Source organism: Schistocerca americana, chromosome 1, assembly GCF_021461395.2.
Source record: "Schistocerca americana isolate TAMUIC-IGC-003095 chromosome 1, iqSchAmer2.1, whole genome shotgun sequence".
NCBI classification, from domain to species: domain Eukaryota; kingdom Metazoa; phylum Arthropoda; class Insecta; order Orthoptera; family Acrididae; genus Schistocerca; species Schistocerca americana.
The window spans coordinates 707,642,472-707,786,650 of record NC_060119.1 but is presented as its reverse complement, the minus strand read 5'-3'; the positions used below and the strand labels follow the sequence as shown (position 1 = coordinate 707,786,650).

The window sequence follows — 144,179 nt, the reverse complement described above, 5'->3', positions numbered from 1 at the left end:
AACAAAAGAAAAACAAGTGAACTAACAAATTGGCAAGAGCTAGATGCAAGAGTAGTTGAAAGCGCTAAATTTTTAGGGATCACCGTGGACAGTTGTTTAGGATGGAAACATCATATTTCCAATATAAGCAACAAACTTAGCAGTGCTGTTTTTGCTCTGAGACAAATTAAACCACTAATAACTGAAGATGATTTGCGCATGGTGTATTTTTCATACTTCAATGCTGTAATGAGCTGTGGTATAGAAATCTGGATGCATTTGATTGAGGCAAATAAAATATTTAAATTACACAAGAGAGCAATGAGAATAATATGAAACAAAAGAACTCTTTTCAAAAAATATAAGATTCTAACCTTCTACACCTTGTATATATACATATATAAAATTCTGCTCCTTCCTTGGGATCATAAAGATAAATTTGACCAAAATGAAGATGTACACCACCACCACACTAGAAACACAAAGAAATTAAGAATTCAGCAGCATAACACAACTCGATATGAGAGAAGCAGTGGTTACACGGCAGTAAAGTTGTACAACTCTTGACCACCACACATCACTAATGCCAAATCAAAGGATAAGTTTAAAGAGTCAGTCAAACAACTGCTAGTAGAAACCCCTTTATATTCAATCATAGAATTTCTTTCAAACAAAAATAACTGGCATAGTACACTAAAAGAAAAATGTACACAGGTATCGAGAAAAAGAAAAAACAAAATTTGTTAGCTTCTTAACAGCATTGTTTTATGTAAAGATTTTATTTTTCTACAGTAATTATTGCTGTTAATTTTTTTTATAAATGTAACAAAATGGGATCTAGAATATTTATCTGCTATGTGACTGTATTATACCATAAATATAAAATGATGGACCCATAGCATAGAATTATGCAATTAAATGTTCTGTAATTTAGGTACATACATTATGTATGCCTCATAAAATCTGTTCAGTTTACAGTATCTAAAATTTTGTAACTATGATGTTAATTTTCGGAAATGTTGTGGCTAAAATTTATTAGTTATCTTAGCAAAACTATAATTAGGATCAGTAAAAGTAATGTATTTTATTGGAAAACTGACAAAGCAAATATGTACTTTGACTTACTCCATAGATGTACATCATCAGCTGCTAAATAAATAAATAAATAACAGTGGTAAGGCTGGTAAAGTAGCAGATCAAATGCTCTGGCGACCAAGAAAGACTGTGAATTTTTGTGCTTTTCAAAAACAATTTAAAAGCCTGTAATTTCCCAAAACCTGGAAGAAATCACTTTTGATTTCTATCATAAAATCTCAAAATATGCCATCTGAGCCAGAAAACTATAGGCCAATCCTTGTTATCCCATCTGCTCAAACCCTTGAAGCTAATTTTACAGAATCATTTGATTCATGTTAGAAAGCCAGTTCTAACGCAAAAAAAAGAAAGGGGGATAGTAAAATATTATGTTTTGACCATACCTGTTCAAATTTTATTAAAAACAGGAGATTCTATGTGAACTTCTAGAGTCAATGTAGTCATTGGAGATGTTGGAATTGTAATACATTTATATCGGATATCGAGTATGTTCGAGAAATATCGATAGTGGTGACAGATGTTTGTGTATATATGTGTGTGTTGAGGCGCATTAGTCAGTCTTCGTGCGCCTATTTTAATAAAGTCAACATGTGTATATTTTAAATAAAGTGTTTTAAAAGTAAAAGTGAGAACTTGATTTGAAACATGGTAGCAGAGCGTGGTTCTTGAAAAGAAAAGTAGAAGTTAAATATTATATTGTGGCCGTCGCGTGTTATTCAGAAAGTTCGACATGGCTGATATAACTATTCCTGTATTTGATGGCGAAGACTATGGGAACTGGAAGCAGCGGATAATCATGTACCTAAAAATGAAGAAATGCTATACAGTGACTACGAGGGCAAAAGTGAGTTCAGACAATGAAACGTGGGATGAAGAGGACTTGAAGGCTATCAACTATATTTATGGTGCAATCACAAATAAGCAACTAGAATTCGTGAGTGACAGAGAAAGTGCTTTCGAGATCATGAAGAAATTTGATGAATTATATTCGAAAGAGTCTACAGCCCTTCAAATATTATGCAGAAACAAGTTGGACAAATTGAGGTTAAGTGATTACAGTGATACGGGGACATTTTTCAGTGCATTTGAAAAAACTGTAAATGAGCTGAAATCTGCAGGCGCCAAAGTAACGGAAAAGGAGAAGTTAAATTATATGCTGCGAACGTTACCAGAGTCAATGAGCTATATTGGGGACTTAGTGGACGTCTTGAAGGAAGAGGACCAGACAGTTGAATACGTTAAAAGTAAGATTCAATTATTGAATGCAAAAACTGGAAATGAAGAGGTAAAATCAAATGCATTTCACACAGAAAGAAAATTGAATTCAAGAAATCAGGAGCAAGTATGTTATCGATGCAGCAAAGCAGGTCACTTCAAACGTGATTGTACCCAGGGAAGAACAAGTAACAGAGGCACATGGCATCGTGGAGTACATTTTCAAAGCAGCGACAGAGGTAATGGAAATATGCAGCGTGGAGGCTATAGCAATGTACAGCGTGGATATTACGGCAACATGCAGCGTGGAGGTTATGGCAGCAGGCAACGTGGTCGAGGAGAGCAGCATGGTTTTAGCAGCGGTCGGCATCACAGCAAGCAAGGTTACCATCAGAGTGATCATGGTATGAGTAGTTTTATAACAGAGGTTAATTCTATGATAGGTCAAAATAGAACAGTAGAGTCAAGTAATAACAATCAAATTCAAATCAATTGGTTATTAGACAGTGGCTGTACTGATCATGTTATTAATAATGAGGAATATTTTTCTAAGAGTATAACTTTAAAACAACCTATAAATGTAAAAATTGCTGATGGAAAAATTTTGCAAGCTACTAAAGTTGGTAATGTAATTAGTAATTTTCCTGTCTATGATCAAATGGTTCCAATTAATATGCGAAATGTTTTCTTTGTAAAAGACATAGACAAAAACTTGATCAGTTATGCTAAAATTACAGATAATCACAAAATTGTATCGGTAGGGAATAATGCAAAAATTTTTGATAAAGCTAATGGATTGATTGCGATTGCATGGAAAGAGGGTCGGTTGTATAAAATGAGTAGTACTATTAATAAAGGAGAAGTTAATGTTAATGTTATGAGTAAAGACAATAATATGACAGCAAAGGAAAAATGGCACCGCATTTTGGGACATGTTAATTTCAATTATCTAAATACTTTATGTAAACATCAATTGTTAGATGGGGTTCCTTCAGAACTAGAATCAGAATTTATGAAATGTAAAATCTGTATCGAAAACAAAATGCATAATGTTCCTTTTAAAAATAATAGAACCAAAGCAAAAGAAATCTTAGAAATTGTTCACACAGATCTAAATGGGCCTCACTCAACTACTGGAATGCATGGGGAAAGATATTTTCTTTCTTTCATTGATGATTACAGTAAGGCAGCTCGTGTTTACACCATAAAATCTAAAGATCAAGTATACAAATGTTTTGTAGAGTATATTAATGAAGTTGAGAATCTCACTGGGAAAACTGTTAAAAAGATAAGATGTGACAATGGGAAGGAATATTTAAATGAAAATGTCTATGAATTTGTGAGACAAAAAGGAATTGTATTGAATGCTTGTCCACCTTATGTGCATGAGCTTAATGGTACTGCTGAAAGGTATAACAGATCCATCATGGACATGTCACGGTGTCTGCTAGCCGAAGCGCGAGTAGACAAGAGATTTTGGCCTGAAGTGGTTTGTGCAGCAGCATACCTCAAAAACAGAACTTTAGCTAACACCATTGAAAAGAAAACTCCTTATGAGATATTACTGGGAAAAAAACCTAATGTTAATCATTTGAAGTTGTATGGGAGTAGAGTTTTTGTAAGAGTACCTGAGCAACTGAGAAAGTCGAAATGGGATAGGAAAGCCGATTTGGGGGTTTTAATGGGTTATTGTGAAGTAGGCTACAGAGTGCTAATAAATAATAAGATAGTTGTTGCTAGACATGTGGACATTGTTGAAAGTGGTGTTAAATGTATTGGGTTTAAAGATTATGATTCAGTAAGTGAATATTCTAGTGATTCTGAACACGAAAGTATAGAAAATGAAACTGAACTAATAGAAAAACAGAAGGAAATTGAGAAAAATGAAAAGCTTTCTGATAATCATGAATCAGAGAAAGTACTTGAGTTGAGGAGATCATCTAGAGAAAGAAAACCAAAAATATTAAATGATTATGTTTACAGCAATTTTATTTATGTAAACTTTTGCAGTGCAAATAGTCCGGAAAGCTTTGAGGAGGCGATTAACAGTGCCGAATCAAATTATTGGGAAAAAGCGATGAATAAGGAAATTGATTGTTTGAACAAAAACAAAACATGGGAATTAGTAGATAAACCAGTTGATAAAGAAGCCATTGATGTAAAGTGGGTTTTCACAAAGAAATCAGAGGGTGTTTACAAAGCAAGATTAGTTGTCAGGGGGTTTCAACAAAAAGAAATCGTTGAGGATATTTATTCTCCAGTAACCAATATGCAAACATTAAAGATTTTGTTGTCATACTGTTGTCAAGAAGGTTTGGTTATAGAACAAATGGACGTAGAGACTGCGTTTCTAAATTGTAAAGTTTTATCTGAAGTTTATGTAAAGCAGCCAAGAGGATATGATGATGGTACGGGTAGAGTCTGTAAATTGTATAAAGCATTGTATGGTTTGCGAGAAAGCTCACGAGCTTGGTACAATTGTCTTGACGAGTTTTTAAGAAGTTTAGGTTTTAAAAGGAGTAAATATGATTATTGTCTTTATGTATTGAGAGATGGAGATGTCTTGATTTATTTGATTATTTTTGTCGACGATTTGCTCATTTGCTGTGTGAGAAAAGAAAAAATTGTTAAGATTAAGAACTTATTGTCAAAGCGATTTAATATGAAAGATTTAGGTGAGGTAAAAAGATATCTTGGCATCAATATTAATTATGATTATGAAACAAGAGTTATGAGTTTGAGTCAAGAAAAATACATTGATTCGTTAGCTGCGAAATATAAAATTGAAGATTCGATCTTGTACAAAACTCCAATGGAAGTAAATTTAAAGTTAGAACCAGCGTATGAAGATTGTAATGACGTTAGATATAGAAACTTGATAGGTGCACTCTTGTACATAAGTTCGGGTACTAGACCAGATATTAGCTATAGTGTGAATTACTTGAGCAGATTCCAAAGTTGTTACAGTAGTACTCATTTTAAATATGTTTTGAGAATTTTGAAATATTTATATTTAACTAAAGATTTGAAATTAAACTATTGTAGGAATGAAGGTGCTGAGATATTAGATTGTTTTGTGGATTCAGATTGGGCAGGTGATAGTGTGGATAGAAAGTCAACTTCTGGTTATGTAATTAGATTATTTAGTAATGTTGTATTTTGGAAGTCAAGAAAACAAGCGAGTGTCACAAAGGCTTCAACTTTTGCAGAATATGTAGCATTGTCTGAAGCTGTTAGCGAGGTGAAACTTGTACATGATATTTTAGACATTTTTAATGTTAAATTTGAAAAACCTATTGTCATATATGAAGATAATTCAGGAGCATTAAATATAGCGAAGTTTGGTAATTTCACAAAGAATTCAAAATATATAGAAGTACATTACCATTTTGTGCATGAGTATTATTTACAGGGACTCATTGATATTGTTAAAGTAGATTCGAATGAAAATGTTGCAGATATATTCACAAAGTCGTTATGTAAAGAAAAATTCATTAAAATTAGGAATATGTTAAACATCGCGATATAAATGTAAGGAGGCGTGTTGGAATTGTAATACATTTATATCGGATATCGAGTATGTTCGAGAAATATCGATAGTGGTGACAGATGTTTGTGTATATATGTGTGTGTTGAGGCGCATTAGTCAGTCTTCGTGCGCCTATTTTAATAAAGTCAACATGTGTATATTTTAAATAAAGTGTTTTAAAAGTAAAAGTGAGAACTTGATTTGAAACAGGAGATCTCAAAGAAATGCTTTACCATAAGAAAGTGTTTTGTCACCAACATTACTTAACATCCATAATGATGGAAGCTGAAGAAATGAATTAAAACTTGGGTCTAGTAAGCAAGGAGGCCCAGTTTCCAGCCCTGACCATGGCACACATTTTAATTCAGCTTTCATTTGATATCAGTGTAGCTTGATAGTTCAAGGTAGTGCCATTTCTACTAAAAGTGACAGTGTTGCTCTCACAACAGGTTCAAACAATGTTTACTGCAATGATGCCAGTGAATTTCTAAAAAAAAATGGTCATTATTTTGCAGTTGCTGTCAACTACAAATGTTATAGTGGCTAATTTACCTATGAGGTTCAATCTGGTGGACTGGTCTTGCGTAAATAGTGAAATTCAGTGAACAAATGAAAATTAAAATACTTCTGTTTGAAGTTTAAAAATGTAACAGTTCTTGACATCAACAATTATGAAAAAGCTAGCTTCACAACACATGGACAACACTTGAATCAATCTGTTAAGAAGAGAATTTCATCAAATATAATCAAGGCTGTTGACAAAATAATGCACAAAAACAGATTAAAAAGCAAACAAGTCATCAACTTAAGTGACACATGCAGGGAAACTAGTAAAAGGGCAACATCCAATCATATTTGGCCTAACTCTAACAATACAGTAGAAATACTCAGTACACAGGTGGAAGTTCCTTTACAATGTAAACAAATGAGTTTTAAATATGTTTTACCTGATAATGTATTCATCAGTAATTTCATTAGACATTGAACAGTGGAGATCTGTCAGAAGGAATGATCGGCAAGCTTTATGACATGCAAATTATGTTAGAAAGTATAAACAGTCAGTAAAGGTAATATGTCCAAATGAACATTAGCTTAAAACTGAAAATATCAGTCATCTCAACAAACTTTCAGGCTACAAACTGGTCACTAGATTTTGTACAAGTAATGAGTATGGAGGCTCCTGTATATTAGTCCATTCCTGAGTAAACTATGAATCAGACAGACTTTTACCCATCTTAATGAAGAACTTACTTTTGAAAGTTGTTGTATAGAACTTAAAGAACATAACATGTTTCTCATCAGTATACACCACATCCCTGGATACTGCATAAGCTCTGTGTTCTTACATAAATTTGAAACTCTCTTCCATAACTTAAAAAGTAAAAAACTGCATAAGAAACTAGTTATGTGTGCTGATTTCAACATTGATGTATGAACTAATAACAAATTTGCTTCACAGAATCTGATAGCCATAAATGGACAAAATCTAAGTTTTGAGTAATGCACAAGAGTTACAGCAACTACTTCAACATGTATTGATAATATTGTAGGAAGTTATGATTACAATGTCAAAGAAAAATGTATTTTAGATTTAGGAGTGTCAGATCAAGCAGCTCTATTTGTATCATTATTAAAATTAAATTTAGGCAGCACAACAAATAGATATAGGAACTTCACCCAAGAAAATGTGGAAGCATTATTAAAAAAACGAAGTCTCATCTTATGATCAGTTAGCAAACACACTTCAACAGATGACAACTACAACAACTTTTCAACCAAATTCATGAGCATGTTCAATGAATGCCTCTCTTTTGCAAGTGTATGGATTGAGTCTCATAAAAGTAGATCATGTGCAACAAAAGGGATTAGCGTGTCTAGCATTAAGAAGAGGAAACTGCATATTGATGCAAAAGTTAATCAAAATTCAGAATTTCTTATATATGTAAGCACATACAAAAAAATTTGACAAAGTAGTTAAACTAGCAAAGCATACTTCAAACAATACATTTATTAAATCCAAAAACCAAATCCAAAACTATTTCATCTGTATTAAGTAGTGAAGTTGGCAATGGAATGGAGACAAAATGTCTCTCTACACTAATTATAAATGATGGGACAGTTGCAGATCCCAGTGTCGTGTGTGAATCCTTCAATAATCATTAGTTGTAACAAAATTGGCAACTGCTCACCACCAAGTACAATTCCTAGTATGACAGAGAGAAATTGCTAAGTTTTTAAATTTTCACCTGTTAGAATTTTGATGTCACTAAAATCATAATGCCCCTAAAAAATTTAAGCTCAGTGGTTGGGATGAGTTTCCCACTAGAATAATAAAAATCAGTACATCATAGAATAGTGTATCCACTCTCCCTCATAATTAATCAACCTTTCTAGGAAGGATGTTTTCTAGATTTGTTAAAAAAAAAGGGTAAACAAGATGATATGAGAAACCATAGGGCTATCTTATTGTTGCCAATTAATTCAAAAATATTTGAAAGAGCTGCATGTGACCAGATAGAAATTTATAATTCATCTCACAATGTCATATTACGTTTTCAGTAAGGTTTCAGGAAAGGCTGCAGCACAACCCATGCAATAAATGAATTGGTCACAAAAGTTAGCAGCTGTCTCGATAATAGAATCTGTGTCTCGGGCATCTTTTGTGATCTTATCAAAGCCTTTGACACTGTAAACAATAAGTGGCTTCTTCAAAAATTGTCTAGCTATGGTTTCAAAGAAACTCTCTTAGGTGGATGTCATCATACATGGCAAACAGCAAACAAAGAGTACTGTACTTGTTAGTAACAGTGGCAAGAAATTCCTTTCTGGCTGGAAACATACAATTAAGTGTCCAGGAGGGCTCAATATTAGGGCCACTAGTATTTTTGTATTACACTAATGATATGCCATGCCAGGTTGAGTCACATACCATCCTTTGTGCAGATGATTCAACAGCAATAATAGTCTGCTGTAAAATCGATGAAGACTTAATCCACTGTGCTGAGCAGACACTTGAGGAAGTGGAGGCATGGGTAAAAAAATATTAATTTGAAATTAAACTATGCAAAAACAGAAACTGTTCATTTCACAACAAAACAATCAGCACAATGTATGTTAATAAACAAATATGTGTTGTGGAGTGATCATGTAGAGAGCATTCTTAATCAGCTGATCAGTCTTCTGAATGTCATGAATGTCTTATCCAGTATCACTGATTTAGCAGCTAAAAACCTGCATATTATGCATATTTTGTTTCATTAGTTAACAATAGCGTAATTTGCTGGGGGTCTGAGAAAACTAATCTGCTAAAAACCTTTACACTACAGGAAAGATCATCTGAGCCATAGTGAGAGCTACAAGAATCAACACTATAAACTTATATTTGAAACACTAGATCTAATATCCATTCCAAACATCTATATATATGAGACTCTCATTTTTACAAAGAGAAACCCACAACTTTTTGAGGGCAAAAGCTTCCTGGATCAGTATGATACTAGACATAGGGCAAGACTCAAACTATATGAAAAAACTCCACACTACATGTGGATGGAATTTGTAAATAAAATATGTAAGGAGAAAAGTGACCAAGATCTAAAAAATACTGAAGGAGACCTGGAAAAATATTCTAAAATTAAATGCTACTATAGTGTAGAAGATTTGTTAAATGATGATCTTGTAATATAGAATCTCTCTAAAAGTAACACCTTATATGTCATAACCAGACATTTTTTAAAGAAATGTTAACCATGTAAAGTGATACATACATATTGTCATCTTAAATTAGTTTATTAGTCTGTATGTTAGTCTTAAAATTGATGAGTCATGTATTGTGATTGTATGACACATGTTATGTGATAATAAAAATTTGATTTGATTTGATTTGATTTAAAATTGAGAAGAATATACGGCTCCATGTACTTAATCTCATGGAGTGGGCAGTGAGTAGTAGGTGAGAGGGCCACTGGAGCACACAGAAGTGCTACAACAGGAGAGTCACACACACTGTGGACAGAAGGTGGATGAGTAACCAATCCAGGTTGTTAACACAGCCATGTAGGCTGTATTTGGGAAACTGAGGGCAGGCTGTTACTTTCTCTTTGACACTGGGTCAGACATTAGCACATTGCCAGCAAGTAATAAAAAGAAATCAATGAGCAATCTCGACCACTTCATGGTGATGAACAATTCATCAGCAGTGACTTATGTAGAGAACAAGTAGAAGTAGATCTCAAATTTAATAGAAAATGCCAATGGAAGTTTGTGCTAATGGATACAACAAAATCTATATTAGGCATGGTTTTCACCGTTGGCTCAAGATAGACCTCAGTGCAGTGCAAATTAAGATAGACAAGGAGATCATGACAGGTTCATTAGGATGGACAACTGTAAGCACAATGGGATCAAGTTGAAATTCAGATATACAGGAAGAAGGCCAAACAAGTGAGAGTCAAGTAAAGAATGTGAGACATACTATAGTGCTCCATATTAAGACTGTGTCTGGCCAACCAGTATTGCAGCAACTGAAAAGGTTCGCACACAAACTGTTTTGCCATGGCAAAGATGGAATCTGAAAGTATGCTGATTTCAGGGGTTATGTGCAGGCCAGAGAGTCCATGGGAGTTGCTGTTGAATCTTGTAATGAAGAAGGATGCCACCTGGAGGCCCTGTAGAGGTTACCACAAATTAGAGTTATGCACACTTCTGGACTGGAATCCAGTGCTGACTATTAGATATTTCACCAATGTGCTAGTGGAGGCCACAATATTCAGCTTCATAAAGTGCAAAAATGATTATAATCAAATACCTGTGGTGTCAGAAGAAGACATTCAAAAGACCATTGTAATAACTCCATTCAGGTTATTCAAATATTTATGAATGCCGTTCAAATGAAGAAACACCACACAGAGATGGCAACATTTCATAGATGACATACTGTGGAGGCTAGACTGCTGTTTTGCATATCTCTATGATATTTTGGTATTTTCTAGTTATCCATTGGTACATGAGGAACATCTCATAATGGTATTTGAATGGATAAGCAGATATGGCATAATTCTCAACAAGGTAAAATGTAATCTACATTTACATCCATACTCCACAAGCCATCTGGTGGTGGCTTCTGCAACAGAAGCAAGTAATGTGTCTTGACCACTCAGTGTCAGAGACCAGCATTTATCCTATGAAAGACAATATCAATGCCATAGGAGACGAATCTCACTCGATAGATTATCAGCAGTTAATAAGGATCCTAGGAGTAATAAACTTCTATCTTCAACATACACAGGGAGCAATCAAGGTGCAAGCACCTCTGACAGCTTACTGGAAGATACCTCAGGACAATGATAACTGCTGTGGATGACAGAGATCAACAGTCTTCACTAACAATGGTGGTAGACTCCAGCCAAAAGACAATTGAAGCAGCATTCCATCACTTGGCACAAAACCAGTGGTAGCCATTGTGAAGTTTTCCCTCACAAGCTCACAGAAGTACAGGTCAAATGGAGTGCTTATAACTGCAAGCTGCTAGCCATATGAAGCAATAAATATTTCAATTGTATGTGGAAGCAAAGCTGTTCACTGGATATATGGATCATAAATCAATAACTTTTGCATTTAGTATAAACAATACCACCTGATGATGTTTTTCATGCACTAGTGCCACTCCACATACTTTGAATTATGAGCAGCTCAACAAACCACAGGCTACTGATAGCTAATTGCAGGATTATTTGCAGAACTGCTCTACGTAACTGCAAATGAAGCACATATGATCAGCCAGATCAGAGGTTCTGATTTGGTGTCACATGTCTCAAGCCAGAGCCAGATGTTTCATACCTGAGGGGTTTGCAAGATGTTGCATATTACACTTAGCTTGGTCCACCCTGGAATGAACATGAGTGTAAAACTGATGACTCATAGGCTCAAATGGTCTAGCATTGAGAATGATTGGCACTGGTTGGTGAGGGAGTGTATATCATGCCAGCGATGCAGGATCAGCAGATATGTCCACAACAGGTCAGAGAGTTTCTAAAGACAACATACCAATTCTCAAACATACATTTAGATATCACAGGGCCACTACCCCCTCTGAAAGCTATTCCTACTTACTGACTGCCATTGATGGACATGCTTGATGGGTCAAAGCAGCACTGATCACAGACATACCAGTGGAAATGTAAGAAAGGACATTTTTATCAACATGGCTAGCACTATTCAGCTGCCAATCACATATAACCACAGATTGAGGTATGCAGTTTGACTCAGCCCTGTTTTATCAGCTATGTAATCTGTGCAGATCTTGGATCATTATACCACCAATTATAAACTAGCCAGTTAGCTTACTCCCCTTCACTGTTCCACATTCAGTGTGCACTTGATCATGCTGTTGAATTACCAAGCCCAGATTTTTAAGTGCAAGATATTTATTTATCATTATCCTTTAACACACATCGATACACCAGATTATAAAAAAATTACAGCAACTGTTAAAAACACTATTTTTCAATACGCTCTTGCTGTCTACACACCTCACCTCCATTCCACTACTAAAATAACATCCAAGTGCAGGAAGAGTCGGAAGTTAAAGACCATAAGCAGAGGCTGATACTGGGGGGCAGCTGCTCCCAGTGTTTCACTACCTTCCACTTACTTTTACTTTGGACTATTGCAAATAGGACAGATTAATTACAATGGAAAGAAACTAAGTCTCAACAGAGTACATGTCTTACTAATGAAAACTAACACTTGTCCTGCCAGTGATAACAAAAATAATAAAATAATATAAAATTTCCCACCAATATTTGAAATTTTCTATATACATGAGTCTCTTTCTTATGCTTCACCTAATTAATAATTGCACATACCATAAGTGCAGAATATACACATTCACACCCAAATAAGTTAGTCATTAAATGATAATAATGTAACATTTAATAAACATGTTGAAAGTGGTACACTCAGTCCATTGACTATAGCACTCTCTCAAAACAATGAAATGGTCTGTCTGGCACCACAAGTCCTTGGTTGCCTCCTCCATGTAACTAGTATTGTGGTGCTTACTTTGTCACCACTGAGCTCTAGCCTCGTACTCCCTCTATCATTTTAAGAACATGAAGTACAACCAGTGAGAACAAACACTGGCATTAGTATCTGACCTACATACCAGTCCACTGACACAGATGAATGGAAACCTCCCTTGCCCTAACCAGACATTTCTTAAACAATATTACTAGCACAAGGTACACATTTTATGCAGCAAACTAAACACTTAATAATGATAAACTAAACACTTTATAACCACATAGTGTAAAGCCCTGCAAATTAACAAGTAAATAAGTCTCACCAAATGTGTAGGACATATAGGCCTAGCCATGAAATCCTTCTCCCAAAATAATTCACTTACAACTGTAATCCCTCCCAATTTAGCAATAACAGCAAGAATAAATGTGAACAGCTAATGATTTTCATAACAGGAGAAACAAATTATCTTACAATTTACTAAAGAATATCATTCAGTGAGTTACACAAATGCATTCAGGAACCCACTAGAGAAATTGGCAATAGTAAAACATGTCTTGACAACATAATAACAAACATGACCCACCTATCCCACAGTGCATCAGTTTTAAAACTAGCCATCTCAGATCACCATGCAGTACAGCTTGAATTGGAACGCCATAAGGCCCCCACTGTCACCACAAAGCAACAGTTTGTAACTAAAAGAATAATGTATAATGACAACATAAATAGACTAAACTGGATGCTAGCACAAATAAAATGGTTTGAAAATAATAGCTTTTCATATGATAACTTTGCTGCTGACTTCTATTACTGCTTTGATACCACATGCCCAGTTGTAATCACAAAAATGAAACAAACAAAAATTATAAACAAAAATATTTGGGTAAATAGTAATGTCACTGAAGCGAGGGAAAAATTAAAACTACTCCACAGTGCAATGCTGAATAATAGAGAGATTCCTGAGCTAAAGGAAGCCTTCAAAATATATCAAGCACACTATAAGGACTTACTTACACAGACCAGGAGCAACTATGTTGCAAATAAGCTTCAAAACTCACACAACATAACTACTGGCATCTGGGCAGCCATAAACAGTTTTAGAATGACAAATCCTGTATGGACTTTACTATTGACCACAATGGCATGCTCATAAAAGACCAACTGGAAATTGCAAATATTTTTAATGAATATTTTTCTTCCATAGGGGAAGCCATAAATGACAAACATAAAAACATGCACTACAGTTTTAAAGGTAATACATGTGGCCATAGTATATATCTAGCCCCCACAAACTGTGCAGAAATAATGGACATCATTAGCTCTCTAAAACCCTCTAATTCAGCTGGGCATGATGGCCTAAATACTAATGTTTTAAAAGCCTGTAACCAAAATGCCTCTGTACCTCTGTCTGCAGCAGTCAACAATATAATAGAATCAGGCATCTTTCCAGACAGACTCAAAATAGCACAGGTAACACCCATTTTTAAGAAAGGTGACAACAACAAAATAGAAAACTACAGACCAGTCTCAATCCTTCCTGTCTTTTCCAAAATAGTTGAGAAAGTTATATACAACAGGATTATAAACTTTCTTAACAAACACAACCTGATGTTCGAAAATCAAAATGGATTCGTAAAAGGTAAATCAACTAGCACTGCAGCTGCTCAACTAATTGAAGAGGTGTTGGGGGGTATCGAAAGCAAGGAACATGTGGCAGGTGTATACCTAGACCTGGAAAAAGCCTTTGATTGTGTGAACGTTGACATCCTATTAGACAAGCTGTGGAACATGGGCATTAGAGGTGCTGCTTATGACCTAATAAAGTGTTATATGAGCAATAGAAAGCAGTTTGTTCTACTTAAAACGGAAAGTGGTGTCTACAAATCAGAGATCACTTGCATAAAATATGGGGTGCCCCAGGGCTCGGTATTGGGCCCCCTTCTGTTCTTGATCTATGTAAATGATATTAAATACTGTACCATAAATTCCAAAATTGTTCTGTATGCCGATGATACGTCCATTGTATGTAAAAAGGAATCATGTAATGAACTAGAGGCCAAGTGTAATAATGTGACAAAAGAAATTGTTCAGTTTTTTAATGAGAGTCACTTAAATGTAAGCACCAGTAAAACATGTCTGATGGAGTTTAACAAAAGTAGTTTGAATAATGAAATTAAATTATACATGGGCAACGAATTGGTAAAGAAAGAGTCTAGTGTAAAATTCCTTGGCGTAACAATCCAAAGCAACCTGAAATGGGACACACATATTGACTCTCTAGCAACTAAGTTGTCAAAAAATATATTTGCAGTCAGTACTATTAGCAAGTTCTGTAGAGACACCGTAGTCCTAAAGACTGCATACCATGCTCTTTTCTCCTCTCACTTGAACCATGGTATTGAAATTTGGGGGGCAACAACCAAAGCTAATCTAGATAAGCTATTATTATTATTATTATTATTATTCTCACTTATCCTACTACAAAGCTTCCTCTTAGATACATATGCATAAAATTATGACACATACCAAAAAATATTTGTGTCATCACTTTGTAAGTGAAACGTTCTGCTATGGTACACCAACTTTCACAAAAATTCTACAACTTGGACGCTTAAGAAAATGGAGTTCTCCACTAACTTGACAACTGATAAAATCTCATAGCCTAAGTCTAAATCTCATTGAGCTACATATACTGAAATCATCACCCACTCTGTTAGGCAATAAAACATCATCACATAGTTCCAATAAATGTTACCAAATTAAATAACTGAAATATTCTATGTAATCTCCTTTGGCCTTACCACATCAGTACATATTCCATCTGACATACTTACATATATTTCACTTATTAGTTCATTTTATTATATAATTTACTATAAAGTGTGTAGGCATTATTATTGTAATTCTGTAATCTTTCCAAAATAATCCATTGTCAGAAGGATTTTTCAATATTCACTCAAAATAAACCTTCATTATGCAGCATGTTCTATTCAGTCAAATTTGTACTGTGCAAAACTCCTCCTACATAATGAATAACAGTTCACCATAATATTATTTCCTTTTTCTGCTGAATCACTTACCAATGAACATTTCCTTCTTTTATCTTATATAAACCTTTTTCAGCACTGAGACACACGTCATCCCCACACCAGTTTTTTTTTAACTCCAGGATAGACATATAGTAGAGGAATTACATTGAAAGATGCACAGAATAGGTGTGTAGGATGCAATGCAGAAAACTAAAAAAGGAGATAAGATTGCAACAGCTTACGGCCTTGTATTCGCCAGATTAATATACATGAAAGAGCAGAGGACCCCCTGAGGTCACTGAATTACTGACTCTTAGCTTTTGTGTCAACAATATTAATTTCACTTTTCTCTGTAATGTGATTGTAATAATCATCTGACACTGCATTAATTCTACCCCTGGGTCTAGTAAAGTCTTCATGGGTTCATTTCCTATTCCAAATTGAATGACCAAGTGGTCTTCTTTCACTTCATCCATCAAGAATTGACACCCACCTAGCAACTTGGTACTGTCCTCATGCCTCCTACCACAGTCAATGTCCTCCTGCTTATCTTCACCTTCAATTTCAGATATCATTTGCAGACATTCCAAATTCTCCCTCAAATTCAGATTAAATGCTGTTTTAGTTGTTCTGCCACTAATAATGATTCACCATCAACATATTCTGTCACTAATTAACACACTGTTCTCATCAAAAACAAATTCTTGTGTATTATTTTCAGCTTTCTCATCACCCTCACTTCTCTTTACTCTACATCTTCTCCTGATCTTTCTCACAACCTTGTCTCAAATATTCTTACACTCCATCTTCATTGGAAAACAATTTCTGCCACCTAGTGTCTTTACACTTCCTGTGTTGCCTTGCATGTCTTATGCTATCTTTAAAACCCTGATGGTACCCCTCTCTGCACATCTTTCACTCATCTGTTCTATTTCATTCGCTTGCATCTCCAAAGACCACTTCCTGAAAGGAACAATGTTTTCTTCCATCTAAAACTACACCTTTAGTCACCTGATTATCCATATACTCTGATGACTCTGATTCCTCTTCCTCTGTAGCAACTAAAAGAACTCTCTGTTTCATCTCCACCCCCTTCCAACCAATGTCCTATCCCCCATATGCCTCCCCTCCCCCCTCCCCATTTCCATTCTATTGTGGTTCTTTCCCCAATCTTGCTCCTGCCTGAGCCCTGGCAGGAGCTAATTCCACTTTCTGAGGCCTGCTTTCCCAAGGTGAGGCTGCCCTTCATTCCTGTCTAGGGGTTCAACATTTCTATCCATTCTATTTGGTGACCAGCCCCACCATGATTGCTATCCCATCAGTTTGACATATTTTGTCCACCATTTCTAGTATTCACTCCTACTTGGTTTACTCCACATTGCCCTCCATCGCCTGGTCCATTGAGTCTATCATACTTTCTTGGCCAATTATTAGGGTAAATTATCTTAATTATTTCCAGTAAATTAAGAAATTTCTCAACATAATCCCTAGCTGCAGCAACTACCATTTGCATCACCTGGGCAGGCAATTTATTTTCAAGACATGATATAATCATCTCAGTCTCCAGTTTGTTGTCTAGATATTTAATTTGATTAATGCACTGTTGGCAAAAGGTCTTAAAGCCACCCCTCTGATGATTATACATCTCCCCTCCACAGAAATCCCTCAATAAAAATTGCTGCTTTTCCTTCAACCAAAATTCAAACAGTAACTTGGACTGAAATTCTGACACTGAACCACAAAAATTACCCACTTCTGCCACCCATCTGTATATCTCACCATTCAAATGACACTTTCTGTCTGACCAACTCCTGGGTAACATTACAAAATCTCCCAAAAATCTACAGGCTTCTGATTTCTCACAGAAACAAATCTACAAAACTATGATGCTCCACAAGCAAGCCCTCTGCATGCAACACTTGCACTACTGTTAATTTCCCTATTACATAAATCTTTAATATACTTTTCAACATTTGTGCACTTATTCTCTGCCTCTGGGACAATTTGTTTTTCTCTAGCTCAACCATTTCATGGTTATCTTCACAATAATTCTGTGCAACTGGAACTTGTTCTGTGTAAATTACTTCTCCTTTCCTTTGCTTGGCTAATTCTTCTGTCTTATTATAACAATAATAAGCGATATCATCTATCTGCTTGGTTACTCTAGCCTCCAGATCACTATTTCTGTTGTCACATTCAGTTCTGATACCCTCAATATCTTTCTTGAGCTTGCCTCTAAGTGAATTCAACTCCATCTTTCTTGAGCTTGTCTCTAAGAGAATTGAACTTCATCTTTATAAACACCTCGAATTTAACTGAATACACAAAGGTTTTCATTTCAGATTTCACTGAGCTTATATGAGGTTTAGCTGAGCTTCATCAGTTTTAACTGAGCGTACCTGATTCGTGATATTCTCAAGCATATGCGATAACATCTCCCATCTGGGAATCATTTGCATCTCCCCAGAATTATGAATGTAATCTTGCTGCATTACATCCTGTTGTTCTCTATTGGATACCTGTACACATCCTCTGGCATGCAGTACCATCTCCCTGATACACAAAACTATCATAGTTACCAATATCCTCTACTATCAGTTCTTGTTTAATAACATTCTGTCCTTTGTCTGTCTCATCCAAACAAAGATTTTCATCTTTCACATCCAAACTGACCAATCTTCACATTCCAGGACTAACTACATACCGCTACACTGCACTGTTCCTCACCGGTTGTTTATTTTCCACCAACACATAACCCTGCATGTCAAAACAGTGGTGATCATGTTGTGAGCAGCTAGAGAAAACATGCTCCCTGTGCAGGTGCAACTCTGCCACATGGTACACTGGGATGCACCCCAAGATGCCTTGCCTGCAGCAGGTGCCCCTGACTCTGCCATGCATGTGCATTGACAGCAGGCCAGCTCACTGGGAAGAATAAAAGATAATGGAACCGTACCAGCAACCGTTAGTCTGCACTGTAATGTGTACATGTTGTAACAAAGCAAGCTGGGATATTTTTACTTCCCGTGTGTGTGTGTGTGTGTGTGTGTGTGTGTGTGTGTTGTGTGTTGGGGCTTATGGACGCTCAGCGTCGAGGTCATTAGTACCCTTTTTACTTCCCCTCTTGTTTTCCCATCTGCCTCCTTAAAATTCATGTTGTTCTTAACTAATTACCATTAACATACATGAGTATGATCTGCATTTTCATAAAAGAGAAAGGTTGTCCCTCAGTTTGAAAGAACATAGCACCAGATATAATTTTGTGCTTAGTTTTAGGTATGTAATTGATTTTCTAATTTATTTTGGTTATTCCTAGGTAATACTTTCATTATAGGGTGAAATCAGTAATTGTTTCGTAACTTAAATTCTATTGTTGACATATAAAGAAATATAAATTCTGTACTAATTATAAACATTTGGAGCAACAACTACAAGTAATCTCAAAGAATTTATTTGTCTCTATTCGAAAACGTGTTAGCAGCGCCAGGCCTTAATTAATTCCAAAGTGATTTACAGTTTTGTTGAAAGTATTGTTTGCATAACAGTATATGTTAATGTCACCATTTAAGCAAATAATTTGGCCTAAACCTTGTAGTAAAAGAAACTGTTAAAAGGAAGAAATTTTTTTGATGTATTCAGTTACTTTAATGAGTTAAGTTTTAATTGTTATTTCTGTAAATTTAACTTCAAACAATGTGTCATTTCAGTACCTATTATTGTGAGGATATATAAGGGCCTGATTTTTGGTCAAGTGACAATCAGTCCATGACTGAGTTTGAGACAAGAAATCTGTGTTGGTTAGAACAACAATAATGCATCAACATTTATTTTATTTTATTTTTTATTTATTGTATTTTTCTTGCATGGAGACACCAACTGGTGTCTTTTGCAAACGCCATAGCATTTTTTTACAAGTTTAGTACAATATATATATATATATATATATATATATATATACAGACACAAGCAGACTTTTTTTTTCTGTTGTACCATATTTGACCACTAATGCATGGACTATGGTCTGCTTGTGTCTGTATATGTGTGGATGGATGTGTGTGTGTGTGTGTGTGTGTGTGTGTGCGAGTGTATACCCGTCCTTTTTTCCCCCCTAAGGTAAGTCTTTCCGCTCCCAGGATTGGAATGACTCCTTACCCTCTCCCTTAAAACCCACATCCTTTCGTCTTTCCCTCTCCTTCCCTCTTTCCTGATGAGACAACGGTTTGTTGCGAAACCTTGAATTTTGTGTGTATGTTTGTGTTTGTTTGTGTGTCTGTCGACCTGCCAGCACTTTCATTTGGTAAGTCACATCATATATATATATATATATATATATATATATATATATATATATATATACACAATAATTTATTTTAGTTTAATATTAATATTCACTTAAAAGAGTATAAACACTTGTCAATCAAGAAATGTTTCAGTTTCACTTTGAATAAGTTCCCTTTGTGGCACCTTATAGAGCTCGGTAATCTGTTGTACCATATTTGACCACTAATGCATGGACTATGGTTGTTGTTTTTAATTTTGTTCTTTGTCTGTAGTAGCAGTCTTTATTTCTTGTATTATAGGCATGCATATCAGAGCACTTTGTTTCTTTGTTTTGATGTGTCACAAAAAATATAATTAATTTGTAAAGATACAGTGAGTAGACTGTGAGGTATTTATGATGAACAAAGATTTCCCTGCATGAATCTCTATACCCTAATCCATGGATAATTCTGATTGCTCTTTTCTGTAGGGTTAATATTCTGTTCAAATGTATGTCGACAGCACAACCCCATTTCTCTATCCCGTAATTAATCTGTGGAAAAATGGTTCCATAATAAATTGTTTTTAATGTCTGATGTGGAACTACTTTTGACAACTGGCTGATTAGATGTAATGAACTGCTGATTTTATTGCATAAAAATTTGATATGGTTTACCCATCTTAGATTTTCATCTAGGTGAATACCTAGAAATCTGCAGCCTTCTGTGTCCACTACTTCAATTCCACCTATGTTACTGATAGAGGTTTGGTGTGAGTTTGTAAGTTTAAATGGCAATAACTGAGATTTACTGATATTAACTTTCAAACCTTGATCTTGGAAATAAGTAGTTATTTCCTGTAGTCCCTCAGTGGCTACCAATGTTAACTCATCATTTTGTTTACCAAGAAATAACAGTGAGGTATCATCGTCTGCATAGGTTACCAATTGGGAGTTGAAAGGTTGCTCTATATCATTTATGTACACTAGAAAAAGGAAAGGGCCCAAAATTGAGCCCTGGGGTACACCTTGTGTGACTGTCTCATATTTGGACTGGAAATTAATGATCTGATTATTGATTTTGTAAGTCAGCATTGTACACTGCATGCCGTTAAATAAATATGTAGCCAGCAATTGCATGGATGCAGCATTTACATTGTATGACTCAAGTTTACTTAAAAGTAACTCATGGTTTACCGAGTCAAAGGCTTTAGTAAGGTCTAGAAATATGCCAGCTGTTTGCATTCCTTGATCAAGGGCACCATACGTTTTGTGAAGAAATTCCGTAATTGCTGTGATAGTACTATGATCTTTTCGGAATCCGTGTCGTGTCACTGTTAGGAACTTATTTTTCAAGAAATAGTCACTAAGTTGTGTCAGCAGCACAACTTCAAATACTTCGCTGAAGACAGGTATTAATGATATGGGCCTGAAATTTGAAACCTCTTCCTTGGATCCTTTTTTATGCACTGGTTTAACTGTGCTCCATTTCAATATATTTGGAAATGTATGTTCTCTGATACTGCAGTTTTCCAGGTGGGTGATTATTTTAACTAATTCCTTATTACATTTTTTAATCACAATACTACTCAAACCATCCCATCCAGATGAGAACTTATTCTTTAGGTTATTTATTATCCTGCCTACTTCTTTTTCACTTACTTGTTTGAATTCAAAAGGTGGCTCTTCAAAGGGGCAGAGCTTTACCTCACTACTCACAACTGTGTTATTAATTGGACTAACAGCTGCAGATATAAAGTATTTATTGAAAACATTGCAGACTTTATTAGGATCTTTAATTGTGTTTCCTTCATGTCTTATAATTAAAATTTCAGTTTCTGGCTTCGGTGTGGCTTTGCGAAATTGATTTACAATTCTCCATGAGGTCTTGGCTATATTGTCTGATTGAGCTATTTCACTGCTGTATATCTGTTTTCTTAGATTTGAAAGCTCTTTCTTAAAGATTTTCTTGGCTTCGTTGTACTTGGCCTTAAAAACCTGCAGGTTTGTTGACTTGTGTAACACATCCAGGTACTGGATGTTTTGCCTGAGTTTTATCATATTTGCTGGAAGTATCAGTCTGTTGGTTTTTGCACTTTGGTTATGGGTGAACACTCTTTGTATTTTCTTAACAGGGCAGCATCTGTCAAAGTGTCTTAGCATAGTATCATAGAATTTGGCCCATTTGTTTTCAGATCCTTCAGTCTGGTAAACCAGATCCCAGTCCTCTATAGCTAATTTATTTCTTAGGGCAAGGATGTTACCCTCTTTTAGGATTCTTTTATTTGCGGTAACTTTTGTCATTTTTGGGATGCTTGTGTTTACATACTCTACAAGCTGGCATTTGTGGTCAGAGTAGTGAAAATCCATATTCCAGCACCTAACACTGTCTTTAATATGTTTACATAGTATAATGTAATCAATTCTGCTAGATGTGGACTTTGTTACCCTGGTATCACTATTTACTACATTTATGAGATTATATGAGTTAAGAGTATCTATTAACCTCATATTACACAAACTGGAAGATTTTGCCTCGATATTCAGATCACCAAGTATAGTTAGGTCACTGGGACCACAACGTCCCACTACTCTACTAAATATGTCTATGAAGCTAACTACATCAGCCTTTGGTGGATGGTAAATCCCAATAACTTTATGTTTTCTCATAACCTCTCTACACTCTTTGGTGTGGACTTCAATGTCTGTCACTTCAATCAAGCCTTCTTTGTTGTACTGGTCTAGATAGTTTATTTTCTTGTACTCGAGATTCTCACTAATGTAAACTGCCACACCACCACCCTTATGTTGCTGTCTACAATAACTATTTGCTAAGGAGTAGCCCTCTAGTTTACAGTAAATAATTTCATCAGATTTTAATCCATGCTCAGTTAACACTACTACATGAGGTGACTATTCACTTACAAAAACCTGTAATATATTAAGCTTATTTCTAAGGTACTGTATGTTTAGGTGCATGAGCCTTAGTGGTATTTTTAACTGGCCACTCTGATTATCTTCCTTTAAAACGCACTGAGTTGGTTCACTTACATAAGTTCTGGATCCAGGCACTAAAAGTGTTCTTGTTCTTTGGCGATCTTGCATTTCTTGATCTACTACCCAACCTGGCTTCTGTCTGTCTAGTCGTCAAGGTAGCTGTTGAGGTGCCTTCTTGCTCCGTACAGTCCGAGGAGGTGCCGAGCTGCCTGGTGTTGCAGTAACTGGAGTTGTATACTCCACCACATTTGATTGAGTAAGTGATGCTGAAGAGTCTGCAGTTGATGCAACAGCTTCTGTTGTTTTAACTAGCTGGCTTGGCCAGTTGTTTTTACCCAGTCCTGGGAATTTGTTAGTTGCTTTACTTTCCCACAAAAACATGTCACTTTGAACTCTGGGTTTTATTGGTCTTGAGGATCTTCTAGGAGCACAATGTGTTTCTGGACTTTTGAATATCCTGTTCCTGCAAACTGATCTTCCTACTCCATTGTTCGTTACTGTCCTCTTGACAACATTGTGGTTGATTTCTGGTACTGTAATTTTTTCTTGCTGTGGTATTATTTGCTCAGTTCCATCTGGATCCTTCCACTCAAGTGATATTGCAGGCTTTAGTTGATTTTTTGGAGAGATGGCTGCAAGTAGAGTTCTGGCCATTTCTTCCTTGCCATTAGCATTTAGGTGTAGTCCGTGAGAAGTGTACCAGTCTCTGTTCTCAGGGACTGTTACAAACTGCGTGTTTTGGAAAGATTTCACTATTTTGGCTATTTTCCTATTTGTTCGCCTGGTTTCATCGTTCACACAAGACCAGCTTTCAAGATCATATCTATGTGGTATCCCTACTAACATAACTGTGAAATAAGTGTAACACAATGAGGCTGTGTGTTAAAACAATGACAGTGTCTGTTCCATACATACCTGATTATTTCAAAAGAATTGTGAATTCTGTGGTTATGTTTTTACTGTTCATAGATATTCAACAGTAAACTATTGTAACAGTATGTGGATGTTCGCCTTAAAACTATTTATGAGGCTTATCAAAAGTTAAGCATTAGTGAACTGGCCACATTAAATGCGTATTTGGAGGTTGTGAAAATTGAAATTAAACGGCTATGAAATGCAAATGTGCACCTGTTTGTTACATCATTTACAGTAGACAGTATTGCACTTCCTTCCCTTATTTTTTCAGCCAGTACGTTGACACCGAGGACAACAAATGAAATAAAAGCAGGGAATGTCATCACATGTGTTGCCCCATTGTGAGGACTATTGTATGTAGCCACAATAAACTAGAACTCATGAACTTTGAATAGTGAACTTGACAGCGGTTTACAATGCAGTGGTGCAACAGCCAATCAGCTTGTGGGTTTCATGGCCACAGTATAACAGCACCAGTCAGCGAGTAGATTCTATGGAAGCAGCCACTGAGTACAGGAGCAGCCAGTCAGCATGCAGTGGACACAGCTGACAGAAATAAACAAGACCCCTCACCGAGAGAAGTACAATTTGCAACAACTGCGCGGATGACAAGTCGAAATGACAAGAGCAGCAGAAGAAGAGTGAATGTGAATAAGTATAATTTCATAGCAAAAACTGTCTTGTATTAAGTGATACATAATGGATGGCCTTAACAAACAAGGCAATGTGATTGAGGACAAAGCTGTAGATGGTAAAGTTTTTAAGTGAACAGAAAGACGTAAGTAGGACTGGATCTGTGGATTGTAGTAGTAATAAATCAGACATGAATGTAACTTTGTAGGATGGGGATGAAAGTCCTATTGTGAAGAGTGAAATGGATGAAAACAGAACTGAAGTGGATGAGGTCATTGAGGTTAAGGAGGAGGAATCTAGAAGTGACAGTCAGCAAGAGCAAAAGTGTATCACAGATGGAAAATTGGAAGTGATGTTAAGGCTAATTATGAGTAGTTTGAGTAGTATGGAAATTAATATGAAAGAAGACATTAGTAGTATTAAAACTGACATGATCAGCTTAAAAGATGAACTGAAGAAAGAAATTAAAAAGGTAATTAAGGTAGTTAGCTCTAGTCTTTCAGAATTAAATAAGAAGATTGAGGCAGTAGGGAAAGATTGTAATGAAAAGATAAAAAAAGTAGTACATAACACTAAGGAGAAATTAACATTGATGAGTAGTAAATGTGTAGAAGAGAGAAAGAAACTTTATGATGACTATAGTAGGAGGGTGGAGGCTTCTGAAAAACAGTGTAAAGATGACGTCAAAGCTGTCAGGAAATTTTGTGCTGAAATCTTAGTTAAACTTGAGAACCAAATTGATCAGATTAAAAATGATTAGAAATGGAGGTAGAAGCCAAGTGTGCAGTAGTGATAGAGGAAAAACTGGTAAATGTATATAAAAATGTAGATTACAAATTGGCTGAAAGGCAGAAAAATATGGAAGTGGTACAAAATCAGAAGCATAGAGTATGTAGTGTCCTGAACACTCCTACATTTGTTAGTTGTAAGAGATTTAATCATTTTGAACCATATGGGGAAGTGCATCCACTGGATTTCATTGGGGGAATTTAATGATTTGCCTGAAATATGGAGTGACAAAGAGAAAATGTCATTTGTGAGATGTTTTTTGAAAGGGAATGCTTATGGATGGGCAGCTCAGGTAGCTGATAATTGTACTTCATGGTAAAGCTTTGAGAAAGCATTTTTATATGAATATTGGTCCAAAGAGAAGCAGCAGAGGATTTTGAGTGAATTTTTGGGAGGAGAGAGATTTGACTCTAGGAAGGGAACTGTGGATGTTTTCTGTCAGCTTTAGATAAACAAACTGAAATATTTGGACATAGATTAAGGTAGTGAATCAATAATTAGGGGTTTAGGAACTAAGTTGGCCCAGAAAGTTAGAGAATTGCATGTACCTGCCCCTAGGGGTAATATTAGTGATTTCTTGAATTATGTTGATAAAGTGGAGGGAGTGAAGCCCTCAGTGGAAGATTGTAGGAGGAATTTTGATGACATTAATCAATCTGGGAGAGAATTTCAGGTAAATAGAATGAACAGGACTAATTACAATAGAAATTCAAGGAATGGTTGGGTGGAGAACAGCCAGAATGGGCATGGAAATGATAGGAGAAATTCAAGTAAAAGAAATAGAGGAGATGACTTTAACTCTGGGTCAAACCATTTAAACTAGATAATGCTCCAGTTTTGGCTCACACTAGAGCAGGTAGTGATGAAGAGCCACGTGTATATAAATGTGCTGTAATAACAGGTAAGGGTAATGTAAATGATAGTAGTAAGATGAGTGTCATTTCTAATTCTAGTGAGATGTTGAATGATGGTGCATGTAGAAATGTTTATTCTGTTAAAAGAGAGGAGGAACCTACTATAATGTGCACTGAACCAGGAGTAAGACCTTCTGTGTTGGAATCATTGTGTGGTGATAATGCTTACCCCAGCTACTTGTCTCAATTTTCATGTTTCCTGAGGCAGTCAAACTCTTCTCCTATCCTACTATAATGTGCACTGAACTAGAAGTAAGACCTTCTGAGTTGGAATCATTGTGTGGTGATAATGCTTACCCCAGCTACTTGTCTCATTTTTCATGTTTCCTGAGGCAGTCAAACTCTTCTCCTATCCTATCTATAGTTTATAAGTGAATCAGAAACATTCTACTTCAACTTTCATGTGATTTTGTACAGCAGGAAACTTAAGTATAGAAATATTTTAGAAAAGTTTTACCCAGTGTTATCTATGAGTTATATATGTATATTATGTTGTGTTAGTTATAACTAATAGAATCATAAGAAGATGGAAGAAAATGACTTAGTACCATGGTTAAATAATTTCTGTCAGACAAAGAGGTAAGGTAAACAGAAATGAAAGGTGTCAGCATATGTGGAGGATAATTAACATCTGAAGTAATCAGCTCATGTGTGAAATTAGTGAATTTGATGCAGCAGCAGGGGCAATATGCAGTAAGAACCTTCTTGAACATTAGATCTTTCTATTAATTGTTGTGTAATACAAGTGTTTGTGTTCAGTGCAATCAGTATATGGAGATAACTGTCTACCTATAGATGTGTCTCATGATACATCCTTTTCTAAAATTAAGGAATTACAACATTAAACATAGTTGCCCAGAGTAATGTTCAGAAATAATAAGCAAGATTTGTACATATATTGCTCTTCAGGCTAAAATATTAAGCAATTTGATGGAATACAGTGAAATAATAGTTTGTCTGAGTGATAATGTTGTCTGATTGGTAGTGAAAGTTATGTTTGCCTTAGCATAGGGCTCTCTTACTGTAAAGTGTTGTTTCTGTAGAATCAATTTTGCCTTAGATAAGCAGAGCAGATGTTTATTTATTAGATAAGGAAACATAAATGAAATAATAAAATAATGAATAATGTTAGGGTCTTAATGGTTAGGGAGCCTGTCTCTGCAGTAAGGATATTTTTCGAAAATGCACTCCACAAGGTAACAAAAGTAAGTAAAATAATGGAGCTGACAGACACACTTGAGTAATGAAAAAGATAACTGTATACAAACAAATGATATAATTGTGAACTAGGCAACATTGGGTACTGTGTATATTGTGCAGTTAGTGACACAGTAGCTGGGAATAAGAGTTTAACAGAAAGAGCAATATTTTAGTGAGGTACAAGTAATACAATCATCATTGGATCTATAGGTTATTTGAAAACTTCTATTCATGTTCTGAGAAATTATGAGCTTAAAGTGGTAATACGGGGATGAAGAAAAGTAATGTTGCTGATTAACTGATAACTGTGGTGCTAGACTGATGTGAATACTCTGACAAGTCAACTATTTGGTAACATTTTGTGATTGAATGAGAGTAGAGGTCAGAGTGGAGTAGACAGTGGGCTATGATTTGGTACAACTTCCATCCCCTTAATTTTGATCTGAGTAGTAATTAATTATGTAATGGTGTCTCTATTCTTCTTTCATAATGTAATGCACATCTTGAGTTTTTGCTATTTTGCAGAAGGAAAAGAAACACAAATCTTTAAAATTTAATGAGATTCAGGTAGTTATGACTAAGAATAATGTTTTGTAGTGTAATGTGCACTTGATTTAAATTTTTTTCTAGTCCACACCTTTCGTACTTTAGTCAAATTTAGTGCTAATTATTGTAATGTTATGAGAACTATGTAATGTATTTCTTAATGAAGTAATGACTAATGATTTTAGTGTGAAACACTTTTTCTTAGACTTAAGTTAGAAGTGAAAAGTAAGTGTACTAAAGTACGGTGTTTTTTCTTAATTTTTCCTGTACTGTGGTGGAGGAGAACCACCTCCAAGGGAACTGATAACAATGCATTTCCTTACTAACTGCCACTTGGACCTGCTGAAGGTGTGGACAACTTGGTGAGAAAGTGTGTAAATGCCCATTGAAAAAAGGAAAGTGCTTGTGAAAAATACTAAACATTGAGCAAGTGAGATTTTCTGCCTGTAAGTGAACTGAAATGCACACTATAATTTAGTTTTTTGCAACCCTTGGGGATTTATTTTGTTTAGCAAGACAGGACTTGTACAAAGTTATGTGTATCTCAAAATGTAATCTTTGCTTACCAAAAAAAAGGACATCACTTATGATGAAGATGCCTAATGTTTGTTAAAAGTATAACTTGTGGATATTTTGTGCAAATGTACAATACACTATATGTAAATATTTTGTATGGGGATTTTCATAAGGCCAGCTCATATAAGTATAAATTTGAAAAACATATGTACTGTAGTTGGTGATAAGATTTCTTATATAATATTTTTTTGTGTGTAGATTTTAAACCCAATTTCTGGGGTCAATTTCTGGTCACTGAATGGCCCAATTAGCTATTTGCAATATCTATCTGGTCAAGCCAATGAGGGGGTGATGTGACAAAGCAAGCTTGGATATTTTTACTTCCCCACTTGTTTTGCCATCTACCTCCTTAAAATTAATTTTGTTCTTAACTAATTACCATTAACATACATGAGTATGATCTGCATTTTCATAAAAGAGAAAGGTTGGCCCTCAGTTTTATAGAATATAATACCAGATATAATTTTGTGCTTAATTTTGATTGATTTTCTAACTTATTTTGAATATTCCTAGTTAATATTTTCATTATAGGGTAGAATTAGTAATTGTTTCATTACTTAAATTCTATTGTTGATATATAAACAAATATAAACTCTTTACTAATTATAAACATTTGAAGGAACAACCACTAGTGATCTTAAAGTATTTATTTGTCTCTATTCGAAAATGTGTTAGCAAAGCCGGGCCTTAATGAATTCCAAAGTTATTAACAGTTTTGTTTGCATAACAATATATGTTAATTTCATAATTTAAACAAATAATTTGGCATAAGCCTTGTGGCAGAAGAAACTGTTAAAAGGAACAAATTTTTTTGATGTATTCAGTTAATTTAATGAGTTAAGTTTTAATTGTTATTTCTGTAAATTTAACTTCAAACAACATGTCGTTTCAGTACCTATTATTGTGAGGATATATAAGGGCCTGATTTTTGGTCAAGAGGCAGTCAGTCCACAACTGAGTTTCAGATGAGAAACCTATGTTGGTTAGAACAACAATAATGCATCAACATAACTGTGAAATAAATGTAACACCATGAGGCCATGTGTTACAACAATGACAGTGTCTGTTCCATACGTACCTGATTATTCCAAAAGAACTGTATTTTATTTTGAGAAGGTTGAGTCCTCTTTCTTTGCTGATGTGTGAGTATTTCATATTGGCTGTCATAGAGCTTAGATTATTAGGGCGAGTATCCAGTATTTATATCATAAGTGATATGTTTCCTAACTTGTAAATGTAAACCTGTGCTGCTATAAATAAAATTTCATATACAGCTGAAAGTCATTTAATTCTAAAACATGAAATGAATGAAAGTAAAACAGTGAGTCTGGAGTTAAAAAGATATTGTGTTAAACAGTACTCACTCACAAAACAAGGCTGTTGACTGTTACTACACAGAAAGATGGCATATTATGATATGCACTGAGGAGAGAGCCTATGGACTTTTAGTCATAGGCTCTGTCATCCCAGAATAGTCGAATTCCTTTCAAGTAGGGAAGCAGTAACCAATCACAACAGAATCTACAGGTCTGTTAAAATGGCGACTTTTTCTATAACACACAAATGAACATAAGTAGGGACTGTTAGGCTTGAGAAGAGATATGAATTCAAGGGAAAGGGTTTTTGGGTGGAAACAAGCATTGTATAAATTATGATAGATCACACAGAGCCTCTCATAGATCATAGTAATATTTATGAATTGAGAAACTGAAAAGCTGATTGTGGCTTAGTATTGGAGAACCACAGTAGTTCATAATCACACTTGTAGAATAATAGCGGTCCCATCCATTTCAAATATAACAAAAATAATTATACGAGCAGACATGCATATACATGGAGCATAACTTTTTCATTAAGGCCAGTCCTTGAATGCAAAGTGTAATATCTTCTCTTTATCACTAGTTTCAGTCAAGAATGATAAAATTTTATTAAAAGACCTGATGCACTCACAAACCATTCTTACAACAGTGATGCTACATTTATCTGATAGTATGACATGTGCATTATGTCAGATATAATCATTACTTTTTTCATAATTGCAGAAACTGGACACTAGTGTTATTTACCTGATGTTGAATTTTTGAGTGGATATTGAGAGTATGATTCTAAGAAAACTGATTTATGTGGCACCATTAAATTATTCTTGCTGGTTGGATACAGGATATGAACTGGTTTAAATTCACCACTACCTTTTCCACTAGAGTTACTGTTCTGAAAAAATAAAATATCATCTGATAAACTTAACACATATTATAACATAAATAATATATATTATCAATACTCTTATAACGTTATTAATAGTAATGCAGAGCAGTAAAAATGTCAGGGAGGAAGATTGATTTGTCTGATACTTATCGCTAAAAGATATAGTAAACAATAATACAAGATGTTTAAAACATGTCTTACTTACAATCAAAAACAAATATTGGGAAAAAAGATGCAGTCACTTTATATCACTTCATACTTATTCTTTTCAGGTCTTAAATATGTAACATGCACCAAATGTGTGCAAGAATAATATGATGCTAACAGGTTCTTTCTACTGCTTATGTACACCACCAAGTATTTGTCCACATTGCAGCAGAGATACAAAATGGTACATAATGCAGCAATGCAGTCATAAGCTGTTCCTTACAATCATTCAGTGATCTTACTTTCCTGTAGATGAGAGCATTATCAGTTATTATACTGCAACTGATGTTGACATTTCTGTTTAGTACTTAACTTATGAGGTGTGGGCCCTTAGACTGTCAGGGAATTTTTTAACATGCCATCCAAGATCAATTATGGCAGAATTCTTCTATACCTCCCTTCCTCCCTTTCCCCTCTTCAAATTGCAAACCCAACAATGTTTTGTTGGTGTAAACACATTTTAATGCATCCTCATGATGTACGTACCTGTTTTCTTCAGTATAATGCAAAATGTGTTTACAGGAATGTATCAGATGTAACAGTCCTACGTCTGACGAAATTTTTACTCAGTGGATGAAGATGTCACTGATATGGATCAAGAAATTTAGAGGATGAATTTAGAGGAGAGTGATGGCAGGGACCTTTCTGTTTCTTCTGACTTACATGAGGCATAATCGGCCATGCAGAAAGAATATTACTATGGTAAGTATGGTTAATTTTCAAAGACACTGAGGCCGAATATCCGCTTGCAGCTTCCTGTCTTTGTCATGCAGCTATAGCTCACCAGTATCATGTGGGGACTGAAGAAATCAGGAATTTGCTAATTGACGACACAGTGTTGGCACGAATGCTGTTTCACAGCCCTCACACTAGAATGTGAATCAGATATGGGAGATGTGGATGTATTGAACTCAAAGCATTCCTTGGTCTTCTCATCTATACATCAGTATTTAAACTGAACCACGAGGGCACTTCTGCTATTTGGACAACAAATGACTATCAAGATAGAGCTGAATGAGTGGTAATTGCACTTGATAATAATGATTTGTTTTTAAATCCTACATGGATACAGTTACTTACACAATTTACATGTGGCATATACATAAACACTTCAAAATGTTATTTATGCTGAATGTCACCTGTTGTTATTTTTAATGTGCTGATTCTTCTGAGATATTTAGTTTTCATGAAAGTGCTGCTAATCAAAAGATATGGATGACTGAACTTTATACTGCAATATGACTTAACAATATCATGTGAGATGCTGCTCATTTATAGACTTAGTGACACCACAAATTATAAATACTGGTGTTCCAACGTTTTAGTAACAAAGTTCAAATGATGTGAAATTAACTAACTTACAAGACAAAAATAAGTCCAGAAGTAGTTACTGTTCCACTACAGATCTTGCACCTATGCTTGTTAAACTCAGCCTTTGTGATTATGTATTTGTTGACATAATTTTTATGCACAAGATGGTTACTTCATTAATTAATTAAGCCATTAAATAAATTTTTTAAATAATTTGCCCTAATTTTCAGTGTGGCACTTGGTCCTGTAAATATGGTTTTCCAAAGGTTGACACATAAAGTGGTTTCATAATCTTTTCTAATTTCCTAGACCACCACATATTTCATAAACAAATTATTGGTTAATACTTACAGTCCATTTTGAGCTGCAAAACCTAATTTACCAAACAATGGAAAATCCAGGATCCAATAATGACACGGAAAGTATAGATTGGTACTCACCATATAGAGGAGATGTTGAGCTATAGTCTACCTACAACCTCCCACATACCCAACATCTGGCCAAAAAGTAGCAACTTAATCACATTCTCCACCTGGGTTTTGACTACCTCTTGTCATACCCTGAAATTAGGAAAATCATACCCACTACTCTTCCCTACCATTCCACAGTGGTATTCCATCATCTACCAGACCTATATAATATCCTTGTCCATCCTTAGTCCATCCCTGCTCCCAACACCTTGTCTCGCTGCTCGTATCTCTGCAATAGACCTAGATGAAAGACCTGTCCTGTATTTCTCTCACCACCACCTACTCTAGCCTGGTCACAAGTATCTCCTGTCCCATTGAAGGCTGGGTCCACCGTGAAAGTAGTCATTTGATCTACAAACAAAGCTGCAACCACTGTGCTGCGCTCTACATAGACACGAAAACCAACAATCTGTCTTTCCACAGGAATGGCCACCAATAAACTATGGTCAAGAGACAGCTTGACCACCCAGATGCTGGACATGTTGCCAAACACAACATACATCACTTCAATGACTGCTTCACAGACTGTGCTATTTGGATCCTTCCTACCAACACCAGCTTTTCTGAATTGTGCAGGTATATATTTTCCATGCAATATATCCTACATTCTCAGAATCCCTCTAGTCCCTTCTCTTCTCCTATTCCAGCACTATCTAGCCTTCTATTCCACCAATGCACCCACTAGACTTTTTTCCTCTCCTCTGTTTCTCTTCTATTTCACTCCCCTTCTCCCCACCCCTCCTTCAAACCTCACAACTGCACCTAGCAGCCCTACACTGTACCCACCACATTCCAGCATGCTCCCACAAGCAATACTACACCCTCCCCCAAACCCAATCTGCTATCCCTCCTCCTCTTTGCCCCAGCCTCATCTGTACCCCACCACCCCTGCACTGGAGTCCCTTCAGACGCAGTTGATCTATGCAGTCTGGCCTCACCAGCCGGGCACATTGCTCATGTGTGTGAGTTGTGCTTAGAATGAATTCTTGCGTCTTTTCCATGTTATAAGAAGACATTTTGACCAAAAGTTTAAATGTAGAGCAGTCTTTTTGTTCTGCATGCCCTCAACTCAACATCTCCTCTATATGATGAATAGCAATCTATCCTTTCCATAATACAGCCAAAATCTATCCTCTCTTGAATTAATAGTGTAGTTTTCAAGATAACTGTTTGTTAATACCCCACTCTTTAAACAGTTAGGTGTTACCCAAAGTAATGGGTTAGTACTCAAATGTAAAAATGTTTATAGCTTTGCAAGAGTCCCAGTCAAGCAAATAAATGAGCAACAACCACGATGAGTCTGCTTCTGGTTATTACTCATGTAATAGCTGTGGTCAATCTGTCCATGAAAATATGCACATCATTATTCATAAAACTCAGTAAGATTGATGCCTAAGAATTTACAAGTGATTTCTTCAATTGAAGTTTGTAAATGTTTTGATTAAATTGTGTTGTGACTGGTAGCAGGGTAAGACAATCATTGTCATTGGAATGATTGAGTGTTGCATGTTGTGACATTTGTTAAGGACTAGGCTAAGTGAAATATTGCTGTTTAAGGTTCTCAAATGGATTATTCATTATCTTATGTGTTCTGTGATGTTATATGGAATAAATACAAACTGCGTGCTGTGCCATACTTAAGTCATTTTGTTTTGGTGGCTTGTTAGGACTATTACTGATTCTTAGACGATGTTTATAAAAAATGTGTTTTAATAACATTTTAATATATCTAATTAACTTTGGCCCTAGACTCTTGTTCTTCATAAGAGCTAACTGGATTTATGTGTTATTTTTCTTGCAGAGTTAAGAAACTGGTCATCATCCCAACAACTGGAGGTCAAGGATAATAAATATGGAAAAATTATAGTAAAAGTGTGGTGCTGGATACATTACTAAGCAAACACCATGCAGTAGTCATTAATATTTTCAGTTTAATAACTACAGAGTTGTATGCTACTGAAAATGCAGAGCAGAAGGGATGGTGAAAACCAGGTTAATCGTCTTACAGTGTGCTACCACCAATGAAATGCTGGTGCCCCTCAGAGGGGAGTACATGTTTGCTATCATTGATGAAATGCTGGTGCCCTTTAGATGAAAGTGTATGTTCAAGGTCTACATGCCCAAGAAACCTTGCAGAGTAACTGACAGCAAACTACATTATTTACTGAATGACTATATTTATTCAGCTAAGGGTTCTGACGGAAGGCTTGGAAGAGGACAAAAATCTATTCACTTCCCACTCAAGAATGCACCTGACTTCCCAAACCAATCAAAAAAATACAAAAAATGTTGAGTCTAGCAGTTGTCATTTCTCCTTAGGATTTGCTCAAGTGATGGAAAAAAATTTGTTGACACTGGTTGGTATGATGAGTGAAACAGAAAGAGAATTAGGAATTTCAGCCTAAGAGAGGATTTTCTGTTCGCTCCAATCAGTAGGGGTACACAAAAAAATGATAATACTTTTGTACTGCCCAAAGAAAAGTTGAGCTGTTGTGCTGCTGTCCACAGTGGATCACATACCAGATGCAGATGAGGAAATACAGAAGCCAGAGATTATTCAAACTAACCTATGGAGGAACAGACAGCTTTGATGTAAAGTGCTCTGTTTATAGTTCAGGAAGGAGAAATCATCAATATCCCGTGACAATATTTTACAGAATCATATATATTAGTTGTGCTAGTGCATATGTGTGATACAACAGATACCCAGATAATGAAGATGAATGCAAGCTGAATATTATGAAGAAACTTGCAAAGAAACTTGTTACTCTTCACAAGCCAAGAAGAATTCAAAACATTCACCTTAAATTTCAAGTGAGAGCTTGTATTGGGAGAGTTCTGGGAGCTAATATGGAAACTGTATCAGTGGACGCACCAAATGACTGTGTTGAGAAGAAGATATGTAAACTTGGTGATCCAAAGAAAAGGAAAAAAATGGCATTGCTGTCTACAATATGCACGATTCCTGTTTGTCTTGAATTTCCAAGAAAGTGTGTATAATTTTGGTTCAGGGCTTCAGGTATAGGGTGGAGCAGATAACACTAGCCCATGTAAGTATAAAGGAAATGCAGTGAAATTACAGAAACAAGAGCTGAAATGGACTTACTATTTATTTACAGTAAAAAATGCATTTATAGAAGATGCTGAGACTGATCCCCTGCAACTTCAATACACGGCTGTGCGTGTCCAAGCATATTCAGATACACCCAGCATAGAGTTTGGATACTGTTGGCAGCAACTTCATGGCTGATGTTGTCTTTCAGTTCCTGTTTTGTATGTGAATTTATTGCATAGGTCTTACCCTTCAAGTGTCCCTACAGGAAGAAATCACATTTTGTTCGATCCAGTAGATGTGTTGGCTATAAAAGTTTGCTGACAGTTGGTCCCTCAGTGATGACATCATGGACTCATTCCAGGGATACGCTATACATGTGGCATGTTGTCTCATTTTACTGGAAGAAGCAGTATTGTATTTCATATTCAGTAAGTTGAGATAAGTCCAATGACGTTTGTACCTGTTACGCCATACTAAATACCAAGTTTTTCATTGTGGGGTGCTTGCTGACACACAGTGTTAGGGTTCTCTGTTGCCCAGTACTTTGCATTCTGTGGTTTCACATGACCATAAAAATGGAACAATGCTTCACGCTCATGATGTAATGGAAACAGTCTAGCACACCATCATAGATGTTACCTAAAGGCACATCCAGTAATCTATATATTTCTGACTGCCATCCTCCCATAATTGCTGCACAAGCATCAGACAACATGGCTTCAGATTAAAACTTTTCAATATCTGCTGGAAAGTTTTCCTAGTTACATGCATTTGTTGGAGCAGTTTACATGTGGACTTCTTTGGGCTCAGAATTATCCTTAAGCAAATGTCTGCAATAACTTCTGGTGTGCAAAATGAAGAAATTTTTTGTCATATTACATTTTGCACAAATCCACAGGTGGGCCAATTTTTATACAGGTTCTGTATTGCTCTCTTTGTTGCTAGTCCTCTGTCCACATACCTGACCCAAAAATTTTATAAGATGCCTTAATCAAACAACCATTTTGTAAACCTCAAAGAGAAACGTCTAACTTCACTGATGAAATAAACTGAAATGCTGACAGAAGAATGCTGACATTCAACTATTGCATAAAACTGTCTATTGTTGTAGCTGTTTACTCCATTACAGAGGCTGAAATACTCCATTTGCATTCAAAGGGAAGACAAGCTACTTTTAACTGAACCACCCTGTATAGCACTAATACCTTCAGTATTCAATAAATTTTCAAATTACTCATTTTTCAGTGTCCCAAGAAAATAATTAAATGTTGATAAAAATGTCAAGTGTTCTGAATGGAGGCAAATAATGAATGTCAATTTTGCATATTTTCTTTTTGTACCTAATGCGTGCAATTTTAATGTTCAAGTTTAAACCATGGAATTTAATTTTATGTGAAAATTTACTTGCTGCATAGATAGTAGAATATTCAATAATGTAACATTCATTTTCATGATAGGACAAGTATGTAAGCTACCTAAAAACTGCACAATAATATGTGATTTTGTGTGGTAAAAAAGTATAATACAGTACCATTCATTTAGTGCAACAAAATCATCAAGGTGTATTTAAAAAAAAAAAATAATTGTAAAAATTAATGTAATATAACTGAGAGTAAAATTTTCATTTCATTTATGCCTTACATCTTGGTTTAAATATAGGGTTAATATATTGTGTATGGTGAAGGTTTCTCGGGTCTCCAACTGGGTGGTAACGTTGATATCTCGTGGCGTTTCGGGAAGTGTCATACTATCCATCTTCTGGTGAAGTGTTAAGATTCGCGGTGAGTGGGCTATTTATATGTGCGGTCACCTCCCCTCGGGTGGCTGTGGTGCACCAGCGGCGTGTGCGCGGTGGTGGGGGTGGCAGACGCCTCCGGCGGCCACGTTCGCTTCTCGGTGTAAGCATTCTGTCTGCGTCCGCGGCGGAGGACGTTGACGGGCGCACTCCCAATGGATTGCCGCTATCGCAGGGTTCCATGCTGCGCTGAGTTGCATGGTCCACCGCAGCCACCCGAGGTCTAGTGGAGGGGGTGACCGCGCATATAAATAGCCTGCTCACCGCGAATCTCAACACTTCGCCAGAAGATGGGTAGTATGACACTTCCCGAAATGTCACGAGATATCAACGCTACCACCCGGCTGGAGACCCAAGAAGCCTTCATCAATAGTTTACGCCGGGAAAGCCCACAGTCACATATATGTTGTGTATGTTGAGAACATCAGCAGCTTATGGATGTCCAGGAGTGGTTCCTTGGCAAACTGTAACAAGAGCAGGGTTGGACTATCCAAAATGATCTTATACCACTGCTACCATAAATATTACTTTTTTCCCTCTTTTTTGATCTCCTTTGTAGTTGATATTAGCTACACAATAGTTGTCTGCTTGACATATCCACTTTCTTAATCAAGTAGAGATTCACAAAATTTTATTATTCACTGGGTAATTGCTCAATTACTAATGACAATGATATACACACATCAAAAAAAGTTTTGCATCACCTCAGTTCCCAGAACTCCTGAAGAGAGATGTTGACTGTGGATATTGTATCACAGACACAGTCCCTCTGACCATTCAGAAATGTCACTAAACCCGCCCAAAGATGTAAACAACCCTGCGTGAGTAGCACCTATTATATGGAAGGTGTCCAACAGCCAATCAGTTCCAGTGATTCCACCAGGAAAGAGGTACATGGACCATGTTGTCTGTAGTTCAACCATGCCTAGACGGTCAATACCACAGTTTGATCATGTCCGCATTGTTACTTTGTGCCAGGAAGAGCTCTCAACAAGGGAAGTGTCCAGGCATCTCAGAGTGAACAAAAGAAATGTTGTTCTGACATGGAGGAGATACAGAGAGATAAGAACTGTCGATGACAAGCCTCGCTCAGGCCGCCCAAGGGCAACTACTGCAGTGGATGATTGCTACCTACAGATTATGGCTCAAAGGAACCCTGACAGTAAAGCCACCATGTTGAATAAAGCTTTTTGTGCAGCCACAGGATGTTGTGTTATACCTCAGACTGTGCACAATGGGCTGCATGATGCATAACTTCACTCCCTACGTCTATGGTGAGGTCTATCTTTGCAACCATGACACCATGCAGCATGGTACAGATGGGCCCAACAACATGCTGAATGGACTGCTCAGGATTGGCATCACTTTCTCTTCATCAATGAGTGTCGCATATCCCTTCAACCAGACAATCATTGGAGACATGTTTGGAGGCAAACTAGTCAAGCTGAAAGCCTCACTGTCTGGTGAGTGGAGTAACTGCTTGTCTTTGTGTTTGCCAAACCCTGTCTTTTCCAGAAAGGCCACTGGATCTCTCTACAGTTGAGAACATTATTGACAGAGCCCTACAACAATCTCAACATTCTGATTATCTAATATAGCAATTGGAAAAATGTGAGACAATATCATTCAGGGGGCATCCATCAACGCTGTCAATCAGTGCATGCTCAATACTTGCTTAAGGGATACAGGTGGACCAACACATTATTGATGTGCACAATTTGTAAAGCCCTTTTATGTGAATAAATCATCAAATTTTACCTGCAATTGCAATCACTTGTTTGCCTGTGTATGTACATCACATCTAATGATTTCTGTCCCACTCGGTAATTATTTTGTGGTGCGTTGTTCCTTTATTTTGAGTGTATAAGGAACAGTGATCAATTAAGGAATAAGTATATCCAAAAACAAGTAGAAAATCCGGTTTTGGGTGTGAGGCTCTTAGGAAATTTTACAACTTGGCTGGAAGTGAAGTTAAAAATAATAATGAGGAGAGTGATGACTGTATTGGTCCCCAAGGGAGGTATTATTTGGAAAAGAAGAGAATTATACCTTAGTGAAAATAGTGTTAGGCTACAAGAAGCTATAAGGATGATGTAAGGTGATGGGGACACGGTGAAATTAATGATGTGGAAAGGAACATTTGTAAAAGTGATGGTGTTGTAAGTGCTATTGTGGAAGAAAAAGGTGTTGAGGATTCTGAAGATGAGGCCAAAATGTATGCTGAAATAAATGACAGTAAAATGTTGAAGCTTGTTGATACTAAGTGTTTAGAAAATTGTTATTAATGAAATCAAGAAAATGTAATAGCTGATGATGTCACACCTGAAAAATAGTCATTGCCTGTCCATACCATTCAGTCCATCGTGATTAGATAATGTAGAAATAAAAAACATAAATAACATGTCATTTAACTACGTGTGCAAGTTTAGAAAGTGAAGGGGAGAATTTTTCCAATTTTTATGGGGCCAATTAAGGAATAATATTGATAAGGAATTATTTTGGAGCCAATTAACAAATATCCGGAGCGCCTTTTACCCAAATTACTGGAAGAAAATGGAAAAGGGACTGCACAAGAAATATACAACTAATAGTAAATTTTGGTACTCCCCGTATCGCAAAGATGCTGAGTCACAGAAAGGCACAACAAAAAGACTGTCAGAAAGTTAGCTTTCGGCCAACAAGGCCTTTGTAAAAAATACACACACACACACACACACACACACACACACACACACACACACACAAGTGCGCAAGCACACAAATGCAATTGCCTCCAGCTGCCAGATTCTGTGGTCACATGTGTGTTAGTTGCATTTGCCTCTCTCTGTGTGTGTGTGTGTGTGTGTGTGTGTGTGTGTGTGTGTGTGTTGTTTTGTTGTTTTTTTTTTTTTTTGTGCAATTCTGTGACTCAGCTTCTCTGCTATGTGATGAGTAGCAACTATCGTTTTCATCATTGTTACATTCCATCCTGGATTTTCCAATGTATAGTAGTAATTTTTTCAAGTTAAGCAGATGTTATAAATTAATACTAGCAATGAAGATCCTGATACCCCTGGTAATTTAGTAAAAACTGAAAAGGATGAAACTGGGGGAAATTTTAAAGATGTTGGAAATGATTTATTATATGACGTTTATGAAGGGAAGGAAGTTAGTAAGGAGTTAGACTGATCTTACATTAAAGTTAGTATAGATCAGTGAGAAGGTAAGTAATTGACAGAGCAAGTACTATATTAAGAATATCAGAAAAAAATTATGGAAAAAATTCAATTGTGGGTAGAGAAATTTATAAGTGACTTCAGGAAATACTGTGTTTCTATGTTTAAGAGACAGATAGTGCAAAAAACATTACAGAAAATAAAAAGTGGGATGTAATAAATATTCCAGATCTAGATATTTAAGGAAGAATATAAACCTTTCTCTCATAGCTATGGTATATATACTGCGTACTTTTTTATAACTATTCAGAAAACAAGGAAAAATTTTCTGTTTTTGAAAATCATGCTTCTTTGATTAAAATTAAAAACTTGTTACAACATATATTGAATTCTATGCCTATAACATTATATATTCATGTACAGATAACATCCTTTTAAGCTACACTGCGGTATTCAAAAAGTTGCAATTATTCTCATATGAAGTTTCCAACTGTCAGTTGTTAGTATTCTTGGAAAAAAATGTAAAACAATCATTTAGAAGTACATTGAGACAAGAATGTCTCTGTGAAAGTTAAATATTTTTTGTTACTGTAATTCAAAAACCTTAAGTTACATTGGTCAGTAGTCCTAGGAGAGAACTGTCAAACAAATGTCCCAATGCTAGGTGTAAGAGAGGAAAAAAAGGGTTAATAATATATTTTTTAACCATTGTTTCAGAGAACTTACGGAGTCATTGGTTAGTAATCAGGAAGTCAATGGTAGGTGAAAGTGATGATGTACCTTATGGGAATGGAATCACAAGTAAAAGAATTATGTAAACATATTATCGATTTTTCTTATGCCTTTCATATGTACTCCTTTTGTTAGCTTGAGGCAAGCATTAAGTAAAAATAAGTCACTACTTTGCAACCCCACCATGGGCTATCACAATATATAGTTACATAATGTAATTGGATAGATGAAATCTACTCACCAAATGGTAGGAGGAGGACACTCTCATTAAAAAAAAGGTTTTACTTATGCAACCTTTTGGAGCCAGTGGCTCCTTCTTCTGGCAGAAGGGTTAAGGCAAATCAAGTGGGATGAAGGAAAGTAATGAGAAAGGTTTATGAAAAGGGGTAGAGTTTGAAAAAGTCACCCAGAGCCCTGGATTAGAGGAGACTTACTGGACAGAATGAGAAGGAAATGTTGTCAAAATTGATTATTTCCTTTTTTGTGATATATGGTTAATAATATTTTATTTTTTGGGCCCTTTTTTATTTCGGTGTATCATCTGCTGTTCTATACTTGTGGGGTCTTGAGAAAACTGTACAAACTGTACATTAGTGTACATCACTCTGGTTGTTGTGGTGGGGGCAAAACATATAAATATTTTACTTTTATTAAAAGTTACATCAATATCAATTTCAAACATAAGTATTGTCCATTTCCAAAAATAAAACAAAATGATTATGGTTCAGGCCATTTGAGTTAAAGCAAATTTAATTCATCATGTATGATGTGTATTTTATAGTTATTGGAATTTTTTTATTCTTCTGAAATGTAAGCATGGCCTATGTTATGTAAAAGACTTGAGAATTTACCATTTGTATGTATTTGTTGTAGTAATTTCTGAAATTCATTACTATTTTTTAACTCTTACATTCATGGACAATTTTGTCTTTTAATAAGTCATGCCAGTTTACTATGTAGTACATTGATGAAAACATCTATAATAATAATAATAATAATAATTATAACTTGTGTCTGATACTGCTTAAAAGATGAAGCTAGAGGAAGTAGCATGTTATGGACAATATCAGCACTGGTACAAGGATTGAACACAAAGAAGGAACTAAATGATGACAATGAAAAGGACATCACAACTTTGGATAAATGTGTATGAAAGTAGATGAATAAATAAAGACAATTTTTTTGTGACCCAAATGATACATGAACCATTTTGGAACTGTGGTCAAGTAGAGAAGGAAAGCTGTGGAGAAAGGAACTCATTTATGTTTGTGTAATTTCCTATATTATTTGTATTTTCTTTTGTTGATCAAAGAGTTCACTAATTACATGAACATTATTTAAAAAATGAAAAAAACACAATAATACCAGTTTCTGTTATGTTGTAAATTGTTTGTAAAATGTCTTTTTTTGTGTTTGAGCTGAAGAAAATCGTGATTTAATTATAGACCTACATAGATATGATTTGCTGAATTACAAAGTATAGCAATGTCTGTCAAAATGTCACTGTGAAACTTATTTCAATATATCACTGAGTTACTTTCAAAAGAGAAATGTATGAAAATTAGTGTATGCATTAGTTGTACCAAAACTTTGTTGCTCACAAGATATTATACAATTTTTCAATACAAAACCAAATCTCACTTGAAATTCAGATTAGTGTTGACAAAACTGAAATTACAGAACATAATTAATGTTATAATAAGTACTATCTGCATTATTTGATACCTCGTATAACATTCATATTCAAGTGAATCTCTACAGTGTCATCACTGATTAAATGCTATCATGCATTTATACGTCATGTTATACTGACAGAACAATGTTAGAGAACTTGAACTTCAATTCAATTCAATTTATTATCATCCATTTTATCATATACGTGATATAGAAATTGTCATATAGAAAGGAAGAAAGAGAGAGAGAGAGCGAAGAGAGAGAGCATGATTTATTTGTTTAACAATTAAGGGAAATAACATTTTGTTAGTTACACTTGAAATATTTTGTCTTCTTTTTACATGAAAGATAAGAAAAAAATTACAAGGTTTATACAAAGAAAAATCCAATAAGGGTAAAAACATTTTCTTAATTACACTTTAATATTTTTCTTAATTAAACTTCGCATATTTTGTCTTCTATTTACATGCAAGTTGGAAAAAAACGAAGGATTATGCAGAAAAATCAAAAGATGAAAACTGTCTGTTTAGATAACAAAGAAATTCATCAACGTTATAGAAACTCTAACCTAATAGTAGCCTCTTTAATTCTTTTTTAAATATATGTAAGTTTTGTATGCTTTTTATTTCTTTTGGTAAGGCATTGAACATTATTTTGGGTAGATACATCACACTATTTTGGTATAGGTATTTTGAATGTATGTTTCTATGGAAATTGTGCCTGTTTCTGGTATGATGAGTCTTATTATCTAAGTGTTCGTTACGCAATGGGGATGGAGTATTTAGACCACACTTACAGCACACTATGGGTAAATGACCTTCATTAGTCATTAGTAAAGCAATCAGACCATGAGAAAAGTGTTCAATATGAAACAACAAAATATTTTGATCATTTTCCCAATAACGTAAAAGTCTGACAGGTAGCAACACTAGCTTTAAAACAATCTAAAAGCATTGCTTCTGCAAAACTCCTCCAATCCCTTAGATGAATTTATATGTTAAAAGTGGTAACCAGTAAAATAAAATAAAAACCCTTACCAGTTTTTAAGTGTGGTTGCTAGTAGGTAGTAAAAATTATACAATAAGTGTTCATTAAGATTAACGTTAAAGATGTAAACGCATCTTGTAGACTGATCACTGCATATCATTTTTATAAAAGAATTATTATGTTCAAAGATTTTTACATCTAAATTGTGTGCACATAAGTAAATACCTCTGTACTTCAACAACATTGTATTAAAATGATGCAGTCAGTTACAGGAACTACATAAAAGTCACTACAGGATGGAAAATATACAGTGTTTCAAATACATGACATAAGGCTCTCTTGATTTGACCTCATTGATAAAGATACTTATGTTAAAAGGTATAATTTGAAAAAAATATGTACACACACACTCTCTCTCTCTCTCTCTCTCTCTCTCTCTCTCTCTCTCTCTCCCTGTGGTAATAGGGTCAAAATGACCTACGTCATAATTTTTTCATAGGTCTAAAATCACATTTTTTTATCTCATTAATGAAATCATATGACTTTTCTTACTTTTTGTCCTCTTTATGATGATGTATTAGTATTTACAAAATTATTATATTTTCTTGGGTACTTTATTCAATATACAGAGAATGGCAGAAGGATTCAGTTTGACACCACTGTAATTTCTCTCCTTAATGTGTGTCAATTATCCAGAGACACGTGAAGATGAATATGAAGACAAATGTGAAGGAGAAGGGATTAGCACAGGAGGTTTCAGATGCTGATCTATATCAGTTCTTGTCTCATCTATCACAGCAGGCAGAGTTGCATGCCTCTCAGTAGCTGATAGTGGAACCTCGCCAGCTTTTTCATCTTCTGTGTGAAGATTCTCTTCGAACATTACAAATCAGAGAGGAGGTCCAAATATGTAGGCTTACACTTGCCAATGAGCAAATGACTGTCCCCAGAGCTTTTTGTCTTATTCTTGAAGAAGCAATGCTATGTCACATGAAAAATGCAGAATCAGATGCTCGAAAATAATAAATAACTATTACTGAACTGTGTCACTTGACTAATTGGAATACTTGATAGCCAGCATACATGCTCTGGGTGTCATTTGCACAAAAAGTATACCAGTGCATGATATTTGGCCACATTCTTTGTGACCTACACTAAGGAACAGATTTCAGGAGTTTCTCAGATTTCTCCATTTCAGTGAAAAATCAGTCTGGGAGCAGACTGTCTAACAGCCAACATATTTGCTTTTATATCTAAAATTTGGGGAAAGTTTGTGAAAAACATTATTCATTTCTACAACCCAAATGGATAATGGTCTATGATATAACCATAGATGAGCAACCATTTTCAAGGAGAACAAGATGCAGGTTCTCAATCTGTGCCCAACAAACCCACCACTTGTGATCTCATTCTGGATTTCTGCTGATGTGCCAGCTAAGTATACATTCAATGTTTTTTGATACCTTGGAAAAAAGGAAACACATAGAGAGAAATGAACACTAGGAGTGTATGTCATTCTGTATCTCATTGAACCACTTTTAAATAAAGAAAAATATGAGGCAACAGATAACTTCTTCACATCGCTTCAGCCAGGAAGCTCAAAGTAAGAAACCTTCTCTAGTTGGTATGATAAACAATATCTGTCATGAAATCCCTGAAGAGATAAAGAAGCCAAACGGTGAAATACACTCCACCAACATCCAGCACCAGACTGGCAACACTCTATGCCATGGAAAGAAGAATAGTAGTAGTAGTTTATTCATCCAGAGACAATGTACATTGCATGGATTTCATCAAAAAATACATAGTATATATATACACACATATAGGGTGAACAATACTATACAAAATACAGATGTGCATAGTAGACTACATAACATCAGACCACATTGAAATAGCTTGTACAACTTTGATTATTTACATTGATGTATGAGAAAGACTTTTTACATGGAATACACAGTTGATATTTAGATATAACACATACAATTCAAGCACTTTTGTACATATTATTTATTTAGATCATAGCAACAGTCAGATAAAAATTAATATTGGCACAGAGTACATAAATATAATTGTTTAGTATGAAGCTATTCCAGGTATTCTTTTACACTATAATAGCAGTTGGTCATTAAAAATTTGAATACTGCTTCTTTAAATGAAGGCAATTTTTTTATTTCTTTTATCTTTACCGATAGTTTGTTATACAATCTGCTTCCTTGTATGTTTGTTTGTTTCTGCGCCAAAGCCTTGTTAACTCTTTTTATATGAATGTCATTGCACTTTCTTGTGTTGTAAGTATGTAGATCCGAGTTGGATTGGAAATTGTTAACATTTCTTTTTACATTAATTATGCTTTTCTGTATATAGAGGCACGGTAGGGGTAGAATATTCAGCTGTTTAAATAATTGCTTTGAAGGAGTTAGCCTTGAACTGTTGGTAATTGTTCTAACAGCTCGTTTTTGTAGAGTGAAGATGGTTTTGAGATTTTTCTTACTATGACCCCAGAAGGTGAAGCCATAGGTAATAGCAGAAAGTATATAAGCAAAGTAAACAGCTCTGCTACATGCCCTACTACATACAAAGCTAATAACACGTAAAGCAAAGCAAGCAGAGCTTAACTTATGCGAGAGATACAGGATATGGGATTTCCAGTCTAAATTTTCGTCTATATGTACACCTAAGAATTTTGTGGTAGCAACTCTCACAATTTCTTTATTTTGCACTCTGAGATCTAGATCAGAGTGTGACTTTGCTTTCCTGTAATGGATATAATTAGTTTTAGAGATATTTATGGTTAATTTGTTCACTTCAAACCAATTTTGCAAATATTCTATAACTCTGGTTGCAGATGTTGGCAATACCCGGTTTATGTCAGTTACTACAATGTTTGTGTCATCCGAAAACAGGGTTATATGAGTACTATTTACTGGAATCTTGATATCATTTATGTAAAGAAGAAATAGGAGAGGTCCTAGAACACTCCCCTGCGGTACCCCAATTGGCACAGTCTGAATATCCGATCTGTAAACAATACTTTGGTTTTTACTGTTTGTTGTTCCAAGTTCTACTACCTGTTTCCTATTATATGACTGAAACCACTTTTTAGCTACTCCTCGTATACCAACATATTCTAATTTGTCTAGCAGGATATCATGTTGGACAGTACCAAATGCCTTTGAGAGGTCCAAATATATTCCTGTTGTACTGTTGTTCTTATCTAGCCCCGTTGCAATATTTTCAATGAATTGGGTGATGGCTGACTCTGTACTCATTCCTTTGTGAAAGCCGTGTTGGTTTACAGACAATAGATTGAATTTCTCGAGGTAATTTGTAATTCTGTTTTTCATGACTGTCTCTATTACTTTTGAAAATACCGATAATAAAGCTATTGGTCTATAGTTTCCCGCTTCATGTATATTGCCCTTTTTATACAATGGTTTTACTTTTCCAATTTTTAATCATTGTGGAAAGACACATTCTGAAAACGATATGTTTATGATGTGTGAGAGTGGGTCTGATATGACACTAGCACATCTCATCATGCCTGAGCAAGGTATCTCGTCAATCCCTGAGGACATTTTATTCTTCATTGTTTTTATTATTCGATTAACTTCCAATTTGTTCGTGGGAGGTAGCAATAATGAATTAACACTTTGTTCTTGTGGGATTGATGTTCTACTAATCTTAGAACAATTTTTACTCAGACTGATTGGACTATTTATGAAGTAGTCATTAATGTAATTTGCTAAAGTAAGATTTCTGACTAGCACACCTTGATCATCTTTTAAAACAAAGTGATCTGGATTTCTAACATTTTTGCTTTGGCCTATTTCTTTTTTTACTACTTTCCATATAGCTTTCAATTTGTTTGCTGACCCAGCAATTACACTGTCATTGTGCATTGTCTTGGCTTTTTTGATCACCTTCCTGTAAATTTTCTTGTATGTCTTAACATAATCTGTGAAATGTTCATCTTTGTTATCTTTTTTGAGTTGACTGATATGTTTTAGTGTTTGACTAGATACACTAATAGCAGGTGTTATCAACTGGCTTGTGTTCCTAGGCATGACATTGATCTTTGTGAGCTTTTCTGGGAAACACATCTCAAATAGGGACATGAATGTACTAGAAAAAGCATTGAAAGATTCCTCGGTTGTTGTTTGTGCAAAGACGTCTTCCCAGGTTTCATTGGCTAACAACTAGATGAAAGTATTCACTTTTTCTGTATAGAAGTGCCTTTTGTATCCCCACTTATATTTTACTGCCTTGGGGATAGAGTAATTTATGTATGTTAATAATGTATTGTGATCCAAAAGACCTAAGTTTACATTTAGTGGCTCAGTGATACCATTCTCCATATTTGTGAAAATATTGTCTAAAACAGAAGATGACAGTTCTGTTATTCTGGTGGCATCTGTAAAGAGTGGTTTCATGTGGAAGTTGCTGAGTATACTCAAAAGCTGTCTTTTTTCATCACTTTCAATTAACAGGTTAATATTAAAATCTCCACATAAAAATAATTTCACTTCATTACTATAAAAAGTGTTTAATGCTGCTTCTATTTTTTTGAGGAATATGTTTTTGTCACCCAGTGGAGATCTATATATTGTAATGACAACTAGTTTTTCACTCTCCTCCTCAGTTTTTAACTCTATGGCACATGATTCAAAATGTTTTTCTATATTTAGATGGTCCAATTCTGTTTTCACTTTGAACTGCAGTCCTACTCTAGAGTAAATGCATACCCCACCATTTTTAAAAACACTTCAGCAATAATGTGATACTAAATTAAACTTGCTTATATTTATGAGACTTAATTCACTAGCCTTGCACCAGTGTTCAGATAAACAAATACAAGAGACATCAGCAAGATTATTTAAAGCTACTTCTAGATCTAGTGCTGCTTTTCCCATAGTAGTTGTGACTTATCTGCAAATTTTCTTGGTGATTTGCCACAATCTTTTCCTTTTCTTTGTCTGAAGCCATAAAAAATCCTTATTTAATGATGTAGATGTACCTTGTCTTTGACTCCTCCTTAGGCAGTGTTGTGTTGCTGCAACTGTTGTTGATGGTTTTGTTGCTGCTGCTACTGTTGTTGTTGGTTCAGTTGCTGCTGCTGTTGTTGCTGCTGCTGTTTCTGTGGCTGGAGGTGGTGGTGGTGGTAGTGGTTGTGGTGCTGACAGGATTCTTCGTGCTGTTGCTGCCTTTGATTCTTTTATTGGCACTATTTCTGTTGATGGTGGATCTGTTGTTGTAGTATCTGTTACTGATTGTGGTTTGACCATTTGTGGTAATTTTACAGCTCCTAATGGTGATGATTTTGTTGTTGCTGTTGCTTCTGTTGTTGTTGCTGCTTGTGATGAACCTGCTGTTATTGATTTTTGTGGTGTCACTGTTACTGTCGTTGATGGTGCTGCAGGTGTTTGCTGGTGCCTTTTATTTCATCCAATACTTTTTGTGCTACAATTATCTTCCCTAGGCCATTCAAGTGAAGGCCATGACCCAGCTAGCACTCAAGCTTATTTCAAGGTGGATATTGAGTTTAGGTTCAGTTGAAAATTCAAGATTGAAAATCAACCTGTTACACAGCTTGTTTCAAGGTGGGTATTGAGTTTAGGTTCAGTTGAAAATTCAAGATTGAAAAAACAACCTGTTACACAGTTTACATCAAGCTGTAAAAATTTAGCTTGAATTAAAATAATTTTCCCAAGCTTGAAATAAACTGTAATTTCCCTGTAAGGCTGTACAGCAGATGCGCACGCAGCATAGCTTCCATAGACGTCCACGGGAAGCGCCACAAGCGTTTATAAGCCGTGACGTAAGGGTGTTGTCGTGTGTGACGTCATGACGGCGCGGAGTTTGGTTTTAGTGTGGCTGTCTCCAGTTCTGTTTTATCTTATTTTATTTACTTTTCTGAGCCTTGCTATGTTTACGGCCATTTTACCTTTGTGACGCGCGTTAATGGTTGTGGTTTGTTGACAAGTTTTTTTATACTAGAACACAGTTCAGTACGTTAATGTTACAAATGTTAAATATTACGTAACGTAAAGGAATACCATATTCTTTTACGTAGAAAAATTGAGCCTGGATAAAAGTGAAATGGATTACCAGCTGAGAATACATATTACAAGTTGTTGTGCAAAAAGAGGTCATTTTAAACTAACTCTCTAATACGTGGCACAAATAAATTAAAACTTCTTCATAATTTTTTCACACCATTTCCATTCTGATATTTATTTAATTAATTAGGTTCAATAAATTCAGATTAATATTTATATAGCTTAAAACAAGCTGTAAATACCAGGCAGTATTCCACGTGTGTAGATACAGCTGGAGCCAAGCTTGATAAGTCAAGCTTGAAATATAGCTTGAACTCTGCCAACTTTGATGTTTGTTTCAAGCTTGAATCCAGCTAAAAGTCCTGAATATTCCAGCTTTGATCAAGCTTATATACTTGAACTTTACAGCTGGAAACAAGTTTGAAACTGGCTTACTGTGCTATCTGGGGAGAAGTGTGGAATCTCCGACCAATGCCACTAATATCAACAACACAAACATTTTCGAATTGACTGCATATACTGGAAAAACTCTCATTAGCAGCACTAATCTCTTTGTTCACACAAGACCAGCTTGGCAGATCATAGCGATGTGGAATGTTGACAAAGAGAATGTTTGTATGAGATAAAAGAGCCAGATGCTTTTTCAATTCTGAGCAGGCTTTAGAGGTTTCATTTTTATATACATCGTTAGAGACACCAAGCAAAGCTACAAAGTCTTTTGAAGTCAACTTGATAATTTCATCAGTGTAAACATTCTTAATTACCTCCGAAAGGGAAGCCCCTGGCTTGACATAACTCGTAGATTTCACAACTGATGCCTCATTAAACAAGAGAGGCTATTCCGCGTCCGTGGCTATCAGCTAGAATGTGCAGTTTTCCCATGTGATTATGTACTTTTTGCTGTGACCTAGGCATATGTTGACATGAATTGCTCGTAGGCCTATTCAGGGGAGCAGCAACGGCTGAAACATGTACCTGCGTATTTTCAAAAATATTTTCTGAAGCACTATCATCACTTATTTCACTTAGCACTTCGTATCTGTTTCGTAATTGAATAGGTGGGTTTAGTCTGGCCCTGTAGACATTGGTATCATATTTCCTTTCTGACGATGAATTTTCGTGTGTTTTCGGCGACGGATCAGCTTTTGCACACCAAAAACGGAACTTTGTTTCGCATACGCCATTACTGCCTACTCTCCCGTACTTTTTACACAAGTTATGACTTATATTTTTGCTACTATAGTTAATGGTTCCTGAGTGGAGTTCACTGTGCGATTTATTTACGCCCGTTGTATTCAGCTGCGGGAATTTGTTGCACTCGTGTTGTAAAACGCGTATCTCTTCCACTAACACTGCAATGATATTGTTTCTGTAATCCACCTTATTAAGTTTTTGCACAGGATCTTCTCTGCTACATTTTGCGCAGAACCAAATCTTACGTTTAGGATTTATGTTAACACATGAATAATGAAACACAGTTTTACATATCGTGCACATTACACCTTTAACCGCACGTTTCTTGCAGTGGCAGGGATCCGAACTTAATATTACACTTTTTCCGTCGTCTTTCCCCGAAAGACGATGTAGATGCTACCTCCTTCCAAAGGAGGTAGCAAGGAAGATCCAGAAATTACCAGCCAATAGCTATCACACCTGTCTAATCTAAAATAATAGAATGTGTAATTAAAGCATGAATAATAAGTTTCATACAGAAATGCAATACTCCGAATGAAGCCAAGCATGTGTTTAGGAAGGGTAGATCCACCAATATAGCAATAGATGAAGTGATACCATGTGTAACAAAGGCACTAGACAATCAACAGAAAGTTTGTAGTATGTTTCTTGACATTTACAAAGTTTTTGATTGTGTATGCAACAACATATTATTAGAAAAGAAAAGTGTTATAATATATGGGGGAAAGCAGCTGACATAAAATCATTCATGGCAAGTAGAGAACAATGTGTAGAAACAAAACAAAATGTGAATAATACTATTACAAATGTCTACTTAAATTTTGATTTTGTTAAATATGGTGTGTCTCAAGGCTCAATTCTGGGCCCTCTATTTTTTATTTTACGTGTAAATTATATGCTGAAAATAGTAGGTGGTATGCTGTCATGTATGCAGAGGAAGCTCCATTCAATATATGTAGTGTTTCAACAGACAACTTATAGAAGCAAGCTATTCTAAATATAGAAAATGGAGAACAATTATTTCAGAGGGAATAATCTTTTTATAAACTTAAGTAAAACAACATATAAGCAAACAAAACACCTAACATGAACAATATTACCATAGAGCTTGGAGACTTCGCTCTAATAGAAATGTAAACTTAGAAATTCCTGGGCATAACAGTGGATAGATAGTTGACGTGATGGAAGCATATAAATAATATTTGTTGTAAAATTAGTTCAGTTATATTTCTAATGAGGAAGATGTTAGGAACAACAAATATGCAAACAGTGCTAACAATCTACTATGTCTAGTTCATTCACGAATTTCGTATATCACAGTCTGGGGAAATTCTGTAAAGTGCACATACAGAGACTACTACAGCAGCAAAAGAAGGATGTAAGATGCATAACAAAATTACCTCTTTGAGATACCTGCAGAGTTAAATTCAGAGAACTAAACATGTTACAGTAATATACATGAAACAATCATTTATGTATTTAGCAATTGATTACATATTTATAAATCAGACCAGCTCTGATGCCATCTGAAAATTTGAGCAAAACTGGGCACCCAACACTGATTTTGTATGGGCCTTACATACATTTTCCTAGAATGACATGACTGTTAAAAAAATTATAGAAATATAAGGTATCAGAACAGTAAATGACATTGTATGAATTGTAAAATAAAATGATATTATGCAGTATATGAATACTGCTACAAATCAGTCTCATTCACAATAGAAATAGTTGAATATGCAAGTATAATGTTACATATTACATTTTAATAGATTTTCATAAAATATTGAATACAATTTCTTCCTAGGATGTTCCCTGGCTTTAATCACAATGTACTTCATTTCAGTAATAATAGTCTTTCAAAAGTTAAGCCTGACAGACAAGATAATACTTGTCTGTTAAATTGTAAGACATAATTTAATTTGATTCTCTTCTTTACTTTAAAATAATATAATATTTAAAATATATCTTATAGACAATGATCATAACTGTATTTTAGTGATTTTAAGAAAATAGTATGGTTTCCCACATTCCTACCAATTACAGTGCCTGCTTGAAGTATAAGGAATACACTGTGCAGGTTTATTTTATCATAACAGTCCCTGAAGTGAAGTATTACTTATATTGCCTGTACTGACTATGCTTAGGATTGTTGTTGACATGTTATTAGCTTTTCAGTTAATTAATGTGAGTGAGAATCTGCTGGTAACAAACTTTAAAAAGTGGAAAGGTCCTAGTTGTTGTATTTCAACATTGCCCTCCTAAACTCAGGTCTGAATTATTTCCACTCTTTAATCTGATCTTCAGTGTGGTATGAGGTATTTTACAATTTTTGGAAGTCTATTTAATTGATACAAGTCCATATAGTTTTCAAGTATTCTGCAGTCCATTTTTCATCCATCTGAAACTAAAAAACGGATAATTTTGCAAGATGAGCACATGGTTTTATTAAACAATAAATAAGCAGCTATGTGAGACACAGTAGAGTTCACCTTCAAGTCCAGTTGATTTACACTTTGTATTAGCTTCCCATAACATAAGATTTAACACATCACATACCTCCCTATAGGCCTGGAGATAGTGGTTGAAAATGTACTTGCAAGCAGCAGCTGCGAATGATAGATGATGTTATCAGCATTTATGAGATTCACTTGCACATTAAACAGCAGTCATTAAATAATTTTTTTGCCACAAAACTGTGGTCACTCACAGCACAAGCATGCAGAGTTCCTGGAATATATTTACCTGTTTCATGTTGCTTGGAAGGAATGAAGCAAGACTGGCTCTAATGTCTCATCATCATCAAGGTCATTAGGGATGGAGTACAAGATAAGATTGTGTGAAGGATGAGGAAGGAAACTGGCCATGCCCTTTCAGAGGAACCATCCCAGAATTTGCCTGGAGAAATTTATGAAAATCACAAAAAACTGAAATCTGGATTACTGGATGTGAAATTGAACTGTAGGCCTCCCAAGTCGTTCACACTAGATAAGGAATTTCATGACTGTACATACACACACATTTTTCCTGCAGATTCATCAGGAATTCACACATGAGGTAAGAAGTTCTGAGGAAATCTCTCCTGATCACATGTTTAAAAGGAGAAAGGTTGAGTAGCTATCAACATCAATTTTCTTTTAAGAATATGAGTACAGCACAAGTATGACAAATATATATTTTACTTTTAACAGCATACACCATGGTTCATGGTGTGGGTTCCTGTAGTCATGTCCTAGTTCATGAACCACGGACAACGTATGAGTGGCCAAGTAAGTGGTCCCGACAGTCGCGATACCAGTTACTTTGGAATAAGGCTGGGCATCTCGGACACCTTTGTGCTCATACGGCAAAGACTACCAAATCCACCTGTTAGTCCCTCAGCTATTAGGGGTAAAACCCCAATGGGACTCAGGGCAAGTAAGGCTAGCAACCTGCTTCCCTGGTACTTTAAATATGATGCTGGCAACAATCAGATCAAAATGCCTCGGACCTTTGGAGGTGACAGAGTCCCACCTCTAACTGACAAACCAGGGAATCCGAAGATACGACTTGGCAAACAAATGGTAATGAGATGGGGAGCTATTAATATCAATGGGGGCTACTCTGGGAAGAAGGTAGAGCTGGGAGAGGCTGCAAGTAAGATGGGGCTGGACGTTTTAGCTGTTAGTGACATTCGGATAAGAGGTGAGAAAGAAGAGGAAGTGGGAGAATACAAGGTCTACCTGTCAGGAGTCAAAGCAGGAATAGCACAATGGGGTGTCGGGCTTTACATCAGGAAAGAAATGGAACCCAGCGTAGTTGTAATAAGGTGTGTAAACGAACGACTGATGTGGATAGATTTGACAGTGTCTAGCAAGAAAATTAGGATTGTGTCAGTATATTCGCATTGTGAAGGGACAGATCAAGATAAGATGGATAGTTTTTATGAGGCACTCAGTGATGTAGTTGTTAGAGTAAAGGACAAGGACAGTGTTCTGCTCATGGGTGATTTCAACGCCAGGATTGGAAATCGAACAGAAGGGTATGAAAAGGTTATGGGTAAATTTGGAGAGGATATGGAGGCCAACAGGAAGAGGAAACAACTCTTGGATTTCTGTGCCAGTATGGGCTTAGTAATCACAAACTCCTTTTTTAAAAATAAGAACATTCACCGGTATACTTGGGAAGGCAGGGGAACCATATCTGTCATTGACTATATAACAACAGATCAGGAATTCAGGAAGGCTGTGAGGGACACATGTGTATTCAGGGGATTCTTTGATGACACTGATCATTATTTAATCTGCAGTGAAGTTGGGATTGTGAGGCCGAAAGTGCAGGTCAGGTCCATATGTAGGAGGATAAGAGTGGAGAAACTTCAGGATAAGGAAATCAGACACAAGTACATAACAGCGATCTCAGAAAGGTACCAGTTAGTTAAATGTAGTCAATTACAGTCATTGGAAAAGGAATGGACAAGGTACAGGGACGCAGTACTAGAAGTGGCTGAAGAATGTCTTGGAACAGTAGTGTGTAAAGGTAGGATGAAGCAAACAGCTTGGTGGAATGACACAGTCAAGGCAGCCTGTAAAAGGAAAACCGTATCAAAAATGGCTACATACTAGGACTCAGGTAGACAGAGAAAGTTATGTTGAAGAAAGAAACAAAGCCAAACAGATAACTGCAGCATCCAAGAAGAAATCTTGGGAAGACTTTGGAAACAGGTTGGAGACTATGGGTCAAGCTGCTGGAAAACCATTCTGGAGTGTAATTAGCAGTCTTCGAAAGGGAGGTAAGAAGGAAATGACAAGTATTTTGGACAGGTCAGGAAAACTGCTGGTGAATCCTGTTGATGCCTTGGGCAGATGGTGGGAATATTTTGCAGAGTTGCTCAATGTAGGTGAAAATACGATCAGTAATGTTTCAGATTTCGAGGTAGAATGGGATAGGAATGATGATGGAAATAGGATCACATTTGAGGAAGTGGAGAAAATGGTCAATAGATTGCAGTGCAATAAAGCAGCTGGGGTGGATGAAATTAAGTTGGAACTCATCAAATACAGTGGAATGGCAGGTCTTAAATGGCTACACAGGATAATTGAATTGGCCTGGGAGTCAGGACAGGTACCATCAGACTGGATAAAAGCAGTAATCACACCAATCTTTAAACATGGAAACAGAAAAGATTGTAACAACTACAGAGGTATCTCCTTAATCAGCATTGTGGTTAAAATCTTCTCACCTACATCTACATCTACATTGATACTCCGCAAGCCACCCAACGGTGTGTGGCGGAGGGCACTTTACGTGCCACTGTCATTACCTCCCTTTCCTGTTCCAGTCGCGTATGGTTCGCGGGAAGAACGACTGTCTGAAAGCCTCCGTGCGCGCTCTAATCTCTCTAATTTTACATTCGTGATCTCCTCGGGAAGTATAAGTAGGGGGAAGCAATATATTCGATACCTCATCCAGAAACGCACCCTCTCGAAACCTGGCGAGCAAGCTGCACCGCGATGCAGAGCGCCTCTCTTGCAGAGTCTGCCACTTGAGTTTATTAAACATCTCCGTAACGCTATCACGGTTACCAAATAACCCAGTGACGAAACGCGCCGCTCTTCTTTGGATCTTCTCTATCTCCTCCGTCAACCCGACCTGGTACGGATCCCACACTGATGAGCAATACTCAAGTATAGGTCGAACGAGTGTTTTGTAAGCCACCTCCTTTGTTGATGGACTACATTTTCTAAGCACTCTCCCAATGAATCTCAACCTGGTACCCGCCTTACCAACAATTAGTTTTATATGATCATTCCACTTCAAATCGTTCCGCACGCATACTCCCAGATATTTTACAGAAGTAACTGCTACCAGTGTTTGTTCCGCTATCATATAATCATACAATAAAGGATCCTTCTTTCTATGTATTCGCAATACATTACATTTGTCTATGTTAAGGGTCAGTTGCCACTCCCTGCACCAAGTGCCTATCCGCTGCAGATCTTCCTGTATTTCGCTACAATTTTCTAATGCAGCAACTTCTCTGTATACTACAGCATCATCCGCGAAAAGCCGCATGGAACTTCCGACACTATCTACTAAGTCATTTATATATATTGTGAAAAGCAATGGTCCCATAACACTCCCCTGTGGCACGCCAGAGGTTACTTTAACGTCTGTAGACGTCTCTCCATTGATAACAACATGCTGTGTTCTGTTTGCTAAAAACTCTTCAATCCAGCCACACAGCTGGTCTGATATTCCGTAGGCTCTTACTTTGTTTATCAGGCGACAGTGCGGAACTGTATCGAACGCCTTCCGGAAGTCAAGAAAAATAGCATCTACCTGGGAGCCTGTATCTAATATTTTCTGGGTCTCATGAACAAATAAGGCGAGTTGGGTCTCACACGATCGCTGTTTCCGGAATCCATGTTGATTCCTACATAGTAGATTCTGGGTTTCCAGAAATGACATGATACGCGAGCAAAAAACATGTTCTAAAATTCTACAAGAGATCGACGTAAGAGATATAGGTCTATAGTTTTGCACATCTGCTCGACGACCCTTCTTGAAGACTGGGACTATCTGTGCTCTTTTCCAATCATTTGGAACCCTCCGTTCCTCTAGAGACTTGCGGTACACGGCTGTTAGAAGGGGGGCAAGTTCTTTCGCGTACTCTGTGTAGAATCGAATTGGTATCCCGTCAGGTCCAGTGGACTTTCCTCTATTGAGTGATTCCAGTTGCTTTTCTATTCCTTGGACACTTATTTCGATGTCAGCCATTTTTTCGGTTGTGCGAGGATTTAGAGAAGGAACTGCAGTGTGGTCTTCCTCTGTGAAACAGCTTTGGAAAAAGGTGTTTAGTATTTCAGCTTTACGCGTGTCATCCTCTGTTTCAATGCCATCATCATCCCGTAGTGTCTGGATATGCTGTTTCGAGCCACTTACTGATTTAACGTAAGACCAGAACTTCCTAGGATTTTCTGTCAAGTCGGTACATAGAATTTTACTTTCGAATTCAATGAACGCTTCACGCATAGCCCTCCTTACGCTAACTTTGACATCGTTTAGCTTCTGTTTGTCTGAGAGGTTTTGGCTGCGTTTAAACTTGGAGTGGAGCTCTCTTTGCTTTCGCAGTAGTTTCCTAACTTTGTTGTTGTACCACGGTGGGTTTTTCCCGTCCCTCACAGTTTTACTCGGCACGTACCTGTCTAAAACGCATTTTACGATTGCCTTGAACTTTTTCCATAAACACTCAACATTGTCAGTGTCGGAACAGAAATTTTCGTTTTGATCTGTTAGGTAGTCTGAAATCTGCCTTCTATTACTCTTGCTAAACAGATAAACCTTCCTCCCTTTTTTTATATTCCTATTAACTTCCATATTCAGGGATGCTGCAACGGCCTTATGATCACTGATTCCCTGTTCTGTACATACAGATTCGAAAAGTTCGGGTCTGTTTGTTATCAGTAGGTCCAATATGTTATCTCCACGAGTCGGTTCTCTGTTTAATTGCTCGAGGTAATTTTCGGATAGTGCACTCAGTATAATGTCACTCGATGCTCTGTCCCTACCACCCGTCCTAAACATCTGAGTGTCCCAGTCTATATCTGGTAAATTGAAATCTCCACCTAAGACTATAACATGCTGAGAAAATTTATGTGAAATGTAATCCAAATTTTCTCTCAGTTGTTCTGCCACTAATGCTGCTGAGTCGGGAGGTCGGTAAAAGGAGCCAATTATTAACCTAGTTCGGTTGTTTAGTGTAACCTCCACCCATAATAATTCACAGGAACTATCCACTTCTACTTCACTACAGGATAAACTACTACTAACAGCGATGAACACTCCACCACCGATTGCATGCAATCTATCCTTTCTAAACACCGTCTGTACCTTTGTAAAAATTTCGGCAGAATTTATCTCTGGCTTAAGCCAGCTTTCTGTACCTATAACGATTTCAGCTTCGGTGCTTTCTATCAGCACTTGAAGTTCCGGTACTTTACCAACGCAGCTTCGACAGTTGACAATTAGAATACCGATTGCTGCTTGTTCCCCGCATGTCCTGACTTTGCCCCGCACCCGTTGAGGCTGTTGCCCTTTCTGTACTTGCCCAAGGCCATCTAACCTAAAAAACCGCCCAGCCCACGCCACACAACCCCTGCTACCCGTGTAGCCGCTTGTTGCGTGTAGTGGACTCCTGACCTATCCAGCGGAACCCGAAACCCCACCACCCTATGGCGCAAGTCGAGGAATCTGCAGCCCACACGGTCGCAGAACCGTCTCAGCCTCTGATTCAGACCCTCCACTCGGCTCTGTACCAAAGGTCCGCAGTCAGTCCTGTCGACGATGCTGCAGATGGTGAGCTCTGCTTTCATCCCGCTAGCGAGACTGGCAGTCTTCACCAAATCAGATAGCCGCCGGAAGCCAGAGAGGATTTCCTCCGATCCATAGCGACACACATCATTGGTGCCGACAAGAGTGACCACCTGCAGATGGGTGCACCCTGTACCCTTCATGGCATCCGGAAGGACCCTTTCCACATCTGGAATGACTCCCCCCGGTATGCACACGGAGTGCACATTGGTTTTCTTCCCCTCTCTTGCTGCCATTTCCCTAAGGGGCCCCATTACATGCCTGACGTTGGAGCTCCCAACTACCAGTAAGCCCACCCTCTGCGACTGCCCGGATCTTGCAGACTGAGGGGCAACCTCTGGAACAGGACAAGCAGCCATGTCAGGCCGAAGATCAGTATCAGCCTGAGACAGAGCCTGAAACCGGTTCGTCAGACAAACTGGAGAGGCTTTCCGTTCAGCCCTCCGGAATGTCTTTCGCCCCCTGCCACACCTTGAAACGACCTCCCACTCTACCACAGGTGAGGGATCAGCCTCAATGCGGGCAGTATCCCGGGCAACCACAGTCGTAGTCCGATCAGGGGATGCGTGGGACGAGCTGGCCGTCCCCGACAAACCCCCATCCCGACCCCCACAGTGATGCCCATTGGCAACAGCCTCAAGCTGTGTGACCGAAGCCAACACTGCCTGAAGCTGGGAGCGAAGGGATGCCAACTCAGCCTGCATCCGAACACAGCAGTTGCAGTCCCTATCCATGCTAAAAACTGTTTTGCTAAGAACGTCTGAACTAATCTACAGAGAGCGCAAACAAATCGACAAAATTTAAACGGTTATTAAAATACAAGATTGCGTAGTAAATGCAGTAATGCTGCTACTTGCGCACTGCTGACACTGCTCGGCGGCGGAAGGAGACTATGCGAAATTACACTATTCAGGTACTAAAACACGATGCTACACTCTCAAATACTATAATACGCCCGAAATTTATGAATTAAACAATGCAAGAACCAAAAACACGCAAAGAAATTAAGAATTAAACTATGTAACAAATGAGTGAGCTAGGAGTATACGACTTGCTGCTCAGCTGCTTATCCAACGGCGGCAGGGAGCACTCAGGTATTGTTGAAAGGAAAGTGCGACTATTAGTTGAGGACCAATTGGATGAAAATCAGTGTGGGTTTAGGCCTCTTAGAGGCTGTCAGGACCAGATCTTTAGCTTACAGCAGATAATGGAGAAGTGTTAGGAGTGGAACAGGGAATTGTATCTATGCTTTATAGATCTAGAAAAGGCATATGACCGGGTTCCTAGGAGGAAGTTATTGTCTGTTCTATGAGATTATGGAATAGGAGGCAAACTTTTGCAAGCAATTAAAGGTCTTTACATGGATTGTCAGGCAGCAGTTAGAGTTGATGGTAAATTGAGTTCATAGTTCAGAGTAGTGTCAGGGGTAAGACAAGGCTGCAACCTGTCTCCAGTGTTGTTCATATTATTTATGGATCATATGTTGAAAACAATAGACTGGCTGGGTGAGATTAAGGTATGTGAGCAAAAAAAAACCAGTCTTGCATATGCGGATGACTTAGTTGTGATGGCAGATTCCATTGAAAGTTTGCAAAGTACTATTTCAGAGCTAGATCAGAAATGTAAGGACTGTGGTAAGAAGATTAGCATCTCCAAAACGAAAGTAATGTCAGCGGGAAAGAAATATAAACGGATTGAGTGCCAAATAGGAGGAACAAAGTTAGAACAGGTGGACGGTTTCAAGTACTTAGGATGCATATTCTCATAGGATGGCAACATACTGAAAGAACTGGAAGCGAGGTGTAGCAAAGCTAATGCAGTGAGCGCTCAGCTACGATCTACTCTCTTCTGCAAGAAGGAAGTCAGTACCAAGACTAAGTTATCTGTGCACCGTTCAATCTTTCGACCAACTTTGTTGTATGGGAGCGAAAGCTGGGTGGATTCAGGTTACCATATCAACAGGGTTGAGGTTACAGATATGAAAGTAGCTAGGATGATTGCAGGTACTAGTAGATGGGAACAATGGCAGGAGGGTGTCCACAATGAGGAAATCAAAGAAAAACTGGGAATGAACTCTATAGATGTAGCAGTCAGGGTGAACAGGCTTAGATGGTGGGGTCATGTTACACGCATGGGAGAAGCATGGTTACCCAAGAGACTCATGGGTTCAGCAGTAGAGGGTGGGAGGAGTCTGGATTCGGTTAAGAATGATTTTGAAGTAATAGGTTTAACATTAGAAGAGGCTCCAATGTTAGCACTGAATAGGGGATAATGGAGGAATTTTATAAGGGAGGCTATGCTCCAGACTGAACGCTGAAAGGCATAATCAGTCTTAAATGATGATGATGATGATGATGATGATGATGAGTCATACACCTTTTGCAAATTGATAACTTATTGTAACTTGTACATAACTTTTTTCCTTAATTAACATTGCAGTTTCTGCAAGCAGCAGGAAAGAGAGCAATGACTGTCAATTGTCTGCCACCAAAATACACTGAAATTCACCAACATGACAACCCTGCAAAGAAAGGTAAATCTTCTGCTTATTCAATCTATCGCTCAGACATTTTTAGTCTTTTGTCGTATCTACAAACGCAACTCAGTCTTGTTCAATATTACAGATTCAGTGCACAGTACTTTATCAGGCAGCAAAGTATCTGCAAGTAAGAAGAAAATATAACGCTCTCAGTGTACCTAACTCAATCAACTTTAATTTTTTTTATTTAATTTGCTCATAACACGTAGTTTTTACATGCATGTGCCTTTTTTAACAAAGTATATAAAGAATAAAAGTGAAATTTTTACAATTAGTTTTCATTTTACATTATTTCTTATTACGTTATAAATGCGTATAAAGTATATAAAACCATAAAAATTAATTTCTTATTATATCATAAATGAATATAATGTATATAAAAAATAAAATTAATTTTTTCAATTAGAATTTTCTTTATACATTATTTCTTATTACATCTGCTTTCTTATTACATGATAATTCTTTTATGTCCTGATTATAGGGGCATTTTTTAATAAGCCACTGCTTGACACACTTTTTTAAAAGTATGGCCCATCACTGTTTTGATTTCATCCAGTAATGAACTGTGGAAGATAGCTCCGTGGATATAAGGACTTTTTGCTGTTAGAGTTAATCTTCTGGTAACCATATGAAAGTCATTTTTATGCCTTGTTTCATAGTGGTGGATGTCCATATTTCTTTTTGTGATCTTACTGTCTTCTTTCATTTTCATTATGGTTTCTAGTATATACATGGCTTAAACTGTAAGAACCTTGTGTCTAGTGAACAGTGATTTACAAGAAGTTCTTTGTTTTACTTTTGCTACAATCCTTAAGGCTCGCTTTTGCAGTATGAAGACTCTTTTCATATTTGTTTGGCATGTGCTGCCCCACAGTACTATCCCATATGACAAGAAAGGGTATACTAACCCATAATATACAGTCCTTCGAGTTTCTGAATTGAGAAATGGTGATAATCTTCTTAGTACATATAGACTTGATATTATTTTTTACAGACATGGTCAATTTGCTGCTTCCATGAGAGTCTGTTGTCTATGTATAGTCCCAAGAATTTACAATCTGAACAGCTATTTCACAGAGATTCCTTAGTCTCAGTATTGTGCCTGTTTATACCACTGTGTTTAAAATGAATAATATTAGTTTTTTCCATGTTTACTTTCAAGTCGTCTTTTTCGAAGTGTGCTCTTGCCTTTTCAATAAAGCTACGAATTTCTTCGACTATGACGGTCTCACTGTCTGTATAACAGACACCAGATGTATCATTGCCGTACATAGTGACCAATTGGTTACTGTCTAGAGAACTTGTGAAATTATTTATGTAACATATAAATAGGACTGGACCTAAAATGGAGCCCTGGGGAACCCCAAAATGTATTTTTCTTATACTTGACCTTTTCTGCTCTAGAATTTCTCTGTTGTAATATAGGGTTTCTGTGCACTGATGCCTGCCTTTTAAATATGTTTCATGAAATATGTTGCATGAGTATTCCAGTGACACCACTCTTCGCAATTTTTGACAAGAGTACATCATGATGTACTCTGTCAGAAGCTTTTGAGAGATACAAGAATACTCCTGCCATTTGAGACATTTCGTTTATGTGTTAAGTACATGGTGAACAAATTGTACAGCTGCTGACATGGTACTTCAACCCTTCCTGAAACCATGTTGGAAATCCCCTAGCACATCAGCATTATTGTAGTGTGCGAGGATTCTTTTTAATATTATTTTTTCCTATGAGTTTGCTGAATGTTGAGATAAGGGCTATGGGCCTGTAGTTATGTACATGCATCTTTCCCCTTTTTTGTGTAATGCTTTAATTACAGCCAGTTTCAACCTGTCAGGGAACAAACCTTGTTCGAGTGTACAGTTTATAAGATGAAGTAGTGATTTCAACAGTTCATGTTTGCGTTTCTTTATTAGATTTGTAGAAATTTCGTCTACTCCTACTGATTTTTTGTTTTTGAGGCTATCAATGTGCTGCAAAATATCATAAGCACTTACTGCGGGTAGTGTACTACTGCAGTTCTGTTTGTCACTAGTCGTGAATATGTGCTGTTTATCCTGTTTCACACAGACATCATTTTCGACAATGTCTATGAAGTAATTATTGAAAATATTGCTGACCAGAAAGAGATCGGAAATGACATAATTGTTCGTGGTTAATTCTACATTATTAATTTTGGTGTCTGTTTCCTTATTTTATTTTCAAGTAACCAGCAAGACTTTGTGACATTATCTGAGTTTCGTATCTCTTGGCTGATTCTTTCTGCTTTTAATTTTCTGGCTTCTTTGCAGTACTTGTGTTTGTACTGCTTATAAGTTTCTTTATGTACCTCTGAGTCAGTTAGCCTGTATAAGCGGTACATGTTTTCAATTTTTTCTTTTAGATCTTTTGTTTTACAGTCTAATGGCACAGGTTTTGATGTTAAAGGTTGGTTTTTTTTGAATATTTACTTTTGTTGGCATGGTCCTATTTAGGTGCCCAGTCAGGATTTCTATAAATTCGTTCCATTCATTGTTTACCCCATTGATAGCAATAACTGATTCCCATGATTCCTGACTTAAAGTAAGTCTTAGCTTGGCAGTGTTGTTTGCCGATAGTATTCGCTTGTGGTCATACATTTTTCTTGGTTTGAATTTGGTATTACATTTCAGTACTAGTGTTTGGCCTAAATGATCTGAAAGGTGACCTTTTATTATGTCTGCTGAGATGATATGGTCATAATTTGTAATGATATGATCAATTGATGTGGGTGTGTTAGACATTCAAGTGGGTACTAGTCCAAGAATGTCTTTAGCCCCATAGCAGAGGATACAATCTGCAAAACACTTGCTTTCCTGGTTGTCGAGTAAGTTGTTTATTTTCAGATCTCCAAGTATGACAACACTTACATTTGTGCAATCTGACATTGATTTACTTAGTACTCTATCAAGTGATTCCAGGGAAGCATCAAAGATTCCACTCGGGGATCTATATATACCTACAACAATGAATGAAACAGTACAAAATGTGCGTTTAAGAGCTGTAATTTCGAAATCGTTGTCTGCAATTTTTTTGACCATAACACCTTTTCTGTGGCTGTTATTAACTTACATTTTCTTACGTAAATGGCGACACCACCACCTTTATTTTGTGTTCTATAGTAGGATGTTGCTAGATTATAGTCTTCTAATTTGAAATGATGAATGTTGTCTACTGTGTTTTGGTGTTCTGTGACTATTACTACATATGGAGTTAGCTCTGTGATAAATGATTCAAATACATCTATTTTGTTTCCTAAACCCTGTACATTATAATGCAGAAACGATAAACTGCACTCGTTTGACCTGAGGTCTGCTTGAGATGTACAGGGTGGCACACTAAATGTGTTACCAATTGTTTCTTTCACAGTTTACGACGCACATTAGATATCCCGCTGGGATATATACAGCAGTACCAGCAGAGCTTGGAAAAACAAATGAGTTACGAAATGACGTGTAATTCATGATACTGCCGCTAGGAGACTAGTAAGCAGCAATGTCTGACAATGGAAGACCGACGACACAGCAACGATCGGCAATTGTGTTCCTTTTTCATTAAACGAAAAGCCTTGTTGTGACTCAGAGGCGTTTTCGACAACAGTTTAACACACGATGGGTCCCTTTCAAGAAGACCATCCACAAGTTGTACGATAAATTTGTGCAGGAAGGAACAGTATTGGAAGCGGAGTGACCTCGGCCTAAACCTGTTTGTTCGCTGGAGAATACTGAAGCAGTATGAGTTACTGTACAGAGAAGTCCCGGGAAATCATGTAGAAAGGCAGCAGTGCAACCGGGAATATCCAGACGCTCCATTCAAAGCATTCTTAAAAGTGACGTCCTTATGTACACATACAAGATGACCTGTGCACAGAAGCTCACTGAAGAACACAAGCAGCAGAGACTACTGTCTGCTCAGTGGGCGGAGGATAGGGAAGAAACTCAACAACGTTTGGTTTTCAGATGAGGCGCATTTTCATTTAGACAGTGTGGCTAAAAAACAAAATTTATGCTTTTGGCCCACTGAAAACCCACAAGTGCTTCATGAATGACAACATTATGCTCCGAGGATTACACTGTGGGCAGCAATTTCCAGTCACGGACTTATTGGACCCTTTTTCTTTGAAGAAACTGTGAACAGCGAGCATTATTTGAGCATGCTTTGTAATAGTTTCATTCTACAGCTTTTTGCTACTGCCTTGCCCTTCAAGACGCAGTGGTTCATGCAAGATGAAGCAAGGCCACATACTGCAAACACTGTGCTAGAGTTTTTACACAAGCATTTCGACATGTGGATCATTTCTCTCAGGTTTACAAGTCGCTTCAATGACGGACAAACTTGACCCCCAAATAGTCCAGACCGCAATGCATGTGACTTTTTTCTTTGGGGGTACCTAAAGGAAAATTTTTTCCCGAAACGTCCACGTGATTTAATGGAGCTCAGAACACTTATTCTTCAAGCTTGCAGTGAAATTACGGATGACATGTGCCATAGGGTAATCACTAACTTCAGTGTTCGTTTGAAGGACGTTAGGAAACGAAATGGTGGACATATTGAGCATGTGCTAAGTTAGAACAAATCATTGTAGTATATGTTCCTTTCAGATTTTATTGACAATAAAGTTTATGTCAAAAACAAAATGGTAACACATTTCGTGCGCCACGCTGTGTGTGGATCACGTACACTTGCACCTGACTGATGTTGCACTGCTGGAAAGTTTTATTGTCCTAAAAAACGTCACTTTTGTCCTGGTGATGTTTTGTATCACTGACCTGGTATTTCGTGGTTGATTCATCCGTGAATTTGTGATTTTTGTCCTTGAGAGGGATGGGCACTGTAGCATAACACTCCGCATTCAGTTTGTTGTTTACTATTTCTTCGATCCGTGTAATAACCAAGTCTTTTCCTACCTCGTTTGTTGAGGTGTAGACCATTGGTTGTGTGGAATCTTCTTCCTATGCTGCTTATGTCCACAAATGTTACGTTATCGAATCTCGAGCATAGATTTTGTGTTTCCTTATTTGCTCGCCGCACTTCATCATTTACACATTTGGTAAGTCGTGTCGATTTGGAACCGAGAAGATGATAACATTTGAGTTTCTAAGTTCATGTAGGTTCCTTTTGAGTGAGATCATTCAGCTTTTTGTTTCATTTCTTGCTATATCGTTCGTTCCCGTCAAGAAGACGAAAAAGTCTTTTTTTGTTGATGCTGTTTTCTCAACATGAATTGTAGAAGTTACTGCTTGAAATGTTGCGCCAGGTTTCACTGTATTAGTAATGCTGTGAATACTTATCACTGAAATTCAGCTGCTATGTTCCTTCTCTGACTGTCCGCAAACAGGTTTATTTGAGATCAAGATGGCGGCTACAGTAAAAGTTAAGCAAGTGTCCTTCCAGAAAAACGTAAATTTTGCCGTAAGAAAGAAATCGTGTGAATATTGTAAGGTCGAAATCAAGAAACTGAATGAACGCATATCGAGCTTACAGTTCATAATCGGCAATTTGAAAATGGACATTTCGAAAATACAACAAGAAAATATTGAACTGAACACGCCAAAACTTGCGCGAGATAATTCGCTCGTTACGGAAAAGTGGTCAAATGTAAAGCGCAAAAACAGAAAGACCAAAGTGCAAATTCGGAAAACCTGCGAAAGTTACGCAAGCTTTGTGCACTAAAACACATTTCAAGCACTTTCAACCGCCGATACGTAGTGAAAATTCAACATACAGTTCACATGAACGATGGGAAAAGCAAAAATGCACTGTGGATAAGGTAAGACAAGAAAATTTACTGCCACAAACAACCGTGAATGAGGTCAATGTAAATGTGCCGACCAAAAATTGTGCCGAAGCGTTTAGTAAAACAATACAAGACGATTCGCACATTGTGAACTCCAATAACAGCAAACTGTTTGTGTTTTCAGGCAGCCATGGTCGTGGACTTCCGAGAAAACTAAAAGAAACAACTAAAACATATTCGTGCGGTATAGTGAAACCGGGAGGCCCACTTAGCGAAATTAAAAAAATGACTGTAGCCGCAGAGGCAAAAAATCTGCATGATAAAGACTTCGTTGTACTTCTGGGAGGAGCAAACATCTACAAAAATGAAACAGCGAGTGCAACGCGCAATCTTAAACAGTGTCTGAGGAACCTCTCTCACACTAACGTATTACTTGTCAATATTCCGCATCGCTATGATCTTGTAAGATGGTCATGTGTTAAGAGGGAAATAAAAAGTGCCAACAATCAGTTTGCAAAAATCTGCAGACATTTTAAAAACGTGAAATGCATTGATATAAGCAGTATTGGACGCAGATTCCACATGCAACACGGACTTCACCTGAATGGCTTGGGGGAAAGAATATCTGGCAAATCTGATAACCAAGGTAATAAAAAACCACCAAAATAAATTCAAAACCAAAACCATAATTGCATCGCCATCGCCTGACTCCATAACGAAAACACTTCAGAAAAAGGAAAAAGCATTAGAAACATAATCAGCAGCAGCAAAACATGTAAAAAAAGACGAAATTTTAAAAGAAACAGCAGTGGACATCGATTTCAACGACAAAAGAACTACAGTTCCTCATCATCCAAATATCATTTTAGACCAAAATAAGAAAAACGAGAAGACTTCAAGTTCACAAGGAAACACAGTAGTAGTAGCAGAATCAACATTTGAAGTGTCAGAAACAGCATCACCACCGACAACAACAAATACAAGGCTGTTGGGCAGAAGAAATGCTGAGCCTCCTTCTCATCTCAACGATTTTTTATGTGTGGGCCTGAAGAAAAAGAAGGGACAACAGTAGGTAGTGTCAAGGGTCTCCTGTCTCAAGGCAGACTCCAATGGATTCTGCCAGGTAACAGCACTAATAGAATGAAAAAGCAAGAGGAAGGCATCTCTTTCTTTCAAGGGGCCTCTTAAACAAAACAGATCAACTTCTTATTAACATTAGTGAAAAGGACAGTATACATAATGCTCAGATTTTGTGCTTAACTGAGCACCATGTTACCGATAAATGTGCCTTGCCATCTACAGTAAGTTATAGTTTAGTAAAATACTATTGTAGGGAAAGGAAAGACAAAGGTGGAGTGGCAATTTATGTTAAGGATGGTGTAGCATACAAAGCTATAGATATTAAGAAATATTGTGTGGAACAACAATTTGAGGCATGTGCCACAGAAATAATAACTAAATTCTACCCAATAATAGTGTTGGCTGTCTACAGGGCTCCTTCAGGTGACATAAAAACTTTTCTGCATTCAATGGAACTCCTTCTGTCATGGTTACTTTCAAAAGCAAATGCTATTGTAGTTTTAAGTGATTTCAAAATAAACTTTATGACAGAAAATAAGAATAAAATTGACTTTGAGATTGTGATGACCTTACATAATCTAACATCAGTAATAAACTTCCCAACAAGAATTACATCCGAGTGCCAAACTATGATAGACAACATTTTTTTAGATGTAAGTAGACATCAGAATCATTCTGTCAGGCAGGTTATAAGTGGACTTTCAGATCATGATGTACAAATTCTCACTCTTTATGACGTTAATCTGTTCAAAAAAGTAATGAATGAAGAGGCAAAAGGAACTTTCAGTCACAGGTTGCAGCAAATGGATTGGTCTTTGGTATATAGCCATGATGTTGATACTAAATTTAACTGTTTTATGAATGAATTCTGTGCTCTTTTTGAAGAAATATTTCTCAAGAAATTGGTCAGAGACAGTTCTTCCAATTCTGTAAGTAAGCCTTGGATTACGAAAGGTATAAAACAGTCATGTAAAACCAAAAGGGAAACTTATGCTTCAATAAGATTTTGTAAAGATGTAGAAAAATGGGAACACTATAGATTATACTGTAAAATTTTGAAGAAACTAATACAGAAATCAAAAGCCATTTATTATGAGAAGAAAATAGATAATTCTAAAAATAAAATAAAAACAATTTGGAGTATTGTAAATAAAGAAACAGGAAGAGCTACAACAAGCAAAGAAGATGTAAATAAAATCAGATATGAAGGTACCCTAGTAGATAACCCCAAAACAGTGGCTGAGATTTTTAATAAACACTTCCTATCAGTAACTCAACAGATTGGTTGCAAGCTCAATGTTGATGAAGCTGTAACTCTTTATCAAGCAGTGTATTCAAACACAATTTCAGAAATGCACCTTAATCCTATCACTGTAGAAGAAATTCAAAAAATCATCGTTTCTCTAAAAAGTACGAACCTGCACAGTTCGTACTTTTGATAATATATCTAGTAATTTATTGAAATATTCTTCTGTGTGGATAAGGGACATTCTCTGTCATATTTTCAATGCTTTCCTTCAGAAAGGTGTTGTTCCCAGTTGACTTAAGTATGCCATTGTGAAGCCCCTGTACAAAAAGTGCGATAAAGCCGAACAAACTAACTATCGACCTATCTCTTTGCTGACATCTATCTCCAAAATTCTAGAAAAGCTAATACATGTAAGAATTATTGATCATCTCATGAAGAATGGAGTTCTCAGCAAGAGCCAATTTGGATTTCAAAAAGGACGTTCAACAGAAGGTGCAGTCTATGCACTTGCAAATGAAGTCCTAGAAACCCTTAGTGAAAAAATGCTAGCACTTGGTGTCTTCTGTGATTTATCCAAAGCGTTTGACTGTGTTGGTCACCAGATTCTCTTGCAAAAAGCAAAATTAGTAGGAATAAATGGTGTTGCAGGCAATTGGATACAGTCATACCTCCAAGACAGAAAACAAAAAGTTGTCTTTAATAGCTCTGGTGGAGTATGTGATGCTTCCTCAGATTCTGAATGGAGTTCCATTACATGTGGAGTGCCTCAGGGCTCAATTCTTGGACCACTATTATTCCTGATTTTTATAAATGATCTACCATCATGTACAAACCTGCCGTGTAAATTTACATTATTTGCTGACGATACCACAATTTTTATGAGCAGTAGAACAGACAACAATATTGAGGACCTCATTAATCACATACTCTCAGATGTGGTTAATTGGTTCAAGTTGAATAGTCTCTCATTAAATTCCAGTAAGACCAGCATTATTCAATTCTGTACAAAAATAGAAAAAGAGAGAGAGAGATAACTGTGACATGTGGTAATCACCCAACAGTAAGAATGGAAACAACAAAATTTCTTGGAGTGCACATTGACAAGAAAATGAACTGGTCTGCTACCTATGCTTTACGGGTTGTCACTACATGTGTTGAACCTAACACTGCAAAAGTGACATACTATGGCTATTTTCATTCTCTCATTGGGTATGGAATTATTTTTTGGGGGCAATCAACCATTATCAAGGAAAGTGTTCATTGCACAGAAGCGAGCTTTAAGAATTATATGCGGCCAAGAGACTCGTGTAGAAATAGTTTTCGTAAACTTAAAATATACACAACTACATGCCAATATATTTTTTCTCTCGTGTGTTTTGTTTGTAAAAATATAGAGATATTTCAACCAAACAGTAATTATCATGAGCATAACACACAGAGCAAGAATGACATACACAGCGAGCTCAGAAATTTGCGCTTGGTGTAAAAGGGTGTCCACTACACTGGAGCAAAACTCTTCAATGCTCTTCCTCCTGAAATAAAGACAGAGATTCATAACATGAGTAAGTTTAAGAAAGCACTAAAAATATTTCTGCTAGAAAAAGCTTTTTACAGTCTAGATGAATTTTTAACTAAATAAATTGTAATATTTTAATATTATATAATACAAGGTGACATAATGCCATTAAGAATGTTATTTAACCTGAGCTCTGTATCTGTGTGTGCTCTGTATCTGTTTTCTATAGTGTTTTAATGATTCGAAGAAAATATGTATTTACTTTTTCTGTAAGCTGCCTAAAGAATTTACTGTATAAATTTTTATGTAATTATGTGCTCAAATTTCTGTATATGCTATGTAAGATTATCAGATTGTATTTGTAAAAAAGTGACTCATTCCACGTCCTTGTGTATCTCAGACAATTGGACCTGTGAAACACGAAATAAATCAAATCAAATCAAATCAATCCCAGAATATGTTGGATGGTGATTTGGCCTACCTGAACTTTTGTGTTGTGTGTTGACACAGTTTGTTTCCTGTCTTTTGTCCACAGTGGTCGATAATCCATCTTGAGAAGTTCTTGATTTTGAAACACTGTCGGCGACCACACTCATGGTAGAATTGTATTTTCCTTGAGATTTAAAGCTTCTTTGTTGTGCTTTGTTTCCGTCGTCTTTTTTCCAATGCGGCTCGACACATTTCGTAGTATTATCACTGTCTATAATTGAGAGTACTTCGAAAGCGTTTTCATGCACAATGCATGCGTTGTCATTACATTTACTATTCGCACGATTTTGTAGTTCTTGAGTGTTTTTCTAGTATGTGATTTTAGTCCACTGTTCATTTGCAGCAGCCATGTTTTTCGGAACTTTTAGAGAATTCGGCTCACTTTTTCCGAGCTGAAATTTCGAAATATCATATTTCATAGTACTGATTATAAATTGTAGGCTCGATACACGCTCCTTAAACTTTGTTTTATTTCGACCTTGCAATTTGTACGCGCTTTCTTTTTACCGATGGAATTAGCTTTTTTTTGCAGAGAAACATGACGAACTTTCGAGTTGGCGGCCATCTTAAATTTTATTAGTAACAGTGGGTGAACTGGCAGCAAAGTAAATTGAATTAGATGATCTTCAATGGCTTGTTGTCAACATTGCATTTAGCACTGTAATATGTACAATGCAATAGGTAATAGGGTTGGTCTTAAAGAGTATAGACATTTCTTGAATACGTGTTTTCACATTTTTGAGAACTGAGTTCATATAAGTAACAAGCTCATAATATCAATTTTTCACTATTCTACAAGTTTCTCTTACCCATTTCAGGCAAAGAAAAACAATTGTACCTCAAGAAATGTCTAGGCTCTTTCACACCTGTACATATTCTCTCAATACAAACAATGTGAGTTCAATGTTATCTGAAATTAGTGATGCCTGGTAATAGACTAAGGTTATTGATAAGGTGCTAAAGAATATAATAGCTGTGAATTCAGTGAAATGTTTCAACTTTGTGTTCATATCTCTTAAAAATGATATGCTGAAGTATACACAAAACTGCACAATGTGACAGCAAACATGCAGTGATAAACTTTCAGTCATATGACACTTAATGTTTTAAATTGTCACATCTAGCAGGACTAAGTTCTGTAAATAAAAATGAAGAGCACAGTTTAAGTATTGATGATATTAAAACACATTAAGCAATGCCAACATACCATTCTCTGGACAGCTACAACATGTTCACATTTTCGAAAAACAAAACTCTGTCTAAAAACTTATAGCATTCAGGATTCTGATTATGAATGAATAACTGCAGAAGAGGATACAGTTAACAAAGAATTTTGAGTTGTACTACTACATATAACAAAGCAGAACCATGAGAAACATGTCAATCATTATGTTGCAGGATGGTAATACAGATGTATACCATATCTATTGGACAAACACTGTTTCAATGACATCTCATAGCAGCAGCGTTTCTTCTCATCAGTACTGTGGTATGTGAGAGCTGTTTGTGTTATTTTTATTCCAAATAAAATTTAGCTCCACATTTAGTTCACTGGGCACAACGTACTGCTTTGTGCCAAGGATTAGTTTTAAAATTTACCAATATCAGCAACAAACTGAAGCTGTATTTTATACTTTATACTGAAGTGTGCAATGAATGGTGTCTGTCACTTTCAAAACTGTCATACTGGGATCCAGTTTACTGTTGCACCCACGCACTAAGTCCAAGTTGTAGGCACAAGGGACAGTAATTGAATACAAATAGTAACAGCAATATGTACACATCAAAAAACTCATAACATTCATTCTCAAAATTCCTGCGTGGGCGATTGCGCAACCACAGTGGATGTCTCAACCACTAATCCTGGAGGGTACATGCTCCTCAGTGATCGAGTGTGCAGTGCAATCCTGTGGTTGTGGAAGGACAATGGATGTGTAACCGGCTGAGCATGCAAATTGTCTCCCGTATCATTTACCGGTACTGTTTAATTCGCAGAGGTGGAAGATGTAGCAAACGAGTGATGGCTGTACGGTGTGCATACATGATGGTGGGGAGCGCACATTGTGCTCAACTCACATGAACCGCATTTCACGACATCACAGAACAGCATAATGTTCATACATGGTATTTGCTCCTAGCTTGGACTGCTGTCTCTCTCTTTGTGCCTGCACCCCCGTAAAGGCTGCATCATTGTAGAGCTTTGGCTAACATCACCTGTGCATACAGGTAAACATCAACTCATTGGCTGGGTTGTCGACAATTGCTGTGCTGCCTTCTATGGCTGTGGTAATGGGAGCCAACATACTTACACTGTGCTTTTTAAAACCAGTTGCTACCTACAGTTATAGCAGTGATTCTCGTTCATATTCCAGTCCAGTACATTTGCATAAACCATTCACCACAAACACTGCAGCTATGACTAATAGTATTCCAAGTTTAAATTGCACACGTGCAGGAACAGCATGGAATGGATCAGTGAGCAGTTGTATGCGATCACTGAGAGCATGAATGACTTTTTAAATCAACATAAAAAGACGGAAATCAAGAGTAAATTGCTTGGAGACTATTCTGATTTACATTTGAAAGCTGATGTGCTACTCCTTGGTAATGCACTTTAAAATTTTGGTGACCTTTACCTGAAGACATATGGACTGGATCCTGTGCATTACACTACTCCACAACTCTACATGGCGTGCTGTGTTGAACATTACTTAAGTGGAACTGCAGCTTATTCCCAGAATTGAACTACTCCAGTCTGTTGAAAGAAGCATTAGTAGCGGATTGTCCATTGACCTTGCATACAAGCCATCGCCAACAACAGATTTCGCTGCTGTGGACTTGTATGCAAGTCTTGCTATGCCATTTCCCAGGTATTTTGTATGTGTAAATGTGTGTTGCTTGAATTTTCCTACAGTGCTATGGACATCTGAATGCATCCTGCGTCACTAATATCTGACTGCTGCAGACGAGTTACTTCCATATCTCAGCAAATAAAAAAAATCGATTATTTATCGTTCAATATAGGTGCCTCTTTGCGTGCTATTATTTGCAGAACACCTCGTTTTGATACCTCCAATTGTTTAAAAGGTATGACAGTTGTTGTGACCTCACAATTCGTGAGGCACAAGTGTGGGAATCGGCGAGTTGTGCATGATTGTCCTTTGGATATAAAACCCAATAACCTGAGAATTACATGTGACTTCGTTCTGATCTCAATTTTAAATAAAATTTCGATATCTTATCTACATCGCATTCACTAGAATGTATGAGCTAAAATCAACCACACACAAAGTTTACACAGTGTGTTTTCATATCTACAAAATCTTAAAAATTTTGTGCAATGTTTTACTTAATTTGAGGCTGCACAGTAATTATGACAAATAATTGAAAGAAATTCAGTTCTTTGTGGAGTGAAGATATCAGACTGTAAGATGTGCAACATCTATCACCTAACAGTTTTTGAAAAATTGGATGATAAGTATTTCATAGTGGCCAGCATGCTCTCTTTCAGCAAAGGCACCAGCATTTGGTGAGCAGCACAGCCATAACAAAACCAGCTCAGCACAGAATGCAAAGAGCTCATCTACTGCAGTGAAAGGTTTATGCCGACAAAGATTACATCATATCTGTTGGCGTAAATAGCCTATAAAGCTGGGTAGTGTAGCAGTATCTTCTGGTGTCCAATTCTGAATGGCGTTCTTCAGAGAGTGCTACAACTTTTTCGTTGGAAAATGTGCAAGATGATTCCATAGGATACCAGTTTGGAATGGGCCTCAAATGTTCCAAGAGTATATATGATTTTCATTCGGAATTTCCCATGTGTCTGCAAAAAATGTGAGCACTACCCAGTAGCAAGAAACAGAAGAACGTATTTTCTAGCGTATATGATACATTAACTCATTCACTACAAAGATCTTAAAGAGCATTTACAACATAAACTGGTTTTGAAAAAGATTTCATTAATTTTATCTTTTATTCAAGTTTCTTGGATGAAGCCATTCATTGAGATTAATGCAGCCACAAAAATGCATGAATACAAGTAATGATTTCAAGAATATTTTTTTTAAACTGATGAACAACAATGTGTTTGGAAAGATCCATCAAAATGTATGGAAGGTGGGGGAAATAACACAAGTGACATCCAGGGAAGGCACGTATGAGGTGCCTGCATTAATTGCCAAATAAATTATCAAAGGATAGTGATTTTTAACAAAACTTTACTTTTCATTGTACCGAAAAGTATTCATGTAGTCTTTGATAAAATGAATGAAGAGGGATTTGCCTTTTTGTATATTTTGAAACCTCTTCCTGTCAACTTTCATTATTGGTTCTTGCTAGTCATGTAAAACTGTTATACACAACATAGACAGCTTAATATATCACATTAAAGCTTCAAGTATCTACAAGGATATGAGAAATTGTGTGTACAAAGTTTCATGCTTCAGGTTCCCTGCAGATAATAAATATGATGTCCTGCTGCTGAACAAAAGAGGCTGGATTAATAAAAGACAAACTGAATGGTGAATTTATTACAGAATTTGTTAGTCTGTGAAAAAAAAAACAATTGCTTTCAAGATTGAGTTTGTTGTGGTTTGATGCAGCTCTCCATGCTTCTCTATCCTGTGCAAGGTTCTTCATCTCCCAGTACCTACTGCAATCTACATCCTTCTGAATCTGTTTAGTCTATTCATCTCTTGGTCTCCCTCTATGATTTTTACCCTCCATGTTGCCCTCCAATACTAAATTGGTGACCCCTTGATGCCTCAGAATATTCCCTACCAACCGATCGGCTTCTACCAGTTTTTCCATTTGTCTCTAAAGAATTCGTGTTAGTATTTTGCAGCCGTGGCTTATGAAACTGATAGTTGGATAATTTTCACCTCTGTCAACACCTGCTTTCTTTAGGATTGGAATTATTATATTCTTCTTGAAGTCTGAGGGTATTTCTCCTGCCTCATACATCTTGTTCACTAGATCTACATCTGCATCCATACTCCGCAAGCCACCTGACGGTGTGTGCCGGAGGATACCTTGAGTACCTCTATTGGTTCTCCCTTCTATTCCAGTCTCGTATTGTTCGTGGAAAGAAGGATTGTCGGTATGCCTCTGTTTGGGCTCTAATCTCACTGATTTTATTCTCATGGTCTCTTCGTGAGATATACGTAGGAGGGAGCAATATACTGCCTGATTTTTCGGTGAAGGTATGTTCTCGAAACTTTAACAAAAGCTCGTACCGAGCTACTGAGTGTCTCTCCTGCAGAGTCTTCCACTGGAGTTTATCTATCATCTCTGCAACGCTTTCGCAATTACTAAATGATCCTGTAACGAAGCACGCTGCTCTCCATTCTCTATCTCTTCTATCAACCCTATCTGGTATGGATCCCACACTGCTGAGCAGTATTCAAGCAGTGGGCGAACAAGCGTACTGTAACCTACTTCCTTTGTTTTCGAATTGCATTTCCTTAGAATTCTTCCAATGAATCTCAGTCTGGCATCTGCTTTACTGACGATCAACTTTATATGATCATTCCATTTTAAATCACTCCTAATGCGTACTCCCAGATAAAATATGGAATTAACTGCTACCAGTTGCTGACCTGCTATTTTGTAGCATAATGATAAGGGATCTATCTTTCTATGTATTCACAGCACATTACACTTGTCTACATTGAGATTCAACTGCCAATGGTACATTTTTGTTACACCTGGCTCTCCCAAGGCTGTCAGTGGTTTGAATGGAATGTTGTCTACTCCTGGGGCCATCTTTTGACTTAGGTCTTCCAGTGCTCCGTCAAACTCTTCACACACTATCACATCTTCTATTTCATCTTCATCTACATCCACTTCCATTTCCATAATATTGTCCTCAAGAACATCGCCCTTGTATAGACCCTCTATATACTTCTTCCACCTTTCTGCTTTCCCTTCTTTGCTTATAACTGGGTTTCCATCTGAGCTCTTGATATTCATGCAAGTGGTTCTCTTTTCTCCAAAGGTCTCTTTAATTTTCCTGTAGGCAGTATCTATCTTACCCCTAGTGATATATGCCTCTACATCCTTACATTTGTCTGCTAGCTATCCCTGCTTAGCCATTTTGCTCTTCCTGTCGATCTCATTTTTGAGACATTTGTATTCCTTTTTGCCTGCTTAATTTACAGCATTTTTATATTTTCTCCTTTCATCAATTAAATTCATAATTTCTTCTGTTACCCAAATATTTCTATTAGCTCTCATCTTTTTACCGACTTGATCCTCTGTTACCTTCACTATTTCATCTCTTAACGCTATCCACTCTTCTTCTACTGTATTTCTTTCCCCCATTCTTGTCAATCGTTCCCTAATGCTCTCTCTGAAGCTCTCTACAATCTTTGGTTCTTTCAGTTTATCCAGGTCCCATCTCCTCAAATTCCCACCTTTTTGCTCTTTCTTCAGTTTTAATCTACAGTTCATAACCAATAGATTGTAGTCAGACTCGACATCTGCCCCTGGAAATGTCTTACAATTTAAAACCTGGTTCCTGAATCTCTGTCTTACCATTATATAATCTATCTGAGACCTACCAGTATCTCCAGGCTTCTTCAGTGTATACAACTTTCATTTATGATTCTTGAACCAAGTGTTAGCTATGATTAAGTTATGCTCTGTGCAAAATTCTACCAGGCAGCTTCCTCTTTCATTCCTTACTCCCATTCCATATTCTCCTACTATGTTTCCTTCTCTTTCTTTTCCTACTATCGAGTTCCAGCCACCAGTGACTATTAAATTTTCATCTCTCTTCACTATCTGAATATTTTTTTTTATCTTATCATACATTTCATCAATCTCTTCATTATCTGCGAAGCTAGTTGGCATATAAACTTGTACTACTGTGGTAGGTGTGGTCTTCATATCTATCTTGGCCACAATAATGCACTCACTATGCCGTTTGTAGTAGTTTACCCACATTCCTATTTTCCTATTCATTATTAAACCTACTCCTGCATTACCCGTATTTGATTTTGTATTTATAACCCTGTATTCACCTGACCAGAGGTCTTGTTTCTCCTGCCACTGAAGTTCACTAATTACCACTACATCATTCTTTAAGCTATCCATTTCCATTTTTTAAATTTTCTAACCTACCTGCCCGATTGAGGGATCTGACATTCCATGCCCCTATCCATAGTACACCAGATTTCTTTCTCCTGATAGCAACGTCCTCCTGAGTAGTCCCTGCCTGGAGATCTGAATCAGGAACTATTTTACCTCCAGAATATTTTACCCAAGTGGATGCCACCATCATTTAACCATACAGTAAAGCTGCATACCCTCCGGAAAAATTATGGCTGTAGTTTCCCCTTGCTTTCAGCCGTTCGCAGTACCACAACAGCAAGGCCATTTCGGTTAGTATAACAAGGCCAGATCAGTCAATCATCCAGACTGTTGCCCCTGCAACTACTGAAAAGGCTGCTACCCCTCTTCAGGAACCACACATTTGTCTGGCCTCTCAACAGATACCCCTCCTTTGTGGTTGCTTCTACAGTATGGCTATCTGTATCACTGAGGCATGCAAGCCTCCCCACCAATGGCAAGGTCCATGGTTCATGGGGATGTATAGGGACAAATTGTGCAGATCTACACTCCTGGAAATGGAAAAAAGAACACATTGACACCGGTGTGTCAGACCCACCATACTTGCTCCGGACACTGCGAGAGGGCTGTACAAGCAATGATCACACGCACGGCACAGCGGACACACCAGGAACCGCGGTGTTGGCCGTCGAATGGCGCTAGCTGCGCAGCATTTGTGCACCGCCGCCGTCAGTGTCAGGCAGTTTGCCGTGGCATACGGAGCTCCATCGCAATCTTTAACTCTGGTAGCATGCCGCGACAGCGTGGACGTGAACCGTATGTGCAGTTGACGGACTTTGAGCGAGGGCGTATAGTGGGCATGCGGGAGGCCAGGTGGACGTACCGCCGAATTGCTCAACACGTGGGGCGTGAGGCCTCCACAGTACATCGATGTTGTCGCCAGTGGTCGGCGGAAGGTGCACGTGCCCGTCGACCTGGGACCGGACCGCAGCGACGCACGGATGCACGCCAAGACCGTAGGATCCTACGCAGTGCCGTAGGGGACCGCACCGCCACTTCCCAGCAAATTACGGACACTGTTGCTCCTGGGGTATCGGCGAGGACCATTCGCAACTGTCTCCATGAAGCTGGACTACGGTCCCGCACACCGTTAGGCCGTCTTCCGCTCACGCCCCAACATCGTGCAGCCCGCCTCCAGTGGTGTCGCGACAGGCGTGAATGGAGGGACGAATGGAGACGTGTCGTCTTCAGCGATGAGAGTCACTTCTGCCTTGGTGCCAATGATGGTCGTATGCGTGTTTGGCGCCGTGCAGGTGAGCGCCACAATCAGGACTGTATACGACCGAGGCACACAGGGCCAACACCCGGCATCATGGTGTGGGGAGCGATCTCCTACACTGGCCGTACACCACTGGTGATCGTCGAGGGGACACTGAATAGTGCACGGTACATCCAAACCGTCATCGAACCCATCGTTCTACCATTCCTAGACCGGCAAGGGAACTTGCTGTTCCAACAGGACAATGCACGTCCACATGTATCCCGTGCCACCCAACGTGCTCTAGGTGTAAGTCAACTACCCTGGCCAGCAAGATCTCCGGATCTGTCCCCCATTGAGCATGTTTGGGACTGGATGAAGCGTCGTCTCACGCGGTCTGCACATCCAGCACGAACGCTGGTCCAACTGAGGCGCCAGGTGGAAATGGCATGGCAAGCCGTTCCACAGGACTACATCCAGCATCTCTACGATCGTCTCCATGGGAGAATAGCAGCCTGCATTGCTGCGAAAGGTGGATATACACTGTACTAGTGCCGACATTGTGCATGCTCTGTTGCCTGTGTCTATGTGCCTGTGGTTCTGTCAGTGTGATCATGTGATGTATCTGACCCCAGGAATGTGTCAATAAAGTTTCCCCTTCCTGGGACAATGAATTCACGGTGTTCTTATTTCAATTTCCAGGAGTGTACATCTACACGATTATTCTGCTATTCACAATAAAGTGTCTGGCAGAGGGCTTAAGGAACCACCTTCAAGTTGTCTCTCTATCGTTCCACTCTCGAATGGCATTCAGGAAAAATGAGCACTTAAATTTCCTGTGCAAGCCCTGATTTCTCTTATTTTATCATGATGATCATTTCTCCCTATGTAGGTGGGTGCCAACAGAATGTTTTTGCATTCAGGCGAGAAAACTGGTGATTGAAATTTCATGAGAAGATCTGTCACAATGAAAAATGCCTTTGTTTAATGATTGCCACTCCAATTCAAGTACCATGTATGTTGCACTATCTCCTCAACTTCATGATAATACAAAATGTGCTGCCCTTCTTTCTACTTTTTTGATGTCATCTGTCAGTCCCATCTAAAGTGGATCCCACACTGCACAGCAATACTCCAGAATAGGGCGGACAAGCATGGTGTAAGCAGTCTCTTTAGTAGACCTGTTGCACCTTCTAAGTGTTCTGCCAATGAATCACAGTCTTTGGTTTGCTCAACCTGCAACATTATCTATGTGATCGTTCCAATTTAGGGTATTTGTAATTGTAAGCCCTAAGTATTTAGTTGAAATTACAGCCTTCAGATTTGTGAGACTTATCGTGTAGCCAAAATTTACTGTATTTCCTTTAGAACTTGTATGAGTAACTTCACACTTTTCTTTATTCAGGGCCAATTGCCACTTTTCACACCATACAGATATCTTATCTAAATCAATTTGCAATTCATTTTGATCATCCAATGACTTTACAAGATGGTAAATGACAGCATCATTAGCAAACAATCTGAAATGTCTCCTGAGATCTTCTCCTATGTCATTAATATAGATCAGGAACAATAGAGGGCCTATAACACTTCCTTGGGGGACGTTGGATATTACTTCTGTTTTACTTTCCATCTATTACTATGAACTGTGACCTTTCTGACAGGAAATCATGAATCCTGTTGCACAAATGAGATCACAGAGCATAATACAGTCTTCTGTCAATAGGTTAATTATTGCTGATAAAAGGCAATGTGCCGTATTTGGTAGTACAAACTAAAGTGCAGTATATAATCCAATCAAACAGTATGTTGTTTTTACTACAATATTAGACAACAAAAACTGGCACAAAATGATAAATTTTTGATACTTCCAGGTAAAACATATAAAGTGGCTCGGGGCCATTACCGCTTGAAAAATGATAATGATTGATTTTACTGTAGATGGAAGTAAATATTTGAAAATGTGCATGAAAAATGTAAATTGAAGATTGTAACTTGAAAGTCATTACCACCTTTGTTAGTGATGTCAATTCACATACTCCTTTTTGATTAAACTAAGGTTCTTATTATTTTGAGGTCAACTGATGAATACTTTTTGATAGAAATTTAGTTTGCTTGTGAGCTGTCATAATTACCCAGACAGTGAAAAATTTAAAAAAAACCCCGAATGTCCTTTGTTGTTGCTAGAGCATATGTAACAGGCTATGGTAAAATGCAAAAACTTTGCATGTAATTTCTTTTTTATATAATTGCTGAAATTCAAATGCAATGAATACAAAAACAAGTGTATTTGTTTATTTGAAACCCAGACATCTTATACTGTGTAACCATAAAGATATGGGGTTGATGTTAGCTACATTTTTACATATTATATTTTCAAACAACAGCAGATGTTTAGCAATGACAGTGTGGGGAAGTAATCTGTGGAGACGCCCAGAATAATATCACTGCCTGAGGCAGCTCAGCTAACCTCACTGGACCTGCACTTAGTTCACTCTGACTGATGTTTGTGATAACATTATTTGTGCTTTGTAGGGCAATCAAATATATTTTTGTGAAATCAAAGACCTGTTAGTTGTTATTATACATAACCACTATTCTGAGGATCATACTCCCTACAACAGCAATAACTAACATTTGTCTTAATCAGATAATGGACTTGTGGGAACAGGATACGAGTAGCGGTATACTGAGTAAACTGTCCCCACTAATATCTGCACACACTTATATTTCAACAATTATCATACACATGCATGCAGTACAAGGTATAAGAACAGACTGAATTAACATGGCAGCTCGGATGAGTGACCTGAGTCCCAAAGATTAATGTTGTCTATGGCCGATATGACCTATCGACACCACACAGACCCCCCACCCCCCTCCCGCAGTACAGAGTACCGTATGTGAGTATTGAGGGAAGACCATGTGGCCATCAACTGTTGTTGGTAGTCATATGAGCTGGTAGACGTATGACTGGAACCTCCACCCTGACTGGGACGGGGTGCGGAGGCAGAGCAATGGGAGACAGGTCCGCCTCAAAGTCGTTGAGCCAGCAAGGACGGATGATGCAGTGGCCAGCCCGAGAGCATGCAGGTTGAACGCCAGATGATGGGGTGTAGGTGAGGCAAGCCTGGATGCTAATTGAGCCATCTGACGAGATGAAGGCACGAATTGTCATTGGGTCGCACTCACGAGGGAGGGAGAGGCTGTGCACAAAACTGAGGTTTAACTGGTTGTTGGGTGGCAGGGCAGCTGTGTCTTTGAGTAGAATGAGAACCCGGTTGTCAAGAGTGATGATTGAAATGTCATCCACGTGGTGTAGGGGTACATTGCAGAGCAGGGTGACTATGGGAGTCGGTGTCTCCGTAGTCGATAAGGTAGCAGTGAAACCCAAACACGGGGTGGAGGGTGACGTGTCTGAGAAACCCACGAAAGGTGACGCGGAGGCATCAGGTGAAAGAAATGGCATGGTGGCCCAAGGAGAAACATCGTCAGACTCCACAGCAGGACTGAGACTGGCGGGAGAGTTGTTAGGAGAATCAAACTGAGCCAGAAGAGGGATGTCGGGGTCCATGAATGCTGGTTTAAATCGGTGTAGCAAAAAAATTTGCAGACTGTCTTTGACGATTATGTCGAAAGTTGCATCAGCTCACTGGAGGACTTTAAAGGGGCCAAGATAAAGTGGTTGCACAGGTTGTAGGATCGAATAGTCTCTCAGCATTACATGGGAGCAAGTGTTGAGAGTGGTTGGCACATAAGTGTCCAGCGGGGAGTGACTGATAGGTGGGTGCAGGTGTGCATGTTTGAAGTGGGTGGCAATGCAACTTATGAAATCCCGGGAGGGGGGGAAAGTCTTCAGGTATTTGAGGATGAATGAGTCCCCTGGTAGGATGGGGCTCTCCCTGAAAACAAATTCTGAGATAGTTCCCTGTAAGTCGGGCTTGAAAGTTGAACAGAGGCCGAGCAGTATCCATGGAAGTGCTTCGGACGAGAAGCAGTAGTGGCACCTGAGTGCCGTTTTTGGAGTGCGGTGGCGCCATTCCCCTAACCTGTTGCTTTGTGTGTGGTAGGCTGTGGTGTGAATTTTCTTTATGCCGCAGACGTTACATAAAATGGTGAACATGGAAGACTCAAACTGCTGACCCTGGTCAGTGGTGATGGTAGTCGGACAACTGAACCTAGCAATTCATGAGGAGATAAAACCCTTGGCCATGGTCTCGGCAGTGATGTTAGGTAAGGGGACTGCCTCTACCCAGGGGGATGTGTGGGTCAATTGTGGATAGAATGTATCTGTGGCCCTCCGATGGTGGAAGAGGACTGGTAAGGTCAATATGTACATGATGGTAAGGTCAATATGTACATGACGAAATCATCCTGAAGGGATGACAAACTTGCCCAGTGGTGGGGTGGTGTGGCAGCTGATTTTGTTACGTTGGCATGGGATACAGCTGAGTGCCCAGGTCTGACAGTCCTGTTTTATATTTTTCCATACGAAACACTCAGAGATAAGCTGAGTAGTGGCATGGACACCAGGGTTAGTGAAGTTATGCAGAGCACTCAAGGGGTGGGAGTAACAGGCGTAGGGTACCGGTAGAAGAGTCACACCACATCTTGTCCACAATGCTGGATGTTTGAGGGTCCATGAGGAGAGCTTGAGATTCCTTGTTGGAGGCTTGTAGGGCAACCAGGTCGGATGAGTCAATGATGTGTGAAACAGTATTGATCTGCAAAAAAAAATCTGTGGCAATGTTGTCCGTGCCTTTGCTGTAGCTAATGTCAGTTGTGAATTGGGAGACTAAATCAAAGTGACGGAAACACTGAGGGGGTGGGTCCTCGGGGGGTTGCAGAAAGCATCTGTGAGTGGTTTGTGATCCATGAGGATGAAGAATGAGCGACCCTGCATGTTGAGGCGGAAGTGTTTGATGGCCTCGTAGACTGCAAGGAGTTCTGTATTGAAAGTGGAGAATTTCTTCTGAGCTGTTGATAGTTTTTTAGAGAAGAAATGAAGAGGGGACACTGTGTCTGACATGTGATGCTGTAGTACTGCTCCCACTGCGATGTCACTGGCGTCTGTAGTGATGTACAACTCGGTGGGGGGTAGGGATGGCGAGTGTCACGGCGTGAGCTAAGGAAGTCTTTAATGCATTGAAAGCCTCCAGCATAGGTGCAGTCCAGTGAATGGGTTTGAGTCCTGAAGTCTGTTTACCTGACAGTGAGTCTGTCATCAGGGCTTGCACGGCGGTGGCAGAAGGCAGGTGATGACAGTAGTAATTTATTGTGCCCAGGAAATGTCAGAGTTCTTTGTAAGTAGCCGGGGGTGGCAGTGAAGTGATGGTGTGCACGCCAGATCTGGGAGGCTGTATTCCGTCGGTCGAGACAGTGTAACCCAAGATACTGATGGAAGACTGATGCAACTGGAATTTTTCCTTGTTGACCTCGACGCCATTGGAGTTCAAGGTCTGGAGGACCATGAATAAATGATTTTCATGTTCCTCAGTTGACTTGCTGAAAATGAGTATGTCGTCCAGATATGCGAAGCAAAACTCGAACTGTCGTAAGATGGAGTCAAGGAAACACTGCCACATTTGCACCACGCTTTTTAGGCCGAATGGCATGAAGTTGTGTTGGAACAAACCAAGAGGCATGATAATAGCTGTTTTAGGCATGTCATACAGCGCTACAGGAATCTGGTGGTAGGCACGGGAATCTGGTGGTAGGCACATTTACAGTCAATAACACTGAAGATTGTAGCGCCCGATAACATATGAGTGAAATCATTTATGTTAGGCACTGGTTAATTGTCCATGACACTATGAGTGTTTAAATGTCTGCAGTCACCGCACATTCAGAAAGAACCGTCATGTTTGAGGACGAGGTGGATCGGTGAAGACCAGTTGCTGTCTGAGGGCTGCAGGATACCTGCCTCCAAAAGTTTGCTAATTTGCTTTAGGGCTGTGCAACTTAATAGGGTTGAGGTGTCTAACCTTGTGCCTAATAGGAGGGCCACCAGTGGTACCTATCTTGTGTGTCATTCCGTCAGTGATGGAAGAACTGCACACGAGACTGATCAATGTCCTGACGCGAAGTTTTTGGATGGGTAGGGCGCGACGAGGCCTAGCCATTAATGCGAGTGGGAAAAGGCAGCACGAAAGTCACATGTCTAGTATGTGAGTGTGGCATGCGCTTGTTTGGAGAGGGTGGCTGCATGTGCAGAGCGGAGCGGGTTGGAATGCGCGGCGACTGTCTGCTGTCAAGCATTGGCGTCGCGTGTGGAACAGCGATGGCCACCAAGTCACATGGCTGGCAAGCGAGAGAGGGGGAATGTTTATCAACACGTGGAGTGACTGTACATGCGGTGGGCATGGTTGTATCGCGCACAACTGTTATTTGAAGCACTGTCTGACACATATGGCAGTGAACATGGCGAGCGCATTGGGGTTGTGGAGTCTACCAGACACGAATCTTCACATGCAGTTAATGTTTTTGGACTAACCTTATGAGTGTCTGAGCTAGTGTCTGCTGGAGAAACACAATTAGGTGGTGGGACTGTGGACTGCAGTTTCAGCAGCAAGGTAGAGCTGCGACAAGCTCAATGTAAGTGTGTGCTATTCGTTGTTTCAGCTCGTCAATTTCCTGGCAGAGTTGTGCCTCCGAGTTTTATTCTGACAGTAGGTTAGTGACGCAGGTCACAATGTCACCCACAAGGGTGGAGCACTCGTGTACCAACTCACGTGTCGTGAGAGAAACGGAACATGGAACATAAGTGCGGTAGCACAGTATCCGAGTGTTAGTAGGATGGGGTAGCACTGAGCCCTGAACTACATTCAGAGAGAGTGGGGACAAAAAATCCATACCGAGAATTGGTTCATCAATGTCAGCAATGTAGAAAGTCCACAGAAAAAACAGAGAAGTAGATAGGTGCACCGCAACTTTGACAGAGCACGAGGTTTGTAACGTTGATTCGTTGACATCTCGTAGAAGTGACTTCGTTGGTGGAAAAATGGGGGGAGAAATTGATGTAGGTATGATAGACATGTCAGCACCAGTTTCAACTAGGAAAACGAGCCGCGATGAAATGGTAGTCACATACAAACTACTGCTCGGCCGGGCGGACGAGTGGATTAGAGAGGAATGTATGAGGATGCCTGTGAGGTTCCCTGCAGGACTCTGCGTCTTTTAGGTCCTGCGGTCAGCGTTTGGATGCTGGCAGGGTAATCAGCACTTCTTGGCCTTATTGCTGAAAATCTTGTGGTACCAAAAGTACGCATAAGCCAGATGTGGTGGTGGTGGTAACAGCAGCAGTCGAGGAGGCTTGTCCTCATTGATTTGTTACGGCATGTATACTGGCACTTATGGTGCATGGGTGATCCTGGAGCACTCAGAGGGTGGAGAGAGCAAGTGGATACTGCCAGGCAATGTAGAAGGCACGGAGGTGGAGCAAGCCTGCCTCTGCCAGCAGGCGGCTGGTAAGCAGGAACAGTTGTGCCAACAAGCAGTGAGTGGTGAGGTGATTGATTTTGTCATAGCAATGAATACAGTTGGTCTGCGATGCGGTGACGAGAGCCGATTGATTCAAAGGAGTGTGGGAGAAGGTGAATCTGTATGTCGGTAGGCAATTTGGCAGACCAAACCACCCACAGAGTGATGTCCGGCATGGTATGCTCACTCACAAGTAACTGAAGGTGGCGCCAGAGTTGTGATGGAGTTCAATCCCCCAGGTGTCCTCGTACAAGATCTTGATCATTGATTCTCATGGTGAGCAGGCGAGTCATTTCATGATCGTTTTCTTCATGAACTTGTACTTCGGTGGAGGAGGTGGCAAGAGGAGTAGATCACAAATTAAGTCATAGTGATCATGGAGATGCGCGACTAGACGCAGGAATTTAGAGTTGTCGTTGGACATCTGATGCAACATGAAAAGATGCTCAACAAGCACAAACTATCATACAGGGTTGTCTCCATATAAAGATGGCAACTTCGGCAGATGACCTGGGGGAGGGGACGAAGGCGGCTTCGGTGTCCCTTGGAAAACCAGTTGGTCCGTGGCAGGAGAGGCTGTACAGTAGGCCGGCACAGTAGGTGTGGGTGTGTTACTGGCAAGAATGCGTGTAGCAACGGTGTGGGTTGCATTGTCCTTGACATGTCATGAAAACACGATGCGGCTGGCATGGTCAGTACCATGGGAACAAGCAGGGGTCCCGTAAACTGGACCGTAGGTTACAGGTACTGATTTGAATTTGTGCACCTCGGAAATAATGCAGAAGGCCTGCGCGGGCAGAGCTGTGGGAGAGGCGAGTGGCAGACCAGTTGGAACCGGGGCCCCCAGTGAGTGAGTGTGTGTGTGTGTGGGGGGGGGGGGGGTGATGGATTGGTAACTCGTGTGACAAAAGTGTGAGTTCTCTGTTCTCTGCTCACGCTGAAAACAAGCCCCATGGGGTCAGACTATAAATTACTGGCAGATCACTGTGGTGTGGTAAGACACCCCTGGAAGGCAAAATGCTGAAAGATGTACTCAAACCCACATGGTCAAAAAGTTGAGCAACGAGTCTGGGGGGTGAGCAAGGAGAATTTTGCACATGAAAATGTCCATCGTTAGTCTGCAAATGAGGCAAAACCAGAACAGGTCATTATTGATAGTGGCTAGGTGCATTTTGCACAAATGGCAGCTTTGCACACAGCATGACAGTAACTGTTGTTGTGGCCCACTGAGAGTCAAAGTACATGTGCGAATGTAGATCGCTTTGAACATTATACGATTGATCGGTAGGTACTCAGTTCTGAATATTATCCACTTCACACTTCACATGTTGGCGACCAGAGTCCAGCAACATGAAACCCGAGTCCATTGTTTGAGTTAACAGTGTAGCACTCGACTATTGTAGAACAACAAAGTTTGAGGTTAACGTGGTTGAAGGTAATGAATCACTATGGAGTAATGGATAGCCGGCCGTGGCAAAGGATTGAAGGGGCCTGGTGGTCATAGTTGAGCTTCCAAATCTTCAAACAAAGCATTGGGTGAGGTGGCCGTGGTGGTGTGCACGTAACCTGTTGATTTACAACACCTGGCATGGAAGTCGTGGAAGACATAGAAACTTTGGGCTCACCAGTGTGGGAACAGGATACGAATAGTGGTATACAGAATAAACTGTCCCCACTAATACCTGCACATACTTATATTTTGACAAGTATCATACATGTGCACACAGTAAAAGCTATAAGAACAGACTGAATTAACATGGCAGCTCGGATGAGTGACCTGAGTCCCAAAGATTAATGTTGTCTATGGTCAATATGACCTATCGATGCCACAGACTTAAACATGCATGAACATTCAGCACACATATTGTGTGAAATACAATAGTGGCTAAAATAACATTAATTACAAAAGACTCAGTGTATGTTTTAGTATATGAAAGTATAGAAAATACATCATATTATCTTAACAGATCAAGTTACATATGACTGCGAGTGTTTCTGTGAACTCTGTAAGATAGTGACAAATGAAATTCTGCCTTAAGCATCAGGCAAGCATAAAATGTAACTTTAAGTGCTGTTGAACACTGTGAGGGAAATGGTAAGGTCAAGTAGTTAATATAAGTTTGCCTTCAGGTACTCATCAATAGAATAAAAGATATGTTTCATTAATAATTCTTAACTTTCTTCCTGAAGGTACTGTTTATGTTTCCAACCAATAGAGATAATTTGTTAAAAAGTAAGCTGCCCCTATTTCTCATCGCTTGTGACTTCTGTCTCATGAGAGGAATGTTAGCTCTTTGCTCTTTGATAAAAGAAACTGTCTTGGTATTGGTACTCTCTTCATTATTTGTATTGTTCTTTTTTGCATGGTTAAAATTTTTCTGCGAGTAATCCTACAGAAAAGGATGTCATATACTATTAATGAGTGCACAAGCCCATGATAAAAAATTTTAGTGTGTTCATATACATTATTGCTGGGAATTCTATAAACATAGAAAAAACTACCAAGCTTATTTAACAGTTGGTCCCACAGAAGTGAACTGCCAATCCACACTCCCAAAACCATTATTTCTATTATTATGTAAATTTCTTTGGCATCAATCTGCAATGGTTCCTATAGGCATGATGGTTTTGGGGTGAGCAGAAGAGCATGTAAGCTGTAATTTATTGTAGTGTTGCCATGAGAGGGGTCTTTAAGTTGTGTCATTATTTTTGAATTTCAATTACAGAAATTAGTCTGACTGCAAGATCAAGTTTATAACAATGAAAACAACCAATTTTTAACAAAATAAGGTTATTGGCTAGAAAAAAAGTCTATTTAACAAGCAGGTGCAGAATACATGCACTAGATATTATAATTAGCCAAGCTTTTGGAGCCAGCGGCTCCTTCTTCATGCAGAAGGATTGAAGGGGAAGGAAAAGGGGAATGGGTGAAGGAAAAGGACTGGAGAGGTCTAGGAAAAGGGGTAAATTTCAGGAATGTTACCCAGAACTGCATGCCTGGGGACTCTTACCAGACAGGATGAGAAGGATAAACTGTTGACTGCACTGGACAAGAATTGAAAATGTAAGAGCTTAAAGGTGGAAGACAGGGTAATATTCAAGACAGAGATTATTACTTAAACATCATTCACAAGTCAAGAAGAGTGAAAAGCTAAGTGATTTGAACATAACAGAGGAGGGAGGGGGACAATGAAATAGACAGGTAGGAAAATGAAAGGTGCAGAAAACTAAAGGAGAGTGAAGAACAGAGTAGTTACTGTGAAGAAATGCTGAGGCAGAAGAAATTAATGTAAATTAAGGCCAAGTGGGTGGTGAGAACCAAGGACATGTTGGAAAGCTAGTTCCCATCTGCAGAGTTCTGAGAAATTGGTGTCTGGAGGAAGAATCCAGATGGCACATGTGGTGAAACAGGCACCGAGGTCATGATTGTCATGGTGTAGAGCATGCTCTGCAACAGGATATTGTATGTTGGCAGTATATACCCTCTGTCTATGCCCATTCATCGTAACTGATAAAGATCCTTTCCATGTCAAACATTCCCTCCCATACAGCCTTGGCATTCAATGCAAATTTATTTGTTCAGATGAAGACTTCTTACAGAAATACACCACCATTCTCACCTCAGCCTTCACTCTACATACCGTATTTACTCGAATCGAAGCCGCACTTTTTTTCCGATTTTTGTAATCCAAAAAACCGCCTATGGCTTAGAATCGAGTGCAAAGCAAGTGAAGTTCTGAAAAATGTTGGTAGGTGCCGCTACAACTATAACTTCTGCTGTCGAATATATGTAGCGCTACACAGATATGCTTTGTAGGCCCGAAGATAAATACTTTCGCCAAAACCTCTGCGTCAGTAAATAAATTAAAAAAAAAAAAGGTGGAAGACGAGCTTTTTTTTTCTCCGCCCCGAGTTTCGACCACTGCATTTTCATACATTATCCAACAAAGTAAATACAAATTCCATATTGTTCATCTTCGAATGTAGCAGAATTTCAATGTACTACGAAAATCCGACTGGCAAGACTGTTTAGGATGTTTGTCAATATGGCCAACTCTACGTTCTGAATTTTTTTCTACCAGTGAGAAGAGATGGTTGCTAATAGGAACCTGATGAAATGTGAATCACATGCAGTATTCTCTTCACCATAAGAATAATCGAATATAAACATTTTGCCATGTATTCTTTTGCGTTTGCTGCTATCTCATTTAAATCCTGTCTGCCTAATAAACTACGAAACTAGAGTGAGACAACAGCAAACGCGGAAGAATATACGTATCGTGTCATGTTTATATTCGTATTATTCTTATGCCTATTGTGATACAGTCAGAAATGAAGCACGGCAACTGACTAGATTTTTAAATCTAAGATGACTCTAATTTCTGTGCAGAATTTGATGTACTAAAGAAGCAGCCGCAAAGATTTTCAAACGGAGAAAAATTTTCACCGAACTCTCGTTCAGAACATGTTCTGTCATACGCAGTCTATTATTTGGTTCTTGTTGATCATTATCAAAGAAAGCAGCAGTGTAAGTAACAACAAATAGCAGTCTCTTGCCATTGTTTCACTAATGACACGATACCTCTCTCTTTTTTTTTTTCAGCTTAGGATGACGTGAACACCTGTAACAAAGAAAACGGCACTTATCAGATCAAAGCAAAATAAGCAATCGATTCAAACCAGACAGAGCACGTGAAAAAGGAAGGGTACTCGTATAAATATGGACGGAGCGCCTGACGCATAGCAATGGCTACCTGGTAAAGCTTAACTGCTAAGCTTACGACTCGAACCAAACTACTGTCGCTGTATCGTCATTCATTCAACGTAAATTGTGTCTCATATTACAATGGACCAACGTTGTTTCGATTTGGAGGTGCGGCCTAAAACTTTTCTCCCCCCTCGAATTTCGAGTCGCAAATTTCAGGTGCGGCTTAGATTCGGCAATTTTTTTTTTCCTTTATTTCGAGTCTCATTTTTCACGGGCGGCTTAGATTCGAGTGCGGCTTAGATTCGAGTAAATATGGTAATTACCCCACTAGCCTAATCCAAAAGTAGATTTCCCAGGCCATTGCATTCAATCTTGGTACTGCAGTCCCCCCCAAAAAACAACTTCAGTGTATAACATTGGTCACTCAGCATTATCATGGTCTGGAATGTATTTATCAGCTACTTCAACAGGGCTGTGACTTCATAAAATCATGCCCTGAAGTAAGTTCCAGTCTGTTTGAGCTTTTTGTCACCCTCCCAATCTCCACAATATTCTTGTCAGACCCTATACTCCAGCTGCATTCATCTTCCTACCCTATGGCTCCTACCCCTGTGACCATCCTCACTGCAAGACTTGCCCTATGCACTCTCCTACCACCACCTATACCAGCCCTGTGACTAGCAAAACATATACTATCAAAGAGAGAGCCAGCTGTAAAACGACACATGTCATATACCAACTGTTATGTAAATACTGTTTGGCCTTTTACATCGGCATGACTACGAACAAATTATCAGTTAGGATGAATGAGCATAGGCAGAGGGTGTACACCAGTGACACACAATATGCTGTTGCAGAGCATGCTCTGTGACATGACAATCGTGACCTCAGTGACTGTTTCACCACACGCGTCATCTGCATTCTTCCACTGGAGGCCAATTTCTCAGAACTCTGCATATGGGAACTAGCATTCCAACACACCTTTGGTTCTCACCATCCAGTTGGCCTTAATTTACATTAATATCTTCTGCCTCAGCATTGCTTCACAGTAACTACTCCGTTCTTCACTACATTTTAGTTTTATGCATCTGTCATTTTCTTACCTATCTATTTCACTGCCTCCCTCCCTCCTCTGTTATGTACAAAGCACTTTGCTTTTCACTCTTATTAACTCATGCACAATGTTTAAGCAGTTATCTCTGTCTTGCATGTCATCTTTAAGCTCTCGGGTTTTCAAATCTTGTCCAGTGCAGCCCCCAATAATCTGTGTTTCCTTCTCATCCCACCTGGTAAGTCTCCCCTGACTCACAATTCTGGGTGACTTTTGTAAATCTTTCACTTTTCCCAGACCTCTCCAGTCCTTTTCCTTCATCCCTCTTCTTTCTACTTCAACCCTTTTGCCTGAAGAAGGAACCACTGGCTCCAAGGCCTTTACAAATGTCTGCTTGTGTCTGTGTATGTGCGGAAGGATATGTGTGTGTGTGCGAGTGTGTGCCTGTCCTTTTTTCCCCCTAAGGTAAGTCTTTCCGCTCCCGGGGTTGGAATGACTCCTTACCCTCTCCCTTAAAACCCACATCCTTTCGTCTTTCCCTCTCCTTCCCTCTTTCCTGATGAGGCAACCGTTGGTTGTGAAAGCTCGAATTTTGTGTGTATGTTTGTGTTTGTTTGTGTGTCTATCAACATGCCAGCACTTTCATTTGGTAAGTCACATCATCTTTGTTTTTAGATATAATTAAATTTTCTGTTGTAAATATAGTATGGCATCTGTTCAATGACTCCAAAAATGGAAATATCTACATCTACATGGATATTCTGCAAATCAAATTTAAGTGCCTGGCAGAGGGTTCATCGAACCACCTTCACAATTCTCTATTATTCCAATCTCATATAGCGTGCTGAAAGAATGAACACCTATATCTTTCCGTACAAGCTCTGATTTCCCTAATTTTATCGTGGTGATCGTTCCTCCCTGTGTAGATCAGTGTTAATAAAATATTTTCACATGTGGAGGAGAATGTTAGTGATTGGAATATCGTGAGAAGATTCCGTCGCAACGAAAAACACCTTTCTTTTAATGATTTCCAGCCCAAATCCTGTATCATTTCTGTGACACTCTCTCCCATATTTCGCGATAATACAAAACATGCTACCTTTCTTTGAACTTTTTTGATGTACGCCGTCAGTCCTATCTGGTAAGGATCCCACACTGTGCAGCAGTATTCTAAAAGAGGATGGATAAGTGTAGTGTAGGCAGTCTCCTTCGTAGGTCTGTTACATTTTCTAAGTGTCCTGCCAATAAAATGCAGTCTTTGGTTAGCCTTCCCCACAACATTTTCTACGTGTTCCTTCCAATTTAAGTTGTTTGTAATTGTAATACCTAGGTATTTAGTTGAATTTACGGCTTTTAAATTAGACTGATTTATTGTGTAACCAAAGTTTAATGAGTTCTTTTTAGCACTCATGTGGATGACCTCACACTTTTCCTTATTCAGGGTTAACTGCCACTTTTCACACCATTCAGATATTTTTTTCTAAATTGTTTTGCAGTTTGTTTTGATCTTTTGATGACTTTATTAGTCAATAAACTACAGTGTCATCTGCAAACAACCAAAGACGGCTACTCAGATTGTCTCCCAACTCATTTATATAGATAAGGAACAGCAAAGGGCCTATAACACTACCTTGGGGAACACCAGAAATCACTTCTGTTTTACTCGATGACTTTCCATCAATTACTAAGAACTGTGACCTCTCTGACAGGAAATCACAAATACAGTCACATAACTGAGACGATATTCCATAAGCACACAATTTCACTATGGGCCACTTGTGTGGTACAGTGTCAAAAGCCTTCCGGAAATCCAGAAATATGGAATTGATCTGAAATCCCTTGTCAATAGCACTCCTCAACACTTCATGTCAGTAAAGAGCTAGTTGTGTTTCACAGGAACGATGTTGTCTAAACCCATGTTGACTGTGTGCCAATAGACTGTTTTCTTTGAGATAATTCATAATGTTCAAACACAATATATGTTCTAAAATCCTGCTACATCTTGACGTTAATGATATGGGCCTGTAATTTAGTGGATTACTCATACTACCTTTCTTGAATATTGGTGTGACCTGTGCAACTTTCCAGTCTTTGTGTTTGGATCTTTTGTTGAGCGAACAGTTCTATATGATTGTTAAGTATGGAGCTAATGCATCAGCATACTCTGAAAGGAACCTAATTGGTATACCGTGTGGCCCAGAAGACTTGCTTTTGTTAAGTGATTGAAGTTGCTTCAGTACTCCGGGGTATTTACTTCTATGTTACTCATGTTGGCAGCTGTTCTTGATTCTAATTCTGGAATATTTACTTCATCTTCTTTTGTGAAGGCATTTCAGAAGAATATGTTTAGTAACTCTGCATTGACAGCATGCACAGAGAAGGCACTGATTGTTTCTTGCTGCCAGTATACTTCACATTCAACCAGAAACTCTTTGTTTTTTCTGCCAGGTTTCGAGACAACATCTCGCTTTGAAGTCCGGACTAAATTTTGAGCTTCTATAAAAGATCATCAATCTTGGGGATTTTACAGCTGTTTAAATTTGGCATGTTTGTTTCGTTGTTTCTGCAACAGTGTTCTAACCCATTTTGTGTACCAAGGACAATCAGCTCTGCCGTTTGTTAATTTATTTGGTATAAATCTCTCAATTGCTGCTGATACTATTTCTTTGAATTTAAGCCACATATGGTCTACACTTATATTGTTAATTTGGAATGAGTGGAGATTGTCTCTCAGGAAGGTGTCAAGTGAATTTTTATCTGCTTTTTTGAATAGGTATATTTTTCGCTTACTTTTTGGGAATTTGTGGATTACAGTATTCAGTCTCACTATGACAACCCTGTGTTCACTAATCCCTGAATCGGCTTTTATGCTTGTTATTAACTCAGGATTATTTGTTGCTAAGAGGTCAAGTGTGTTTTCACAACCGTTTACTATTCGCGTGGGCTCATGAACTAACTGCTCAAAATAATTTTCAGAGAATGCATTTAGCATAATTTCGGATGATATTTTATGCATACCTCTGGAATTAAACATGTATTTTTGCCAACATATCAAGGGTAAATTAAAACCACCACCAACTATTATTGTATGAGTCAGGTACGTGTTTGAAATCAAACTCAAGTTTTCTTTGAACCTTTCGGCAACTGTATCATCATAATTGGGAGGTCAGTAAAAGGATCCAATTATTATTTTATTCCAGTTGCCAACAATGACTTCTGCTCATACTAACTCACAGGAAGTATCTACTTCAATTTCATGACAAGTTAAACTACTTCTGACAGCAACAAACACGCCACCGCTAACCGTGTTTAGCCTATCCTTTCGGAACACCGTTAGGTTCTTTGCAAAAATTTCAGCTGAGCTTATATCTGGCTTTAGCCTATAATGATTTGAGCATCAGTGCTTTCTATTAGTGCTTGGAGCTCTGGTACTTTCCCAACACAGCTACGACAGTTTACAACTGTTATACCAATGGTTCCTTTATCTACATTCTTCCTGTGTTCAGCCTGCTCCCTTTGTGACTGAAGCCCTTCTTGTGTTTTCCTGAGACCCTCTAACCTAAAAAAACTGCCCAGTCCAGGCCATACAGCCCCTGTTACCCACGTAGCTGCCTCATGTGTATAGTGGACACCTGACCTATTCAGCGGAACCCAAAACCCAACTATCCTTCGGCACAAGTCAAGGAATCTGCAGCCTACATGGTCACAGAACTGTCTGACGTCTGATTCAGACCCTCCACCTGGCTTTGTACCAGAGGTCCACAATCAGTCCTGTCGACTATGCTGCAAATAGTCAGCTCTGCTTTCATCTTGCAAGCAAGACTGGCAGCCTTTACCACTTCTGTTAGCTGCTCGAAACCAGAGAGAATCTCTTCTGATCCAAAGTGGCACACATCATTGGTACCGACGTGAGCAACCGCCTGCAGTTAGCTGCAGCCTGTGCTCTTCATGGCATTCGGGAGGACCCTTTCCACATCTGGAATGATTCCACCCGTTATGCACACAGTGTGCACATTGGTTTTCTTACCCTTCTTGTCAGCCAAGTCCCTAATGGGCCCCATAGTGCGCCTAGTGTTGAAGCTCCCAACTATCAATAATCCCAAACTCTACGATTGCCCAGGTCTTGCAGGCTGAGTGGTTTCCTCTGAAACAGGACAAGCGACAGCATCTGCCTCAGCGACACTGTCAGCCACAGACAGCACCTGGAACCTGTTTGTCAGACAAACTGGGGAGGCCTTACATGCAGCCACCTGGGAAGTCTTTCGCCACCTGCTTCACCCTGGGACAACCTCCTACAAGACCACAGGTGAGGGGTCAGCCTCAGTTCAAGCAGTAACTGGGTTGGTCACCGGTGAGGACTGATCAGAGGACTCTGACGTGCTGGATGTGCGTTGGATCCCCATGGCCGGCCCACAGCAGTGGTGCCCATCCATTGCAGCCTGAAGCTGCATAACCAAAGCCATCACAGTCTGAAGCTGAGAGTGAACAACTTGGCTTGCATCCGCACGCAACAATTGCAGTCCCTGTCCGTACTAAAGACAGTGGAAAACTAAAGTATGCAGATAAATGGACTATTGGCACGTGCTGCGCAACTCTACTGTAGACCCTGATGAAAACACACGAACTGTGTCTAGTAATACACAGATATTCAAGAATCTAACTACCAAAGCACTCAACTGAAACTAAATAATATGCCCCTGATAAGGAACTTGTAATATGGCACAAAATTTGTTTACTTTCTGACGCAAATGAAAACGCAAGAACTGTGGCTATTAGATTTTAAATTTACACGCAGAAACTCAAGAAACTAAACTATTAAAGTACACAGATGTAAATAATCCACTCCTGGTTAAGAACTTGTAAATGTCACAAAAGCGGTTTACTTATCCACTGCTGTGTCTGTCTCGGTCGGCTACTGCTGCCTGACTGCATTCTTGCCTCACTTAAAACATTCTTCTTTGTTTCTTTTTTGTTACCAGTTCTTTGAAATCTCTCTTGTGCCATTTGTTAGTGCACCAGTCAGACAAAACAACTTGAAACAATTCTTCTCAGAAGCAAAGAAGGAATTTGCATAATATTTTCTTTTTTGAGAATGTGGATTAAACTGTATTTGAACTAACAGTTAATCATTCTTACCATCAAGGGGAATACTTCCCTTATATGTTTCTAAAATTTTATTTGCACTACTAATCAAAGTACAAATGAAAAAGAAAACCTTTTCTTATAATAATTAGTTTATTTTCAATGTAATTTGTTCCTTGTTCTACTATGAAATTCATTATGGACTTCTCTTAACCGAGTCCACTCTGAAAAACCAGATTTATTAAGAGTTGTAATAAAATTATAAGTTACTTGTGCACAGTGAAAACATTTTCCAACCTAGTTAGAACAACTATAACACATTTTCAGATAGAAAAACCAATCTTGTACAAAAATCGGATGTAACGTTTATGAAAAAATCCATAAAATATTCCAAGAGATACATGTCATATGAAGTAAAAGAAGACTCACTGAAGGATTAGTACTAAATTAATATTTCTCATTCAAAATAATATAAAGATTTCAAACACATTCTGTTGTCATTACTTTATGGGATTCTGGATACTGATTGTAATATACGTAATAAACAGTTCCCAAGTTAATTATATACACTTATATTTTACCATAAAGACTGATACACGTGAACACTGCATGCGGTACAAAGGCAGACTGAACTAAACATGGCGGTTCGTCAGAGCAGTTAATATTCCAAAGATTGTAATTTGTGTGGTCGATGTGACCTATTGCTATCGGCACCACACAGCTGCCCCTGCCCTCCCCCCCCTCCCCCCCCCTTACGCAGTATGGAGTATGGCCTATGAGACCTGAGGCAGCATCATGTCGGTGTCAGCGTTAGCGTGAGTGGTGCGGGGTGGTGGCAGGTGCACGACCGGGAGCTCCATCTCCGTCGAGTCGGCGTGCGAAAGTGAGGTGGGCGGCCAGTCCAACTCGTAATCTGAAACCCAGCGGGGGAGGGGATGATGTGTCGGCCAGCTTGGGAGTATCAGTATGGGAGAGGAGGTGGTGTGTGAGTGTGCCTTCCTCAAATGCAGACTAAGCCATCTGAAGAAATGAAAGCTCAAACACATGACGGGTCGCACTCTTGTGGAAGGGACAAGCTGTGCACTATCTTGACATTGAGTTCCTCGGTGAGGGTTGGATCTGTGCTGTCGGTGAGCAGTACAAGCACATAATTATCTAACACCATAACTGACACGTCATCGACGTGGTCAGGTGGTATGTTGCAGTTCAAAATGAAGGACGGGACGTCCGCGTCTCCACTACCTGAAATGTCTTCAAAACTGTGAACAGGGATGATGATGACTTGCCTGGGGAACCCGCAAACTGCAGCGGTAAATCACTAGACAGAGAAAACCCAACTGTAGGTTGAATGGACTCATTAGCAGGATCATCAAAACAGCATGTGCTTGGGCAGTCCGACTGCGGCAGCAGAGGGGCGTCTGAGTCTATGAAGGCAGGCTTGAGCCTGTGTAGAGAAACGGTTTGTGGGCAATCTTTAATCATAATGTCAAATGTCATCTTGCCCCTCTAGAGGACTTCAAAGGGGCCAAGGTAAGGGGGTTGTAAGGGTTGTCTGACAGAGTCGTCCCTGATCATGACGTGTGAACAAGAGCTGAGTGCGGTCGACATGTAAGTGTCAGGTGGGGAATGGGTGACAGGTGGGTGTAGCTGGGTGTTTCTAAAGTGTGCACGCACCCTCCCGATAAAGTCTGCGAAGGAGGGGAAATCCCCGGAATCTTGGGGAAGAATTAGTTCCCCAGGTAAAACCAGATTTTTGCCGAAAAAGAAATCGGAAATAGTTCCATGTAAATCTGGTTTAAGTGTAGAACGTAGACTCAGCAACACCCAAGAAAGTGCCTCGGACCAGAGCCAGTCATGGCACCTGAGTGCAGTCTTAAGGGTGCAGTGCCATCGTTCCACCAACCCATTGCTTTGTGGGTGGTAGGCTGTCGTATGGATCATTTTAATACCGCGAAGATTACAGAGAATCGTAAAAAGTGCACATTCGAATTGTCAGTCCTGGTCACAGACGGTACTGTGGTAGGAGCGAGTGGTTATATGGTTGGAATTGAGGTCCCCCGTGGGTGATTGGGGGGGGGGGGGGGTGTGGCCTGGAACTTAAAGTGGCAACAATGGGAGTTTTCCATACACACTGGCCACGCACCCTTCATGGTAGGGCCTTAAAACACTGGTGAAAACTGTTGGTGGTCACACTGTCATAGTACAACATTGCTGGGTGAAGAGGTTATGTTGGGTCCACCCGTACCCACGTAGTCACAAAAGTGAGCCACCAATCTGGTGGTTTGTTCTGGCGAACTGGATGCTTAAAAATGTCTGTTACTGATTTGTGAGGAAGGCAAGGCTAGCGTAGCTTGGTAATAGTTGACTGCATTTGGGTTTTGCACAAATGGTGGTGTTGCACATGGCACTACTGTAACCGATGTTGTGGCGCATAGAGGATCAAAGCACGTGTGCGAATTTTGGTCCCTTTGAACTTTGTACAAATGATTGATCGTCACACTATTTAGTAGATCATCCACTTCACTTTTCACTTGTTGTTGTGCGTAATCTGGTGAAACAAAGCCTGAGTCTATTGTTTGAGGTAACTGTGTAACACTCGATCATTGTGGAGTTGCTGAAGTAGAGGTTATCCTCATCGAAGACCGTAGATCATTGCCCGTTAGCTGCGAAATAACCGACAGCGGAGGGTTGTGTTGGCCTGGTCGTAAGAGCTGGGTCTCCAAATCTTTGTAAAGAATGTTCAGTGATGTAGCCATGGTGTTGGACATGAAATCTGTTGATTCTATTGGACTGACACGGAAGTTGCGGAAGACATAGAACTTTTTCTCTGGGGTGACCAATATGGGATTCTGGATACAGATTGTAATATACGTAATAAAGAGTTCCCAAGTTTTCTATATACACAATTATTTTACCATAAAGACTGATACGCATGAACACTGCATGAAGTACAAAGGCAGACTGAATTAAACATGGCAACTCGTCAGAGCAGTTAATATTCCAAAGATTGTAAATTGTGTGGTTGATGTGACCTATTGGCACCACAACTTCAAAAGGCATTATAGAATGTAATTTCATTTCACAAATATGTAAAAAAATGAAACAAATACTCATCAAACAATTATTTGAAACCAATGTTTATACTTTACTTTATCTTAAAATTTCAGCATAATTTTTTTAAGTGAAAAAATTAGCAATTATCTAAATAAAATCGTATTTTTGTGTGCATACACATGTCAAGATCTGTGGGCTCAACTTTGAGCAAACACTCTTTCCATCATTATTTCTATTCAAGCATTTTATTTCACCCAAAAGGTGGTTGCCAGTTTTGTTGCATACTTACTGCAGGATTTATTAACGTGGTTTGAAAAAAAGGTTCATAACGTTATTTTAGATAATCTCAAGCTTTTCAAGTAGTGGCCACAATACACTAAATCTTACATCTAAATCCATTAATACATGCAATGTCACACAAAAATTAGTCTCATAAAAACTACTTTTTAGATGTGACATGTAAAATTACACAATGTCAAACAATTGTGTGGTAGGGTATGTTGTTGTTGTGGTCTTCAGTCCTGAGACTAGTTTGATGCAACTCTACATGCTACTCTATCCTATGCAAGCCTCTTCATCTCCCAGTACTTACTGCAACCTACATCCTTCTGAATCTGCTTAGTGTATTCATCTTGGTCTCCCTCTACTATTTTTACCCTCCACGCTGCCCTCCAATGCTAAATTTGTGATCCTTTGATGCCTCAGAAAATGTCCTACCAACCGGTCAAGTTGTGCAACAAACTCTTCTTCTCCCCTATTCTATTCAATACCTCCTCATTAGTTACGTGATCCACCCATCTAATCTTCAGCATTCTTCTGTAGCACCACATTTCGAAAGCTTCTATTCTCTTCTTGTCTAAACTATTTATCGTCCACGTTTCACTTCCATACATGGCTACACTCCATACAAATACTTACAGAAATGACTTCCTGACACTTAAATCCATACTCGATGTTAAAAAATTTCTCTTCTTCAGAAATGCTTTCCTTGCCATTGCCAGTATTCATTTTATATCCTCTCTACTTCGACCATCATCAGTTATTTTGCTCCCCAAATAGCAAAACACCTTCACTACTTTAAGTGTCTCATTTCGTAATCTAATTCCCTCAGCATCACCCGACTTAAATCGACTACATTCCATTATCCTTGTTTTGCTTTTGTTGATGTTCATCTTATATCCTCCTTTTAAGACACTGTCCATTCTGTTCAACTGCTCTTCCAAGTCCTTTGCTCTCTCTGACAGAATTACAATGTCATCGGCGAACCTCAAAGTTTTTATTTCTTCTCCATGGATTTTAATACCAACTCCGTATTTTTCTTTTGTTTCCTTTACTGCTTGCTCAATATACAGATTGAATAACATCGGGGAGAGACTGCATCCCTGTCTCGGTCCCTTCCCAACCACTGCTTCCCTTTCATGCCCCTCCACTCTTATAACTGACATCTGGTTTCTGCACAAATTGTAAATAGCCTTTCGCTCCCTGTATTTTACCCCTGCCACCTTCAGAATTTGAAAGAGAGTATTCCAGTCAACATTGTCAAAAGCTTTCTCTAAGTCTACAAATGCTAGAAAAGTAGATTTACCTTTCCTTAATCTTTCTTCTAAGATAAGTCGTAAGATCAGAATTGCCTCACGTGTTCCAATATTTCTACGGAATCCAAACTGATCTTTCCCGAGGTCAGCTTCTACCAGTTTTTCCATTCATCTATAAAGAATTCGTGTTAGTATTTTGCAGCTGTGACTTATTAAACTGATAGTTCGATAATTTTCACATCTGTCAACACCTACTTTCTTTGGGATTGGAATTATTGCATTCTTCTTGAAGTCTGAGGATATGTCAGGACTGGCTCTCCCAAGGCCGTCAGTAGTTCTAATGGAATGTTGTTTCGATTCAGGTCTTTCACGCTCTGCCAAGCTCTTCACGCAGTATCATGTCTCCCCTTTCATCTTCATCTACATCCTCTTCCATTTCCATAATATTGTCCTCAACTACATCACTCTTGTATAGACCTTCTATATACTCCTTCCACCTTTCTGCTTTCCCTTCTTTGCTTAGAACTGGACTTCCATCTGAGCTCTTGATATTCATATATGTGGTTCTCTTTTCTCCAAAGGTCTCTTTAATTTTCCTGTAGGCAGTATCTATCTTACCCCTAGTGAGATAAGCCTCTACATCCTTACATTTGTCCTCTAGCCATCCCTGCTTAGCCATTTTGCACTTCCTGTCGATCTCATTTTTGAGACGTTTGTATTCCTTTTTGCCTGCTTCATTTACTGCATTTTTATATTTTCTCATTTCATCAATTAAATTCAATACTTCTTCTGTTACCCAAGGATTTCTATTAGCCCTCGTCTTTTTACCTACTTGATCCTCTGCTGCCTTCACTACTTCATCCCTCAGAGCTATCCATTCTTCTTCTACTGTATTTCTCTCCCTCATTCCTGTCAATTGTTCCCTTACGCTCTCCCTGAAACTCTGTACAACCTCTGGTTTAGTCAGTTTATCCAGGTCCCATCTCCTTAAGTTCCCACTTTTTTGCAGTTTCTTCAGTTTTAATCTACAGTTCATAACCAATAGATTGTGGTCAGAGTCCACATCTGTCCCTGGAAATGTCTTACAATTTAAAACCTGGTTCCTAAATCTCTGTCTTACCATTATATAATCTATCTGATACCTTTTAGTATCTCCAGGATTCTTCCATGTATAGAACCTTCTTTCATGATTCTTGAACCAAGTGTTAACTATGATTAAGTTATTCTCTGTGCAAAATTCTACCAGACGTCTTCCTCTTTCATTTCTTTCCCCGAATCCATATTCACCTACTACACTCCTGGAAATTGAAATAAGAACACCGTGAATTCATTGTCCCAGGAAGGGGAAACTTTATTGACACATTCCTGGGGTCAGATACATCACATGATCACACTGACAGAACCACAGGCACATAGACACAGGCAACAGAGCATGCACAATGTCGGCGCTAGTACAGTGTATATCCACCTTTCGCAGCAATGCAGGCTGCTATTCTCCCATGGAGACGATCGTAGAGATGCTGGATGTAGTCCTGTGGAACGGCTTGCCATGCCATTTCCACCTGGCGCCTCAGTTGGACCAGCGTTCGTGCTGGACGTGCAGACCGCGTGAGACGACGCTTCATCCAGTCCCAAACATGCTCAATGGGGGACAGATCCGGAGATCTTGCTGGCCAGGGTAGTTGACTTACACCTTCTAGAGCATGTTGGGTGGCACGGGATACATGCGGACGTGCATTGTCCTGTTGGAACAGCAAGTTCCCTTGCCGGTCTAGGAATGGTAGAACGATGGGTTCGATGACGGTTTGGATGTACCGTGCACTATTCAGTGTCCCCTCGACGATCACCAGTGGTGTACGGCCAGTGTAGGAGATCGCTCCCCACACCATGATGCCGGGTGTTGGCCCTGTGTGCCTCGGTCGTATGCAGTCCTGATTGTGGCGCTCACCTGCACGGCGCCAAACACGCATACGACCATCATTGGCACCAAGGCAGAAGCGACTCTCATCGCTGAAGACGACACGTCTCCATTCGTCCCTCCATTCACGCCTGACGCGACACCACTGGAGGCGGGCTGCACGATGTTGGGGCGTGAGCGGAAGACGGCCTAACGGTGTGCGGGACCGTAGCCCAGCTTCATGGAGACAGTTGCGAATGGTCCTCGCCGATACCCCAGGAGCAACAGTGTCCGTAATTTGCTGGGAAGTGGCGGTGCGGTCCCCTACGGGACTGCATAGGATCCTACGGTCTTGGCGTGCATCCGTGCGTCGCTGCGGTCCGGTCCCAGGTCGACGGGCACGTGCACCTTCCGCCGACCACTGGCGACAACATTGATGTACTGTGGAGACCTCACGCCCCACGTGTTGAGCAATTCGGTGGTACGTCCACCCGGCCTCCCGCATGCCCACTATACGCCCTCGCTCAAAGTCCGTCAACTGCACATACGGTTCACGTCCACGCTGTCGCGGCATGCTAGCAGTGTTAAAGACTGCGATGGAGCTCCGTATGCCACGGCAAACTGGCTGACATTGACGGCGGCAGTGCACAAATGCTGCGCAGCTAGCACCATTCGACGGCCAACACCACGGTTCCTGGTGTGTCCGCTGTGCAGTGCGTGTGATCATTGCTTGTACAGCCCTCTCGCAGTGTCCGGAGCAAGTATGGTGGGTCTGACACACTGGTGTCAATGTGTTCTTTTTTCCATTTCCAGGAGTGTATGTTTCCTTCTCTCCTTTTTCCTACTCTTGAACTCCAGTCACCCATGACTATTAAATTTTCATCTTCCTTCACTACCTGAATAATTTCTTTTATCTCATCATACATTTCATCAATTTCTTCTTCATCTGCAGAGCTAGTTGGCATATAAACTTGTACTACTGTAGTTGGTGTGGGCTTCGTGTCTATTTTGGCCACAATAATACGTTCACTATGCTGTTTGTAGTAGCTTACCTGCACTCCTGTTTTTTTATTCATCATTAAACCTACTCCTGCATTGCCCCTATTTGATTTTGTATTTATAACCCTGTATTCACATAACCAAAAGTCTTGTTCCTCCTGCCACCGAACTTCACTAATTCCCACTATATCTAATGTTAACCTATCCATTTCCCTTTTTAAATTTTCTAACCTACCTGCCTGATTAAGGGATCTGACATTCCATGCTCCGATCCGTAGAATGTCAGTTTTCTTTCTCCTGATAACGACGTCCTCTTGAGTAGTCCCCTCCCGGAGATCCAAGTGGGGGACTATTTTACCTCCGGAATATTTTACCCAAAAGGACGCCATCATCATTTAACCATACAGTAAAACTGCATGCCCTCCAGAAACATTACGGCTGTAATTTCCCCTTGCTTTCAGCCGTTCGCAGTACCAGCACAGCAAGGCTGTTTTGGTTAGTGTAACAAGGCCAGATCCGTCAATCATCCAGACTGTTGCCCCTGCAACTACTGAAAAGGCTGCTGCCCCTCTTCAAGAACCACACGTTTGTCTGGTCTCTCTACAGATACCCCTCCGTTGTGGTTGCTCCTACGGTACGACCATCGGTATCGCTGAGGTGCGCAAGCCTCCCCACCAACAGCAAGGTCCATGGTTTATGGGATGGGGGGGGGGGGGGACAGAGCTATACAAATTATATTTTTAATTTTTGGCAAATCAATAGCAAAATAGACAGTTTAACAAGAAATTCAAAAACTCAATAATTACAACTGTTAAAACTTTTATCATTAACCACTTCATTTAAAAATCTTTAACTAAATAAAAATTTGAAGAAACAGTCACTAAATTAATCATAAAATGTACTATCGAACAGAAAGTCAAACTTGTGGTATTTCCATTAAAAGAATATTCCTGAAAATCGAGAAATTCTGTTGTTCTATATTATCTTTTTGACAACACCACTCCACTCCAGTGGATAGTGACAGCCTCGATGTGGCCCACTCCCCTATTACTGTTTTGATGTGATGAGAAGATGAACAAAACATGAAGCAAATGTCACCCCCAAGTGATGGCTGGACGTACTCGTACATCCCGGCCCTGTCAGATGCACCACTCAAAGGTTAGCAGAATGTGGCCCAACAAAAAACCAAAAATTAGGCATGTTATAAGAATATGCCAAGCCAACAATGAAGGCATAGCAGACCCAAAGGTGATATCCTCTCAAAAATTATGAAAGAAAATGAGATAGACGTACTGGCACTTCAAGAAACACATACCAAAGTGAGTTCAACTTACCAACTTAAAGTGCAAGGATTTACCACAGTTGCCTCCAAAGGCCATGAAAAGCATGGAATCACAACACTTATTAAAAATGAGCTACTGAATAATACTACAGAGCTTCCTATGCCCACTGACTTTGCCATAGGGATAAAAGTGAATGACTTAACAATAGTCTACATGTACAAACCTCCACACAAAAACTGGGCATTTCCTGTTCGTCCTGATGTAAGCCACCCAGCAGTGTACATTGGGGATTTCAATTCTCACCATTTCAGATGGGGATACCACTCCTGTGATGACCAAAATCTCCAGCTAGCTTATTGGGCTGCTGATGTCAACAATATCCATGCCATATTCAATGTTAAGGACAAGGCCACATTTATGTCGAATGCATTGAAAACTTCAACTTCACCAGATCTCTGTTTTGTGATGACCAGTAATGACAGGATCCCAATGCAAGCAATGCAAACTGTTTTGACACGCCTCCCGAAAAGCCAACGCTCACCAGTCGTTGTGGAGATTGACCTGCAGGTACCAGTTATAGACAGGCCACCAATCCCCCGCTGAAACCTTTGTAAGGCACAATGGGACAAATTCCAATCTCGCATGGAACAAACTGTGACCAGAATTCCAATAAACTATGAATGGTTTACTAAACTGCTGCTGTGAGCAGCCCAAGAAACTATCCCATGTGTAGCTAGAAGAGAATACACACCAGGCTTTACCAAACAATATGAATCTCTTCTTCAGGAATAGAACAACACTGGAAATCTCCAGACTGCAGACTCACTGGCCGAGCTTCTTGAAGAAGAAAGAAGGAAACGTTGGCATAAGCCAGTTGAGCAGCTTGACTTCACCCATTATAACCATAAAAGTTGGGGCCTTCTCAAATAATTAGGGGGTGCTGTACATCCTAGTCCAAACCCTAATAAAATAAGTTCAATTATACTAGAAAATTCCAAGATCCACATTCCTACACAACAGAAGAAGGACCTTAAAAAACTCATGGCTGGAGCACTGAAGAACTGTGCAGAACAGTCAGACATTGTAAGCACTATCTCTGAAGAAGAGTTGATAAATGCTATAAATGACATCAGATCAAGGAAAGTGGCCTGACCTGATGGAATCCTACCAGAGTTTCTAAAGAACCTGGGTCCAAGAGCATGCCAATGGCTCTTTAAATTTTTCTCTGCCATAGTTGAGGCTGGAAACATCCCAAACAAAAGGAAGGAGTCAAAGATAATAGCTATCTTGAAGCCTGGAAAGGATGAGAGAGATCCCAAGAGATACAGACCTGCCGCTCTGCTGTGTGTGATGTACAAAATTCTCAAGAAAACTCTTCTAAAGAGAGTGACCCACCTAATAGATGCAGTAATACCTGTGGAGCAAGCTGGTTTTAGGTTGAAGAGGAGCTGCTGCGATCAAGTCCTGGCGCTAACCACGCATATTGAACTTGGTTTTCAGAACACGAAAAAGACCAGTGTAGTATTTATAGATCTCCCAGCTGCATTCAACACAGTATGACTGAAAGTATTACTGTATAAGCTTTCTACAGTAGTCAAATGTAGGAAGTCTCTTTTATAATATGCTATTCACAAGGAAGTACAGAGTACATCTTCATGGACAAACATGCAAAGCCCGAATCCTCAATAATGAACTGCCACAAGGTTTTGTGCCGAACAATTGGAATCAGGCCTAAATTCTAACTTGGTGCAGCTTCATAACTGTTACATGACCTGGCATCTGAACCTTAATCCATCAAAAATGGTAAGCACAGTGTTGCACCTGAATAAGCTGTGCTTGAATATAGCAGGCCAGAATATAAGACATGAAAGAGCACCAAAATACCTGGGTGTTAAATTGGACTGCAGCCTAACATTCAAAGAACACATGCAGAATGTCAGCCAAAAACTCAGAGATAGAGTCAATATCATCCAGAAACTCGTAGGCTCTACCTTGGGAAGTAATGCTATGACACTTCTCACTTCCCACTTGGCTCTAGTCAGCAGCACTGCAGAATACTGTATGCCTGTATGGGCCAACAGTTCGCACGTCAGTAAAGTAGATGTTCATCTAAATGACACCTTGTGAACAATAACTGGAACAGTGAGACCTACCCCAACACTATGACTCTCTGTGCTGGCAAACACTGAACCTCCCTCACTCTCCAGACAACACACAATCCAAAGAGAAATTCAAAAAATTGCTGCTGACACCACACTCTGAATACAGGCTGATATGTATGGCCCGACACGATTCAAGTCAACAAATCCCTTTTGGAGCCACTCCTTGGACAATCGGGACACCACAGCAGAATGGAAACACCTATGGCAACAAGCAAATGTTAACAATAGACATCTCATTAAGAATCCGGCTGATCGTGTTCCTGGCCTCAACATCCCTCGAAGAACCTGGGTGGCATTAAACAGACTGAGAACTGGTGCTGAATGGTGCAATGATCTGATGACCAAGTGGGGCTCCATGGATGATCCTCACTGTGACTGCAGCAAAATACAGATGATGCAGCACACAATCGAATGTGAAATTAATGGTTTTCGGGATGGTTCATTAGAGGATCTGCATAGACTCACAGACTGTGCCATTTCTTGGCTTTTTAATTTAAGCATTTCTGTTTAGTTGTTAATTTTTTGACAGATTACAACATGTATGCACTATAGGTTTATAAGTACTGTAATATGTATAACTAAATTTATAATGAATAATGTTTTGTTAAATTTGCATGTTAATTAAGTTTCCCATTCTGAATGTTTATAGTACTGTAAGGCATCTGGCATATGGAAATGCAAAATAAATAAAGAAAAGACAACATCTGTTGTGACAACCATATCTCAGCTAGTTTTGTGGTAACACCTACGATACTCCTTGGAGATATGTAATAATGTTCAAACATAACAACTTCTTGAAAATTAATTTTGGTGTCATTTTGTGATGTTATGGAAACAAGGTTATGTAAGATGGAGAGATCAATAAATATCACTGTTTAGTATCAAAATATAGACTCTGAGTAGACTTATTCAACATTCTTGGACCTATTATGGAGGATTGCACTATACTCAATAAATGGAAATGTCAATTTCATTTACTTTGTTGTGACACTTTTACTTTTGGACTTACAAATATATAGTATTACACCAGTGCATCATTTGTCTACTATATTGATGGCATATAAACTACACTCCTGGAAATTGAAATAAGAACACCGTGAATTCATTGTCCCAGGAAGGGGAAACTTTATTGACACATTCCTGGGGTCAGATACATCACATGATCACACTGACAGAACCACAGGCACATAGACACAGGCAACAGAGCATGCACAATGTCGGCGCTAGTACAGTGTATATCCACCTTTCGCAGCAATGCAGGCTGCTATTCTCCCATGGAGACGATCGTAGAGATGCTGGATGTAGTCCTGTGGAACGGCTTGCCATGCCATTTCCACCTGGCGCCTCAGTTGGACCAGCGTTCGTGCTGGACGTGCAGACCGCGTGAGACGACGCTTCATCCAGTCCCAAACATGCTCAATGGGGGACAGATCCGGAGATCTTGCTGGCCAGGGTAGTTGACTTACACCTTCTAGAGCATGTTGGGTGGCACGGGATACATGCGGACGTGCATTGTCCTGTTGGAACAGCAAGTTCCCTTGCCGGTCTAGGAATGGTAGAACGATGGGTTCGATGACGGTTTGGATGTACCGTGCACTATTCAGTGTCCCCTCGACAATCACCAGTGGTGTACGGCCAGTGTAGGAGATCGCTCCCCACACCATGATGCCGGGTGTTGGCCCTGTGAGCCTCGGTCGTATGCAGTCCTGATTGTGGCGCTCACCTGCACGGTGCCAAACACGCATACGACCATCATTGGCACCAAGGCAGAAGTGACTCTCATCGCTGAAGACGACACGTCTCCATTCGTCCCTCCATTCACGCCTGTCGCGACACCACTGGAGGCGGGCTGCACGATATTGGGGCGTGAGCGGAAGACGGCCTAACGGTGTGCGGGACCGTAGCCCAGCTTCATGGAGACGGTTGTGAATGGTCCTCGCGGATACCTCAGGAGCAACAGTGTCCGTAATTTGCTGGGAAGTGGCGGTGCGGTCCCCTACGGCACTGCGTAGGATCCTACGGTCTTGGCGTGCATCCGTGCGTCGCTGCGGTCCGGTCCCAGGTCGACGGGCACGTGCACCTTCCGCCGACCACTGGCGACAACATCGATGTACTGTGGAGACCTCACGCCCCACGTGTTGAGCAATTCGGCGGTACGTCCACCCGGCCTCCCGCATGCCCACTATATGCCCTCGCTCAAAGTCCGTCAACTGCACATACGGTTCACGTCCACGCTGTCGCGGCATGCTACCAGTGTTAAAGACTGCAATGGAGCTCCGTATGCCACGGCAAACTGGCTGACACTGACGCGGCGGTGCACAAATGCTGCGCAGCTAGCGCCATTCGACGGCCAACACCGCGGTTCCTGGTGTGTCCGCTGTGCCGTGCGTGTGATCATTGCTTGTACAGCCATCTCGCAGTGTTCGGAGCAAGTATGGTGGGTCTGACACACCGGTGTCAATGTGTTCTTTTTTCCATTTCCAGGAATGTAACTTAGGTAATCATGCTAGTGATACTGCCATTTGTGCAGTTTTAAAACAAACAGTGGACCATACACAACAGCCCTTATGTGCTTTTTCCCATAAATTAAAAGGATCTCAAAGTTGTGGTCAGCATATGGCCATCACTAGCACCCATTGGCCCATGCTATCTGTAATCCAAGTTGGGTCATGTCTCCCCAGCACTTCAGACCTCTTAGACTTCACTACACAACTTTCAGCCGGCACATGGCTCTTCAACTTGTGGAAGGGGTCAAGGACAATGTGACGGCAAGCTATGTGTCTCACATTCATGCTCTTACTGCACTAATAAATTTCAATGGCTTGGCTGCAGCTGAAGAGCAAGATGAACAGTTGTGGGACCTCTTAATGACTCCAATATGGGCCTGTAGTTACAGAACATTAGGATACCAGATTCTCATGTTTACTTATGGACCAATACAGCACAAGTTAGGCCATATCTCTTGGTCTTGATTTTGTTTGACAGGGTGCACAATCCGTCTCACCCAGTGATTCATCCCACCAGAAGGCTCATTACAGAGCATTTTGTCTAGCTATGGATTAAGGCAGCAGAGTGTAAGAAGCAGTCATATACCTGCTTTCCTCGCCACCACAGTAAAACTCAACATCACACATTTCCACAGCAAGGCACCTTTACAGTACCTTAAAGGTAACTTCCAACAAGTGCATCTGGACCTGTTCAGATCTTCACCAGAATCCAACCACATCAGATATGTTGTATCATCAACTGACCATATGACACAGTGAGTTATATCCTTACAAGATATAATTGCACAGTCTACTGCACGGGACTTCATAGACATAAGGATATCTCATTTTAAGTCCCCTTTGTCTATCATGACTGACTAGGGTCAGCTGTTCAAATCATTTCCCTTTGCAGAGTTGTTCACAATGTGTGGCATCCAATACTTCCATACACTCTTTACCACCCTCAAAGCAACAGATTGTTGGAAAGGTGGCACCAAATGTTGAAGGCTACTTTGATGTGTCATGGTGCATAATGGACTGGGCCCTACTGAGTATCTGGACTGCAGACAAGGATGATCTGAAATCCTCACTCACAGAAGTATTGTAAGATGAATGTTTCACACTGTCAGCTTACTTCCTCTTATCTTCTCCACCAGTAACTACTTCACTCATTAGTACACTAAGTCAAACGTCACATCGCTCACATCTGCATGCCATCACCTCAAGCCAACACTGTACAGAAATTGTACAGGATGCTATGTGACCGCAATCATCTAATGCTATAAGATGACACAGTTCATTCAGCACTCCAACAGCCATATCCCACTCCCTACAAAGCCCCCCAATAGAGGGAACAGACATTTTTTGTCTTAATGAAATGCAAACACTGAATATTATTGTTCCAGTGCCTCAAGCCTGCTTGGGTGTTGGAAGAACAGCAGGATGGTAACCTTCCTTCATATCTTATGGATCCCTCAACTGCTTTCAGCTCTACCAGTGGGGAACTTTACACAGATAACACTATCTTAACAGCAGAGTTTGATGTCCAGTCCCCTGCTTCTGGAATCACTGATGACTACCCACCCCACTCCCTCAATGGCAAACCTCTTCAACCTTTAGCATTTCTTCTGGATTACTTGTTAGAATAGGGTTCTGCTCATACTCACACCATGGTGTTCTGGGCTGGTGGGGGTGTGGGGAGGGGGGGGGGGGCACATCAGTCACCAAAATTGGCATTGACTGCAAATCAATATAAGAAACAATGAAACAAGTATGTATTTTTATATAAAGCATTGTCTTTGTCTTACTATTGCCACTATTGTCTTGTGTCATGTGTTCTGATCTCAAGTGTTCTCTTATAACTAAGTGTGTAATTCATAGCAACAGTACCAAAATATTCTTCTACATACTCATCACTATAGACTTCCCACAGAGTCAGTACTTGTTCCCAGAGTGCAGTGGGTGTCAGCTGCAGAGAAGATATCATGTGTCTTTGACTTTAATGCCTATTCGAGTGGAGGGTACATAATTTTTTTTGGGAATAATGCATATCTTTAACCCTTATGTGAAATTTGATGCAATGTGTTGTATGTAAATATTTGTGCATGATGTAATCATTCCAATTATTATGTCATTTATAAATACTTAAAAACAGTCCACAGCAGTTTTTGCAGATTTTGCAATAGCTTTCACACCAGGGAGATGAATAATGAGGTTTATACTTCTAGTTCTTACATTGAGCTAGGACAATTTTTCATCCATTTTGTAACCCTATACATTCCAATAAAACTTGTGGTTCCAGCTCCAGGTTCTCTTCATCCTCTGTTTCTGTGTCATGTGATGAGAGAGAGCTCCACAACTGTCTGTTTCCTCCTCTTCCTCTTCACTTCCTTCAAAAGTTTCATCTAAGACATGTTCCAGAAGCTTCCCCACTCTTTCTTGTTCTATTTTGTAATGAACCATAGCCGTTTTAACTTCACAGAGTGATAAAATACAAGCAGCTGCTACAGAACACAACTGCGTGCTTTCTCACAGCATTGCAACATAAAGAGTCCCATTGGGGTGCCAACAAACCCCAAGGCACATTATTGCATGTTTTCTTGGAATTTACACTTCCATTGTAGATTCTATTGTTACTCAAAGCTTTCATATTATGTCCTAGAAAGGTACCAAAGAAAATGACATTATACTCCTATCCACTATGTAATAATCCATCGATAAGGATGTCTGGGGTGTTCCGAACACCCCGCGCGACTGCTTAATGGTTAAACTTGGCACCTACTTAAGTGAAAGTTACATAATTCCTTTTCCAGAAATATTGCATAGTTTCAAGTTCAATGCAGTTTTTACACAATTCAAGTAACTGACTGCCTCATCTGAAAACTCTTGGATTATTATGTATAATGTTGCAATATACCAATAATCTTTTAACTGCCACAAGGCAATTGCAGCAGCATTCTCTTGTCCAAGAGCACAGAAGGTAGAGTGCTGCAGTCCAGTGAACTTGTGTCATGTGGTGATAGAAAAAATGATAGAACTAGGACTGATAATGACACAGAAACTAAATTTTAAAAGTGTCACAACTGGCTCAGGCACTGTGAGCACTATACCATGAGTCATAAGCAATGAGACCCTGGATGATTGTTCTGAATTTGTTGACAAAAGAGCACTGGGATTTCAGTGACAGTTATCAGTCCCTTGATCAAAGGGTATATGGGTGTTTGGAACATAATGCATAGCAATGTGGTGCCAAAATAGAAAGCTTCTTACATCTTCAAATGTTTTGGGAAGTACTATGTTCGGCTCCCAGAGGCTCTGCAGGTGTCACAGATGGTGCAGGTGCCAAATGGCCACAATTAGACTTTAGTCTATTAAAGTGTCTCACTACCATATGGTCTACCAACTCTGTCTTGCTTGTATCACAGGTGATGTCAAACATATAGTCTGGTATGGTCTTTCATAGGCTGGGGATAATTTGTTTTATCTTTCCCATTTTGATTGCCGGATTTCATAACAAATTAAAGTCAGCCTATTGGTTTAACCTATTTTGCCCCTCTGTATCCACTTAGCAATTATTCTAAAATTATTCTACTGCATGTTTCACCGGACATTATTAAGTCTTTGACCTTGCTTGAATCAATCTCTGGAGACTGTGTATGTAATTTAAAATGGGAACTCATTTGTTGTCCACATACAACCTCATTACATGAGTGTCCAGTCAATACGCGCATTTGACTGCTATAGGTTGACAAAAAAGTATGGTAAATACCTATTCCGATCATCTGCGTTTTGTTAAAACAGTACTACAACATCTTTGTGACTGTTTTATGAAATCAGTCAACTTTGCCAGTTTCTTTAAGATGAGAAGTGGTAGTACTGGATTTCTACATTCTCATAAACTTGCAAACTGCACAAATAAAGAACACATAAAATCCGTCCCTTTGTCTCTCAGAACTGTGTGAGTGATTCCAAAAGGTGGAGCTACATCTGTGACAAATGATTTTACTAGTGCTCAGCTGTCATATTGGTGATCAGCACCAAGATATGACAGTGTAAGAAGCAATCAATGACTGATAATACACTGACAGAGAAGAATCATAACACTAAAATTTATTAATGTACAGCAATGAAATTTTGGGAATACATTTATCTAGGTAAAATATTTAAGTGATTAACATAGCAAGATCACAGGTTAACGTATGTGCAAGATAAAGACATTGCAAATCTGAAATGCTGGTACATTAATAACAAGTGTAACTGCCAGAATGTTGAATGCAAGTACGCAATCTTATTGCATTGTTTTGTACAGTTCCTGGATGTCAGTTTGTGGGGTGGAGTTTCATGCCCATTGCACTTGGATGGTCAATACAGGGACAGATAATGTTGGTTGTGGGTTATGCTGGAATTGTTGCCTGATGATGTCCCACATGTGCTCAATTGGAGACGGATCTGGTGACTGAGCAGCCCAAGGCAACATGTCAACACTCTGTAGAGCATATTGAGTTACAACAGTGGTATGTGGGTGAGTGTTACACTGTTAAAAAGACCCTCTGGAGTGCTGTTCATGAATATCAGCACACAGACTGACATACAAATTTGCAGTCAAGGTGCAGAGGATAGCCACAAGAGTGCTCCTGCTGTCATACAAAATCATACCCTGGACCATAACTCCTGGAGTAGGTCCAGTGTATCTAGCATGTAGATGGGTTAGTTGCAGGCCCTCAACGGGCCTTGCTGGAACAGTTATTGCATTGCTACTAGTTTGTCTAGTGAGCATAGAATGTCTGTACACTGGGTCTTATTTAGGAAGTTTAAATTTTGGGTAGGCAACACCTCTAGTAGATCCTCGGGCCAGTACAATATAGGTTGTTTCTGCTTAAGTGTGATCATACCACTGACTAGACAAAATGTTGCACCTGCTAAGTCACAAGCCATACGTTTTATAATTATTTTGCTATCCTGTAATTCTATTCTATTCATTCCTGTGGGTTTCCTGTGTTCATAACAGTTTACTATGACTACTTCTGGTGAAAAATCTGGCTAGACCCAGTGGGTACCTTAAGTCTGTTCAAAAAATTCTGAAGTTTTGTTCACAAAATTTTTCTGCACTACCTTTACTTATTGTGCATGGTCTTCTTTGAAATACTCTCCTGTACAACTGATACACCACTTCCAATGCTGTTTTCACTTCTGGAATCAGTCTTGGTTCATCTCTTGCATATCAAACACGTTCTGCAAATTTTTTTTTATCTTCTCTATCGTTGCAAATCTTTGTCCTTTCAAAGGAGTTTTCAACTTTGGAAATACTTAAAAAAGTTTTCAAGACCCAGGTCTGGAGAATACAAAGGATGAGGCAACACCATGATTTCATTCTTTGTGCAACAGTAATGCACCAACAGTGATGAGTGTGCAGGTGCATTATAGTGACGCAAGAGCCATGAAATGTCTCAACAAATTTCAAGCCATTTCATTCCCACATTTCCTCGTAGGTGTCATAACATGTCCTGATAGTACTACTGATTAACAATTTGTTCCTGTGGCATGAATTCATGGTGAATTAATACTCCAAAATAAAATAAAGCTATGAGCATGGCTTGGACATTTGACCCAACCTGACGAGCTTTTTTTGGTCTTGGAGAACCTTTCCCAAGCCATTGAGAAGACTGACCCTCAGTCTCAACATCATAACCATAGACTCAACATTTGTTCTCATTTTTGCGAACCAGAAGCTCTTCACAGATTATGAGTTGAACGTCTGTCTGGTCTTGACTCATGAGTCAGGGGACGAAGCTGGCAACAACATGATGCATTCCAAGATGCTGTATCAGGATTTAATGACAGGATCCAACTGAAATGTTATACTCTTCTGCAATCTCTTGGACAGTCAGTCTTCAATTGGCATGCACAGTTTTGATGAAGTTCTGATATGTGCATCATCAGTAGACGTTGAAGGACATCTGGGAATGAGGGTCTTCTTTAACTCCTGTTCGGCCATTTTTAAGCCATGTGAACCATTCATAACACCGAGTATGGTTTAAGCACTCATCACCGTAGGCTTCCTGCATCATTTGGTGTGTCTTTGCAAAGATTTTCTTGAGTTTCGCACAAAATTCAATGCAGACGTGTTGGTCCTCTTGCTCTGCCATCTTGGAATTCACACATGTGAAACACAATTTTCTACTCAGTACAGAACTGTACACTAACAGACATACAACAATGAAACTTCTGGCAGTTACACATTAAACACAGATGCCAGTTGCATTTTGCTCCAACGCACTGTTGGTGCAAAAATAAGAATGTTACAGAATTTTTTGAACAAGACCTTGTGCTATAGACAGAACAAAATAAAACTGGATGACTTCCTAATTAAATGAGGGTTGGAACTTAAATAGTGGCAACTAGTTATTCACAACTGATACAAAAGAGTTACATGCTTGCACCTGTTACTGTCCTTCAAAGTAGTCACCAGCATTGATTAGAACCTGTTGCCAGTGATGTGGAATGCATAGTATACTGTTAGCAGAGCCTGTTCTGCTGATGGTGTGAATGGAGGAGTCTACTGCATGTCAAATCTCTGGAACAGTTCTGAAGCAAATGCCATGAAGTGGTTCCTTCATCTTCAGAATCAAATCAAAGTCACAAGGACTTAAGTATGGGGAATACGGTGGATGGTACAGTACTTCCCAGTCTCATCGACCGAACAGAGCAGCCACAGATTGCATTGTATGCGCCCATGCATTGTCATGCAAAATGATGGGTGGGTTGCGCAAAAGTGTTTCTGTTCCTTTCACAAAGCTGGTCACAGGTGATGCTCCGAAAATGAACAGTAATACTGTGCACTGACAGTCTGCCGTGGAGGAACGTAATGCATTAGGATAACACAATCACTGTGGTACACAAGAATCACCATAACTGTAGACCACTCCATCCACACCATCAACAGAACGGGCTCTGCTAACAGTATACCTTCCACATCACTGGCAAGGGGGTTCTACATGCCGGTGACTACTTTTAAGGACAGTAACAGGTGCAAACATGTAACAGTTTCGTATCGGTTGTGAATAAATAGTTGCCACTATTTAAACATTTAAATTCCAACCTTCATATACAGGGTGGTCCATTGATAGTGACCAGGACAAATATCTCACGAAATAAGCATCAAACAAAAAAACTACAAAGAACAAAACTCGTCTAGCTTGAAGGGAGAAACCAGATGGCTCTATGGTTGGCCCGCTAGATGTCACTGCCATAGGTCAAACAGATATCAACTACATTTTTTAAAATAGGAATCCCCATTTTTATTACATATTCATGTAGCATGTGAAGAAATATGAATGTTTTAGTTGGACCACTTTTTTCACTTTGTGATAGATGGTGCTGTAATAGTCACAAACGTATAAGCACGTGGTATCACGTAACATTCCGCCAGTGTGGACAGTATTTGCTTCATGGTACATTACCCATGTTAAACTGGACCATTTACCAATTGCAGAAAAGGTCAATATCATATTGATGTATGGCTATTGTGAACAAAATGCCCAACAGGCGTGTGCTATGTATGCTGCTCGATATCCTGGACGACATCATCCAAGTGTCCAGACCGTTCGCCAGATAGTTGCATTATTTAAGGAAACAGGAAGTGTTCAGCCACACTTGAAACATCAACCACAACCTGCAACAAATGATGATGCCCAAATAGGTGTTTTAGCTGCTGTCACGGCTAATCCGCACATCAGTAGCAGACAAACTACATGAGAATCGGGAATCTAAAAAATGTCGGTGTTGAGAATGCTACATCAACATCGACTGCACCCGTACCATATTTCTATGCACCAGGAATTGCATGGTGATGACTTTGAATGTTGTGTACAGTTCTGTCACTGGGCACAAGAGAAATTATGGTCTGATGACAGATTTCTTGCATGTGTCCTATTTAGCGATGAAGTGTCATTCACCAACAGTGGTAATGTAAACCGGCATAATATGCACTACTGGGCAATGGAAAATCCACAATGGCTGTGACAAGTGGAACATCAGCAACCTTGGTGGGTTAATGTATGGTACGGCATTATGGGAGAAAGGATAATCGGCCCCCATTTTATCGATGGCAATCTAAATGGTGCAATGTATGTTGATTTCCTACATAATGTTCTACCACTGTTACTACAAGATGTTTCACTGCATGACAGAACATGATGGATGTCTGGCACACAGCTCACGTGTGGTTGAATCGGTATTGAATAGCATATTTCATGACAGGTGGATCGGTCGTCGAAGCACCGTACCATGGCCCGCATGTTCACCGGATCTGACGTCCCCGGACTTCCTTCTGTGGGGAAAGTTGAAGGATATTTGCTATCGTGATCCACCAGCAATGCCTAACAACATGCGTCAGCGCATTGTCAATGCATGTGAGAACGTTATGGAAGGCGAACTATTCGCTGTTGAGAGGAATGTCGTTACATGTATTGCCAAATGCATTGAGGTTGACAGACATCATTTTGAGCATTTATTGCATTAATGTGGTATTTACAGGTAATCACACTATAACAGCATGCGTTCTCAGAAATGATAAGTTTACAAAGGTACATGTATCACATTGGAACAACCGAAATAAAAAGTTCAAACATACGTACGTTCTGTATTTTAATTTAAAAAACCTACCTGATAGCAACTGTTCATTTAAAATTGTGAGCCATAAGTTTGTGACAATACAGTGCCATCCATCACAAAGTGAAAAAAGTGGTCCAACTAAAACATTCATAATCAACATGGTCATATGGAGTAAAGCATTTAAGACGTACTCTGATCACCAGCTGTTTGTTTCTTCTTTGTTCACAAGGCTTCACATTCTGTACTGCAGATGCTGTTGGTATCTGTGGCAGTGCATACACAACTTCCTCAAAAGGCTTAATATGCCCCATATGAATAATCAGAGTCTTTGTTGGCATCTGTATTTTAACCCTGGCATCTGTATATTAACCACTACTTGGTATGGTCCAGGGCATCAGATCGGGAATTTTTTTGTTTTGCCCTTTGTTATCCATGGGTTCATTACTAATAGTCATCAGTCAATACTATATTGTGATACCTTCCCTATGTATTGTTCCACCTGCTCTTGGCATGTTAAGTATTTCATATTAGCACATTTAACTTGTTGTCAAATGTCTAGTAATTGATTCAATGTTGGATCCAACCTTCAGCTTAATCACTTCAAAAGGTGAAGGTATTTTTTCCCATGGCAAAAGAACAATTGCCATATGTTGTGGTTACAAACTTTAAATATATGTCTCAATCTGCATGATTACTGCTAATGTAGTAACTCAACTTCTTCGAAATAGTATGATAAATTCCCTCATTTTCCCATTGGCCTGAGAGTGGAAAGGGCTTGCCTGCAACTCACAAATTTGGAGCAATCAACACAATTAATTGCCTCCTAAGATTGGACATGATTTCTCTGGTCTGTAATTAGCATGACATTAATGTCAAATGTGAGCAACGAATTATGTACTAATGGTTGATCAACTGTACTCACTTTTGGTGGTGGTGGTGGTTAGTGTTTAACGTCCTGTCGACAACGAGGTCATTAGAGACGGAGCGCAAGCTCGAGTTAGGGAAGGATTGGGAAGGAAATCGGCCGTGCCCTTTCAAAGGAACCATCCCGGCATTTGCCTGAAACAATTTAGGGAAATCACGGAAAACCTAAATCTGAATGGCCGGAGACGGGATTGAACCGTCGTCCTCCCGAATGCGAGTCCAGTGTGCCTCACTTTTGGGTCAGGAATTGCATCTATTACTATATAATGTCAGAAATGGTCAGTTATAGTCAGTATGTACGTATTTCCTGCCGATGTTTTATTGCATGGGCCTATAATGTCCATTCCAATAATTTCAGAGGATTTAGATGCTTCCAGTACATGTTGTAATGGAATTGGTCAATGGCTAAGATCAGCTCATTCCACACACGGTATGCAGTTGCTGGCATATTTCTTGACATTTCGTTTTATAGTCCTTCACCAAAATTTTTCAGTAATTCATCTATCAGTTGTCATTTGCCACCCTAGTCTGACAACATATGGAAATGTGCTTGTGGCCAAGACTTCATTCCAGAAACCGCATGTACTACCACTAAGTAGAAGCGAAGTTCGCATTATGAAAAGTTCAAAAGATAGAATCATGTTCTGTTGTGAAAAATGTTAGCTCACACTATGGATTGAAATGACAAAAGAAGTACAGCCTATAATGGATCTAGAAGCTGCACAGTGTTCAAAAGGACAAGACGAAACCAAAATTGCAGAGGTACGTGACGATTCCAAACCACATTATAAATATGGAAGTAGAGATAAATTGATCATTTCACAGAAGCTATCCTGCAATCCAGCTAAAGACACGTAAACATTAAGTCCTATTCTGGAGGCAAAAAATATGGACCAGTGCGTAACTTTAAGTGAATCATTGTGAACAATATTAAAACTAGTGAACAAACTCACAAAAGACAATGCTGAAATAAAAGAAAAGCTTGATAAAATACAATATGCTAAAAATTCTAGGTTAGGAAAAGACCAATTAAAATCTGCTTATAACCCTGGAATATCCAGCAAAAATAAACAAAACAAGCAGTTCATGTCCTCAGAAAAGGAACAAATTGCAAAGACACTCAGTGAACCTGTGACAAATCACGTAATTTGTAGTTTAGAAAAGCACACATTGTAATTAGCCTCTACTGCAATAAACAGCAGAAAAATACACAACAAACAAATGCTGCCTACGGAAAATAAAAATACTGGGGAAACACTGAGTGAGCCTAGAAACTCACAGAGCATCAGCAAAATAATGCAACAAAAAACAAACAATAAAAACATTGTGGGAAACACAGAGAAATCTCCAGTAAACGAATATTCTTATGATATCCAGACTGACTGGCAACAAGTTCGTCACAAAAAAGGAAAGAAAGTATGCTTTTATGACCAAAACAATCCACCCATGACTACTAATCAAATAAATCCATCTACAGAGTACAAACAGCCTTATAAAACCACACCTCAGAGCTCTAGACAAAATGAAAACCTCGAAATACCCATTCTTCAAATATCTGCTATACCACCAGCTAGAAATTTCAATGTTAGAACCAGGCAATCAAGCATAATAGGCACGGATGAAAAAAATGAAAAACCGTATGGAGAAAAAAAGGTTTGGTTTCACCTGAGCAAAGTTAGAAACAGCACAACAACTAAAATGTAATCAGTTTCCTATGTAAAACCTACCCTGAGTTCAATAATTTTGAAGTAGAAAAACTAGCTACAAAAGGTCTAAACAGCAGTTTCAAAATTGGTGTTGACTTCAAACTAAAGGAAACAGTAATGAACAGTTCTATATTCTATGTAATTCTATGGTAGTATTACGGCGTTTTTTACTCCGGAGAACATTCAAAGCAGCAGCACGATAGAGCCTACTATTGCAACTGCAGGTCAGCAAAACTGGAATCACAATAATGTGCCCATAGTTTTAACTAGTGTAAATGTTCAATGTAATGAACAAAATGTGCTCTGTTATCTACATTTATAGAAGATGCAAAGCCAGATGTGATACGTGTATGTGAGCACTGGCTTGACAAAGAAGAGAGTGAAAATTACAGATGCATTGAATACTTAGAGATGATGAGCTCATGGTTTCGAGAAACTACCACTCATGGAGGCGTGTCTGTGTATGCCAATAAAAATCTCAACATTAGAGATGTGGACCTGGAGAAATAACTGCTCAGATATGGATTTACAACTGGCTGGCTTAGAACTAGTAGATATGAATATCATTATTGTTTCAGTGTACTGTGCACCAAATGGAAATTTCAAAAACTTTATTACTAACTTGGAAAGTTGTTTACGTCACATAACACACCTTAAACCAAAAATTGCACTGTGTGGTTATCTTAATGTATACATAGGCAAAAATAGTACAAAAGAGAGAGCATTCTTGAATTTAGTAAATAGTTATGATCTCCTTATAGCAAATAGACTTCCAACTAGAGGTGATGCCTGCCTCGTCACCATTATTTTATATATATATATATATATATATATATATATATATATATATATATATATATATATATATATATATAAACACACACACACACACCTGGAGTTACAAAACAAATGTGGTTCATGCACTGATAGCAGACCACAGTGCATTAGTCATGAAACTACAAACGAAGATTCTGGGTAACGAACAGACAAATACATGGCAATCAAATTATGTGTTTCACAGAAGAATAGTGCCAAAAGAAAGACTAGACGCTATCAATGCCTCACTGTCCAGTATAAACTGGCATCAATTAATTACAGAAGCAAAATCTAATGATGGCATAAATGTTGTTTTCCAAACATTAAAAGCCATATTTGATGAGATGTTCCCACTGTTACCAAAGAAAATCCTCACAGATAAAGCACAAGGAAAACAGAAAATAGTAAATGCAGAAACATGGTACACACCTGAGCTAGCCAACCAAAAAAACATTGGTCTAATGTGGAATGACTTTGCCAAAGCAGCCACAGATCCAAATAGTAAACAACTGTTACACAGCAATTACTTAGAGGCCAAGAGATTTTACAGCAAAATAGTAGAAGAAGCTAAAATGTGAGGGAATGATAGATTCATAAGAGAATCCTATAATCCATGCAAAGCAACCTGGACTCTAGTAAATGAACCTAGGAAGAAGCCTACTTCCTCTTCTAATGCCTGCAGTCCTGATGACTTCAATGACTACTTTATTCAAGTAATAGAAAACACTGTTGCTGAAATCCCAGACTTGATTATAGATCCTGCTGTTTACTTACCAAACAAAACTCACAGTAAATTTGAAACATGGAGAAAAGTACATGCAAATGACACAGTGAAAATAGTAAAATCTTTCAAAACTTCAGAGAATCAAGATATCTGTGGGATGTCCTGTACTGTCCTAATGATAGTTACTGGAGAAATAGCATAGCCATTAGCAACAGCTATAAACAACTGCCTATCTGCAGAAGTTTTCTCAGATTTCTTGAAAGTGGCAAGGACAGTACCAGTTTACAAAAAAGGAAACCCAGATAATGTGTCAAGTTTTAGGTCAATCTCAATCATTCCTATGCTAGCAAAAGTGATTGAATCCATCATGATGGATCAGATCCTAACTTATTTTGAAGAAAACAGTCTCTTCAAAGATACACAACGTGGGTTCCAGAAGGGGAGGACCTGTACCACTGCACCATTAGACTTATTAACTAATGCAGTCATTCAAGGAGAGAGAGTTAGTGGCACTCACACTGTGCAATCTAAGCAAAGCCTTCGACTGCATCCCCCACAAGATCTTGCTCAAAAAACTAAAATGCTATGGTGTGGGAGGTACAGCCCTAGCTACACTTCAGTCTTACTTGGAAAACAGAAGGCAAATTGTTTCAATCCAAGGAGCACCATCCCAGGAACAGAAGGTAAACACTGCATGCCACAAGGTTCAGTCATAGCTCGACTCCTCTTCCTCATTTTTGTAAATGATCTAAGTGAAGTTGGTGGGACACTACAATTTGCGAATGACACCATTCTCATTGCCCAAGGGGGAAATTCTGCCCAAGTAGTCATTAAGTCTGATGTACAGTTTGAAAACGCTAAAAAATGGTTCATTCCCAACAAGATGAAAGTAAACAAAGAAAAAAAACAGTGTATGGTATGCAGCCTTGGAAAAAACACATACTCTGACCATATAGAGTCTGTGAAACTTATGGCTTCACCATAGACCACAAACTCTCCTGGAATGGACACACTGTGTATGTATGCAAGAAACTCTCTCGTGTAAAATACCTTCTATGAAGATTAAAAAAAGTGATTACAGACCAGTTTCTGATAACTGTCTACTACGCTTTGTTTCATAGCCACATTTTGTATGGATTACAGCTATGGGGTCATTCAGCAAGCTGAAAGGATGTGCTGCTACTGCAAAAGAAGGCAATCAGAATTATTACATCGGGCAGCAGCCAGGAACACTGCAAACCATTATTCAGAACATTGGCAATAATGACTGTTAATAGCCACTATGTATTATTATGCCTCATACACAGAAGGGAAAACCTAGACACCTACAGCAAGAGGCATAACATCCATAAACATAATGCCTGCAAAAAGAAGACATAAATCTACCAACCTGCCGACTGTCCAAAACAAGAGACAGTTTTCCGGTGATCATTGTGAGGATGTTCAACAAACTACCTGTTGAATTGCAGACCCTGTTGCTGAATAACTTCAAGAAACAAATTGCTGAAGGTCTAAAACAATGCCCACTATACTCAGTCCAAGAATTCTTTGACTATGAAGAAAGCGAACGGACACAGTGAACATGACATAGTCTGTATTCATTACCTGTATAAAGTTTAGATGTTATTCTGTAATTCATTATATTGTAAATCACTTGACAGTAACTTTGATGCAATCTGTCCAGCCATGGCTGGTGAATGATGAAGACCTGGTAATAAATGATAATAAATGGTAATCCACATTTTGTTGTTCTGCACAACAAGCCACCATCCACCACAAACAGAATTTACAACTTGAATTGTTGACAGTCAACATCAGCAGTTTGAGCCTTTTGCCATTCAGCAATGCTCCTGCCCAGTGTTTGTAGAAATGCAGTTTTTCCTAGTCAAACTGTCATTGTTAGCATGCCTTTTCCCTGCTTTGTGTGTTACTTTGTAATCAAACTCATTCAAATGGGGCGCCCACCATGTTAATCTACTGCAAGGGTCCTTCAATCCTAATAACCATTTGAGAGCAGCATGATCCATCACTGCCTTAAACTTTTGGCAACATAAATAACAGCAGGAGTAAGTAACACCGTAGATTACTGCCAGCATTTTCTTCTCAGTTATGGAATAATTTTGCTCTGCTTTGTTCAACTATCAAGATCTGTACACTACAGGATGCTCTTTATCATCTATATCTGTCCTAGGACACATCCAAGAGCCAAATTACTTGGATCACAAAACAGATTATATTATTTTTCAAAAGTGGGAATACCAAAACTTGGTCCTATGTCAGTGTTCACTTTAAAGTATTGAATACCGTCTGACATTTGGTAAAACATTAAAATTTTGCTCATTTCCATAGAAATGGTTTAAAGCTCCAGAAATTTCAGTAAAGTCCTTTACAAATTGATGATAATAATTACAGAGACTGGCAAAACTCTGCAACTGTTTAACTGTCTTTAGCAGCAAAAAATTGTGAACTGCTGAGACTGAAAGTCAATCTGTTCTCTCACCTTCCTTGTCAATTATACGTCCGAGATAATTTACTTCTGTTGCTGCAAAATGACGTTTGTCAATACTTAGCAGTAGCCATGCTCTTCTCAGTCTTTTGAATACCTACTCCAACGGTTGTACATGTTCTTCCATGTCCTTTGAAAATACTACTTTGTCATCAAGACAGATCAAACATTGTTTTGGGCCCAATCCCAAAGTACATTATCCAATAATCTCTGAAAGGTGGCAGGTGTATTCTCGAACCTGAACAGCATTTGATATTGTAAACGACCACCAAGATAGAGAGAGCTGTCCTTGTTCGATCCTCTGTCATTATTTCTGTTTGATGATACCTGCTCGTTACATACATGGTGGAGAAGTAGTTGCACTGATCCAAGTTGTTGGAAGTCTCTGTTCTGTTTCATATCAGATATGCATCAATAATTGTTTGTGCATTAAGAACCAACAGTCACAGCAAAATCTGTATTTTTTAGCGCCATCTGGTTACATTTTTGGGAGCAAAATAAGCGGTGCCCCTCAGGGACTATCATTGCAGTCAATAATACTGTTAACAAGCTGCTTGTTGATAAATTCTTTCATTATCAGTTGCATGCACATTAGAACTAGATATGGGTACTTGAACACTGGAGCATTATTCCCTGTCAGTATTCTGTGTTGTGTGAGTGACATTGCTTTAATGTACCACTTGGATTAAACAAATACATGAACTGCAGTAACAAAGCTTCCATCGCTTCATTGTCATTTCCCAATAAATATTTCACTTTATCACGTAACGCAGATGCAGTGACAGTTTTCTTGCAGCAGAGCTCCTCACATCCTCTATTCAGGTCATCTTTCCCAAAAATCCAATTTTGCAATTAGCATCCACTCTGGCAGACTCACTTTGTCCTTGCCAAAATTATCAAGGCTAACCAGAACCATAAAATTTCTGTCCACATCACTGACTGTATAATACTTCCACATACAAAACAGTGTTACTTATACACCTTCATCAGTTTCCATTGGCTTTAGAACATAGACTGAAGAGACAAAGAAACTGGTACACCTGCCTAATACTGTGTGAGGCCCTCATGAGAAAGCAGAGGTGCCGTAACACGACATGGTATGGACTCGAGTAATGTCTGAAGTAGTGCTGGAGGGAATTGACACCACAAATCCTGCAGGGTCATGCATAATTCTGTAAGAGTATGAGGCGGTGGAGATCTCTTCTGAACAGCATGTTGCAAGGCATCCCAGATATGCTCATAATGTTCATGTCTGGGGAGTTTGGTGGCCAGTGGGAGTGTTTAAACCCTCTGAGTGTTCCTGGAGCCACTCTGCAGAAATTCTGGACGCATGTGATATTGCATTGTCCTAGTGGAATTTCCCAAATCTGTTGGAATGCACAATGGACATGAATGGATGCAAGTGATCAGACAGGATGCTTATGTACCTGTCACCTGTCAGAGTCATATCTAGATGTATCAGGGGTCCCATATCACTGCAACTGTACACACCCTACACCATTACAGAGCCTTCACCAGCTCCAACAATCCCCTGCTGACGTGCAGGGTCTATGGCTTCATGAGGTTGTCTCCATACCCGTACACATCCATCCACTTGATACAATTTGAAACTTGTCCAACCAGACAACATGTTTCCTGTCATCAAGAGTCCAATGTCAGTGATGACAGGCTCAGGCAAGGCATAAAGTTTTGTGTTGTGCAGTCATCAAGGGTACACAAGTGGGCCTTCAGCTCCAAAAGCCCATATCGATGATGTTTCACTCAACGGTTCACACGCTGACACTTGTTGATAGCCCAGCATTTAAATATGGAGCAGTTTGTAGAAGGATTACATATCTGTCACTTGAACGATTCTCTTCAGTTGTCTTTGGTCCCATTCTTGCAGAATCTTTCTTTGGCCCCAGTGATGTTGGAGATTTGATATTTTACCAGGTTCCTGGTATTCATGTTACACTCATGATGTGGTCATACAGGAAAATCCCCCTTCATCAGTACCTCAGAGATGCTGTGTCCCATTGCTCATGTGCTGACTGTAGCACCATGTTCAAACTCACATAAATCTTGATAACCTGCCATTATAGCAGCAGCAACCGATCTAACAACTGCGTGAGACACTTGTTGTCTTATATAGGTGTTTCTGACTGCTGCACCATATCCTCCCTGTTTACATATCTCTGTATTCAAAGATGCATGGCTATATCATTTTCTTTGTCATTTCAGTGTATAATAAATCACTATGTAGGTCCTTATCCACACTCACTTAGGTCAGCTTCCCTGCACCTTGCAACATTTTATCATGTGAATTGATTCCTTAGTGTCTGTGTCCACAGTTTATTGGCTACTACCTCCACGACTGATCAACCTTGCAACAGTGTAATACTTGTAGCTCTAGCCTCTAGCAGAAACAACAGAAATAATGTCCCATCAAGTTCAATCACACACTGTAGAAGGTCAATTTTTGAGTGATTTTTTGCAAGAAAGTTGAGTCCCAAGATCACACAATAACCCTCACTAACACTTGGCAATATTTCTACACGCTCTTGAAAACACTTATTTTTCACATTAAAACTCAACAGTGTTGCCCCAGTGACTTCACATCACTGTCACCTACATTGCGTGACCTATACCTTGGTGATCTTAGTCTCTGTCTGCCCAAGAGACTCAGACTGACTGTTTCTGCAGTCTAATGTTCTACTGGGAAGATCATTTGAAAGATGAAGCACCCCTGTTCCCATTTAATGACCAACTATTAAGATGTTGCTTGTCCTGTGTTTTCTTTCTTTTTGTCCCACCTCCCTACAGTCATAACATTGGGGCTGATGACACTGTTTCCTGATGTGGTCCATGCATCCATATCTACAACTCTTCCTGTCAGAAGAGAAAACACTCTGTCTTCATGTACCAATGTCTACCTCCACCAACTGCATAGCAGTCATAATGGCAGTGGATAAGTCACTTGGGTTCTCCATTCTGATCCTCCTTGACATGTCAGCAGAAATACGTCTTAGAAACACATCCAGACCCCTGTTCTCTGCCTCACACAGAATCACTCTACTGCTCTCAGCATTCTGAATTAGTTTATATGTTTGTAGCTCCAGTTTCCTAATCTTGTCAGAGAAGGATTCTCCTGGTTCATCATTCTTCTGTGATATTCCATTGATCTTTTCTTCTAAAGAACACAGAGCTGCCCTGTTTCCAATACCACTGTATCAGACCACTAGCCAGTTCATCAAACATTTGTGCCTTACTGAAGTTCTCATGATCCATAACGTACATTTCTGCATCAACCACTAATCTTAATCTAGCCATACTGTAGGACATTTCTTCTGACCATTTTCCCAATTTAGTGGCAGTCTTTATGTCACTAATAAAAATGGATACATCCTCAGTTGCTTTTCCTGAAAATGATGCTATGAGGTTAGCTACTGTGGGATAGAATGGGCAGGTACAGTAAACACGGTTTTATTTTCTCCTGAATCAAGGTTTCCTTAGCCCCCAATGGCTTTCCATTCCTCTATTCTCCAATGTAGTGATCAATTTCTTGCCTCTGTTGCACTGTAGTTTGTAACAGTGCAGCTACCTGCCGCTTCAAAGCTTCCACTGAACCACCCAAATTAGCCTCTCGTGTTTCTGGCATTTGCGTGAACTCCACATGCCATTACACCAGAGCAGAAGGAAATTGCACACACAATATGTAAAAAAATTAAACTACACTTAATCTTTAAGCTATATCGTAGCCCAACGAGATTCTGTGCACTGGTGTGCTTTGTGACCAACACTTCTACACATACTAAAGGTGGCTGACATGGCTAGAACACATGTCAAGTCATGCCCATATAAATTACAGCACAGACATCTTACTAGGTGCAAGTAAACTTTTCTAGTACGTGTGGCCTCAGAAGTTGGCAGTGTGGCTGGCACCAGCAGCGTCCTTCTTGCTGGACTCGCGGTTCTCTAGATGATCAAAGACAGCTAGGCATGCCATGGGTCAACCTCCATAGCCTCCCCTCTCACTCGATAGCTGCAACTGAGACAACAGCTGAGACTATGCACTGGACATTTAGCAATCAGCACTCATCAATCAGCCATTTGTAGGGAGGGGTATCTATGCTGGCACTTCCCGTGCATTTTGCAATGATGGGGATGGTCTGACATTGTGTGTCCTGATTTTTCTCCCCATCAGCTCTCCTAGTAACTTCACATTTTCTCAACTTCATCTTTCAGAGGCTTTTTTCTGCTGTTTTTGTACCTGAATACTTATTGTTATGTTACACCTAGCCTTCCTTATGAAACTCAGCTTTGTCACCAGTATAACAGTATCTCCCAGCCTTCACGATCTCATTATGCTTTCATTGTGGACTTGTGTGCTTGGTCGTTCCACGTGTTGTGACAGCTTCCTTGTTTGTCATTAGTCACTCAGCATTTGCCCCTAATTGGCAGTTTACTGGTCACTGAAACAGGTTTTTACCTCCCTGAGGCTGCCAAGATAGAACTCAGATGAATTTTTAGTGTCCACCAAGTTTATTATCCTGAGGCATAGCAGATCATTGGGTGCGCTTTAGGCTTGGCAAACAAACGACCAAGCATTCAAATGGGCTATGATGACCAATCAGTCATGGAACAGAACCCAAAAATCAATAGGAGAAGAGAGAGAGAGAGAGAGAGAGAGAGAAAGGAACCCATATAGCCAGCCTGAGAGCTGAGAGCAGAGAGACAGACACTTTCTCAAACCATGCTCTGCACACATCCTTCACACCAGGATGATATTGTCATGGATGAACTTAGGATATAACTTTATTGCAAGAACACAACACTTTTAGGAATAGTGATCTTCTTCCTTTAATGTCTAAATGATGACTCACAGTAACAACAAAAACTTCAAATAGTAAAAACATGAAAAGCAAAAGAAACACTTACGAGCAGAGAAATTCACAACACAGAACCAAGCACTATTGTAGCAGAGGAGAGGAAACACAGTTCTGATTGATTTACTTTAACAGATATCTCCCTCATTCATCTTATTGGCTGCGACAGACACCATGCAGAAAAGCTTTGCCTATCAGCAGCCTTTCTTAAAACAAATCACTTTCATACTGAAATGATGGTTAAAATTGGCATGTAGGCTAAAGAAGGTAGTGGCACATTTTTTCAGCTGTTAATAAATTAATCCAGATAAGATCCACATATGTGGTGACTTGCAAAATATGATGGTAAATGTGGATGCAGCTGTAGAAATAACAGGGGATGCTACTGATTCCTGCACTTGACTTAGAAATACTAGTTACCTGGTAGTCATTAACCAGCTAATTTGTAACAGACAGGATTTAAATTTTGTTCACAATTAATCCTTTCAGACCCTCTGGCTACAACTGAGTACATTAACTTTTACTGTGTTTTAGCTTCATCAGAAGTATTTTTTCCAGGTGGAAAGCTGAGGTACACATTTCTGAATATTCAAGCTTTTCATCATGCACAAGTGTTTCCCACTGTGAAAATATCAGCAAGTCAATGGAGCATAGCACAGTGGCTCATGACCATCAGAATACACAGATATGATGGGTTCACTACATTCCACTGCATAAATGAAAATTGTTATTGTTATTTTCCATGGTAATTGTTGAATGATAATTTTACTATTTATTACAAAAGATATTTCTTAATTAGTCATTTTAGTCCATAAAATGAAGCCAAGTGTAAGAAGCATGTCTTGCAAATGGATTCATATTTTTGTATAAATTTTGCATCTAAAATCATTTTAAAAAATTACCTAAGAGCATTACCACATAAAGAAGAATGTTTCTTCTTCCAGAAAAGTTTCAAGTTTGTTAGGGTTACATAGTTAACTGAAGAAGGTAAGCTTTTAGTATTGAACTTGACCATTTGGATCATTTGTACAAAAAAAAAAGTATGACTATCAATTATAAAACTAAAATATGTGTTCAAGTAGATACTCTACCGATTGCAACAAATAATTCCTCTGTACTGTAGATTAATTTTAAAATTAACAGCCACTAGCAAAAAATTTGTAATAGTTTAAATCAGTATAATTTATACAGTTTATGAATATATTTTGCTGCTGCATTGCACTGAGTAGCCATTTACAAAGAAAAAGTTACTGCAGCACTGCTAATGTTTTTTGTAGAAATATATGTATTACATTTATTAGGTTTTAAATTGCTAAATTTCTGTGACTAGGAATGTTGAGTAAATCTGCTGACATGAGTAGGTTTTTTTAAATTTTTTATGTCCATAAATTACGTAACTACATGCATTTATAATTATTGAGTTCTTCAAAAATAGCCTCTAAAAATAGAAACACCTAAAACATTGATATACATACATAATTATCAAAGATTAAAGTCATTTTATGCTTCCTGAAACTTTTTACATACTTGCACATTTACATATGAAATATTATATTAATTTTTTTGCTTCGAGGTATTCTTTAATGCTGTATGGACAAGTCTTAATCAAGTGACATTTTACTTTGATTTTGAAGACAGACATGTTTTCTATTATCTTTATATAGTTTATAGTTTGTCAAATTGTTGAATATGGTATCCTGCTCTTACAGGCTCTTTGTTTGTTAATTTGAGCCAATTTCCTTCAATGTGATAATCAATTTTGCTTCTTGTGTTATAGGTATGGGTATCTCTATTTAACAACATATAATCATTACTGTTTGTACCAATAATTGTTTCTTACATAGTGGTACTACTCTTAGTATTTTTAGTTCCATGAATTTATTTCTGCAGGAATCTCCAGGGGATAATTGTGTTATTCATCTTACAGCTTTCTTTTGTACCTTTAGTTCTTTTTGTATACGCACATTTGAGAATTTCCTCAGACCAGGATGCCACATGAAATTTGTGAATGAACTAGCCCATACTGCATTGTTAACAGCGATTGTATGTTTATTGTTTTTCACATTTTTCTCATACGAAATATACTTGAACTCACTTTACAACAAATATTATTTATGTGCTTTTCCCACGTAAGTATCTATCCAATGTCACGCCAAGGAATTTATAAGTTTCTGCCTCTTTTAGAACCAAGTCTCCAAGCTTGACACTAATATTGTTCAAATTACGTCTTTTGTTTGCATATATTTGCATACATACGATTTTATTTACGTTTATAAAATGGTTATAACATGTGAAATAATTATTTCCATTCTTCGTATTTATAGAAGTTTGCTTTTGTAAGTTATATTTTGAAACACTACTGTATACATGGCAGAATATCCACCTATTATTTTGAACATATAAATTAAGCAGTAGTGGGCCAAGTACTGACCCTTGAGGCACACTGATCCTTGAGGCACTCCATATTTAACAAATTTAGAATCTAAATAGACATTTCTAACGGTATTGCCCATATTTTGTTTTATTCCTACAAATTATTCTCTATTTTCCATGAATGTTTTTATGATATTTGCTGCTTTCTTCCATATGACATAACACTTAAACTTTTGTAATATGTTGTGTGTACACAATCAAAATCTTCTGAAAGCTGAAGAAATAATCCACACACTTTCTTTTATTGGTCTAGTGCCTTAGTTACATATGCTATAAATTCATCTATTGCTGTATTGAGGGACCTACCCTTACCAAATTCATGCTGGGGGTCATTTGAAGTGTTGCACTTTTTTATAAAATATTCTGTTTTGTGTTTTATCACACATTTCATTGTTTTGGATAAGACATGTGTAATAGTTAGTGGGTGGTAATTTCCTGAATCTTCCTTCTTGCCTTTTTTGAAAATAGGAATCACCTTACTCTTTTTTAAACATCTTGGAAATATTCCTACTTCCACAGCTAAGTTTATGAGGTAAGTCAGAGGCTTTACCACTCACTGGTATATTATTTTAACTAATTCAGGTTCATTTGTTGGGTGAAGGAACATACTTTTTGTCTCATGAGGAATACTTTGAATGCATTTTGTATCAAGAGAGTTCTGCTTTATTGATTTGTCCACTACTTCAGTATAATGTCGATTTAAAGTATTACTGACATCTTTAGGGTCTGATTTCCTACCATTTTCCTTTTAGCTATGTTCCAACTGGTTTTCATGTCTATTCCTTCCCTCTCTTTCTTTATGTGTGACCAAATGGTCTTTGTGACATTATTTTGTTTATGTAATAATTGCATTTGATTTCTTCTGCAGAAGTATGCCACTTTTTCATAGTCCTGTATGCTGTAAACACCAATATCATTTTCTTTTAACCCATGTTCTGACGTAATAAATATATGTGCTAGTTCTGCTGCTACTAGTAATTCTGTCTTGTCTAACTTACATGACACATCCTGTACATTTGGGTGAAGGATTCTTACAGTAGAAACATTAATATTCATGTCTAAATATTTTGCACACCTTTCTTCCCAGCTACTGACACAACCAAACTACTTCTCTGAACACTATTCTGTTAATTTACTTGTTTCAGGTTCGAAGATTTAATTACTCCACTGAACATTTCATTCATTTCACACTGCACAAAGACACACTTCTATAAAAAAAAAAAATTAATTAAAAACTTGTTACATTTCCTGTCTCTCCAAAGATACTCTAGCGGAAGTGGTGCCAACATAATTTGATACTTAATTAAATACAGATATGTGTAACTGCAACATTTTCCCTTACTGTATTAAGAGAAAAAAGAGGAAATGAGAAACATTTCAACATGAAAGACCCATTTTATGACATAGAATTAACAGTCTTGGTTTTGCCAGAGGCTTTGTCTGTATATCTCCTAATCGATCCTCAGCTGATATATGCTGAATGTCTAAATCACCTTCCAATACCTTTTCACAGATGAAAAAATACTTTGTCTTTATATACTTTGTGTGATGATGGAACTGAGGATTTTGTGCAAGTTCCATTGTTGCCTGATTGTCAACCTTAAAAGACTGGAACTTTCATCAGCTTTCTCATTCCTGTAAAAAGTATAAACAGATAAATTATCTTCTTCACAGCTTCTGTTTCAGCTATCAGCTATGTTTTTGTTGTTGATGTGGCAGTCATTGCCTGTCTTTGGCTGAGCTATGAGACAGCTCCACCTGCACGTGTAATAACTACACCAGATGTTGACAATCCAGTTTTGTTGCACCCTCCAAAGATCATGTCACTGTAGCAATCTAATATACCACTGTGTAAATCTGGATGATAGATTATGCCTAGTTCATGTATACCTGGTACATATTGAAATACTTGCTTTAGTCTTATTATAGCTTTTGATGATGCTGAGTCAAGAGTTTGAGTGGGAAGCTCATACTGTAAGTGAGGACAGGCCTCATTTCAAGCATCAGGTACGTCAGTGCTCCAATTGCTTGTTGATAGTGAAAGTTGCATTCCTATGCATTCCTACTTTCTGCTTGAATATATCTGATTTCCTTATAATTAATATTGAGACAGGTTTGCACTCTTGAAATATGGAAGGATCTTCTTTGCATAGGCTTGCTGACTTATCTTTACTGCACCATCACCAAAGTGTTTTATGTCAAGTATTAGGAAATACAATACTGGTTTGAGAGTGATCTTGAATTCACACTTCAGTTCATCAACAAAGTGGCTGGTATCCTGCTGATCACACACCATAACTAACCCATCGTTTATATAAAGAGTGACTAACAATTTCTCATCATCTCCATCTCTGATATGTCAGCAAGGATCTGGATCATTTGCCTTGAAACCTGCCAACAAAGGAAATGCTCCAAGACATTTACTCCATGCAAAAATACTGTAGACATGTCAAACTGCAAGAGCTGCATCTTCTCAGCTGCAGCAATGCTTGACATTGAACAAATTAGGCTCAGTTTAGCTAGTGAACTGACGATTTCACTGTAATCAACACCATAACATTGATTAAACCCTTGCTTTGTATATCTCAATAATCCCACTGGGATTAATCTTTACATGAAAAACCCAATTACATTGTACATTGTATAGTTCTTGCTCCTTTTGGTAGAATAGTCAATTTCAATGTCTGATTCTCTTGTAGTGACTTCATTTCATTTTATATAACTTTCTTTCAGTGAACACTTTGTGTACTATTTACAGCTTCTTCGTATGATTTTGGTTCCTCATTTGTTTCATGAATCATCTCTTCAGTTAGCATTAGAAAGTCATTTAGTCACCAGGTTTCACTAATATTGTGCAGTTTCGCTGCTGTGAGTGAGGCTGGATAGAGTGCTCCTCTGATTTGGTATCAGCATTGTCCTCTTCAGTCTCAGAATCTTCAGGCTCTTCTTTGTTGGAGTTTGCCTCACCTTTTTCTTGATTTGCATACTTTCCCTGATTACTTTGCTCACCATCTTCACAACTTGCAGGCTTTTTATGGAAGAATGGATCTCTATTTTCTTCTTACACCCAAATCCCGCAATGCTCATCTCCATCATACCCCAAGAGATAACCCTTGACACCTCTCCTATACATTTTCTATCTTCTTTGAACTGGGAAGTGGGCAGAGCATGTAGAGCCTATTACTATTATACATAGGCTTTTTTTAGTCTTGGCTTCATACCTAATAGCAACTTGAAAGGACTGATTCCTTCCACAGATGATTTTGCAGTTTGATTTATAACATATGCTGACACTTCAACCAATTCTACCCATGTTGTTGTTGGGAAATTAGCTTCTTTATTTTAGTACTTGAAGGTTCTTGGCATTTGAATTATAGGTCACATCTCAAGCTCACTTCCACCATTTTGGTGTGGTGGTCTGAGGAATACCTTCTCCATTCAGTATGTCCTGAACTTCCTTACTGTCGAATTCTCCACCATTGACTCTTAGCAGCACTTTGAGTGACCCAGCATTTTGAATGTGGAAGAACATATGTCAAAGTATCATTAACTTCATATTTTTTGCCTTATTATATATCAATAACATAATTATATGAAGCTGTTGTGACGAAACAAGCTGGGATAATTTTAATTCCCATCTTGTTTTGCCATCTGCCTCCTTAAATTCATTTTCTTACTTTTAACTATTTACCATCAGCATACGTTAATACAATCTGCATTTGCATAAAAGAGAAAGGTTGGCCCTCAGTTTTAAAGAATTTAACACAGATCTAATTTTGTCCTTAGTTTTATGTATATACTTGACTTTCTAATTTATTTTGACTATTCCTAGTTAGTATCTTTTGTTATATAGGGTGAAATCAGTAATTGTTTCATAACTTAAATTCTGTTGTTGATGTATAAACAAATATGAATTCTGTAATAATTGTAAACATTTGGAAGACGAAGTGCTAGTATTCTTAAAGCATCTATTTGGCAGTAGTCGGAAACATGTTAGAAAAACCATCCCTTAATTATTTCCAAAGTAATTAACAGTTTTGTCAAAAGTATTGTTTGCATAACTATATTTGTTAATTTCATGATTTAAACAAATAATTCGCTTAACTCCTGTAGTAGGAGAACTGTTAGAAAGAGACAATTTTTCGATGTATTCAGCTTATTTAATAAGTTAAGTTTTAATTGTAATTTCTGTAAATTAAACTTTGAACAATGTGTAGTTTTGGCCCCTGTTGTTGTGATGAGATATAAGGGCCCTATTTTAGGTCACGAGACAGAGAGTCCATGGCTGAGTTTCAGATGAGGAACCTGTGTTGCTTAGAATGACAACAATGTATCAACTTAACAGTGAAATAAGTGTTACACCAATAGACCATGTGTTACAGCAATGGCAGTGACTATTCATTTTATTTGAAGGGCTGTGAACTATGTGGTTATGTTTTTACTGCTCATAGATGTTCAACAGAAAACTATTGCAGCAGTATGTGGAGATTCACCCGCAAACTATTAATGAGGCTTATGAAAAGTTTAAACAATAGTGCACTGGCCATACATTTATAACTGTGTATTACTGGGGGGTTATGCAAAATGAAAGTAAACTATGGTGAAACACAAATGCGTACCTGTCGGCTACATTACTTACAGTAATGGCCAAATTACAAACCCCAGTTTTCAGCCAGTGTGGCAACGCAGTACGTCAACACCGAGGACAATCAACAAATGAAAAAATAAAAACAGGTTGGACTGCTACATATGGTGGGTGAGGAATGTTGTATGTACCCACAATAAAAATAGGACTCGTGAATTGTGAGCAGTGAACTCGACAGCAGTTTGCAGTGCAGTGGATCACCAGGCAATCAACACATGGTTTTCAGGGCCACATGTATAGGTACATAAGGAAAAGCCCCAACAAGCTATGAGAAAAATTTAAAACCAGTGATAATAATTATTAGCGCAGCCGCTGTGAACATCGATAAAGATATATTTTGTTATGGGGGAAGGCGAATAACAAATGATAAAAAAACTCCTTTCAAGTTTTTTGTCAGTCATTAGAGAGGCTCTGTCTTTAGTTCTCGTGGCGAGAAGACATTTTTCTTGTGAATCAATACCGTATTTACTCGAATCTAAGCCGCACTCGAATCTAAGCAGCATCTGTTTATGAGACTCGAAATCAAGGAAAAAAAAAGTTTCCCGAACCTAAGCCGCACCTGAAATTTGAGACTCGAAATTCAAGGGGAGAGAAAAGTTTTAGGCCGCACCTATAAATCGAAACAAAGTTGGTCCATTGTAATATGAGACACAATTTAGGTCAAATGAATGACGATACAGCTACAGTAATTTGGTTCGAGTCGTAAGCTTTGCAGTTAAGCTTTACCAGGTAGCCATTGCTATGCATCAGGCGCTCCATCTGTATTTATATGGGTACCCTTCCCTTTTCACATGCTTCGTCTGGTTTGAATTGATTGCTTATTTTTCTTTGATCTGATAAGTGCCGTTCTCTTTGCTTTACGTGTTACGTCACTCTTAAGCTGAAAATGCATTACTGTACTGTGTCACGCATTGTTTGTCGCATTCTGATAATTTGTGTTTACGACTTGTCGCCGCTCGCGGCATGGCTTGCTTCTGTGCACGCTACCGCCGCCTACAATAAAAAAAAAACAAAAGAGAGGAATCGTCTCATTAGCGAAACAATGGCAAGAGACTGCTATTTGTTGTTACTTACACTGTTGCTTTCTTCGATAATGATCAACAAGAACCAAATAATAGACTGCGTATGATAGAAGATGTTCTGAACGAGAGTTTAGCAAAAATTTTTCTCCATTTGAAAATCTTTGCAGACGCCTCTTTAGTACATTACATTCTGCACAGAAATTAGAGTCATCTTAGATTTAAAAATCTAGTCAATTGTCGTGCTTCATTTCTGACTGTACCACTATTAGGCATAAGAATAATACGAATATAAACATGACATGATATGTATATTCTTCCGCGTTTGCTGTTGTCTCACTCAAGTTTCGTAGTTTATTAGGCAGACAGGATTTAAATGAGATAGCAGCAAACATGAAACAATACATGGCAAAACGTTTATATTCGTATTATTCTTATGGTGAAGAGAATACTGCATGTGATTCACAATACATAAAAGTTCCTATTAGCAACCATCTCTTCTCCCAGGTAGGAAAAAATTCAAAACGTAGAGTTGGCCATATTGACAAACATCCCAACAGTCTTGCCAGTCGGATTTTCATAGTACATTGAAATGCTGCTACATTCGAAGATGAACAATACGGAATTTGTATTTACTTCGTTGGATAATGTATGAAAATGCGGTGGTCAAAACTCGAGGCGGAGAAAAAAGCTCGTCTTACATCCTTTTTTATAATTTATTTACTGACGCAGAGGTTTTGGCGCCAGTATTTATCTTTGTGCCTGCAAAGCATGCCTGTGTAGCGCTACATATATTCAACGGCAGAACTTAGTTGTGGCGGCACCTACCAACAGTTTTCAGAACTTCCACCTACTTTGCACTCGATTCTAAGCCGCAGGCGGTTTTTGGATTACAAAAACCGGAAAAAAAGTGCGGCTTAGATTCGAGTTAATACGGTAAGTTGTCTGAATAGTAATCATAAGAAAATACTAAGTCTCAAAGTTAGTTTTTGTGCAAAACCAAGAAACTTTTCCTTTCTTCCCCGCATTATGTCAGCTTGACAATCAGCCTGCATCGGAAAAGGAAGTCTGATCAAGAATTAATGTTACACACATGGTCAAGAAATAAATACTTATGGTGGAAGAAGACGAATATAACCAAGGATACCGAACGAAAGTTCGACACCACTGGCTCACAATTTACAGGATTTGTGACCTAAAGTGAAAAACAATTTATTCGCTGCAAAAATCATTAAAAAAATCAAATATGACAATAGTACGATTAATTTGTTTAATGTTTGCACAACTACTGGAAACCTGGTGACATGACATTGAGAAAGCCATGAAACCAGTTGTCTAAATTATTCAAAATTATTTATGACATTGTACGAACTTTTTTTTTTTTTTCTTTTTTTGCGCATACTAATTATTTTCTAATTTTCATGTGCAACATCAGGACTGGGAGCAAAATAACCAGAACCAATTATTCTTATGGATAAAGTAACCAATTCAAAATGGAATCAAAAATGAAACCAGAATTTACGGAAAATTTCGGAAATACGCTGTTTGTTTCATCGCAGAAATGTAGGACCACTACGCAACCGCTTGCTTAGCTATGCTTGGTAGCGTCTCCTGCATAGTAATTAGACTTCCCTTTCCTCAATTTCCCTTCCTAAATATATTGTAATGAATTTTTCATAAATTTTATGTAATGCTTAGTGAGGGAAAAGTTTGAAGTTTTTGTGTCGTAACATTTCATGCGTCATAAAAGTAGCTATTTAAGGCTTGACGACAAGTAAGTCATAAGTTTAAATTTACAAAAAGAATATATTTCAATTTTCAGTTTTCTAAAAATTTTAATTGTAATATTCAAACAAAATGGCACAAAAATTAGTTTCCATTATTGTCGACAATGGCGAAAACGCAATGAGCCAAGATGGCGTACAATTGCAGGATACTGGATAGAACATCTGAAGTATCAGCGTCATGTCTTCCACAATTAGACATATTAAAGAGTTCAGAGATGAACACGGCTGAAACGACAAGTGCTAGTGAGCTTTCACAGAGCTCTAACTTTGATAATACGTTGATGACAATAGATGAAACTACTTCAAGTATCTCCACAAGCAACATTCTGTTCGCACAGGAAAATATAGACAGTGCAAGTAACATGATTTTTGATGACACTTTACCATCACCCATCCTACGAAATTCAAATGTTGATTTGCAGAGTACAGTTGTCAACAACCAAAGTACATTGCATAGCAGCCAAAATGATGCACTTGCCATGATACTTCAAAAACTGGATAGTATGAACACCAATTACACCAGTTTGCATGCAGACATAAAAAAACATAAACACCGATTTGCGAACGGACATAAATACAAAATTTAACAGTTTGTCATGCAACCTTACCATAGTCATACAAGACATAAACCACATAAAACAAGCGCAAAAATAAGTTTTAAGAGATTTTCAAGATACAGTCATACAGCAGATCAGTGATTTGACAAAGAATTTTTGCAAGGAGATGAATGTAAAATTTAAAGACATGGAAAAACAGCTACAACAAGATGTACTTTCTGAAGTAAACAATGACATTATGGGTATAAAACAGAAATTTGACACTCTTAATGAGCAGAATGATATGGTAGAGCAGCAAATAAAATTGATGAAAGGCACACACGAACCTGGAAGCTACACAAACACAACTAACTTCCTCAGTAAATAACTTCTCTGCCGTAGTGAACAAATTGCAAAAGGATTACTCACCTTAAAAGTAGCATCACTAGAAATCAAATCAGTCTGTGCCAAAAAGGAAAGAGACAAGAGACAAAATTAATGAAAATTTATCTGACGTAATTTCACAAGCTGAAGCAGGTACTTTACATAAAACCAGTACCGCAGTAGAAAAGGTAGTGAAGGAATGTAAATTAATCAGTGGTGTAGTTGAACAGGTTATTCTGCAAAATGGCATTATCGACAAAGTGAACACTAACTTGCAAGTTACACATGATATGCAACTACTTACATGAATCTGATACAGAGACACCAGTTGTTCATATAAACAAAGTGCCAGCCATAGCAAACCAAAGTAATGTATGCACACAGATCATTGCAAACCCTACAAACAATGCCAGTAGTAATGACAGAATGCAAAGTGTAAGTTTACAAGGTACACACGAGAAAGCATATCACCAACTGGAAATGATACACACTGGGAAAACAATCACACAGTATGACTGACAGAAATTGTTCCATGCACAGAAGTAGATCAGACTACACTATAGGAAAACTTGAATCAGTACCTACGAGAAATGTAAATAATTATGACAGCTATGTAAACACAGCACAAAA

At 38.6% G+C, this 144,179-nt stretch overlaps 1 protein-coding gene across 2 annotated transcripts; it reads left to right on the top strand.

Moving 5' to 3' along the window:
• The first annotated feature begins 72,559 nt into the window (after positions 1–72,559).
• Positions 72,560–133,547, top strand: LOC124545030. Of its 2 annotated transcripts, none has more exons than XM_047123822.1 (3): positions 72,560–72,634; positions 73,925–74,015; positions 133,304–133,547. In XM_047123822.1, the coding sequence occupies exons 1-3, from the start codon at positions 72,632–72,634 to the stop codon at positions 133,492–133,494; spliced, it is 285 nt and encodes a 94-aa protein (XP_046979778.1). In that variant the 5' UTR covers positions 72,560–72,631; the 3' UTR covers positions 133,495–133,547. The 2 variants fall into 2 exon arrangements, with proteins under 2 accessions (XP_046979778.1, XP_046979770.1); XM_047123814.1 differs by lacking the exon at positions 72,560–72,634 and adding an exon at positions 73,351–73,420.
• The last annotated feature ends 10,632 nt before the right edge of the window (positions 133,548–144,179 follow it).

Excerpts from the sequence above, each read along its gene's own strand:
- LOC124545030 (XM_047123814.1), top strand. The coding sequence starts at position 73,373 with ATGTCTAGGCTCTTTCACACCTGTACATATTCTCTCAATACAAACAAT. Across the intron at positions 73,421-73,924 it reads ATTCTCTCAATACAAACAAT|GATGGTAATACAGATGTATA; the intron begins GTGAGTTCAATG and ends ATTATGTTGCAG. Across the intron at positions 74,016-133,303 it reads TTCTTCTCATCAGTACTGTG|GTGGAAAGCTGAGGTACACA; the intron begins GTATGTGAGAGC and ends TATTTTTTCCAG.